This window comes from Amphiura filiformis, chromosome 9 (genome assembly GCF_039555335.1).
Source record: "Amphiura filiformis chromosome 9, Afil_fr2py, whole genome shotgun sequence".
NCBI classification, from domain to species: domain Eukaryota; kingdom Metazoa; phylum Echinodermata; class Ophiuroidea; order Amphilepidida; family Amphiuridae; genus Amphiura; species Amphiura filiformis.
This window is the reverse complement of record NC_092636.1, coordinates 12,306,793-12,409,468: the sequence shown is the minus strand read 5'-3', so window position 1 is coordinate 12,409,468 and position 102,676 is coordinate 12,306,793. Positions and strand designations below refer to the sequence as shown.

At 37.0% G+C, this 102,676-nt stretch overlaps 2 protein-coding genes and 1 non-coding gene across 7 annotated transcripts; 2 read left to right on the top strand and 1 right to left on the bottom strand.

Annotated features, from left to right (window-relative positions):
• Positions 1–9,467: 9,467 nt before the first annotated feature.
• On the top strand, positions 9,468–9,541 carry Trnat-ugu (transfer RNA threonine (anticodon UGU)). The gene has a single exon. It is a non-coding gene; the product is annotated as a tRNA-Thr (tRNA).
• A 10,513-nt stretch (positions 9,542–20,054) lies between these two features.
• LOC140160636 (alpha-N-acetylgalactosaminide alpha-2,6-sialyltransferase 3-like) lies at positions 20,055–49,615 on the bottom strand. 5 transcript variants are annotated; one of them, XM_072183889.1, is made up of 6 exons: positions 41,723–41,888; positions 31,961–32,089; positions 30,385–30,666; positions 29,199–29,611; positions 26,150–26,257; positions 20,055–23,024 (listed from the first exon to the last, which is right to left on the bottom strand). In XM_072183889.1, exons 4-6 carry the CDS (start codon positions 29,435–29,437, stop codon positions 22,718–22,720), a joined length of 654 nt encoding a protein of 217 aa, XP_072039990.1. In that variant the 5' UTR covers positions 29,438–29,611; positions 30,385–30,666; positions 31,961–32,089; positions 41,723–41,888; the 3' UTR covers positions 20,055–22,717. The 5 variants fall into 3 exon arrangements, with proteins under 5 accessions (XP_072039992.1, XP_072039990.1, XP_072039994.1 ...); XM_072183890.1 differs by having other exon boundaries at positions 31,970–32,089; XM_072183891.1 differs by lacking the exon at positions 41,723–41,888 and adding an exon at positions 49,395–49,615.
• Positions 49,616–55,269: 5,654 nt separating this feature from the next.
• Positions 55,270–79,790, top strand: LOC140160635 (nucleolar RNA helicase 2-like). Its single transcript, XM_072183888.1, is given in 14 exon segments — positions 55,270–55,569; positions 61,847–62,011; positions 62,971–63,049; positions 64,539–64,622; positions 65,963–66,090; positions 66,792–67,056; positions 67,772–67,920; positions 68,339–68,545; positions 69,859–69,963; positions 71,236–71,355; positions 71,899–71,972; positions 73,808–73,967; positions 75,206–75,385; positions 77,983–79,790. Coding segments are annotated over 14 exon segments (2,226 nt in total). The 5' UTR covers positions 55,270–55,428; the 3' UTR covers positions 78,352–79,790.
• The last annotated feature ends 22,886 nt before the right edge of the window (positions 79,791–102,676 follow it).

The window sequence follows — 102,676 nt, the reverse complement described above, 5'->3', positions numbered from 1 at the left end:
ACCTTGTAATTAACAAGCATAGGCCTACTTTGCGAAAGGGCAGTTTTTGTCTTTAATTTGAGCCATGAAGTCATGGACATCTTAAATGTTCATACAACACTTAGTCAACAGTCATATAATTATTTCCAAGTTAGTATTATTGATAGAAAATTTAACCTTACAATGTTATGACCAATGTTGAGAGGGGGACTTATTTCTTGTGATGTGTTTAGAATCCAGGCCCGTATGCAGGATTTTTTTTGGGGGTGGTACTGATTTTGAAAAAGTGGACTTTTTTCCAGAACACTGAGGAGGGGGGGGGGCAATTTTGTGAAAAGAAGACCTTCCCAAAATTTGGACCTTTTTTGACCAAAAAGCATAAAAAACCTTGATTTTTTTGCTGCAAATTAGGATTTTTGGGCCTTTTTTATACTATTGCAAACTTGGGAGGTTGTGGCGCACCCCCAGCGCACAGGCCTGCTAGAATCACAATATGCTCCTTTGATTACAAAAAATGGGATGTGTTTGACTTTTGCCAGAACCCAACTACTATTGATGCACACCATCATTGTTATGACAAGAGCAAGTATGTTGCAGTTTTAAAAGAGTATTGTGTGATTCTGACATCCTCTTTTTATGGTAGGTTTGAGTGGATATCCACAAAACAAGTTTATTATTCCCCATATTGATTTTGTGTTTGTAAGTTAATGTATGATATTGAATATGTGTACATCCATATCATAAGGAATGTTCTCTGTATTCATAAACCATGTGACTTAGGATGATTTGAAGTGACCTCTACTTGAAATGAGTCTGATATTTATTCCTAGCTATTATTTGAAATGAGACACATGTAGCAGCCGACAAGTGCATCATTTTGATATGGATGTACACATATTACATATTTGCTCCATAGTTTATGTTTATGCTCCTGTAAGTTTATTTTAACAGAACATAAATACAAATTTGACTCTTTTTTTTGCTATTAAAGCCAATAATTTTTTACCACACAAACTTTACGTAGCCAGAATCTGACCATCTTTTTTTAAAAGAAAAGTAGGGGATGAAACTATAGATCACAAAATGCCTCTTTAAAATTTGTTAATGTTGTAGCTTCTGTATGGTGCCTACTCGAAAACTGTTATTAAATGACCCTGTATCTGGTGTAGGCTCAGCGAAGCTGAAGAGGTTCATTTGATTAAAGGATTGCTTAATCCAACAAAGCGGTTTTACTGATAATGTCAATAATGAAGTGAAGTGCTGCACAAGTCTACAGTCAGAGTACTTTGTCACTATGTCAATACACAATTAAATAACTAATAAACATAGATTAACCAATTAAAGGTATTTTCTTGTGAGTGAATTATTAGAAATATTGTTAATATTATACTGTTGACAAATATGTCTAAAATATTCTTGAACAAGTTTGTGTGATATAAACGAATTTAAACCCATTGTAAATAGATTATTTTTATTATTATTATAGTAAATATATAATTACTCTGTGGAAGATGCATTTTCTCTGTCACTACAGTATTAATTCCATTTGAATTAACATAGCGTGACAAACATGTGCATGACAAAAGTGCGCGTACTTGCCCACAGAAGTGAACCCAATTTGCTATGATCTGGCTGGTATTTTTAATATCTTTTGATTGATTTGATCAATATTTCCGCCCACCCACATTTTGTATTATGAAATATGATCGCAGTTGAATCATGTAGGCCTACATCTGTTGGCAGCTGTGTTCATTCAAGTGAAAATTTTATTATTGTTTTCACCTTGGTGATAATATTTCAACAATCACTCTTATAGATGGTCTGTATTTGTAATACTGCATAACTCCAGATAACAGCTTGTGCTTTGCCATTGATATTCAATTTAATTCATTTCTGGATAGGAGTTCTATTATGATTCATTTGAAATTTCTGGCACTGAGCAGTCAAAATGCTTAAAATGCTTAATTTGAAACCGACATATCCATTTTTCTTGATTTCAGATATAGGCAAATATAACACATCAAATTTAAAAAACATAATAAGAAAATATGTGCTGTTTTTAATCATAATTTCTAAAATATACATTTGATTTTTTAAAGTAGGGTGGCAATTAACCATAACTACACCGCATACTACAAAATACTACAGCTGAAAGCCACTGCGCATGCATGCATCCAGCGTGATGCAAATAGCACTTCAAGAATTTATAGGGGTAAAAGATAGGGCCACAGATGTTGGTGGCCTTAACACAAAAAGTTTGAAAATTGGCGTTTATCCGCTTTTGCATCAGAACTGTTTATTTCTTCTGATCTTGTAAGCTAATCTAAGTATCTTGGAAAAATATGTGTTTCTAATTGTATGCAGTGCTGTAACAATATCTGTTAGCACATTGACAAGACAGAAATTCTCATTCCCAAAAAAAGTTTTTGATTGTGCAAGGCTACAGTAACTTGCTTCTGACTTGGATTTCTTCCTCATTTTCCATTTTTTCTTTCTAACTTTCCCAAATTTCTTTTTCTTTCTGTGACTAAAACATTTTCTGGGAATGCATTTTAATTTCCTGGTCATGATATTTCATTGATTTTGGTTGTAGCAGCAGATACAGAATAAAACATACTTTTTGATAAAATTGTTAGTGTTGATTTTGTCCATCCTGTAGTAGTGTAAGAAGTCATTTAATTGGAATTCCAGAGAAGATTGTATGTACCAAACACACAAAATATTGTAACATTTCCATACAAATTTTTTATTATTTTTTTCAAGAAAATGTTAGTTTTCAAAACTTTTCATATCCTCATATGTATCCTCATCAAATATTACAGTATTGCTTTGACTGCTCCATCAACTGATCAACAAGCATGTAAAATAAGTCAATGTGATACCTGCATATTTCATGAAACATTGCAAATAGTCGTAAAATTGTTTATGGCTATCCTCACACATGGTTGAGTAAGCTTCACTTGCATGATGGCTAAAAAAATTGTTTCCCGTTGGCCGACAGCATTTTGTTTGGGGAGCAGTTTTACTGCATTGTATCTTTCAGTGGAGGAATCCAGAAAAAAATGATTTTCAAGCAAAAATCAATGACAAAATTTTTCAAAAGTTTTTTCTTGTACACATTATTTTATACGCAATATGAATGATTCTAACAGAATGGAAGCCTTGGTTGGGCTCAATTAAGACACCAGAGCAGACAGAAAGTCAGATGGTGGGATGAGATGTCAAGTTTCATAGGGATCAGGTGGATGGCAAAAGCAAATGACAGGAATCTTTGGTGTCATCTTGGGGAGGCTTTCACCCTGCAATGGGCTAAATATGGCTGATAATGATGATGATGGTAACAAAATCATTCTGTAGTACTCTGTACTGATTTGACATTAAATATTTGTGATTTCAGAAACCATTTTAATTCCTTTCAAGGATATCAATATTACAAACCCGAAGTCATATAAAACCTTAAGGCAGGTCAGAGGGGAGCATGACCTAGCGCCTAGCGGTGTTAGTACTCAAATATTGAGACAAATAAAAAACTATAATATGACATAAAAGACAAATGGTATGGGTTCAATAAACATGATAAAGGAGATCCCACCAAGGATCTCAAGGTATGATATACAGGGTGTCATTTTACCCCATGTGCATGATTTTCTCAGCAGGGGAAAAACGCCAGAAACTTGCATGTGGCAGAGCAGCATGACCTTTGGAAATGTAAAGGCTAGTTACTGGTTTCAGGGGTGCGATTCTTCAGGATTTATCCCGATTTCAGGATTATTTTTGTTCAACATTTCTGCAATTTTATTTATTTTTAGCCTAATTTGGGGGTATTTTAGCCCAATTTTACGCTATTTTTTAGGATTTTTCATAGCCAGGATTTTTCTCCAAAACCCTGAGGTTTACGAACTTGACTTGTTCGAAAGTTCTATGCAAAATTTAAAATATTAAAAAGTACACTGCAGTTTGTTTAGTTAAATGGCTGAAAACTGGTAAAATATATGATTCCTGCTTGTTATCCCACTTGCCTTAATGAAAATGTATGACTGAATATGAGAGTTGATATAATGAGACTATGAGAGTAATATTATCTCTTTTGTGACACTGCAATGAATGTGTGCAGCTGCACAATTATACAACAAAATAATGCAATAGCAACTCCTATAATAATTACAATTATGCTAATTGATAATGATGTGCATGCAGGTGTCTGCAACATCCATATCTATGGAACCATTTATTGGGCTATTCCAATTGAAATGCATACACCCCTAATGGAAGGCACAACCTTAATCTCCCATACAGGGGGTGTGTATTTCAAATGGAACCACCCATTCAGGTAACCCCGTTTGAAATTCACACTCACTGTGTACGAGATTAAGGCCATGTCTTCCATAGGGGGTGTATGGATTTCAAATGGAATAGCCCAATATATGCATATGGCAGATAGCGCATTTTTAGACTCTTACGTTTAGACTCGGGTGGCAAATTACAGAAAACTGGTTTAACCCCATGAGAACTACATGCCTATTGGTCAAAAAGAAGTTTACATTATCATTTTCATTATGAAGATATCATGTAATTGACCATTCAGAGGCAATGTTAGATTGGCAGGTAGTACTTGGGGGATTAAAGATTTGCTCACAAAATCTGGAAAAGTGATGATTTCTCATTGTTCGGCATATAAATTTTCAAAATATCCTAGAATTTGGCACATTTCACAAAAAATGACAACAGAATTTTGTAAATTACACAAATTTGACATCAAACGTTGCCAACTTTTGTAGGGGTGTGTGCATGCACTTTTTCGCAAAGTTTATGCAACTGCACAATTTTTACACAATTTATGCCAATTTTGAGCAACTTGATTCATTTTTGCTGTGTTTGGCTAAGTTTATACAATTTCCTCAGTAACATGCATGCATGCATGGGGCCTATATATCAAAATAAGAAATCTGAAAACAATTCCACTTTCTAGACCAAATATGGCAAATTTTAGATAAATCCAAGTTTGTGAATATATTGGATCCATCCAATACATGATATAAAGTTGGATGGTTTACGCCTAATATTTATTGGTCTTGCTACAGGTTTTAAAATATTGGACTTGACTACATCTCGTCCAATATTTTAAAACTCATAGCTCGACCAATGAATATGTGACTCCTCGCCACAACTGAGCCCGGATGTCGCCAGTGCCACTATTGAGATATGCTCCATCGAACTTAACAATAAACAATAGGAAAGAAAGGATTTATTGACTGTTTTATTGATTTTCACTACTTAAATGTCAAGTACTATAGACATGATATACATCATTTTAAAGCTAATTTCAAGCAGAATATTTTGGTTGAATATCTCAAAAATGATGATTGGCGACATCCGGGCTCAGTTGTGGCGAGGAGTCACATATAGGCTCAAACGATCTAATTTTATATCAAACTGTCAGATTTCCCCACCCCTAATTGTCCCTCCCCCCCTCCCAAAAAAAAAAAAAAAAATCCTGGTGCCACCACAAAATATGTATATATGTTCATCATTGCTCTTACTCCATGATTTCAAATTATGATAATTTATCAAATTAATATTTACTAAGGGTGGTGCAATAATTATGTGTACCCGGGGTGAATTATAGGGGGGCAAAGATTTTTGGCAGGCCAAAAGGGGGGGCAAGCATTTTTGGCAGGTCAAAGGGGGGTCAAGCGATTTTTGGCAGGTCAAAAGGGGGGCAAGCAATTTTGGCACAGATATTTTGGGCACTGCTTCTAATTACACCCTAAAAAGGCGTAGGAAAAGCGTTAGGAACACGTTCAAATACAAAATTTCCTGCTCACTAGGCCGCACTATATGATAAGACAATTTAAGGTTTTAAATTCGGGTTCCCCAAAATCTTGCATGTGTAAGGGGGGGGGCAAAGATTTTTTTGGCACATCAAAAGGGGGGGGGGGGGGGGGGGGCAAAAATTTTTTGGCACGGCCAGAGGGGGGGGCAAGCGATTTTGGCAGACCATTTTGAGAATTCACCCGGAGTACACATAATTATTGCACCACCCCTAAAATACTTTTGCAGGTGGTGTTGATAAATGAATATTATCACAATGTGAAGGTTACCAAACAATATTGATTTCATTGTATAGTAATAACATTAACCTTTACTTTTGTATGCTTTATAGGTTAAATTCAACAATTTGTTATTGTCAATTGAAATAATCTCATGCAAAGGGTCAAGGCTATGATTTATAAACAGTATGGAATTGAATAGAAGATGAGATCAAATGAATCGCACAAGGTCCCTTGGACACTGATATTATAAAAATATATGTTAAGGGATCGAATAGCAACATTTGCACACGTACAGTATCTTTTTTGGGGCATGAGAGCACATCAGACACATCAAATTGGATTCTGAATATGAGGAATGTAATAGCTTTAAATGTCTTTATGAAGCAAGTCTTGCGCCCCCAAGGGTGGCTCCGGGTCACATTGCCCCCCCTAGTTACGTCACTGTTTGCATGTTATTACTCCCAATTCAGGACAAATACAGTACTATTTTTTATCATTTAATATTATAAAATGTTATCCTATTTTGCTAAATGAAACCGCTAAATCCTAATCCATTAATTAGCAAACTGACAATAAAACTCCAATTGTGACATGATCAAGGGGAATGAGTCACATGTCCACCCTTGTCTAAAATGAGTTTTACATATGCTTCTAAAGAGGGCATTTAGAGCTTTCAGAAATTGAAAATCCCAAGTTGATACGACTTTTCTTTGCAAAGTTACGTCTCTTTATCAATTGCTGAAAACAATAGAAAACCAAAAGAATTTTAACACTTTCTTTGCCAATATCTCAAAATTTAGCGACATCCGACTCATTCCCCTTGATCGTGTCACAATTTTGTAAATTTTACCATTTTAGGAAATAAGGGCCAAAATCACAAGTTTTTAGGGTGTGATCGTATGCTGTGACAATCATGCTCAAAATTTGATTTCTTTCAACCAGGTTGTATTTCAGGTAATGCACTTAGTTTTCTTGGAAAACATGTTGTCTAATCTCTTTTATAACCAGTTATGAAAATTAGCAAAATCTTAGCTGATACCCAACATTTTGAATGCTTAGACTTGTTTCAAGTCTGTGATGGCAATTGTAAGAAAACTTGCAAAAATGCATGTTTTTGGCACTTACGGTTCACCATTTTTTGGAACATTAAATTGATCAAAATATACAGACATAAAAACTAAGTACAACAAAACCATGCTCATTGTGTTCGGGGTGATTTTATTTGTTACATATACATATGTACATATTATACATGTGTACACATTTGCACATATATTTGGCAAAGTACAAAATATTGATGCAGTGCTAATAATAATATTACATAAAAAGATTTGCTTGAATTGGTAATTTCTTTCCTCTTTTAGGATGTCCTGAGATTGCGACCAATTATTCGTTTCAAGGCTTAAAATTAACCTACATACACGAAGCAAAGTCAAAAGGGATCAAAATGCATGCTTAAAAGGGACACTCTATGATCGTGAGCCTAATATGTTTTGCACAAAGTTTGATTTACTGTGATCTTACCATGGATGAAAGAGATAACAGACAAACTCCAAACAGTCAACGTTTCAGCATCACCCAATAATGAGGGCCGATTGTTTCAAGAAATGCGACGGGCAAATATGTGCTATGCACATAACGCATATTTTTACAGTCTAAGACATGCAAAGCTCCAATACGCGAAGGCATGCAACGCTGGCGTGATAGTTAGATACGGCACGATGGAACAATCAGCCCTCATGAATATGTGTGAATTCACAGCATACAATGCACAGGGTCTTCTCTGGTTGCAAATGATCTGTAGTAGTCTGTGGATCTTACATACCATCTCAATTTTGAGTACAAATCATTATTTTTGACCTGTTGTACTAGACTACCCATTGGGATCAACATTTGTCAGTTGAATGTAAAGAAGTACTCCCCATTCCAGAAAAAATACATGTTTTTGGCTCTTTTTTGAAGAAATTAGTAAAACTTTTTCTTTATCTCAAGTTAGTACTAAATGAATGATTAGGATTGAGCTATGTTTCACTTTGCAGAACTTGCTAATATTTTTTAAATCCCAAAAAAATAGTGCTGTATTTTTCTGGCATGGGGGTAGTAGGTGTATGATAATAAAGCATGTGGTATATTTTAGGTGTTACACTGAACCACAGCATCAAGATAAAATGGACATCCCAATTTCACCATGATCCAAAACAAACCTGCAAATGTCATATTTTATGAAAATACTTTTATCTTCATGCCTGACAATCCAGGCATGGGGTTATTATTATACATATGATAATCACATAATGATGGATGATCTTTAATCTAGTTCTATTTTTTTTCAGAAATAACAGTTGGGTAATAACAAGTACCATGTCAGACCAAATTAGCCCTCCCTCCAAGCTTGACTGACTTATGAAAGGTAATAACTTTTTTAAAGCGCAATGATTTTATAGTGTAGAGCACTATGCACAGGCATAAATCCGCAAGTCTTTACAGGAATTCACTGACCACTGTAACCCAAGGCACGCCATATAAATCATAATTAGTACACCCCACTAGAATTTGTTTTTCTCTAATAAAATTGGTATCTGAAGACTGTGATGGTCACAAGGAAAAATAGTGACATGATCGATGGGAATAATAAACATAATTTTCTACCAGGTTCACCATCGCAACTACGGTAATAATGCCACTGTTTTTCCAAGTTATATTTCCCCTACAGGGAGGATGTCAATTTATTTCTTACATAAAATATGTTCCTAGCTACTATGGGATATTTCCAGGGAGGAGATTTAACCCTAACACTGGACCCTGCTTTTTGGGATTGGAAGTCAAAGAAGATCCGAAAAAGTCAAGGAGAAGAAGAATTTTTGACTTGGCACCCCCAGGATTCGAACCTTTGACCCCTCGCATGCCAAGCACACGATCACGGACCGGTAGCTACACGGGTTACTGCTGCCCGGCCAGCAATTCCGTGCGCATATAACACTTTGGGTGATTGCGTCATGGCAGACCCTGGGATTCATGCATGTGCAGATTTTTTCATCGTAAGATTTTGTAAGATTTTTGGGTGTTAGGGTTAGGGTAGGCTCTAATCTGGAAAAATACATCTTAGTTAACCCTAACACTGGACCCTGCTTTTGGGATCGGAAGTCAAAGAAGATCCGAAAAAGTCAAGGAGAAGAAGAATTTTGACTTGGCACCCCGGATTCGAACCTTTGACCCTCGCATGCCAAGCACACGATCACGGACCGGTAGCTACACGGGTTACTGCTGCCCGGCCAGCAATTCCGTGCGCATATAACACTTCGGGTGATTGCGTCTTCGCAGACCCTGGGATTCATGCATGCGCAGATTTTTTCATCGTAAGATTTTGTAAGATTTTTGGGTGTTAGGGTTAAGTGACCACTTATAGGTTTGAATTTCAACCAGCCTAATCATGAAGCTCCTGTGGCCAAGTGGTTAAGGCACAGGTCTTGTAAACCTGCGGTCCTGGGTTCGATTTCCGGGCAGGATCACTTCTTCTCCTTGTCTCCTTTAATATTATCTCCTTTATTATTTGCGATGGCGAACCTGGTGAAAAATTTATGTTTATTGAATAGATTATGTTTCGGCTTTGACTAAAGGGCATCCTCACAAGCGCCCCCTCTGTTACAACTGACCTAGGCGTTAATTAGGTCAAATTTGGTACCATAAAATTCAAGGTATAGAAACTGCAATATGAATTAAAAACCTTTGCAAAGAGCAATTAATTGTTAGTTTTTATACAAATTATTAGCAACTGGCGACTTTGGGTGACAAATGATTGCAGGCAGATAAACAGCTATTAGCATTGAGCATTTTAGAATATGGGAACACAATACGCATTTCAATAAGTTTCTGTTGTGTTTTAATGCGAAATAAAGTATGATAACACTAAAATATTTAATGTATACCCAGCCAGCTGGTGGTCCTATTTACAAACAAATTTAACAGGGCAGTGTGTGAATATTGACAGCATAAGAACTGGGTTAAATATGTAAATAAAACATGCTTTAATATCATCAATATTGGTGAACAAGTATCTTCTAAACAATTTTCATGTATTTTTTAATGGTAAATTGTACCTATGAGAAACATGGATCAGAACGACAAAATGACTAATTCGGACTAAGATTTAACTTTCCAACATATGCAGCAATAATATTTAATAACACTTAAACACATAAAATAAAAATGCCTTGTGAGTTCCTTACACTTCTGCAATATCATAAAAAATAATATGTGCAAAAGAATAATTAATAAAATGTTATATAACTTACTATAATACTTCTGCACTATCATAAAAATAATATGAGCAAAAAAGAATTAATAATAAATGTTACATAACTCACATTATATGAAGTAACATGGCAAGCACCTATAACTGTAAAAGTGGAAATTTTCGCCCTACATTTTTATATTCACGCTTTGTATGTTCCAAGCAGTTACAAGCAGAAATAACCACTCTCCTTTTGTGCATTGGTTTTGGACAATGTAAAAAGCTTAGAATCACAAATTTCAAAACAAGTGAAAAAGTTTAAAATTGGTAAAGCGTGGAAAAAAAATAATCATCGCCGAAAATACCCACTTTTAAAGTACTATATAATATACACATGCAATAATTTGCATTCAATTATCTATGCTTTGCTACTAACAACTTGAAATATATATCGGTCATCAGAAAGCAAACAGTTAAAAATAGGCCCATACTAACATGATATCAGTACAATATAATACAATTTTTTGAAAGATGAAATCATCATCTTATAGAACACAAAAATACATCTTCACAGAAGAAAAATGCAGGCTGCATATTTTCAATTCTGTGAAAGCCCAGTCAGCACTTTATGCTTGTATTAAACCAAAGCGAGTTGCGTCATTCAGGCTTAACAGTAAAATCCACCTTACACTTACACAACAAGATTCCTTTCTACCTAAAACTGAAGGTTCCTTTCTACCTGCCTAAACTGGAAAATTCAATTTGCCATACGATTGATCTCAAGAATTTTGATACATAAATTTGCAAAGCTGTATAACAATTTCCGAAACGTCCACAGTAAGTGCCGTTTTATTGGACTAGAACTATGAAATTCGTCTTTATTGTATAACAACTTCTGACCACATTTGGAGAGCACTTTTTCCCAAACTTGTTCAACCCAAAGATGTTGCAAATTTACTTGCTTTACAAAGCAAAGCTTAGTTGGGTTTTCACTAAAATGTTGAATCATGGAATACAATTCTCTACATCTCTGTCTGCTGTCTGATATTGGCTGTTTTATGATGTATCTCAACTTAAGAATATGAGCCACTTTTGGAAAGTACTCTTCGTTTTATGCCATGACTCGATCACTGCTATCTTTGTGTTGGTATCAGAATGATGACACTCTACAAATGGTATTTAATTTTGAACATAAATAATTCAAATGGAACATTGCAAATTATAAAGACCTTGTGATTTGAAGGATCCGTGTCCCGTACCATATGGCACATGATAATCAAACTCAACCAGTTTTTAACAACAAAACCACTAAACAGCTATGGTACATTCAACAACAGCTGGATGATGATGCATGTTGTTTTTTCGCAGCCAAGCAAATGCACACTTACTACTATAGGTCATTATACTATAAACAATAATATTTTGGACTTGCAATTTTATTCTTTCACATTGAAAAAAAAAAAAAGTGTGAATGTATTTCCTGACAAATGACATTGCACCGAGATTCAAACCTGAGACCTATGGCTCCTGAAGTTAGCTGTTCCAGCTGAAATGCATACACCCTATATGGAAGACATGACCTTCATCCCCCCACATAACAAGAAAGTTTCAAATGGAGTCACCCATTCAAGTTACCCCATTGAAATGTAAACTCACTTCCTGTGTGGAAGATTAAGGTCATAACTTCCAAGGAGTATGGATTTCACCTGGAAACCCCATTTAGTCTCCAAGTCACTACACCAAAAATTAAAGAGCGAGCAGATTTGCAATTATAATCCTTGAGAAGCTTGGGAGAATAAATATATCTGAATATCATAATATTGGAAGTATGACATGCTACATTAGCAGGGGTGTTCCGTTACACATAATCTCCTAAAATGCCTTGCTTGAAAAAACAACCTAAAAGACAGAATTGATTTCCTGAATGTATGCACGCATTTTTTTTGCATACAAGTAGTCATTTATTTCCTTACTAGATAACAAGTCTTGTGATCAACTTTGAACATGTATCTAAAGAAAACACAACTCATTAAAGGGGTATGGTTCAAATTTCAATGTTGTTTTCAATCTTACATTGGGGCATACAATTAAAGCAAAGTTTCCAAATTTTGAGTTGCAAAGCTCCAGTTGATATGAGAAGCAAAAAAGTGTGTAACAATGCCCCATAGGATAGTTTAACCACAATTCACCATGTTTTTGTTCACTAAAACAAAACGTACCTTTGGCGTTAAATTTTACTACTTTTATACATTTGTGTATCATTTGTACAGTGTCCAAATACCATTTCAAAATCAAATATTGCTCACAGAATTGCAAGATCTTTACAAAAATAGATGCCTGAAAGAGTTGAGAAATAAGCTGAATAAAATCTTCAACTGTTGATTTAAGCTTCCAAATAAAAGCTAGCTGCCCACATTATTGAAATGGGAGCTGCAAATTTAACAACATCTTTTTTCAAATTTACTCTTCTCTTTGATACTTTTGTGGTATAAATTCAAAACAGTTGGACTTTAGTGTCCCCTATCACTCAGGTCGCAGATAACTCAAAATGTACTCAAACAAGACCCAATACGAGACTCACTTTGAGTTACATCCTGGCTTACCATAATCCTCAGTAGTAGGTGATAGTACCCATTTGAAGAATCTGGCAAATGTCATGTTTCCATTCCTATAGCATTATATTGTAATTTACCAAATATGACGCAAATTACTAGATTGAGGTGACAAAATGCCTCAATACGGCAACACCCCAGTAGGCATACTAAAATTACATTAAAATATAAATTGATTGCAGGTTAATCCTAATCATAGGCTTATGGCTAGTATTGATTGCTTCAAAAATAACAATGATGAACAGGTGAAAACTGGCATTGGCATCAAGTTCACTTGGAGCGCTTCAACACTCGCTGTGTGTGTGTTGAATGTTGTGTGCATGCATTTAGAGGGAGTGTATGTTGGCGAGCAAGTGCAGGGGGTGTGTAGGTGTAGGGGTATGTACACTTGTGCTTATGCTCAGGTCAATTAAGCACAATTGACTATACATACATACACAAACAGTCCCCAAACACAGGGAGTGTAGATTTCAAATGGAGTCATCCATTCAGGTAACCCCCATTGGAAATTCACATTCTCTGCCTGGGAGATTAATGCCGTGTCTTCCATAAGGGGTATGTATTTCAACTGGAATAAGCCATACAACTCTCTTATAATGTTATACACTACATAAAATATTCCATGGCAGTATACATTTTGTACTAGACCGCATCTAGGTGTAAATATCGGCAACTGAGGACGTCATACCCGACCTAATGAGTGTTTACTATCCAACTGTGGACACGCATGTTTGAGGGCTTTTTTGCATTCCGTACATGTGGTTAAATTGCAGACATCCTCGGTTCTTGTGTATGTCACATAGAAGTTTCTCATGTATGTGTTATCCTTTGTCCGTGTTTACCCATGCTACCAATCGCGCCAATTTTTACACTTCACTAAAGTTTGTTCGGCTTATAATAGGCAAAAAACACACCTCATAACATCGTGTATTGATATAGAATGGCGTGCACACGCAGTTGGGCACAACGCTTACACTAGTTGCATGTTTGTGTGATGCAAAACCGATGCACGTTATGTGAATTTACACAAGCATAAGTTAGACTTTATTAATGCGCACAGTAACAGAAGCCAAATAATATTCACCCATTATAAGCCGAACAAACTTTACAAACATATCTAAATATTGCAAACTATCACTGTGCATCATTTACATGCTTTCTTAAAAAATCAACAACAATCTGCAAAAGACCTCATCCCATTCCATTGCTAAGTGGAAGACTATTATATATACTAGTCCCAAATAACTGCATATCCAAATCTACATCAGCCTCAACACATAACCATCACTTAAGCGGATGGGGTTAAATAAAATCAACATATTATACAGAATAAACATACTATACAAAAGTTATTTACAAATTCCACAAAAAATTACAATGAACAACGAAGAACAAATGTGTTAACGAGTTGCTATATAATTATATATATCAGTGTGGTTCTTCGCTCAGATCAAGATTCAATCTTATCGTCATTTTAACCAACAAAGGATAGAGTAGGAATGCAATAATCCTTCTTCAATTTTTTTAAGTGCCAACTTTGTTTGCACAGAATCAAAGTTGCATGTTTCAAATTAACAAGAGTATTTGCCAGAAATATGTTGACATTACTGAAGATTACATACATATGATGTAAAATGGACAGACAGACCCGGTACAACATTCATGGTATAAATCCATGGACATCTGAGTTGATTGCACTTTTTGTTCCCTCTTCAGAATGTTTTGCATGATTTCCACGACCACTTTCTTAAACTTAAAGCCAAACTTATACATTTTAAAATACTGTAATTCATTTAGGAAGTATATTGTCCACATGGTTGGGAATTTATCGGGAAATACCGGTATTCATGTCATGTGAGAAATACCTGGGAAATAGGAGGGCGACAATATTGACGGACAAGCCCAGGGGGCCCTGATTAATATCAAAATCATGTAGTTTACACTTACTAACATAGTAAGTTTTAAGGCCTTACATTGCATGTATTTGTGCAATACCGTAAAAAATCCCACCAGCAAATAAGGGCACGGACCCAGATTTTGGAGGGAGCTCTCTATTTGAACTTGAAATTTATCATTAGCTAAAGGAGCCCATGTGCACCATTAGGTGAATCTACAGTATGCATGTATTACCATCTTCATTCAATATTAAAACATTATTGTCCCATTTGTGTATATTTATCATTTTTAATTTACTTTCCAAACATTGCAATGTAAAATAAGCTGTAAAAAGGCACCTGTATGAATAGTTCCTATCAGGGTTGTCACTAGACTGAATTTAGTGGGGGCTAAATTTCCATGATATTTGTCCAAAATACTCTCATGGGTCACTTTCCAGCTGTTTTTTAGGGTAAAAAGTACAATTTCTCTACTTTAGTGCCGGTTGGCAAGTCCTCATATTCCCTTGAGTGCCGGTTGGTCTGCCTGAGTGCTGGTTACTACCGACCGGCACCGACCAGTGTAGTGACAACCCTAGTTCCTATATATATTTCCCACTTGAGCCAACTTAGTGGTATTGACATTTCTCAGCATTTCCGACCCGAGTCAAACTTAGTGGTATTCACATTTCTCAGTATTTCTCACTTGAGCCAACTTTGTGGCATTTACATTTCTCAGTATTTACCACTTGAGCCACCTTACCGTTATTTTGTCAAATAAACGCCCCCGGGGGCGTTACATTTTCCCAAGGGGGGCGTTTATTCAAGGTCAATTTTAGAACGATAATTCCCGTTAAAATCATTAGGTAAACTAAAAACACACGCTAAAATGACGAACTAGAAACACTGACTTCGGAACCAGTTTCTGATCCAGATTTTCGCCAATTATTGACGCTATTATGGACCATGTGCGCAACTTGGTAAGCTTACTACACAAGATAGCATGGAAATATTGGCATTTTTGAAACATCTTGGTTGCAAAAAGTGGTGGGGGCGTTTATTTGAGGGGGGGCGACTATTTGACGAAATACGGTAGTGGTATCTAATGAATACCAGTATCTCCTGTCCAACATTTACCAGCTAACACCATGTGTAATGCAAGAAATATTTGCATAGGGCAAAAACAGCTTCACTCACTACATCAATATTCTTACAATTTGCTCACATGTTATCTGTACAAATGAATGAACCTATCTCTCTTCATCCACAAAACTATACATAAAAACATTTCCGTTGTCTAAAAATATACAATTATCATCCTCTCTCTCTCTAGCTGGCAAGAGGTACTGTACAAACAGATGTTTTAATCAATCCATAACATATTCAAATTATTGGCAGATTTTTGTCACAGAAAATAAAATGAATACACATTATTAAATATCTCTACTGTTGCATCATCTACCTATAGTATACAACATCTATACTTTTCAATTTTATATACTATTTTATACATTGTAGATAAAAGTACTAAACCTGAATTTGGATTTGTAATAAATTTTATACATTTTAGCATTTTCAGTACCAACCCCATTTTTATTTATTTATTTATATTTTTAAACAAGCAACCAGACTGTTAAATTGCATTTCACTTGCCATATGTTTAGTTTTAATACAGGGCGTCTCTAAAAGAACCATACTGTCGGAAAACTTTATAATTTTTTAGTGTTTTCATGCCGCAATGAAACAGATCAAAATAGTGTATGTTATGAAGTAATGATCACTGGTAAATACCAGCTACGTGTATCACAATAACAAGAGAGAATAAATTCTTGTCTACCAGATTCTAAACATACCACAATGTTGGTTGCTCCAAGGTATGTTGAAAATCTGGTCAACAAGAACTAATTCACTCTCTCGTTTACGACTCCCAGATGATTGAGAGTATTCACATCACATCAGCTATCACATACTTTTGGTATTTCAAATGTCCATTCTTGAATTACAACAATTTGAAAATCAGTTCACAAGTAGTTAGAAGCTGGTTCCAGAATAATTGTTCATAATTTTTTACAACAATCAAATAACTTAACCTTCACAATGCTAAACAATTCAACAATACATAAAAAAAAAAAATGAAGTCATTGCAAAAATGGCAATTCAAATTTTGAGTTAAAAGTACCTATGAATATACAAAATATATACAAGTGACCATTTTAAATTTCAAACGAAAGCCCTGAACAAAGCCAATGAGATTCATACAATATAATAATGGCCACCAGTGAACAATACAAAATATTAACATAAAAGGGGATTAACTAACATCATTTACAAGGCATTCAAAGTATTATTTCAAATCTTAATTGAAAACTGAGTCTAAAAGATCTAATACCTATAGAACAGATATAGGCAGCACATTTCAGATATTCAAGTCACGATTCACAAATTAGAATCACCGGTTTGAAGTTAAGTGGTGTTCTTTGTGGACATTTGTTTACAGCACAAATCTGTTATAAGGCAAAAGAAAAGAACATGTTTGTTTTCTCATCAGTTTTCCGAAAACCAAGATGTGGTGATTTATCTTTTGGGGGGGGTTGTGATGTGATATAGCAGGGGAAAAAATAGCCTTGATCAAGGCTTCCTCCTTACTTTTTCTCTATTCATGCTCCTCATAGGACCCATGTATAATCAGTGGTAGAAGTAGGCCTATCATACATGTATACTGGACTCTCTAAAATTTTTAGTCAGGTCAGATTTTTTGTGTAGTTGGCGCTGGCAACATGAGCTAGGGAGGAAGTGTGCCTTGTGGGGTGGGCGTGGTGGCATTTTGCTCAAACACTACCCCTGCAGTGCACAGTATGCCTGGAGTAAAGTAAGATAAGAAAGTCCACTATCTGGCCTCAACAATTCAAATGTCAAATCAATTTTTACAAAGTGATGATGCTAAATAATTATTTCAAAAGAATAACTTTTGAAACAGAATTTTTGGAAAATGTGGCAAAGCTTCCATGAATTTAACATTCATTAACTATGGACGCCAAAGGACTTGAAACAAGTCTAGGGAAAAAATAACCGTGGTGCCTTGGGTGACCCATGCATTTGCCTTGGTGCACCTCAAAATGTGGAACTTTTGATGTATTCTTTAGCATTGCCTTGGTGCCCTAGCAGGCCTTAGCAGAATTGCCTGGCTGCCCTCGCCAGTACCAAAATAAATATTTTTTCCCTGGATATATGATCAAGTCTGAAATATTTATTATGTTCAGTGTCAAATTAGATCCAAAGTAGGTTAGATGTAAAAGCTAGATTGATTTTCAATCACATTGATTTGATTTGATCTCCCCTGTATTTAAACAAACTTAACAAGAAAAAAAATACTTTGAAAATATTTTCCTTTAAAGACATTTTATGCATGAAAATGTGCCCCACAGGAAACACGACTTGTTTCTTTGTTTAGCCTAATCTGTCTAATGACCCATAAATCTGTCTGGAGTCCTGCCTCAAAAAAGATCTTCCGTTGAAATCCATACACCCCCTATGGAAGACATGACCTTAATCTCCTCTTGTAGATTTCAAATGGAGTCACCCATTCAGGTAACTCCATTTGAAATTCACACTCTGTGTAGCAGTTTAAGGTGATATCTTCCACAGGGGGTGTATGGATTTCAACGGGAATAGCGTAATGCCTCAACAACACACAACCAGCATGACTACTTGAAATGTCAACTGCACAGTCACCATCTGTGTTCCGTAACAAGCTGACCCGTTCTATTCACTAACAGCCTGACGGCTCCTCATTCCTTTATTGTAGCATTTCAAACTGGGCTGTGTGCCTTTTTAAAACATTGCCAAAGTTTTATAAAAGATGCCTATATACAAGTATGATATATACTATGTACATGTCCTACAACCAAAGACATTAAAACCAAATAGGACTGACTCGATCATATTTGTATGTCACTTATGGAGAGGAAATAGTGTACCCCGAGTGTCCATGAGCCTGGTAAACTTTCAACATGAAGTTTGTGCTTGCTTGTGTTGTGCGAGTAATGCATTGTGCTCATAACACGCGCTAAGTGCTACGTGCACAACACAAACCTTTGAAGCACTTGCGTTTAAAGATACCAACTATAATAAAATACCGGGTTGTTGCCGACAAATGCAGGAAGCACACTATTTTGGACACCATGTATGACACACCAAGATGGAGGACTTACCATAGAGTTGTTGGGCAGGAAAAACCTAGATGTACTTGTGGCCCTTGAACATGTTTAAAACAAATCTACCAAGAGGTAGAAGTTTTGCTCTAAACATGTTCAGGGGCCAATGGCACATAGTATTACTGTCTGTTCTATGAAAACAAAATTGGAAGAGACTTTGTAAACTAATACAGTGTACATAACATTTGTGCATGTAAACACTATGAGCAAGGTTGATCACGAGTTGCCCTACAAGTATAAACTTGCTCTCCACTCAGTGTTTGTTTTATCACTTCAATGCATCATTTATAGCAATGTGTCACAGATTTCATTTTGTTTCATATCAAATTTGATATCTGGGGTCACCCATATCAATCATATCAAATGCAAATATTGCTTGACATTCTGTCTCACAAAGTAAAGACAATATCTGCAGTGTTATTTCCTTGTAGATGCAGTCATTTTACTTGCAGGATGCAGGCCCTTTTAAAGCATCCAAGTTTATTCACGAGTGTGTTCATTGCGCAGATGGGCTATTCGATTTGAACTCCGCACTCCCCCGTGGAAGATATAGCTAGTCTTCCAGAGGGAATATGGGTTTCAAATAGAACACACAATTGGGTAACTTCCATTTGAAATAATCCCTCTAGTTGTGGAAGATATAGGCAAAGCCATATACAGGGGGAGTATAGGTTTCAAAATAATTAACACTAGCCAATTCCATTTGAAAAACATACTCCCTCTACGGAAGACTTTTCTTAAATCTTCCACGGGGGTGGAGGCAAAAAACCCCAAAATCACGTAAATTTCCGCTTCTTGCAGCAATTTTGCCCCCTGAAGTTCACTTTGCCCCCCCATGCCCCCTGAAAAAAAAAACCTGGCGCCGCCACTGTCTATAATGAAGTAACATGGCATGAAGTTTCAAGCTCGTGCTCAGTTGGTAATTGATTTCATAAAAGAATACTGACTGCTAAAATATATGTTTCCCACTATGACAATGCATCATATAATATGGATGCGAGCCAACCAACCAGGGGACATTGCTGTATCTGCATTTGATATGATATCAGTATAAATCAACAATAACGTCATACTATGCTTTTTAATCAACCGAACTAAGAATTAAACACATACACAGCAATATTCCTTTGTGTGAGCCAGAGGAAGGACCTTAATGTATCTACATGTATGTTTGATATCATTTTAAAAGTATAAATCAACAGTGACTTCATACAATTCTTGGCGAGAGCTGATCAATGCAACTTCATCCACCACTGTGCTTAACGATCCAAACCTCATACACAGCCATGCGCCTACATGACAACCATTCTGTGGGAATCACAAAATCTGTATTGGTGAGATGTCATATTCTTCCATGGTGCACCGACATGGGTACCTAAGAATTCACTACATAGTTACCCATTCCTAAATACATGCAAAATTAGTTATTACAATCATGTATTCTTGTAAAATTGGTGGTTACAATCGTGTTTCCTTCATCTACGCAACCATGAATGGTAATGCCCACATCCCTTATAGAGGATGATGAAAGTCTACACAAAGTATAGGATTATGTGTAAATGTACAACAAACACCATACACACCACAGCAGCTTTCAAAAGATATCTATAGCCACTCGCCAGCGAAGTTCTGCACCACGATCGAAATGATCGCAACACAAAGTCTATGGCATGTACTATCACTGTCAAAAGGTGCGTGATCCAGTTACCAGGGAGTTATGTAACCACTTCGCTGGTGAATTGCACTTGTTCACCAGTTGATCTCTACCCGGAAATTGCTTATCAGTTTGTGTTAAATCAAGTTCATAAGGACATTTTTAAATATTTGCGAGTTTCATTTCATCTTTTATCAATGTCACGCTTATCATTTTATGTTAATCAAGTTCACAATAATATTTAAAATATTTTAGAGTTTCGTTCTCTTACGTTTAAACAAATAAAACAACACAATTGTAATGTAGATAAAGGATAAATTAACACCTGTAATTTGTTTCAAAATAAATTAACACCCTGAGAATGAACTGCCTATTTTACCGCATAATTATATTCATCTGAGTGGTCAACTAAAATACAGCTTCAAGATATTTAATCTCAGTTCTCTTCAGCCCCTTCTTACCATGCTGCTGATTGGCTCATTAAATCTTTCCACAAAATCTTGTATTAACCAATCAGCATGTAGTACATGTACTCATGGTGTTAGGTTTGAGGTACATGAAGGTGGCATGAATGAGTCATTTGATAAAGTCTGATTGAAACCAAATCACATCTTTCAAAAGTCAATGACTATCATAAGTCCATTTTCAGCTGACCTTTGACACCCCATTTGCACTTGCATACATGATGTATTTTTTTTGTTCATTATCTCACTTAAGGGAGTATTCTGTGATTCTAGCATCCTCTTTTAATGTTATAATGTTTGAGTAGATTTCCACAAAAATAGTTCATTTCCAAAATTTTAGTTGGTTCTGATTTTAAATTTGCAAGTTTATACATGCTCCATAGGTCACTGTGCTGCAATTTTGTTCTTAATATTAACAGTACATAAATTACACATTTGACAGTATTTTTGCAAAGTAAACACATTTTCCAGGATTCTCTTTTTGCACACAAGCATATAACCAAAAATCTCATGTTTTTTGAGAAATGTGGGGATGAAGCTACAGATCATGAATTGCCCCTTTGAAATTAGATACGAAAAAAAAATACTTTGATTGCCAATCTAGACAATAAACCATAGCTCATACTTAGATAAATGAGTGTATTATATGTATGTTTCCTGAAAAATCACTCGGATTGCCAATCTCGATATTAAACCATGGGTTGTACTTAGAGTAACAAGTGTCTTATACATGCATGTCTCGATTTCCTGAAATTCATATCTAAAACCTACCAGCCCTGAAGAATACTCTGTGACACATTACAAGTGCACATTGTATATGGCAATGTTTAAATATAGCTTTCCAGACTCGTCTGTCTGAGACGGAATTCAATTTCTGGAACGTTTCTTGATCTTTCATCATTAATGTATGAATGTGATACATACACCAGGGTTTTCTTTAAGCATTTTGTTGAAGGGGTATTTTCACATTTTTTGGACCCTTTCAATTGTGAATTTTTCCACTGAAGGGGTCCAAAACATTACCCAAGGGGTATTTTGTTATTTTGGAAAACGTTTTTAACAATATTGGGGGTTTCTATTTTAAAATCTTGTAACATTGGAACGCGTATGTTTTCAAGATTTTTACGCGTTGGACTTTGAAATTTGGATATGAAGGGGTCTGTAAAGTGTGTCAATGCGTATATACGCATATTTTGTACGTTAAAGTAAACCCTGACATACACATGTCTAAATGTAGTATTATATGGTCATTCATTAACACACTAATTGTACGCAAGTGTATTTCATGATCACAAATAAAAACCCTGTCATTTTCTTTTTCTGTTAGGCTAGCTAACGTCATTTTCGAAAGTACCGAGTCGACAACTATTCCCTAAAATTTCATACTACATGTGTCCTCTCTCTCTCTCTTTCACACTATCAAAAACATAAAACTAGTACAAACAATTCTTTTAAGAAAATGAGGTGGAACGAAAGTAAATATGACATTCTTTGGAATACTAGAATTGCATTTTAACAATAAACAAGCGATACTTTACAAAATGCAATATAACAATCTATAAACACGGAAATACACAAAAATCGTGTGACGACAGACAGGTAGGGAATAACATCCGGTGGTGACTGAACAGCGCCCTCACATCATAGTGCCGAATCCCCATCGTACAAATCGTTCAAACAACCTTGTCAGTGCACCTTTGTTTTCTTTCCTGGTCACAAAAGGAGTGTCAATAGGTCGACTGAGGTCAGACCCCGGAGTCCATTCCGGATAGTGGAAAGTCACATTATACATAGAGGCCCATCGGGCAAAAATGGCCTTCTCGGTTATAAATCGATGACCACCTATAAATGTTGTGTCTTCGTGACTTTTGTAATATTCACATTCAGTGGGTATGTCCCATGACTGGAAGTAGTGGTACCTTATTTTGGAATCAGGATTCTCCCTGGAAAAACAAAACAAAACAAAACAAGAAACAAAGATTACCATTAAGTTGAATTGTGATATCAAATTATTATGAACAAATTTTGATCTTTCCCCAGAGTGATCAGCACACATAAAAGTTAAAATAAAAAAAGTTGCACTCACACGGATTTGAACCGGCCACCTTCACCAGGTCTTTAGAAATGATGAATTTATACTCAAATAGGTTTTTTTAAATTATATATAAGTTTGGCCCTTAATTTTACAAGTCTATCATATTTTGATTAGCAATTAACAATGTCATAAATCTCAAATTTTAATCACAATTTCATCTGTTTTGCAAATAAAAGCTGGCATTTATAGTAGTGCCTATTACAAACAGGTTTTCAAACTATTTCCAAGTTAGACTGCTCATGAATAGCGTTTGAAATTTCAACAACTTTGACCCAGTTTGATTGTAAATTTCAACAACTTCCTAGTTACAGTCCATACGCCTTCCTCGAGGCAGTAATTTAGATATTGTTTTTTATTGTATCCCTAAACATAATGATAAGTATATAAAAGTATATAATTTACAGAAATGAAACGATGCAAGGAATCCAACTAGCGTAACAGATTCCTGCGAAATGAGCAATTTTTTACTATTCCCTGGGGGATAAAAGTTCGTCAATTCACTAGGATCCCAAAAATGCTCATCTATATGCCACAGTTCTTTAACCCCAATACATTCGTATATTCCCTGAATGACCCATTGGGTACAAAAACTCATACTCTGCAGCTTGAGGTCAAATTATGCACTATGATTGTTTAATTGAGGTTATTGAACTATGCCATTGGGATGAGGCTATTGTTGCTCATAGTTATTGCTTTTACGACATTAAGATTTGGTTCATTTCAATTCATATCATCAGAGTGTAAAGTGTGACTACATGGTTGATAAGCAACACTTAAAATTCCCACAGCATCAACACGGCAACAGTAATTACTATCATAACAACCAAAAGAAGCATCAATCACTAGTATATTGCGTTTAATCACATTTTCATATCATAATTATTGCTCACTAAGTAACTTGTAAGAAACTAAGTAATCTTTATGTGTGTGTGTAACATATACAACACTCATAAATTGAATAATGTAGCTCTGACATATACTGTAGTGCTTTCTAAAGATTCAATCAAAATGTTGGATGTTATTGATATTGGTAATTAATCAATATAACACCCTGCATGTACTGCCATTATCTTTGCTCTTAATCAGGTTAACCTATTCCCCATTTCCTCTCAGTGCGTGACCAGTTATCAGTTCCAAAGTTTTAGTTTATGTATACAGTGAGACTAAACCCAGATAAAACATGATGAAGAGTTTGTAATTGTGCCAATAGATATGGCTAAGGCCAGGATATGTCATTGAGTCAGTCCAATACAAACATTTTTAAGCACTGAGAATGATTTTCAATGGAAAAAAACAGGAAAACTATGAAAAAATAGGGCTAAAATGGGACTAAAAATAAGTAAAAAACAGGAACTTTGGGCAAAAACAAAAACAATTCTTGTTTCAACAGGAAGATTCTCATGGCTGAAAGTGAAATATAGTTACTGGTAGCAGAGTTTTGCACATCATCCTTTACTTATACTAACCTAATTTATGTGTACACAGGGTTGCCAAAAGATTTCAGCCCGAATCACGGGTCAAATAAACGAAAAGTCATCCAATTTTATCCAAAACCATTGGTTTATATGGGACAGGGAGCCAATGTTGAAAAGTGACCCAATTTTTTTTCTTAGCCATTGGTTTCTACAGGACAGGAAATTATTATAAGCTGCCGGGAAATCTTTAAAAGTTCCCTAATTGGGCTACCACATCTCAGGTTTGGCAACCCCAATTTACATGTAGTTAAGGTGTAAAGTGGATGCCTTTAAATTGCACAATATGGTTGACATGCTTACAGCAGCATATAGAGCATAGTTGTTGTTTTAACTACATGTAATAACATAACAAAGCATTCATTACTGTAAGTGCTTTTACAGACATTAACCACGAAATGAACGAAGTGCTTGGTAAACAAGAGACAAGAGAATTCAGAAAAAGCAAGATCACAAGCGCCAATGGACTAAATATGAATACGCAGTATATCACAATTTTTTTGAAAGAGACATTGTTTAATTTAACTTAAAAATTATGTTTGATAAGCACTGAAAATGAGCCGAGTTGTCATATTCAGTCCATTAACCCTTTGCACGGTCATCTCACAATGAAGACTTGACATTTCTAGTTAACGCAATTTTGTCAATACCGTATTTCAGTCAAATAGTCGCCCCCCCCTCAAATAAACGCCCCCACCACTTTTTTCAACCAAGATGTTTCAAAAATTCCGATATTTCCATGCTATCTTGTGTAGTAAGCTTACCAAGTTGCTCACATGGTCGCTAATAGCAGCAATAAATGGCGAAAATCTGCATCAGAAACCCGGAAGTGAACCAAAAGTCAGTGTCAAAAGTTCATAGTTCGTCATTTTAGTGTGACTTTTAAGCTTACCTAATGATTTTAACGGGAATTGTCGTGCTAAAAATGACCTCTAATAAACGCCCCCCTTGGGAAAATGTAACGCCCCTGGGGGCGTTTATTTGACGAAATACGGTAAGTGGCTCTCTAAGATGTTCCAGACAGGTGTTTTTTGGGCAATGGCAAGAAAATTTGATTGTTTGAATAATCGGATGAATAGCGATACTTTTGGTACAATGTTTACAAACCATTGGGTTACTCGCTTAAAAAACAATCAATTATTTCGGAAAGATCATCACCCGAGAGTGACACATGTCCATCTCAGATCATCCCCTGTCTCATCTAAGTACTTTAATACTTTGCATACGGCTGATTTTCCATAGGTTCAAACATAAAGTGTCTGCTTTTGAAATGGCTTCCCAAACAATATCAAAAGAACTGCTGGGGTTCACTTGAATGCAACCTTATGCTGCATCGAGATATAGTCATGAAAACGCATAATTTGTATATACTCTTTGACTTTGGCAGGTACCCACGCCTGCCACATTGCAAAGCATTAATACATTTCAGAAATGACAGCTCTCGGTAACATCCCAACTGAAACATTTTGTTTGTTTGTTTGTTTGTTTGTTTGCAACTCACCTGCAATAGTTTTCACTGACAAAACCATAGAGACTAATTTCTTCGCACATGTCCAGTGCTAAGAGGAAAGTATACCAGCCTGTTGATAACCATGTACTAGTATCCACCCTGAAAGACACAAGCAAATCAATGTTAGCAACTTGAATTTACAATGTTCCACTGAAGTCAATCTTTTAATCCTCACATGGTCTAGGTGCGCGCATGTAATTATCGATTGCATAGAAGAGGCGAGATTGATGATGCCTATGACCAATGGCTCAAATGTCTTGTTGTCAGCCAATCAGCGTTGACAGCGTGATTGCTTATCACTTCTGTGTTCACACTCATTTATGTCCACCGCACGTATCGAGGAATTAGAAAAATTATTTTAGGCCATGTTCTAAGGTATTTGGTGGAAAGATGGGGATTGCAGCAGATTCACATAGCATTTTCAGGCATCAAGGTTTAAATATGGGGTAATTTTCACCAACTCTTCTCCAAAAATGTTTTTAAGCCAAAGTTGTGAAAATCTTCAAGAATTTTGGCAAATGTACCTTAATTTAGAACAGATAGCCAGGGGGGCTAGGCATCACTTTGTCCCCTCCAATAATTGATCTTTGTGCTATTTTACCCTAAATTTAATTTAACCCTGAGGTCATGAATGCAATTAGTTTCCTAAGCTTTTTATATATCTATGTTTAGTTTAAAAAATCATTATCAGAGATACCAAATAGCCTATGGAAATGAAAAAATTGAAAGAGTTGAAAGGTATAAATATTTAGGTGTTACCTTTGATTCACACCTATCATGGAATGAACATGTTAATTATTTATCTTCTATCATATCTAAGCGCATTGGAGTCATTCGTAGAGTAAAGCATTACCTTCCATGGAAAACTGTCAAAATGCTTTCATGAAGCCCTCGTCTTTCCTCATTTTGACTACTGCAGTTCTGTTTGGTCCAATTTCAGTGCCTGTCACAATAATGAGCTCCAGATTTTGCACAATAGACTGGCCCGTGTTTTGCTCTCTGCAGACATCAGAACTTCAGTGGACAGTATGATGAAAGACCTGGACTGGGTTAAACTTGGCTGTAGATGGGAGCATCAATTACTTATTTTAACTTTTAAATGTCTCACACACATTGCTCCTGAGTATCTTTCTTCAAATTTTATTTTCACTCATTCTACTCATTCCAAATGCACAAGGGGTCAAGCGCCAAAACAGTTTGGTTGTTCCAATATGGAAAACCTCTTCTGGAAAAAGAAAACCTTCCTTTATAGATCTTCAGTTGCTTGGAACAAGCTTCCTCCCAATCTTCGTGTCAATTTTAATTCAATGAGTTTGGGTGAATTTAAAAATGCAATTGGTCTGTAAGTTTTGTATAATAATCTGAGCTATATATTGTTTTGTATCATGTTTAATTCCTTCATTTTGTAATATATATATTTCTTATATTCTTATTATCATGTTTATGTATATATATATAAAATCAGGTCTTCCAGGGAGACCAGTACATTTGTATTGATGGAATTTCCTGAATAAATAACGAATAAATAAAAATAAATAATATTAAAAAGCCTGAAATAATCTTCAGCACAGGCCTGCATAGTATGGTCGTACAGAATCCAGGTCATACATGATTCATTTGACCAAGTTCCTAGATACTTGCAGTTAAGTACAAAGTTTTTTACAAAGTTATTCATGTCAAAACATTGCTGTCATAATAACAACTCATCAGACATCAAGGAAGCACTTGATTTCGCAGGATGTAAAATTGCCCCTACACATATAACTTTCACTATGAAACTTGGACTCTTTCCAAAACTACATGTGTATCTGAGGTAAACAAACTTGTTCTTGGAAAGGACCTATAATTTGTGACTTCCCTCAAAACTTTGAACATTCTAAATGCACACATACATGTACACATACTCCTGCTTGTTTACCAGATCTCAGGATTTTTTGTTTATTTTTGTTTCAATGTTGAGCCTCATTTACATAAAAATACCTGTGGCATTCTTGTTGCCATGTACACAAGCCACTACCAATGAATAATATCCCCCTACTGTGTCCCTTGTAACAATTTACAACTACATGTTATTAATGGAAACAAAGTCCTTTTTTGTAGGTCATCAAAATAAAGCAATTGGCAGCTGTATATATTGTGAGTCTACATTTTGGAGATGTCAATACGAATACATAGGTTTTACCGTCTTAGGCCCAGCAGATTACTAGGGAAGCGGTGGATGGGGCCACCGGTATCAAGATCCAAATATGTTTGGGATTTTAATTTAAACCACATTTTTTCGACTTTTAGTGTTACTATACATGTTGAGGCTTTTTTGGCTAAATATAATACAACTTTCTGAAATTTTCTTTTCTCAAAACGGTATAAAAAATAATTTTAAAATAATTTCAAATCTAGGTCTGAATGTTTGTCCACTTGCAAAAATTTGAATTTCCATTGGGAAAATTGGCATAGATCTCTGGTATACTAAAATTACTATTTTCTTGGAAGTCAGACAAGGAGTCAAGTTTACCCATACAGTCTAGCCTCTCTTATCCGGCCATAATGGGACCAAGCATTGGTCGGATAAGTGAAAAGAAAATCTGAAGCTTGTCGTCTCAGTGGACACCCTGGTGGAGAAGGTTAAATATACACAAAGATGGAAATTGTCTTGTGCTTTCACCAGCGGGATCATCAGTTGATTGCCACCTGTCTTGGGGAGTTTTGGCTCTCTTAGGCCCGTATCCATAGGCTGTTCCCTTGTGGCGTGTGCCCTTGTTCCGTGTTCACTTGTTCCCATGTGACCTGCCACACAGACAACAAACCTTTGTTTTGCTTAGTGGCCGTATCCATAGGTTGTCTGTGTGGCAGGTCACATGGGAACAAGTGAACACGGAACAAGGGCACACGCCACAAGGGAACAGCCTATGGATACGGGACCTTATAATCAAAACTCCCTCGAGGTGGGGGCCGGCAGTGAAAACACCAACTCCCGCTGGTGAGCTACTAAAAAAACTAAAACTACACCCGCATGGAGAGGGTGAAGTTTTAATATTACTACTTGTTTTTGCCTGTTTCTTTCTCAAATATAAGATCAGATTGCATCTCGCCTATTTCATCCAACATATAAGAAGCCACTTCTGGATATTCTTCCTTGAGCATATTGGCTTTTGTTTTGGCCCATGCATGATTAGGAGCCACAAGTCCAAAGTATAACACATTCTCCGGCTGTGCGCCGATTTCCTTGGCGTTCTCGCCAAGTAAGTCCTCACCCTCGGCGCGTATCGTCTCTGTCGACATGTGACATATGACGCGCACCGTTGTTTTTGTTCCTCGTCTTCTGTGTAACCCACAGCGGGTGAATTGTTCATGCGAATAACATACGGAAATCGTCTATTTGTTGCCCGCTTTGCTATCCCTAAGATGTCCTGAGCTGGATATAAGTGCACACTTTTTGCATTTTTTGTTGAATGGCTGCAAATAAAAAGGAGAGGTCAAGTTTTAATCAGTTTGAACTTGAAACAATACACACCAGTTTCCACAAGAATATGTGACTTAACCCCATGAAAACTACCTGCCGATTGGACAAAAAGAAGTTTTTATTATCAATTGGACCAATCAGTAACATTGGGGTGAATTATTTGCAAAGCTCCATTCTGATTGGTGATTTAAGTGAAGATATCATATAATTGACCAATCAGTGGCAATGTTAGATCGGCAGGTAGAGCTCAGGGGGTTAATTCTGTAAAGATTCTAAACAGTTACTATCAAACTGATTCTTGTTAACCTTTGAGGTCTCATACACAGTAATCACATAGAAATCAAATCATTCTTGCCAAACCAGAATCAACAATGCCTCAATGTGTTGATGTTACTCCCCCGTCAGGGTGAAAATGGTATATAACTAATAGCTTACTAAAAAGCAAGGCATTTTCATATTTGGTTGGAAGACACTGTGCTACAACTTGAAATATTAGCCAATTATTTTCTGTGCAATTGCCAATGAAATAAAACAATTATGAACCACTATTCAAGTTCATAAATTTTTTTTAAAAAGATTCCATGATATTACCATAAATTCTTGTGTATTTAGGTGCTCGGCAGATAATAACCATCCTTTGAACTCATGCGACATCAGATAATCAGAACTGGTAGATTAGCCATAGTGACATGCTACTGGGCCTATAAAAACTCAGATAAGCCACATCTTATACGCACAAATGTATGGTATGTGTCTTTGCACTCACCTTCCCTGTTTCCATAGATTTATAATGATTCATCACGGAAGCCGGTTTATTCTTCTCCGGGAAGCTTATGTGTACGAGCAGTTTCCCTTCTGTATTCCTACTTAACACTTCACCGTCTTCAGCTTGGAAACCATCAAGAGAGTCTTTTCTCAAAATGATGATATCTTTTGAAGGTGATTTGCTATTCGAACCAGAAATGTCCAATGTGTACAGATATGAGAGAAAGATAAATCCCATGACTAAGGTGTATCCTGCTAAGAGTACCACAGCATAACGTTTGCCCTGAAGAAACAAAACAAGATTCAATCTTACGGCAAATGTTGAAATTCACTGGTTAACACAATTTATTTGAAGTTTTAAATCTTAACACTCATGTTGCAGTTGACTGGTTACTTAAGGTGGTTTTGGATGATATTTCTGGAAATCAAGACTAATTGAGTAGGGCAAAGTACACTGATCAGTATGCCTTTTGTTTGAAGCAAATCGGACATACGGTTTTCATAAAACATCAATTTATATTTTCTTTGTATCTTATTGTTTTTATCAATAATCAATGTAGTTAATGAGCTAAAATGACTGTAAAGGCTCATTAATATGTAATTTTGTTAATATTTTGCTAAAATCCATGCATAAATGTTCATAGTACTTACTTTTATTTTGCATACTTTTGCCCTGAAACTTGGTCAAAGTGTTTCTAATATGTTCTAATGTATTATACAGTGAACCTGCCCCCTAATTTGCATATTTGCATAATTAATGAGCTAATTTGCATAAATGCTAATTAATTATGCAAATAAGGGGACAGGTTCACTATATAATACATTAGAACATATAAGAAACACTTTGACCAAGTTTCAAGGCAAAAGTATGCAAAATAAAAGTACCCTGAACATTTATGCATGGATTTTTAGCAAAATATTGGACAAAATTATATGTTAATGAGCTTCTCCAGCCATTTTAGCTCATTAACTTTATTGATTATTGATAAAAAACAATAAGATACAAAGAAAATATAAATTGACATATTTTGAAAACCGTATGTCCGATTTGCTTCAAACAAAAGGCATATTGATGGTTGTGCTTTGCTCTACTCAATTAATCTGTTTAAAACATGCTTAGAGCACTTTCATAATGCCTCCAATACCACCTTAAACATGATCATTGAAAGTTTTTGCAAATGTTACAAAATCATACGAGTCTCACAACCGAACCAAACATCATACACCTCAATGCTGTAAGCAACTGCAAGCTGGAGTATCACATGTTGTGGGATTGCGTCTTCATGCAAACACACAAATATCAGCACAGAAAGCTTGGCCCCATGGTGTGCTATTCCCGTTCGCGTTTCTGGCATTCGAGGGGTCAGTGGTTCAAAACCGCACAAGGCCATCCATGTTCTCATCCACCGTGCAAGTCTACATGTATGTACCATTCTTCAGATGACACGCATTGGAATTGAGTGAATTTCAGGGGGTGTGGCAAAATCACAGCAAAAAGTGGAAATTTTCGTAACTTTGGGTCCCCTCATGCCCCCCGGTGGCACCGCCACTGCTATTCTAAAACTGGGTGTACTTACTCTACTTACCAAGCACCTGCATCCGCCATGCTGAAAGTCCATCTTCTGATTGTCTTCTTGTTGTTGTTGTTGGTGGTGGTGGTGCAATGGCACCTCAATTAGATGGTCATGATTATAGGCACTACATGTCTGCAAACAAACAAACAGTATTCAAATGTGTGTTCATTAGATGTAAAGTCACAACTCGCTCGGATGTTCAGAAACCTTTTTTTTTTCATCACTCGAGCATAAATTTATCTTGAACATCATATAAAAGAGTCATCCAATTCAAATCTGAATGTGTGGTAGATATATGTAGCCAAAATGAAGACTTCATCATCCAGGTTCTTTGGCTTTTCAAAGTACAAAAACCAAAAACACCTTAACATTTTTGTATGAACATGAATACAGATTGAGAATGGGTTGGGCTGAGTTTTGCAAGAGCATGAACTGTATGAATGTTATGATCCGTTTCGTTTAACCTTAACATTTCCAGCAAATTAAAGTAATTTCCTCCCATCCTTCTCTTCATGAAAGGCCCCGGATGAAAGGTCTCAAATTAGGTCAAGATTCACGAAAAAAAGTTATGTTACCAAATGTAAGTACACAATCCAAGCTTGATCATTACAAATTTTATAATTTAAATAAAGTCCAGGGGCGGACTGGTGGTTTTAGGCGGCCGTGGCAAATTTATTAAGACCGGCCCCATTACTCAAATAGAGCGCAGCGAGCGAAGCGAGCGTAGCGACTAGCGCATGGGGTCCAGGGGCCCGCGTAAAGCCTCCAGCATACTTTCCTGCCGCTTGCCGCTGCGCAAGCGGCAGGGCGTTTCAACCAATGACACGCCTTTATTGTGTCCGTTTGTCTGCAACGCGCGTGCGCCACGCCGCTCAGCGGCAAGCGGCAGGGTAGTATGAAACCAGCATAAGGGCCCCTGGTGGGGGTCCAGGGGGCGAAGCCCCCGGACAACTAAGGGTTTTAGCTATTCTAGGGGGTCAGGAAGCCCGGATTTGACAACGATTTCTGAAGCCAAATTCCATTTGTACAGACTTGAAATATTCTTTATCCATTGTCACTCACTTGCAATAATCATTGACATTGGGGTTGGAAAAATATTCTTGAAATAGCACCTTTTGGCGACATAAGTTTATTGTACAAATGCGCGAAGCGCACAGACATTTTTGGCATATTGAAGCTAAACTGGTGATGATGCAGTGGAATAAATTCGCGCGAAGCGCGAAAAAATTGACACTTTTTAGGCTAAAATGGCCAACTATGAGATTGATTTGGTCAGAAACTCACATAGGCCTACAGGTGTCATAATGGGGGGCTTGTATGGACCATCCCTTTTAAAATATGGGGGGGTTATTCCCCATCCCCGGGATCTCGCCTATGAGTTGAAACATCAAAAGGGAAAGAAATTGGTTTGAGTATTGAACTGAGTAATGTGGCTGTAAGTATTATGTAATGTAATCCCTGCATTACAAGGAGCACCCCAGCCCAGAGGTTTTCGAATGATGGTCTAGCCGTGCTAGTTTTGACAGCTGATGGTGGTCCAAAGTGCCAAAGGCCGGGAGGAGGGAACTCACTAAAAATGAGCGAAGCGATGTGCGTGCAGTGCGGCCACAACCCACATTAACCCCCATTTTTCAACTCCCTCTCACTCAATGACCACTTTTTTATTTTTTATTTTACTGAATTACAGAACTCCTCACTCAATCAATGACCCCTATTTTTTCTTTTCCTGTCACAATAAAACCTCCCTTTGTAAAGAATTTTTGACAAATTTCTGGTAGTCTTTCACCGTTCTTTCTAAAAAAAATCCCATTTTGATGACTTTTGAAAAACAATTATCAAAAATTTGTCAACTTTTATATTTTGACCCAAGTTTTGTCCCAGTCTCACAGTGAAAGAACCCCCCTTTGAGGCCTCCTTACTGAATGACCCCCCTTGGTTATATGGCGTCGAAGCTCTCACCAAAAGACCCAGTATAGCATGTATAGTTTCAAAATAGTGTCCCATGTCCGCACATCCCCGTCACTTCGAAAGTCGAGTGCCTGTAGGCCTATCAGCCCCTATTTCTAGAGGCCTTAGGCCCTATCACTATGCAGACAAACAGCGGACACACTGTGTAGGCCCTTATATTACTCATCACCCTCAATGATCCCCCTCCTTTCTTCTCTTTTCCTTTCTTTCTCCTATGTCTGCCTAATGCCCATACCGGCCCTAGCCTCATTCCGCAGCCGCAATGAAATACCAATATTCCATTGACAGCCAGCCCAATATTTTGCTGTTGGCTTAAAATTTAAAAATGTTACTGTATCGCATCTAGAGTATTGGCCTTTTGCTGTGTTTACGGTCTAGAGAATTGATTCAAAAGGCCATTTGTAGGTGATGCCGCGACGGTACTAGCTATAATAGCTTAGTGTTAGGGCCTATACCTTAAGCCCTAGGGCCTATGTCTTGGCCCTTACGCCTTCGGCTCTCGGACCTATGCCTCAGGCCCTAGGGCCTATCGTCTTAAGATACTCCTTCCCCATTCTCTCCCCTTTTCTTCTATTTTCCCTTTCTTTCTCCTCTTTTTCCTTTTCTCTCTTTCTCTTTGTTCTCCCCTTCTCCTTTCTTTCCTTTTTCTTTCTTTTTCTCTTCTTTTTGAGCAACCGGCCCTGAGCGGCCCAGAACCAAGCGGCCCATGTGGCGATCGCCACAACGCCACAGTGGCCAGTCCGCCCCTGATAAAGTCTGTTACACAACTTGATATTTGGGATAAAAAGAAGTCTTATCAGTACTATCAAGAGAATATATTTATTATCAATGTTATTCTGCATTAATTTTTCCAAATATTTCATTCAAAAAGTCATGTTGGTATGGTATAAATGCTTTTATACTAAAACTTTTCTGTTTCAAGTGTCAAAATTTTAGGTAAGTTGCAGAGGGCAACACTCCCGGGGGGGTCACTCACATATCATGGAGCCTACGCATCCGCGTTAATAAAAACGTCGAAAAAGGGTCGGATTTTGGCAGCAGGCGTCGACGACGTTTTTGCAAATTAGGGGGTGATTTCCCAGTATTTCGACATAAAGGGTATCCATTTTGAGCATCGATCATCGCCATTTAGGGTGTTATTTCTGGCCCTTCAGTTGAAAAATTCCCATCACCATTGTGCGATAACCCGGCTCCAAGCATATTTTTTAAATAACTTTTCATTCATAAATTACATACAATTACTAAAATCGCTGCAACATGATGCATAGTGCGGGTACACCCCATTGCTATTTCATGCACATTATATTTGATCAGCGATACAAGAGGAACTGTAGAAGAGGTTGACTTGCAAAAAAATTTGGATCGTGCAAATATTATGTTACAATAAATGTCAACAAAACATATGGTCATTTCCTTCATCGCGAAAACATCTTTTCGCGGTAGTTGAATTTTCAACTGAGCAAAAATAACAAAATAACCAAATAATTAGATGATTAGTAGTGCATGTTATTAGGTAGTAATTGTAGTTCTTTATGAAGCAGGTCGATCGCGGTAAGTTGTCTTTTACCCAGTAATTTGGCTCACCTTAAGTAAGTTTTGGGTGTCGAATTCGGCATACTTCAATATCTATCGTGCACACCAGTACTAAAAATACATTTCCGGGTGTTTCTAAAGTCAGATGAACATAAGTGCAATTTGGACCCACAAAAATCAAATTGGAACAAACAAATTTGAACTAAATGGGATCTGAATGGGTCCAGTATAAAAAAGTGGACCCGCTTATTTGAGAGGAAATCATGAACCCTGGGCACCAAGCCCGGGATGCAAAGTAGGCCTATGTTTTGATATTCCTTTGTCCGACTTAGATATACTAGTATACAGTCTTGTGAAAGAATACGGTATTAATCTTGTTGACTTTCAGTGTATAGCGTAAACTTTTGAAGAGAAAAATATTGAAATAAAGCCATTCCAGACATAAAAGATTAAAATGAGTAACATGATCGTTCATTTACACAAAATACTGGATAATACGCCATTTAGGGTACAGTTTTGGTTAAAACGCCATTTAGGGGGTGATTTTGGTTAATCACGCCATTAAGGGTTTGAAATATGTAGAGTTACGCCGTTTAGGGTGCAAATTAACCGGCACTGATTACGCCACTTAGGGTCCTGTTTTGGGATTGATTAACAAGCATGAGTAGCTCCATTATATGTGAGTGACCCCCCCGGGGCAACACTTCGAACTACTTTTTTTCTTCACCTTTTTGTTTTTCCTTAACCAAGTACTAGATCCAATTATATTGTTTGATTCTCAATTCCCTTCAAAATTTTTTTAGTTAAATAAAAGTGTATTGATGCGAGCTGCGTGGGCCCCCGTGCATGGGAAGTGTACAGTGTGTGCTTTATGTGGACTTGGCCTGTAGCTGATCCAACAAGGCCAACAAACTTTGTGAAGAATGAAAAGGTCAAGAACTTTTAATAATATAAATTTGCATTCAATTAAATACCATTTTTCATTAAAAAAAATGTTATCAAAAGTATTTTTGTTGCTTTATATGTACCAGTTATTAACCATCAGAGCCAAAAAGTTGTATCTTTGATGTTCTTCCATGTTTGGTAAACGTGCAGCACATGTATACATAGCTCATCATTCAAACTTTGAAATAACACCCCTGCTTGAAAGTGGACATGTCCATGATATACTATCAATCAATTTGGCCTTAGTCACCAGCCATGAAATGAGGTTAACAAACTTTAGCCTTGTTGCTGGTTTACAACTCTAACAAACATGCCTGTTATGTCAATAGTTACATTACATATAATGGAGCCACAAATGACTACATGGAACTGATATTTCTGCAGGTAGTGAGGCATGTGATTTACAATTCACCCTCAAGCATTTATTTTCTAATGCATGAACATAATGAATAGGCCTGGTGAATTCCACAATCTATGGTGAAATAATAGTGTGTGGGAGTCGAAAAAGGATTTCCCTAGCCAACCATGGATAACAAGTAATTGTGTAGGATGAATAAAGGTTAACACACTATAGGATTTTAAAATTAATCAGAAGCTAAAGTACCATACCTTGAATTATGACATGCTTGAAGTGAATATTTTATGTGAGTCATTATTTTAGACCCACTAAATTCCCACCCACCCACCCACAGCTGAAATATGGAATTTTTATCACTAAGCAATGAAATACAAACAAACAAACAAACAAGGGACAATATTGTGATTTTTTAAAATTCAAGATGTAAAGTAAAGGTCAATCAGGGACCTATTATTACATGGACATGGTCCCTGGGTCAATTCATATTTTGACTTCATCCTGGTTACAATGTTAGTATGTACATCAAGCAGATCTAGATCAATTGAATTGATTTCCATTGCTTTAGTTTAATTAAATATAAATGAAACAAGAGAACAATGTCACTTGTCAAGTGAACTACATAAAAGCTGATCAATATTTAGTTCTAGGGGCTGTGCAATAATTTTGAGCCTAGGCCTGATGGGACTAGTGCTGGTATCGACAGGCGTTGTTTGACAAATTGTTGACAAGAACACTTTTGCCGATTGGCGACAAGAGCTTTGCATGTATCGACCAAAAATATCACAAATTTTGCGATCGAAATAGAAAAATTGATTGGCAGAAACTTCGCTAATTTCCTTCTTTTTTACCAGCAACCCAAAAGATCTCATGCGACAAGAAAGTTATGAATCTTTTTTATCTAAATATCAAAGGATAGTTCATAATATGGCATCCAAAATGGTCAAATCCAGCAAAATTGTGACCCCTTTCCATGCTTTCCTATTTTTTCGATGTCGATTTGGCTTCAGCCATCTTGGTTTATTTTTAGAACGGCCGCCATGTGACGTCAGGGGGGCTTGGCTGAATAACGATCGTTGATTGGCCAAATGTCAAGGTTGTTCTTAGCGTGCCGTGTGCACACTTGGGATGACAAAATTTATTTGTATTTGTTTATTTATATGTTTTTTTACCTACAAAATATGCTTTATTTTCTTAGTTCCTCTCACCCGACATGCAAATAATATAAGCAACTTTATACATTGGTATGCGGTGCACACGACACGACAGGGAACACACAGAACTGTCAGACCACCTGTGAATATAACATCAATTACAGTGATAATGAGGGGGTACAAGTTGATATATGTTTGTAACCAATGTATTAAAGTGTGTTATCAGACCACCTGTCAAGTTGATATACATGTATGTTAAACCAATGTATAAGTGTGTTATCAGACCACCTGTGAATAATGTTATGATTTTCGAGACATAACATCAATTACAGTGATAATGAGGGGGTACAAGTTGATATATGTTTGTAACCAATGTATAAGTGTGTTATCACACTCCTTGGGCGCATCGTGTGATAACATATATGTTTGTAACCAATGTATAAGTGTGTTATCAGACCACCTGTGAATAATGTTATGATTTTCGAGACATAACATCAATTACAGTGATAATGAGAGGGTACAAGTTGATGTTTGTAACCAATGTATTTAAGTGTGTTATCACACTCGTTGATAACATACACATATATACCATGACTATAGCGTTGCCAGTATGTATCGTTTTCATAGTCCCTGCAGCGTGTTGACTGTAAATGTGCACTCTGTAGGTTGCCGAAAATTTGAACCTTGATCGTCGCAATTTGCCATGGGGCAATTTTTTGGGACATTAATTAGGCCTGATCAGGCCCGTACGCAGGGGGGGGGCGGGGGGTGCGACCGCACCTCCCCAAATTGTCAAAAGTATACAAAAGTCCCAAAAATTAAGAATTTGCGAAAGCGTAGCATAGCAAAAAATCAGGGTTTTAGGTTTTTTGATCAAAAAGGTCCAAATTTTGGGAAAAAGTCCACTTTTCACAAAATCGCACCCCTTGGGAAAAAAGTCCACTTTTTCAAAATCAGCACCCCAAAAAAAATCCTGCGTGACGGGCCTGGGCCTGATTTTTGACAATTGTCGACGTCAGCGTTTTAATTTTTGTCGATTGTCAACAATGAAAATGCTTGCCGATACCAGCACTAGATGGGAGGGTGAAAATTGGAGGGGGGGGACAAGAAATGGTTGGCAAACCAAAAGGGTGGGGGACAAGCCAAGAAGGAAAGGCAAGCAATTTTAGCACTTTCCCAAGGCAGCTTTTAAATAAAAGGCTCTAAAAAGGCTCAGGAAAACAGTATGGAAATGCTTGACTCTGCAAATTTTCCTGCTAGCTGCGCTCGCAACATACATCTACATGTAGACCATTGCAAATTGGGATCCCAATAATTTGGCATGTGCAAAGGGCATATTATGGCAGGCTGGGGGAAAGCGATTTTTGGCAGGCCGAGAGTTTTACCACCCACCTACATGTAGGACTCATAATTATTGCACAGCCCCTTACACTACATGGCAAAGTGTCACCCTTTGCATGAACTCAAATCTTTGTGCCCTCTTTCAAAAATTTGTATCCATTAAAATGTTGCATTTTTTAAATTAATACAATCATTTCCATTAAGGGGGTACTACACCCCTCGATAAATTTGTGTCTATTTTTTCATTTTTCTCAAAAACTAATAACACAGTGGTAACAAAAGTTGCATATATTATAGGGGCAAGGAATCCAATTACTACACTGGAATTTCAGTGACCCAAGACAAGCGGTTCGTTATTTATGATAAGAAATAAGGTACCGCTTGGATGTATCTCATTTCCTGTCATATATACTGAACCGCTTGCCTTGAGTCACAGAAATTTCAGTGTAGTAATTGGATTCCTTGCCCCAATAATATCCATAACTTTTGTTACCAGTGTGTTATTATTTTTTGAGAAAAATTCAAAAATAGTCACAAATTTACTAAAGGGGTGTAGTACCCCCTTAAATGATACAATTTAAATAACTATTCATTTCCTCTCATCCCACCCTGGGGTTCATATTGATTATTGAAGTCCATTGAATCCATTCCCTGTCACTGCTTACATGTACATTCCATCTGAATATTAATTGGTAAAATTGATGTTTTTCCTCCTCCTGATAATTATTTTTCTCTTCATAAATCAGCTTGTACTAAGGTGACAAAGTTGTATGATGTTTAGCTGAGACGAAAATATAGGTCTATAAATATTGATACATTCGTATGTAGTATACCAATTTATACAAAGTCAGTGTAAGTAGATTCTCGAACCACAATATGGTGGATACTGGGGCTTGAATCGGCTTTCAAGATTGAAAAAAAAACCACAATTTGACTTTTTAAATTTGTTGTTGATTGAATTGATTTATTTATTTGTTTTTTGAAGTGAATAAAAAATCAATATTAAACATTGAAACATAAAAAACCTAGCACTGGCTACATTTACATGTTTAAGATTGTTTAAGCACATTGCTGAAAATTTTGATTTTTTGCAATTTTCCGAATGCGCAAATCCCAGAATAGGAAAAGAGTAGAGCAACTTACTTGCATAGATCTACTATTTAGGCCAAGTAAAAAACCAAAAAAAACAAAAAATTCTCGTCACGATTTTTGAATAAAGGAGCATGGCATATCTTTACTATTTGCTATTTTTCCCCCAAAATGGCCGCCAAGTCAAAAGTGACCATCTGACTGATTTTAAGACACTCCTAAAACAGGTTTTCAACTCATTTACTTGTCCGAGGAACAAAAATATGAATAGCCATGCACACAGTGTTTCTATGTTTTCATTTTTCAGGCTGGAAGAGGAACAAAACATTATTGGTCAAAAGGCTGAATTTTCAATCCTCATAAAAGCTCTGATATCATGAATGGCATTCACATACTGTACATTGTACTATCAAATTACAATGTGTCTATTGTATTACCTACATGTAGCTGCCATTCCTTTGACAATATACGAAAAGAAAAAATGGAAAAGAAGGTGTTTTTTCTGCATTTTTAATTTCACTTAAATTTAAAAAAAGTGTTTTTCTGCAATTTTACTAAAATAGTGACAAAAAAGGGAGGTGGCGGCCAAAAAGTAAGCAGGCGGGACACGAAACTTGTAATTTTTATTACCATACTTGGCCTTAAGGCCCCCTTATTCTGTAAATGTCTGAATTACAGGGCATATAGGTATATTTTGAATAGCATGTTTTCTGTTGAATTCAATTCATGAAGACTTGTAGCTCGTTCACGTAGCGGTTTCGTTGACCCACTGGCCTACTTCATTGCCTGGCGATCGGAGTGTTATCGTCAGAGCACCTCGGACCTGAAGACTTGATGCAACAATTTTTAAGTCTCATGCTAGCAATTTATTAATTGTTTATATTTGAAACATAGTAAAGGGTACGGTAACTAAAACAAACAAATGTAGGAAACATATTGTTCTAAGCCTAAATTTGACATCTGTTGCAGTGTGTATTTTACCGTTAGTCATCACCAACAACATCAATACCAAAATCAATATTCACTACAAAATAATTGTTTGCATGCACACACATCGATCAATGCATGTGTCATCAATATTTCTCCAGCATGCCCACCAGGCCACCACATTATCATATTTAAAACCATTGTGTGACATAAAATTTTCAAACCTTGATAAAATAATTTCTTGTAATTTTGTGCTCCAGATTTGGCACGTCATAAGACTATGCAAGTCCTGCTCTGTCACATGGAAGCGGTTAACATACCAGTGGTCAGGGCCAGTACACACCCATCCCATATCTCCACATCATCAGCATACTTAAAATCATTGTCATGATTTATTACAAACTAAAATTCCCACAACTAAGTCCAAATTTAAAAACATCACACTATTCTTACCTCGCTGTCTTCCATATTTGTTTCTCCACTACGTTCCCAGTTCATTACTAATTATTCCCTGTCAAAATTATAATTATAATGTGATTTTCCTAGAGACGCTATACCATTCAAGTCCATGTATTATAATCTCCGTTCACACCCACAATAAATGTACATCACAGAAAAATTCAACAGTAGCCAGAAATGTTGGTGTTTCTAGATTGTCCATAATAGATTAAGAATTTCCCAATACTACTGTAGTAGGGTGTTCTTTCACCCAATTCTAATAACAAACCATAATTGAAATACTGGTAGAAATGTGGCTGATAAATTGTGGATCACATTCATTGCATGGAAAATTAAATAACGATAATAATAACCAAGTAATCATCATGATCATTTTACCACAATATAATATGTTAAAATATTTTTATTAATAAAAACACTTTTATAGAATGACCTTCATTGATATGGATCAGTCAATAGAAATGCACAGGACCTTACCATTTGCACAAAGGGGTGAGCTACCATCACCAGGAGCAATTTGTGCACACAAGACATATATAAATGCATGGTGTGTCTGGAGGTGTGTTCAATCAATAAACAGTTACATTGATTATTGATTTTATATTATTATTTCAGGGCAGGGGACAACAATACACATTACCAGTAGCTACCAGTCACTCTGATTCATTTCTAAGGAAATGTATTTTGAAAAAACATTCCATTCAAAACTACATTGAATTATAATGGAACTGATTTTTTAAATTTTTTGCCTTTCATGAATAAAGGTCTCAAATTACATATGCTAAGGACTTGGCCCAAATTCCACTCCCCCAAAAACATCAAAAATATTTGTCAATGGCAAAATATACACAAAACTGCTGAGACGAATATACCTAAGGTATATTCGTCTCAGGAGTGACCACCCCGGATTAAGAGACATCCTAGTCACCCAAAAGATCCTCTGCCCTAGGATCGTGCACCATGTGTATAATCTATACCTTGCAGTTGTGGGGAGCAATACATAGGCCAAACCAAACGACCACTAAAGGTCAGAATATCTGAACACCGAAGAGCTACAAAACAAAAGAAAGAGAAGAGGGCTCAAGTCTACATTAACTGAACATGCTTGCAAAGATGGTGATGAACCTCTGTGGTTCATCAAAACAACAAAACTAGCAAACAACAAAACAACAAAACTAGCACAAGTTTCCCACCTGTACCTGGAGATGAGGTTGACCTGTGAAGCGTTGAAAATCAATAAGAATATGAGAGCAAAGACAGACGATGGTGGACTACATTATTCAATGTGGCAACAGCCAAAAGCGTAAACAAAACAGACACTATGACGGCAACACTGCCTGCACGATGGACGCAATTATTTTTTCCCGGAGCCAAGATCCGTTTCTAGCTCTATTGGCGGGTGGCCCCATTACAGAAAAAAATGTGCAATATATACATTTTCACATGAAAATAAATAATTTTAAATTCAAAGAAAAAAGAAGAAGAAAAATTTTTATCTATCGCCGGGGATGGGAATCGATCTCGGGACCCTTCGCGTGGGAGTCGAGATCCGTTACCACTACACCACGTAAACTCATTGACACACGTAGGGGAAATTTTCAGTATATATCGTAACATATCGTGCGTTATTCATACATAAAAATTTTTAAAAAAACAGTACTTACAATGAGGTTCACTGACGAAACTCAACAAATTTAGACTGATAAAATAGTGCTTAATAACATAAGTACAGTTTTGGAATAATTTGAGACATTTTTGTGTTTACGTGTAAAACCAATGACAACGTCAAAATTGAGCCAATCTTGGCGGCCCCCTGAGCAAAGACATCAGTCGATGTGGCGCTCTCTATTTTCAAACAACCAATCACAAAGCCCCTAATCTCTACCACGTCTGCAATGAAGTGATATATACGCTCATCGCACACACACTCAATCAATCGGTCCATCAGGGACCAAACCGTTCCTGGTAAGCCGTATATATACTTATACCTAACTGATGTTTTTAGCAAAGTCATCGAGTCCCAAAGCCAATATCTCTCAGAAATGTTGTCCATGAACATATTTTCAACATACCTTAAGTTGATGGTGATTGGTGAGGCAAAATGTCTAACATTGGTTTTCAGGGGGTAAAAAAAAAAAAAAAATGTACAATTGGGGTTTTGAATGGGTAATATCTCAGCTAAAAGTATTCTAATAGTACCGTATTGGTCCGAGTATAGTCCCATGTTCGAGTATAATCCCACCCCCCATTTTTCGAAAAATTTCAGAAATTGTAAAAAAAATGATGCTAGGATCATTCATGGTTGACCTAAAAAAAAAAAATAAATAAAAATTCAAGATATTTTGTATTTTTAATATGAAAATTGATAATTTGTAATGTCATACTCTATTAATGATTTCAAAATGCATTGAATTTGAATGCATTTTGAAATCATTAATAGAGTATGACATGAAAACAAAGTATCAATTTTCATATTAAAAATACAAAATATCTTGAAAATTTTTAAAAATTTTTTTTTTAGGTCAACCATGAATGATCCTAGCATCTAGGTCTAGGTCCAGGGACACTCCAAAACCGGAAAAAAATAAACTTTTTTTTTTTTTTGAAATTCGAGTATAATCCCACCCCCCCAATTGTGAAAAATTTTCACATAAAAAACGGGTGGGACTATACTCGGACCAATACGGTAATAGGCTCAATATGGGATAAGAGTAATGTCCTACCAAAGGGCTCTGACTGGCAAAAAATGGACAAAAAATTATTTTTACTTTTGGAGTTCTGACTAAGGGTGTGAGTGAGTCCCGGGAATTTGAGTCCCGCCCGATAATCCTATTACCCGGACAGGAAATTCCCTTGTGAAATATCCTACTTGAAACTTTGATGATCATACCTACCTACCAGAGTCTTAGCCAGAAATCAGAAACCACCCGTCCAATCAGATACCAAAATTTGACCCTCAAATATAAAACAACTTGTATGTTCATGGAAGGGTCACTGGGGTCAAATATGTCCTGATTTGGCCTTAACATGTCACTCTGAATTAGTCTCAATTTCATATAACCTTAAAATCATCTGTTTTAGAGCTATCACATCTGTAAAATCCATTAAATCTACCCGTCTAAAATTAGATTAGCCCGTCTTAAAGACGGGTAGTTCCTGATGTTCCAGTAACTGTAACTCGGCATACCGAGGTACAGTTCCCTCTATTAACATCTATTCCACAAATAAGAAACATCACAATATGTGGGCTCATTTTGGGCTCTAAGGATGTAGCTGAGGAACTCTCTCAAGGACAGTTTGGCATGCACTGATGATTTTAATCCCATTGTACCAGAGTTTGGGCGTGCACTGATGATTTTAATCCCACTGTACTAGTCTATACTCACAAAGTTGAGATAATTGATCTACATTGATCTCATCTTTTGGGTGGGTTCAAAATTCCTTGAGTTGGCAAAACCTGCAATCTGCATGGGAGTAATTTACTTAGTGCAAAAGTGGTCAAAATATTGCTCTGCAAATTGTCTTAATTTTCATGATTTGGATTTATCCTATTGAGCAGCATTCTACTTGTGATGTTTCTACACTGTGTAGAGAGGGTCTACAGCATCTCTGAGGTAAAACTGACAATGCAAGGTATATTTCTTGATGTTTGAAGTTTGGATTTCTTAAACGTACAGTGCATCCCTATACATGTATACCGCTGCATGACTTCAGGTCCATAGATGTCATTATGATAAAGACTGAAGTCTTGCTGGCAGGACTAAAAGACGGGTGGACGCATGGCTGGCATTAAAGACCTTGCTACCTACGTCTCATATCCTACTATCGGATCGTAGATAAAAAAAAACCCTAATCACAAATTTACTCACCTTGCGCTTCTACACCACCAGTTGAATTAAACTCAGCCAAAACTTCATTATGACCCATTATCGAAAATTTTGTTTGATTTACAATAAACATCAACAAAAAGTAATTTTTCTCACCTGCTATAGTTAGCGAGCAGAACGCACATGGCAAAATGGCCGGTCTAATGCATTGCTGGTTTCATAACTTTCATGCCACTTGCTGCTGATCGGCATGAGCAGTGCAGCCAAACGGACATAAACCAAGGCTTACATGTACGATTGGCTGGTACGTCATACCGCTTGCCGCATCGGCAAGCGGCATGCAAGTATGACAGGGGCATAAGAATTACATCGCGCATGCGTATAAAATTAGTCTCGGACCAGACTGTACATGTAGTGTACATGTAGATCACATGTTTGTTAGGATCGACGAGCGTCAGACGGTCACAATCTGGCTGTGTACTAGCCCTGCCAGCAAGACTTTATCATAACATAATGACATCTACGGTATGCCGAGTTACAGTTACTGGAACTTGCTGTGTACATATGGAGGAGACTATCATAAAATACATTGTGATGTCCATGTTGGAACCATTTGGAGTACGGAAGAAATATTCATTAACGGGACTGAAGCAATGTGGCCTGGCCATTTCTATGTTTATACCGGGCAAGTAAGTACCAGGCATTTTTCGACACGGAGACTTCTACAAATTCGGTCCAAAGGTAAGCAAAGGGTTGGTTGGGGTTCACATTTTAAACTATGACTAAACTGTTTCGGCGCGGAGTTGAGGTCCGCTAAAAGTAGACCATTTCGGGGGCTGTATTTAATAGTAATTATAGAAAAATTATCAAATTTGTGGACATCATGGAACATTCAACTACGCTTGTTACTCCGCGACTAATCATGCTAGCTACACACGCGTACAACGCTACTCTACGCGTCCATATTAGCGAGGCTATCTGCATACAACTGCTTACTACGCACAGCCACGCAAAGAGTATGTTCCACGATGTCCACGAATTTGATAATTTTTCTATAGTATACACTGTACATGTCACGTTTTGAACAGAGTAAAAAACAAACATTATTTCACAGTTACGAGATAGACTCGCTTTACCACGCAGAGACACACAACAATATTGTAGGTATGCCTGGTCGAACACCCTCACAGACCCGAACGTAGTGAGGGTGCTTGGTATATCCGCCATGTTTCAAATACATGGATGGCCAGCATAATGTCCCGCAAATTTAAGCTTTATGAGAAGCCTATTTTGGTTGCAAAATGAGAACACAGAGTGGCTTATCTTTAACCCACATTCTCAATCTCTCATGCCAGAGGTTAAAATAAAAGGGTTCGAGCCTTGGGCGTGCCTTAGGTGAAAATTATCTTCCCTCCCAAAAAGTTCCTATATGGTCGGGAATCCTTCAATTAGGTTCAGTAATTTAATTTCAGAATTTCTTCTCGGCCCCCATACACTGCTTATCACGTGCAGATATAGGTAGTGTATGTGCTTCATCCGTGATTCGGAAGTCACGTAAAGCCGTTGGTCTCGTGTACAGGAAGAGTCAAACCCTGTGCACGTTAAGTGTCAGAGCTATTCGAAAAGAGAAGGGGGACCATCCCCGGTTCTGATATCTGCAATCAATCCTAGGTTCCAGGATCGTGCATAGGTAAACTGTGCACGTAAAGCCTGTGCGTTGATACTCAACCATTTGAGGTAAGCATGTATAAGGAAGGAAGGAAGGAAGATCCCTAACTAATTATCAAAAGATCGTAAATTTAATTTCTTGAAACGTGCCGGTGAAACGATTTGTTTTACAGTAACAATCCTTGTTCCGACACCGATACCGTTCATTCGGTTTCATTCGGCAAACCACGTGATCGCTCAGGTGAACTAGGATTGCACGATCGATTGCGTTAAATTTTATCCAGGTTACCGGGCCATGCCTATAATGGCGATACTCGCGTCTTGGAAATATTTTTCATTCACGTTGCAAAATGATCGGAATTACACCATCAAGGTGACTCGATTGGTAAGCATCATTGAAACTAAGCAATATTTAGTATTTCTTCTTTTGATTTTTTTGATAAAATTGTAGTTTTCAGTTTTGATTAGTTTGATGAGAGTGGATTTCAAAACCAGTCCACTAGTAGACGTTGTAATTGACAGTTTGACATTTCCGCCGGAGGATAATGTGAATCCATAAGATGTGGTGATAAATTTCAAGATTAAAATCTTTCCTTGGGGCGATTTCCATTTCTTGCTATCATTTAAAGCCTGCCCTGATCAAAGCATCAATACTAAAGATATCATAGGCTATCAGTCGCTTGTGCAGATATATGTTAACATTGGATTCCATTTCTTGTTTATTGTTCACTGTATGGAAAAGCCTGTTCTGTTGTATCTTGTATTGGTTGTATTTCCGACGCATATGATATATTGTACTTGTAGGAACGTTCTCAAGTATTAAAGAATACCGTACATTAAAGGAGGATTTCGTGATCCTAGCATCCTCTTTTTATGACATTTTTCAGTAGATATCCACGAAAAAAGCTTATTTCCACAATTTCAGTTGGTTCCGATTTTGCGTTTGCGAGTTATGCATGATTATGTGTATTACACTGCTCCATAGACAATCAATGTGTTGTAATTTCGTTCTGGTGCACCAGAACAAAATTCAAATTGGCGATATTTTTGCTAAACGAATTAATCTGCAAGAAATATTTGGTACATAAACATTATGTAGCCAGAGGTATCCAGTGGTGTAAAAATCTCAACTTTTTTGGGAAAAGTGGGGGATGAGGATGTGGATCACGAAATGCCCCTAGTGTAGGTATCACAGGGAAACCTCAGTTAACACATTTGTTAGTCAGTCAAAATGGCCTAAACCGGCAATACAAATTTACATTGAAATTAAAAAGAAGCTTTTTAAGAAGGAAACCTTCATAAATATGTTGTCTATACTTCACTTGACCCAAATATATGATTTTTTTTTTTTATGAGAGACTCGCACATGGAATTTCAGAGAGATTTTGATAGCAGTTCCATTAAAAAAAGGTGCTATCGTCATGAGACTAAGATCTAGAAAACCCCCGTAATGCTGTTTTGGGGAATTTTGCTAGCAGAATCTTTTTGATGAAAGTCAATCTTTGACAAGCAGTAACTTTGCTACGGAAAGTGCTATGACAAAAAGGTTTTCAGTGTTGGCTTTCTTTACTCAAGGGCTTTAATTTGATATATAAAATGATGCAGTTTGATGGCAAATTTGAATTCACCTGGCATACTAGTGCCGTACTATTACACTGACTTTCAGATTCGGCGAGGAGGCGATTTCGACCTCCTGGTTTGTTTACAAACAGAGAGGTAGACAAAAACCGTTCCGCTTGTCCAAACACTCAAGTATCAGAACTTGCAGAAGGATGGTCCACAATAGCGTGATTCACGTAACCTGAATAGGGATTAAAAAGCTGTCACGTAGAACCATGTGCTTCTATTGTCCAATTTGCCATCAAGATTTCATATGGAAACAGTTCAGACCCAGTACACGATCATGTCAGAAATTAATATTTTGTTCTGGGTCTGATTATTCGGACTACTGGCATACCTACCTAGTGCATGCATCAATTGTTTCTTTTTCATTGCCTATATTATATGAACACGTGAACTGAGGTAAAGTATGGATATAGGAAGAAGAAGAAGATGAAGAATCGCGGGTAATTACGACTACGAGCAATAATTGCGGTAATCATTTTAAATATTATTAATAATATAATAAGCTTTCTCGCAAAGAAAAAAGCTTAGCCTTTTAGTTTGTTTACCTCGCTGTTCTTGTTGGTTCGTCTTTCTTCACACCATGTCTTCATGCTCAAACATGCAAATTCCTATTGCAATAAACAAATAAGACTGTTCCCTGGCAATCACAAACAACGTTGCAGCCGAGCAAATTTGTTTTTATGCCCTTTGCAGAAAAACGGAAAGAGAAAATTACAAATTAGTAGACCGTGAAATCCGTTCCTGTGTGCATGGGAGTGACAGTTCTTCTGCAGTCAATCAACATGTCGATGAGATTTTCCAGGGTAGCCTAAATCTATACCGATATCCGATGGCGCTCTTCTGGTTCAGGATATGGGGCAGGCATGGGGTCCAGCCACATATGGGGCACCAAGTTGGTGCCATGGCGCTATCTAATGAAGATAGCAAAAACAGACCTCACAATAGAGCAAACCGTGAATTTATATTTCACTTTTCCTCCGACCCTAAAATCTGAAGGAAAAAATAGGGTCGCATTTCTTTTTTTTTCCTTTTTTGTTTTTGGGTGTTTTTTTAATTTTCATTATGATTTGGTATAAAATTCGCAAACTGTTTTGACTGTCTGTGTTTGTTATTCGTACTACACAACTCTGATAACTACAGCCTGGCAAACCTTATAAATCATTCATCGTATTTCGTGGTGAACTTTTGCTTTTTAATATTGTATGTCGCGGCACTAATCATTTAAAAAATATACTAATACCGACCGACCCTGACTTTGGTGGTTTGAGCCTAGGACAATACAAACTTCAGGCACTTTGGTTTATTTTGATGAGAACAAATGATTGAGTTAATCGCTGATTGCCAGTCCAATCCTCCGTTTGACGTCTTCCGTACTGGTTGAATTCTCTGTGATAACTCCTCCCAGGTAGGTGAAGGTTTGGACTTGCTTCAGCCTTCAGTTGGTCACTTTTATATGAAGATGGTTATTGGGTGGCTGACTTTGTTGATGATCTGAACTTCAGTTTTCCCCTTGTTTATAGTGAGGCCAAATTTCTTGATTTGCGTGTGGACTAGAAAATGATTGAAGATCATCCTCTGAATCTGCCATTAACACAATGTCATCGGCAAACCGCAGGTCAGTTGTTGAGGGTTTTGCCTTGTATTTTGATGTCAGTGTCCAGGTCCTGGATTGCTAAGCTGATGGCTAATTCAGTAGTATGTTAAATAACTGTGGCGATCATAGGATTCAACCTTGTCTTACTCCTGTGGCAGTCCTGAACCACTCTGTGATATCTTTGTCCATGCACTTTTCGATGTGCCATACAAGGCCTGTAAGAGTCAAACTATCTTGTTCGGGTATAGACTATGCCATAGTCGATTTTTGATAAATAAAAATATGTTATTTTTATGAACGCATTCAGTTGAACTCGATATTATACTGATATTATTTTATTACATCAAATACTAGTAAATGGTTATGAAAAAGTTTATGTAATTATATTAATGACAGTAACAGTAAAGTATATAGGCCTATACGTAGGCCTATATTGAATGCTACATTATTATGGCACTTCAATACTGAACAGTTCTAACTTTAAAATCTACCAGTTTAATAATCGCGAAAGCCCGAGTTAAAAATCGGCTATGTACATTGCATTTTTAACAGGACTTCGACCGGGGACTTCGTCCCTAACACACACTGTCAATCATACTTGTTTATCAATCCAATTCAACCGCAAAAAGTTTGAGCATGTTATAATGCTATCTTCATAAGATAACGTGAGCAGTTAAAAATGCTATCTTCATAAGATAACGTGAGCAGTTAAAAATGCTATCTTCATAAGATAACGTAAGCAGTTTATAACGCTATATTTTCATAAGATAGCACGAGCAGTGGATAATGCTATCTTCATAAGATAGCTTGAGCAGTTGATAGTGCCATCTTCATAAGATAGCTTGAGCAGTTGATAATGCCATCTTCATAAGATAGCTTGAGCAGTTGATAATGCCATCTTCATAAGATAGCTTGAGCAGTTGATAATGCTATCTTCATAAGATAGCTTGAGCAGTTGATAATGCCATCTTCATAAGATAGCTTGAGCAGTTGATAGTAATGCCATCTTCATAAGATAGCTTGAGCAGTTGATAATGCCATCTTCATAAGATAGTTTGAGCAGTTGATAATGCTATCTTCATAAAATAACGTGAGCAGTTAATAATGCTATCTTCATAAGATAGCAAGAGCAGTTGATAATGCTATCTTCATAAGATAGCACGAGCAGATGATAATGATATCTTTTAAGCTATCTTGAGCAGTTGATAATGCTATCTTCATGATAACGTGAGCCGTTGATAATGCTATCTTCACAATATAGCACGAGCAGCTGATAATGATATCTTTTAAGCTATTTTGAGCAGTTGATAATGCTATCTTCATAAGATAACGTGAGCAGTTGATATAATGCTATCTTCATAAGATAACGTGAGCAGTTGATAATACTATCTTCATAAGATAGCACGAGCAGTTGATAATGATATCTTTTAAGCTATTTTGAGCAGTTGATAATGCTATCTTCATAAGATAACGTAAGCAGTTAAAAATGCTATCTTCATAAGATAACGTAAGCAGTTTATAACGCTATATTTTCATAAGATAGCACGAGCAGTGGATAATGCTATCTTCATAAGATAGCTTGAGCAGTTGATAGTGCCATCTTCATAAGATAGCTTGAGCAGTTGATAATGCCATCTTCATAAGATAGCTTGAGCAGTTGATAATGCCATCTTCATAAGATAGTTTGAGCAGTTGATAATGCCATCTTCATAAGATAGTTTGAGCAGTTGATAATGCCATCTTCATAAGATAGCGTGAGCAGTTGATAATGCCATCTTCATAAGATAGCTTGAGCAGTTGATAATGCCATCTTCATAAGATAGCTTGAGCAGTTGATAGTGCCATCTTCATAAGATAGCTTGAGCAGTTGATAATGCCATCTTCATAAGATAGCTTGAGCAGTTGATAATGCCATCTTCATAAGATAGTTTGAGCAGTTGATAGTGCCATCTTAATAAGATAGCTTGAGCAGTTGATAATGCCATCTTCATAAGATAGCTTGAGCAGTTGATAATGCCATCTTCATAAGATAGTTTGAGCAGTTGATAATGCTATCTTCATAAAATAACGTGAGCAGTTAATAATGCTATCTTCATAAGATAGCAAGAGCAGTTGATAATGCTATCTTCATAAGATAGCACGAGCAGATGATAATGATATCTTTTAAGCTATCTTGAGCAGTTGATAATGCTATCTTCATGATAACGTGAGCCGTTGATAATGCTATCTTCACAATATAGCACGAGCAGCTGATAATGATATCTTTTAAGCTATTTTGAGCAGTTGATAATGCTATCTTCATAAGATAACGCGAGCAGTTGATATAATGCTATCTTCATAAGATACCGTGAGCAGTTGATAATACTATCTTCACAATAGCACGAGCAGTTGATAATGATATCTTTTAAGCTATTTTGAGCAGTTGATAATGCTATCTTCATAAGATAACGTGAGCAGTTGATAATACTATCTTCATAAGATAGCACGAGCAGTTGGTATATGATATATTTTAAGCTATCTTGAGCAGTTGATATGCTATCTTCATAAGCCTAGTTTGAGCAGTTGATAATGCTATCTTTATAGGTTAACGTGAGCAGTTGATAATGCTATCTTCATAAGATAGCACGAGCAGTTGATAATGATATCTTTTAAGCTATCTTGAGCAGTTGATAATGCTATCTTCATAAGATAGTTTGAGCAGTTGATAATGCTATATCTTCATAAGATAACGTGATCAGTTGATAATGCTATCTTAAATAAGATAGCTAGAGCAGTTGATAATAATGATATCTTTTAAGCTATCTTGAGCAGTTGATAATGATATCTTCATAAGATAACGTGAGCAGTTGATAATGATATTTGATAATGATATCTTTTAAGCTTTTTTGAGCAACAGATAATGTTATCTTCTTAAGATAGCATGAGCAGTAGGTAATGTTATTAAGGACAAATACATGTAGCTATTAGATGCTGGCCATCGGACTTTGCTATACGAGGAAAAGAAAAGTTAGGGATCCCGAAGTCTAACCTCCATTATAGCTAGCTATAGACCAGGTTTAAAGTTAGAGACCTGATCAACTTGTTTTGTGCATATGGACCTTGTTTAATTTACACAATATTAATGAAAACTTGTCGACGAATGGCCTCAATTGGGCTGTTATTTTGCACATTTTCGGCTTTTTTTTTTCAAAATAATTACAATTTGACACAATAATAGTGCCAAAATGGTCCCCAACCCAAATGGCTTCAGTAGGTTTTCATTTTGCAAGTTTCTAAATTGCCCCTTTCGCTTCTGCTTTGGACCCAACCCTTATGTTTAAAGCAATGAATTAAAACAATAATAGTGAAAACTTGTCGACGAATGGCTTCAATTGGGCCGCCATTTCACAAATTTTCGGCTTTATGATTTTTCACAATAGAGGCCTAATAGTGCCAGAATGGTCCACCCAACGGCTTCAATTACGTCTTCCGTTTTCCCGATGCGAAATTACCGTGCCCCAGCCCCCCTTTAAAAAAATCCATGATCCGCGCCTGGGTTAAGCTGAATTTATACTCATCGCCATCGCGCCAGGGGCGTAGCAAGAGCATCAGGGGCCCATGGACAAGGAGCACTGGAGCAGTACGTGCCCTTTTAACCAGGGCAGGATTTAGCCTACCTTATTGGGGCCCTGGGCCAGGCCAAAATTTGGAGGCCCCGAACTCACGTGCCGAGAAAGGTATGTGCACTCAAGTCAGTGGCCAAGTTTTGGTTTAACTAATGGGGACCAAGGGGACTAACATATTTTGTTCAATTCAATTTCTGACTATTTTGGCCCCAGATCAACATAAACTTTGGTATTTGACTGCGCGCGACGCGCCGAAAACTTTACAATTTTGCCCTATTTTGACCAAAAAACACGCTGCTATTGGAGTTAAAAAAGAAAGATGCATAGGGCAATTTTGGGGCCCCAAAAATTTGGGGCCCAAAATTGCCCTGGACCCGGCCCATCTGGCCCAATGGTATAAAAATCCGGCCCTGCCCTCCATTATCAGCCCTTAGTTAATTTTCGCTTTTGTGCTCGGGCCCCCCTGAACCCTCGGGGCCCATGGACTTCGTCCACCCTGTCCCCCCCCTGCTTGCTACGCGCCTGCTCATCGCTGAGCGACGATCCGGATTGGAATGACTTGACCAATAAGGTGGTGCGCTTTTTCCAACCCAACAAAATGCGCTCTTCCTCATTGCCTAAAAACCAGGCGCTCGCTCTAGACCTGTAAATAATTGAGGTAGCCAGTGACACAAAGGTCATTGGGTATAGGCCGTAGTAGGCCTATAGTACAAGTCAAATGAAAAGGGGCTATGCCCAAGGCACATGCTGCGTAAGTGCCCTCCCCGAAAGTTTACCGCTCCAAATAAAGACGTCTTTTGGAAAAATCCCCAATCACTAAAACATTTTGAGTGAAATCACTTTTTTGTTTTTTTGTTTGTTGTGTTTTTAGCTCAAAAATGACAAAAATGGATATGAGCAGGGGATATGAGGTGGTGGTAAAAATGGGGTAATGAGTTTGTGTAGGCCTACTATTTTTTCGGGGTGGGGGATATGATCTGTAAAGGTGAAAACTCCAGTAGGCCTACTTTTTTAATATTAACAACAAACTTGCACTATGTCCATTCTCTATCTTGCGAGTCCAGAGTCCAAGCTGCAGGGGGTTGAATCAGTATGCGTAAGTAATCTTATAAAACGAGACTTACTTATTACAATTTTTTTATATCATAGCGCCCTCTAGTGTTAATTGAATTTTTGTCAAGGATGACCTCTGACCTTGTCTTCTTCCGTGATTGAGCAATGTAAAATTTTCGTCAACACGTGTATGCGGCATTTAAATACACAAGACGTGCGGTGTTACGAGCTGGCAAATTGATGAAAATAGTTGATTAATTAAGAGTTTTAAAACTGCAGAAGTAAATCTTTTGATTGATCATTTATCCCGATTAACGATAAGACAACATGGAAAACGGGTTTGACTCCGATTCTGAAACTATTCTTCAAACGGCTGGCAAACATGCGGAAGCTGATTTGACAATGAAGAAAAAGAAGAAGAAAACTAAGAAAGAGAAGAAAGTCAAAGATGTTGAAATGAATGGCAAGGTAAGGAACAACTACTTGTACATGTCAGTAATATGATCTCTTAAGGTAGAGTGTAAATATTATAACAGACGATGGCCTAAAAAAGTGGGACTGCATGACTTTTGTGTAGTACAAATGAGTAAGCTTATTATAACTTGTATAAGCTTACAAAAATAAAATAAAAGGTCTGTGCATGTACCCTGAGTAAACTCAGTATATCAGTTTTGCATATACATCAGGCACAAAAAGAAACTCATCGGTATAGTCACCCTTGCTTGTTCAACAACTTGATAATTTTGCATTATTCTGAAATATACATTTTGTTAGTTGGATTTTCTTTTTGTGCCTGGTGTATGAATGTTTCCATACAGTTTTACAATGGCAATGCATTTTATGTAATAAATGTATATGAAAATTGTATTCTTATTCAAATTGCCAGTTTTTTTTAAATTTCCACCATTAGCCCCCATTATTACCACCACCCCATCCCACCACACCACCATCCCACCACCCCATCCCACCACACCACCACCCCACCCCAGAGGAGAGGGTCCTTTTTAATGCTGAATTACAGTATTTTTATAGTAAAACTGACCACAATGGAAATGAAATTGAGCGTGTTTAAAGCTTTCAAAATGGGACCGTCCATGTAATCAAAATAGTGAGCGAACGCGAGTCACGTAACGCGATGCACCAATTTAGCTAAAGTTGGCCATTTAAAAAATACCAATCTCAAATATACTTGGTGTTTGTTTCTGTAATGTATACAGCTGAGATACAAGGTAATTACTTAGTGGTATAAACTTATGCCTGCCACTTCCACATACTTGTGCATAATACGGAAGGTCGATTTGTGCCCATAAATGTTTAGGCCTATGTTAAACTGCATGTTATACAAATTGTACAGCTATCATTTCTACCCTATGACGAACCGACATACCTGTAAATCAAATAGCCCACAAAAACTGGTCATCGCTGGTATTTTTCATGAAGAAAAACGACACTTTTTTACGCCGGAACATGTCCAAAACACGTCAGCTGACGTACAAGCCTCCCCACGCATGTACATAAACAAGCCGTGTTCATTGTTTAATTGTCACCTGCAGCTGTTCGCAAGAAAACTTTCTGCATAAAATTACCTGGGGTCGTAGTTATCAGGCCTGAGACACACTGGCGCTAGTTTGAGGACAGTCACTATGAGTTACTAATGTCGGCACATGCAGAAAATGCGTGATGGGTCACCATTTTGTGACTCGTGCAAGCTAACACAAACAAATTATTGGACTTAATAATCTTTTCAAGTTTTAATAAAACGTGCATCTATCATGATAATATTACATTTTATTATTTGAATTACATAAGCTATGTCAATTTTGTGTCCATGTTAATTTTTGTGCTGGAGGCTAGTTAATGCGCACAACCAATGCGCAGAAGAAGACCTTGATACTAGGCGGAGCTTACGTTTCACAAGAATGATTGACAGCTGTGAGTAAGTGAAATTCTGTTCTGTGATTGGTACAAAAATATGGTTCTCGTATAAATGAATATATTATCCATGGCTTCAAAATTAGAAACCGTTTCTTCCACAGAGCCCTATATAGGGCTCTATGGTCTCTACTCATCATACACGACCGTAGAAGATCTGGCCAGCGACGACGCTTGCCAATCAGGCTAGCTATTTGTACGCAGTGATGCCAACGCCGCGCCTTAGGCGCACAATTGGGCTACTTGACGATCACTTGCCGCTACTCAAAAAAGCATGCCGCTACTTGCCTAAAATTGGGCTACTTTTGCCAGTCTCAGGCCGCGGCAGTAATTTGATGTATTTTTCTTTCAATTTAGCCGATTTTCGGCGATTGATAAAGGTTTTGAGTCTCTGAAGCTCCAAATTGCAGTCACAATGGGTTTTGTGACAATTTATTGATCGGTCGGTGACTTCCCAATAAGTACCGGAAGTTTTAAAGTCAAGTGCTTTTCCGCCCAATTGGGTGTTTTGTGTTCTAAATTGGGTAAATCCGCCCAAATATCCGGTATTGGGCGCTATTTTTTGGAAGGTTAAAATTGGGCTACTTGAGAATCCTTTACCGCGGCCTGGCGACTCAATGCGCCGCGCCTTGGCGCTGAAAAGTTTTGGCAACACTGTTTGTACGGCGTGGCCTCTCATGCTTTTTATTATCTCTGGTCTTGTCACGCTGGTAGATTCGCCCACCTGTGATTACTGACCTGGATCTGACAGAAGATTGTGGAATTTACGATTTTCAGCAGCAGGATTTTATGAAACTGCCAATATTTGCAAGTATTCTGAAGGATCGGTAATAATTAAAATATTTTTCATGGTGTCGGTAGTGCAAGTTGAAGTTAGTGAATTTGTGGTTTTGTATGTTATGTGCAAGAGTGTTTTCAGGAAGCGTAAATAGGCAGGCCGTTATGCTAAGCTCTCCATATTATATGTAAGTTCGGCGACGAACTGGACACATCACACGGTAGTGTGATGTGTCCAGCCTGGATATAGTATAAACTTTTGTCTGCAGCTGTTTGTTTGAGGAGAAATATTGAACAAGTAAAAGCCTAATTTTGAAGGTGTAATTTTTCGTAACGCGAGTCACAATCACATTTTTGGCTAATAAATGTTCATCTAGTTATTTACAAAATTAAAGTTTATGTGGTTTGATACGTTGGGTCAGTAAGTACATGTGGAGAGAAGATGAATAAACCAACTCCTTGTTCAATTGTATTTATATGACATTGAATGTGCTGATTTTATCAAAAATGTAACGCGAGTAACATGGAATTGCCCTTGTGCTGAATGTCAAATTGGTCACTTATCGCTCACTGTTGAAAATGTGACATCTGCACCAATTACAGTCCCCGAAACTGTCTACTTTTTAGCCGACCTCAATTCCGAAACATTTAGTGATAGATAAAAATGCGATCCTCAACCCTTTGGACGAATTTGTAGAAATCTCCGCGGAGTCTCCGTGTCTGAAATTCCCCGGTACAAACATCGAAAATGTTGCATTTCTCAGTCCCGGTGATGATACTATATCCGCATCGCTGTTTTCATACATGAATATGCACATCTCTGACCCCTCTGTAAGGTCAAAAACGTGGCGTTGATTTCAACCAATCCGATCCACCGATTGTGACCTTTTCATGAATATTTAATAAGCAGCTTGACGTCATATCTGAGGTGACAGGAGACAGCAGATACCATTTTGGTTAACTGAACTCGACTCGTGCGTTCTTTTGGTTGACATAAATCGAACAAAATTTTCAATAACGGGTAATACTAGGATTTTAATTTTTTATTAATGAAGTTACCGGTACTTGTAGTTTTGAGGATTGACAAAGACAAAGTTGTTTTTGGAAACTTAGATGTTTGTTTCAACTGATGATGTAGGATCACAAGGTGAGTGAATTCGTGAAGAGATTTGCTTGTTTGGGTGATAGTAGGATACGGGATGTAGGCTAGTCCTCTGTGTTTGACCGGCTCCGACGTCTCAATTCACGCGGTAAAATATTCAGTAAAACCTGTGCGTCAAAGAATGACGCAGACTTTCCGGGCCGACTGTATTAAATGTAAACAATGAAACAATGTCAAAACTACATGTATCATCATTCTTAGCTTGGTTTTCATCAATATTGACAAACACACTTGATTTTACAGTAGATTAAGAATCAACAATGATGACTTTATGGTTGAATTTGCAAAGATCACCAAGTTTCGTAAGTAGCAATTACATAGCAATTTACGACGACAAAAGCAAAAATGTCACCGGAAAGCCTGACAATCTTCACAAAAAAAAATTATGGTCGCCGGGAATTGATCAATTACCCGGTACCCAAAGACCGAGAAATTGAAAAACACTCGGAGGCAAAATTTGCATGCATGTTGGCAATCAGACACGACAACCATTTATTGACTTTTGTTTAAGACCCGCACCAAGTACCTACAACAAACAAACAAACTCTCAGCCGTACTATAGCCAAATATATAATAGAGAATACTCTAATCGAGCGAAATATACCCAACCCAAGACTCTAGCGAAACAACGACTAAAGGCGCAGAAAATCTTGTGATCCAAATGTGATCCAAACTTGCACTCGGGTGGCCGCCACCCGAGGCTTAAATTCTGAGCGTTTGACCGCGAACCCGTAGATCATTAAATCAAATATCATGGCTGGAAACTCAACAATAAATTACGGTACTGGTGCATGCAGATCCCACGCTCCCAAGTGGAATTCTTGAGACTCTTCAACAGGTGAGTGACCTGAAGTTCAAAGGATCAAGTCTTAATGTTAGCATTCTATGACATGTACATAATAAATAAATACAGAAAAGATAATTCAAAACCCAGCATTATTTTCTTTTGCTTACTGTGTGAAGTCTTTGACCTTATAAAAAACTACTTTATTAACACTGTTTTTGATGACACCTGTGCCTGCATGTAACAATATGATTGTCAATTCCTGTACATATTAAGAAATATATAGTTTTGACGACTTACTTTCCCTCTTGAACTATCATTCTAAAAAGGTTGATACAGAACAATTATATAAAAATTTATGTAACAACATATTGAACACATGATCTAATTAAACAGTGTACATTGTATCTTTGAAGATCTGAGAAAGGGAAATTAATTGCAAGTCGCATGCAATTTTAATGATCGGCGTCAACTCTTTATTCCTCCCTCCTTATCTACAGAGACCATAATTCTTGATTTTTCTTTTTAAACTTGCAGACAGTTAAATCCTTTAATTAGCTATTTAACACACTACCATGTAGTAGATAAAATATATCTGTATTTATACAGGTCATTATCTCATTACTGTCACACATAATTATATTTTACTTCCTTCTCACATGTCCACACAGGGAGTGGTGGGTGGGAAGATTTTTGTTGTTGTCGTGTCCAATACAAAACCAACAGTGAATAAATCACCACCTAATCACGCCCGAAACCCGCGAAGGCGACAAATCCCATTGGTTCCCGGGTCGAGCCAAACAATACAAATTTATCTGCATGACAATGATTGACCTCTGACCCGGTAAACAATAACATGGATTCGCCCATTTCTCAGCAAGGGTAAATTGAGTTTAACTTGTTGCACTGTGTTAAACTTTAAAGAAACCTTTTTCATGTTTCATAAGAGCACAGGATAGAGTATATTTGACATAAAACTGTTAAAATAAGACTGTTTTGTTGCCCCAAACGGCAAAATCTGAGCTAAATAGGTTGCTAAAAATAGAAAAAATTTGACTATTTTCGGACTTCGCTATATCAAGCCTGTATGCCATTATTGTCATACGCCCACATTGCTCAATAACGGGCAGTGATTGGTAACTGGTTCATTACATGCTAACAGCGAATGAATATTCATAATTCTATCAGGAGTGCTGAAAACTAGTAAATAAATAAAATAAACAAATAAAGAGATAAATAATGAAAAATCTGTGACCCCTAGTTTTAACCTGCCAGCGCTACTCCTGCTACAGCACTTGGTATTACAGGTACCACAGAATTCCATCTACAAGCACCATGAGATGTGATCAAGCAAGATCTGTCGGAAGTCAGAAATATTGATTTTGAGATAGACATAGCCAAACAAAGGAAGTATTTCCTTTAGATTCCTATTGTTTTAGAAACTCTTTAAGGGGTACTACACCCCTGTGGTAAATTGTGACTATTTTTGCATTTTTCTCAAAAATAATAACACACTGGTAACAAAAGTTATGTATATTATTGGGGCAAGGAATCCAATTACTACACTGGAATTTCAGTGACTCAAGACAAGCGGTTCAGTATATATGATAGGAAATGAGGTACATCCTAGCGGTACCTTATTTCTAATCATAAATAACAAACCGCTTGTCTTGGGTCACTGAAATTCCAGTGTAGTAATTGGATTCCTTGCCCCTATAATATACATAACTTTTGTTACCGCTGTGTTATTAGTTTTTGAGAAAAATGCAAAAATAGACACAAATTTATCAAGGGGTGTAGTACCCTCTTAACTGCTCACATCTTTTGACCTGAAAATTGAATATATGTCTGACTTTTAACTCTTGCATCAAAAACACTCATTTAGAGATAAATGTACATGCATGTAGATGGATTGCTACAGTACCGTACTCTGAAGGAATTCCAAAAAAAATCAACTGATGGAAGTTAGAAAAAAGAAACAGACTTTGATGTACATTACTGCTATGAGTGACAATAATTTCACCATGGCATTGAGGTATGGTATGTAAATTGAGATAAATAATGATAACATTGTTATTGCTTCCTATCAGATTCACCAAGGAGACAGCGATGAAGACAACAACAATAAGAAGAAGAACAGGAAGAGGAAGAACTTGGAGGAACCAAGTCCAAGCATCAAGAAGCAAAAGCAGGAAGCAGTATTGGAGAATGGCAAAGATGATAGCGATGACAGTCTCGATGAAAACAATGAGACGGTAGGTGTAGTGGAAAGATGACACACATTATGTATTTAGTAGCTCTAATTTACCTATAGCAGATTCAACCCATCGTGGGACGTTTTTCAAACAAATTCAGGCTACCGGGCGATTTGGCAGCCTGGATTTGTTGGAAAAACGTCCCACGATGGGTTGAATCTGCTATAGTATAACAGTAAAAAGCCATCCTAAACCCAAATGTACTACATACAAGTATTTATAAGTAACCATAAGATGAGAGTTTTTCAGTTCATTGTTTTCATGTTTTTAGTCATGTATGAAGTTTGTTGGAGCACTTAATTTAATTTGAGTTGTTAAGTTGAATGTATCATGTTCATGTAGATTTCCCACAGATCACTCAGTTGGTATTTTTCCTGATATTAGTATTTAATTTCAAACTTTCTTGATGTCATCAAATTTTTACCCCCCCACCCCACCCCCTACCAAAAAAAAAATCAAATTTTTACCCTTTTTGAAGCAACTTTTGAGCACAGAGTTCTGAAGAAAAAGATTGCGCACACACACTGCAGGGCAAGGAATAAGGACCTTTATTATTATTATTGTGTCCACACACACACACTAAAGAATTGTGTTAAACATAACTCTAAGCAATATCACTGTTCTCTGTAAGGTCTTTAGCTCTGCATTCTTGCTCCAATAGAGAACATCCCAGTAGCTGCTCTATATATAAATCCCACTTCATGAGTCACTTTACATCGGCATTACCAGCTCTCAGTCAGTCTTTTGAGGCATTTCTATTCAGCCCAGTTTGAATCAGCACCAGGGAGGAAGTTCTGCTTTGGCACTTATGGACATGGATGTTGTTGGTGGAAGATTGGCTTGCCTCTCTTCCCTATAACGACTCTGGTACATTTAGCTTCATTTGTCAGCAAATACAAATTGCGTCAAACTGAAACTTGCATAATTTTTCATTCAACAATATTCTTTAATATTTGCAGAAGGTTCTGTCACCAGAAGAAATCGAAGGAGCTTTGAGTAACTTTCCGTTTTCACCACAGACTGTGAGAAGATTAAAAGGTAGGCTATGGTATTCTCTAGTTTCTAACACACAAGAAACTCACCCTGGACATGTTCGGTCATAACAGTACCAAATATGGCATTAGCTGTACAGCAGTATGTTTTGATCTACCCCACAGCAGCTGATAGGTGTATCCCATCATGCTCTGTGGTACCATAGTAGAACTGCACATGCCATAGAAAGTGTACACAAAATCCCTCACTCAATGTTCAAATACTTGCTTATATCCGAGGAGCTTAGACTTTTGTTTGAAAGAGTATTGTGACACAAACCATAGCTCTCAATACATTGTATTTAAGCAGCTCTTACTTGTATTTTGTATGTATTTGCTCTGGAGCAAGCAGATAGACTGCAATGCATGATGGGATACTTCCTCCAACTGCTGTTGATCTACCCCTATTCCAGAAAAATAATACACTAATATTTTTGGATTCAAAAAATATTATTCTTGCAAAATAGCTATCCTTTAGTTCTGGCAATGAAATTCAAACTTTAATATTTGGTTCAATTTTGGGAAATAAGGGCCTAAATAAGGCTCTGAGTGAGTTTCGGGAATTCGAGTTCCGCCCGATAATCCTATTACCTGGGCAGGAAATTCCCTGCCCGGAACACAAAATTAAAAAAAAAAAAAAATGCTAGGATCATGGTTGACCTAAAAAAATAAATTGAATTTTGCACATTGTTTTGTGTTTTTAATCTGAAAATTGATACATAGTTTTCATGTCATACTCTATTAATGATATCAAAATGCATTGAATTTGAATGCATTTTGATATCATTAATAGAGTATGACATGAAAACTATATATCAATTTTCAGATTAAAAACACAAAACAATGTGCAAAATTCATTTTTTAATTTTTTTTTAAGGTCAATCATGATCCTAACATTTAATCTAGGTCCAGAGACACTACAAAACCGATTTTTTAACTTTTTTTTTTTTTTTTCCCCAATTTTTTTTTTTTTTTTTTTTTTTTCCAATTTCGGGTACCCGGCAGTGTTTACTCTCTCTGGAAATTGGGTGCGCCAAATGAGACATTATCTTCCCAAATTGGCCAAATTTTGGCTCAGTAATTCCCCAAATTGACTAATTGTAATACAGCATTGCAAATTTGTGTGCGCCAAAAATAATTTTCACTGGGCCAAAATTGAGACATACAGCCTCTGAGTAAACACTGGTACCCGGGTACCCGCTCGAAAAAAAGTTCGGGTACCCGGGAGCCGAATTTCCCGAAAATGAGAGCCTTAGGCCTAAAACATACATTTTTTTGTTATGGTGTTTTTCATTTGTGACAATCAACCCAAAGATTTGTACTAAGACTGATTTCAGGTTATATTTTCCAATAACTTTTATAACCAATTATCAATAACATATACTACTTATACTTAAAATTTTAAATGCTTGAGACTTGTATAAATTTTTTCCCCTAAATGTATTTATTTTAAAATCCCTTTATAATGTATTTGAATATGTTCCATTGATTTTCAGATAAAGGCATCAACTACCTGTTTCCAGTTCAAGTGAAGACATTCCAAGTGATTTCTGATGGTTTTGATGTCATAACTCAAGCTAGTAAGTCATAGTTGTACCATCTATATTGCTCAAATCTTCTCAGTCCTCAGTAATAAGTACGGCACAAAAAGGGAGTCCAAATTAGTTCAAGGGGTCATGAATCAGACACTGAGCTGCAAAATTTAATATAATTTAGTTGGTCACGTCACCCTGCCGTCAGTACTCCACTCACTTTACCATCCCCACCCCCAGATTGTGAGTCTTTGAAAATGATTTCACAATGGTGTTAGCATGATAACTAGGCCCGCAAAAACGCAATTTTTGAAGTAAAAAGCGAGATCCAAAGTATTGAAAAGCGAGATTTCCCCGGAAAATGGCACAAGAAGCTTTAAAAACGCCCCGAAAATACGAAAAATCCGGAAAAAAAATAAAAATAAAAAAAATAATTCCATAAAAAAAGCCCTCCGTTGTTCAGATTCGGTCAATGACAACATTGAGGATGTGCTTCCTTTACTACATTGTCGTCAGACGGCAAAAAAGTGACAAAAAATTGACCTTGAATTATGTTTTATAGTCAAAATATTTCAGTAATTCAATAAATATAATGATATTTGGCCTAAACTTGAACTCATTTGAAATGAAATGTCAGTTTTTATTGAGTAACGCATGGGTTTTTCACTCGACCTTGTGCTTGCAATGCTGCTGAATTCTGCACTTTGGCGAAGTTGGAACTGCATTTTAATGGAATTTGGCAAACTTTTATGGCATAAAGCAACATTTTTATAGTAAGTGAAACTTTTTTAAAAAGCGAGATAATTGGTTAATAGTGAGAATCACAGTGTGAAAAGCGAGATCGCGTTTTTTGCCGGGCCTTAATGATAACATTATAAGTATGAGTTATCTCAGTGTATATGTTACTTATACTAGATAGAGGGATATTAAATATGAAATGCTAATACACAGGAAAGTGCATGGAATCCCTGCCCCTTGGGTTGAGAATTCCTCTATTCAAGGCATGGGCGATTCTAACCATTGGACAACCACTATTTATTTATGTATTTAACCGTTCTCTTAGCAGGATAGGCCCTTCAGTATCTGGTACTGATCTCCAAGGGGATCCTGAGTAACAATTAATCAGAGATGCGTACTTTATTACATTGCATGATATTGCAGAGCCAACCTGAGACCACTATTTTTCTAGTAACATAGTTTATAATTAAGGATGTGCTATATTTGTGTGGTAGATTATTGACACTCCACATCAACATGGATGTGTCACAAACGCTCTTACTTGGGCACATGCTAAGTGAGTTGATTCCTGGCTTTGTACTGCCTCAAAGCGGTGTTGGGAACTTTGTTCACCTGAAATAATTCTTGGTGTTTGTTTGTGTGTTTTCTAGGGACCGGCACAGGGAAGACTTTGTCCTTTGTGTTACCACTGCTAGAGAAACTCAAGGATGTTGGCAAGAAGAGTGGTCGTCCACCAACTGTTCTGGTTATGGCACCCACCAGAGAACTGGCTAAGCAGGTAAACAATAAACTATTCGTTTGTACACTTAACATGTATTTGCACTTGAAGAGGTTATAAAAAGTGACTTATTTTGTTAATATCAAGATTAATATCGGTGTTTAGGTGACATGCAGTCATGCACAGTGCTTGAAACTGGGGAACCAGTACTTTTTTATGAACCAGGGCCTAAGTTTTGACTAGTCAGTGTTTATATCTTTTGGTCGATGGTCCGAAGAGTCATAAGTCCTAAAACCCAATATCTAATAGTTGTAGACCCTATAACCCTTACCCTAATCCTAATCCTAACTCAAAACTTCACCCTAACCCTAACCTATAACCTAAGGCCCAATCCTAACCCTAAACATAACCTTAACCCTAACCCAAATCCAACCATAAGTGTAATCCCAACATTACCCTAATCTCTAACACTAATGCTAATCGTAACCCTTGCCTTATCCCTAATCCCAGCCTCAAGTTAAATGCCCTAAACCTTTTGGAGTAAAGGGCTTTTACAGCAAAATGTGTACCTAGATATCATTACCAAATTCAAGTTGAAACAAAGCCTTGTCTTGATCCCAGTTCCTGACCTCTTGACAGAGCGCAACAAAGCGTAGTCTTGAACCCAGTCATTGACATCTGGCAGAGTGCAACAAAATGTAGTCTTGGTCCCAGTATCTGTACTCTTCCTAACATTTTTTTTTGTTTTCAACATTTTTCAGATTGGTGAGAATTTGAGACCATCTGTCCTTCTTTAATCCACCTGTTGCATCTATGGCGGCACGTCCTACTGGCCTCAAGAGACGGCCATACGACGTGGTTTGGATGTCTTGGTAGGCACGCCGGGACGTATTTTAGACTATGTTAACAAGAAGAAGTTGGATTTTTCCAAGCTGAAGCACGTTGTGCTGGATGAGGTGGATCGCATGTTGGATATGGGATTTGCCGAATCGGTGGAGGAAATTCTGAAGGCAGCTTATAAAGAGGGTAAGGTTATGCACATTGTATGGGATCTGAAGAACTTATATTATACTTATAATAAGAAAAAAATTTATAGATTCATATGTAGTGGTAATAACACTACTTGCTTACATCACTGCCCTGGAGTGCATGGAACTTCCTCATCATCAGCCAATGTTGTTAGCACTGATGCTTCTTGGAAACAGCTACAGACCAACCAGATCAGATGATGCTACACAAAGGGGCATTGCCAAAGTTGGAAAATTCCTGTCCCCTGGTCTTACTGGGTTTGATAAGGTTGTCCTACACAGGATCTAGTTCCAATCATACACTACAAGATTCCTATTGTGGCCCCCTGCACAGGTACACCATCGCCAAGGACCTGACTGGTACACACAGAGTATCTACACTGTACCAATGCTGCTACTGCACAGGACCCTCTAGCAGATGTACTGTACTACTACAATGGTATTCCCCTGGTACTGCACAGTACCAGACAAGTACCTTAGTGACGGTGTACCTGTGCAGGCGGCCCCAATAGGAATCTTGTAGTGATATGTCTCAGTTCAATGAAGATGCTTGTTTATTGGTCTGGATGGCCTCCAGGACTCTCCTGGGGAAGTCTTTTGTTTCCTTCTCTAGTATGTGCTGGCAAAATGTTGGCCAGCCAATCCATTATGACACAATATTGGATTGGCAAAAGAAAAAAATCCTATCTGTTATTCTCTACTTCCATCAACAGATGAACCAGAGTCCACTCCGCAGACACTGCTATTCTCAGCCACAGTGCCACCATGGGTCCATGCTACGGGCAAGAAATACATGAAGAGTGACGTGAAGAGGATTAACCTGGTTGGTAATGAGAGAAATAAGACATCCAAAAATGTACAAGTAAGTATGATATTATTGTACAGGATTTCTCTTAAGGTGGGTGGGTTGAAGGGGAACATGACCTACACTGGCTTCCAGAGAAGACAAGCAACACACTATTCCTTGTGGTGAACGTACACAGCGTAAGCATGGAAGTGGGAGTCTGATGCTCTGTTCTCATGAAAATAATTGCGCTAGCATGAAATTCCCCTGGACGAATGCAGCATGATGTTATCAAAAAGTCAAAATGTTTATTCATCATTAAGTCCACAATAATATGTTTGAATCGGAAAATAAGTAATTTTGTTGGAATGTTCAATTTTTTTTACTGGCATGATAATATATCTGTATACATGCGTGTACGTTCAATCAGCAACATTTTTATTTCTGTGTTGAAATTTTCTCATAAAACGATTGAATTCCCTTTGTTCTTTTGCAGCATCTAGCAATCCGCTCGGGTTATCACCAGCGTGCGTCCATCATCAACGACGTAATCCGCATCCACACAGGTATTAATGGTAGGACGATGATATTCTGCGAGACCAAGAGAGATGTCAATGAGTTATCTATGAATAAAGTGTTGACAGTGGAAGCCCAGGTGTTACACGGGGATATACCACAACAACAGCGGGAAACAACACTCAAGGTGAGTGAGGGGTTATCAAAGAGATTAGACCCAAGGAGTACTAACTCAAAATCACCCTGTGTGTAATGCTATGGTAAATCTACCATAGAGATTACACCCAAAGAGTACCAACTCAAAATTGCCATGTGTGTAATGCTATGGTAAATCCACCGTAGAGATTATACCCAGTACCAACTCAAAATCACTGTAATGCTATGGTAAATCCGCCATAGAGATTATACCCAAAGAGTACTAACTCAAAATTGCCCTGTGTGTAATGCTATTATGGTAAATTTGCCATCTTGGTTTGTCTATCATAGAGGGCAAATAGTGGCCATCCGGCTTTCATCAGCAAAATCCCGAAGTGGAATGATAATGTGTATCTTTAACTTAGAGTATTACAAACATCAGTACTAAGTGCATGTTTTTGCGCAACAAGTTACATGCAGAACACAAACAAAATCCCGAAGTGGAATGATAATGTGTATCTTTAACTTAGAGTATTACAAACATCAGTACTAAGTGCATGTTTTTGCGCAACAAGTTACATGCAGAACACAAACAAAATCCCGAAGTGGAATGATAATGTGTATCTTTAACTTAGAGTATTACAAACATCAGTACTAAGTGCATGTTTTTGCGCAACAAGTTACATGCAGAACACAAACAAAATCCCGAAGTGGAATGATAATGTGTATCTTTAACTTAGAGTATTACAAACATCAGTACTAAGTGCATGTTTTTGCGCAACAAGTTACATGCAGAACACAAACAAAATCCCGAAGTGGAATGATAATGTGTATCTTTAACTTAGAGTATTACAAACATCAGTACTAAGTGCATGTTTTTGCGCAACAAGTTACATGCAGAACACAAACAACAATGCACTTTGGGCAAAGTTTGTTGGGTGCATAGTGAAATAATCTGGAGGTACAATATTTACCCTCCATGAGTGACACACAAAATTGGGAGAATCAAGGCTACTAAATTAAAGGCATGCCAACCGAATGTGATGTTACAGGGGTATGGGATGAGATCCAATTTTGGAAGCAGGAGGAAGACTGGAGCACCAGGAGAGAAACCGGCAAGGACGAGCATGGATCAGCAACCAAACTCGCATGTGGCAACGCAGGGAATTGAACCAGGGCTGCAGTGATGAGAAGCGAGTGAGAAGACCACTACACTAATCCGTCCGTTGTGCACTCCTAGTATACTTTGGTGTTAAGTTGTATACATTTTATATATGTCCATTTGTACTGTATGTCTTTTATTGTATTTGCTTATTTTTGCCTAGATCTCTCAATTTCATTATTGCTGTGTGTTTTACTCAACAGGGTTTTCGAGATGGTAGATTTCCATGTCTTATAGCAACAGATGTAGCTGCCAGAGGGTTGGATATACCAGAAATTGATTTAGTTATCCAATGTAATCCTCCTAAGGTAAGCTGTGTGAGGTGGGAAGGGGTATGTGGGGGTGTACTTAAGTGTTTGCCAGCAAATGTGGAAGTTTTTATGAAATGTTACATTCCAACTGTGGACGTTACTGCAAGTTGAGACGGTCTTTGTTTAGCTGAGATGTGCAATTGACTGCAAACAGCTTAATAATGTGTGTGAGAGTGAGTACAGTAATTGTTGACATAAAATCAGTCCTTGGTTACTGCAAGAGTAGACACATTGAAAAAGGTGAGGATTTTAAACAAAAAGCCATCTTTGGAGAGCGGACAAGGAAAAACACACCAAATAAATTTTGGATTTATAAAGCGCCTTTCTCCAGATCTTAGAGGACTCAAAGCGCTGTAATTTCGCTGCAATGGTGAATCATCATCATCGCACATCTATCCACATTTAGATTGTAACATCCACCAATTATCTGTGCAGCTCCCCAAATTCCATTGGGTGAAGGAAGTTTTTGATAACCAAGCGTCTTTGTTCGAGATACATAATGCAGGAATAGGGAAAAAAGAACCTGTCATCAACTCACACACACAGAAAAAACTATTATTTTGTGTCAGAGTCATGATTCCTGTGTAATGCCCACTTCTAACAAACTACAAGTATACTGCGCCAATAAAGTATCCTTACACTTGGAAAAATAATCACAATTGCCAAACTGAACAATATTGGGGTAAATTTGGTCCAGTTTTAAAAGTGACAAACTGGCTTATTCACAACTCCACAGACTAGACATCTGGTTTGAGAGTGGTGAATGGCTACTGTATGCGTTTGGCTTTAATTTAAAACAAAAGGAACAAAAGAAAACTGAAACAAAAGAACTGGCAAATAAAATGAAAGTTATGAAAAGTACAGAAAAGTAAAAACTGAAATAAAAACTGCTTTAAATAACGCTTCATTGGAGAAATTGTGTTGTCTCTTTGTTGCGCTTGTTGGAATCTTTTTGCGTCTTGCGGCCAGGTTGTCACTTTTAAAACCAGACCTTCGTCTATTCAATTGCTTGTAACTTTACTTCTTGAGGTCACATTGGATTCAATGTGGTGTCATAATGTGCAGGATTAGATAGTGCATCTATTAAAAAACAAATTTACCCCAATATTGTTCAGTTTGTGAATTGTGGTTCTTTTTCCAAGTGTAAGGATACTTTATTGGCGCAGTATACATTGTACATGTAGTTTGTTAGAAGTGGGGTTATCATGTATATTTCTACCTTAAGCTTGTTGCTGACATTTTTGTTCCATTTATGCTTTGCTTCCACAGTATGTAGATGATTACATTCACAGATCAGGCAGGACAGGCAGGGCTCAGAGGACTGGTGTATGTGTGTGTTTCTATAAACCCGATGAAGAATGGAATCTCACCAAAGTAGAAAGACAAGCGGTAAGTCTTCATAGTGCACGGAATAATCAAATGCATTTTCTAAAAGTTTAACCAAGGATTACTAGTATGAGTTTTTAAAATATTAACATTATAAAAAACATAATCTTTGCATAACAAATAACACAGTAGACAAGGTCACCAAAGGTCAACAGTACTTTTTGAGTGAGCACGACAAAACTCAAGTTAGTGGAAACTTTGTGTGTCAGGGAAACCATTATTACATGTTATGGGCAACTTGCAAATCACGCTCTCAGCACAAGTCTCAATATTTGCTAGTTGCGAGTAAAACAATGATGGCCATCTTCGATATGCGGGCAAGGGAAACATACTGGTACAAATGATGATGCTTCATAAACAGTTTTAAAACTCACACAAAACTTGCATTGTGAATAATTTAATACCAGCCTTATGTCATGTTGGCATGTTCGTTGCGCAGGGATGGGAAATGCTCAGGTGTGGGCTGTGCATAGAAGAAATGGATAAGTGAACTGCCAAGTAGTTTATCATGGAGAAGTAATTGCATTGATGTTTGTCATGTTTCAGGGTATACAATTCAAGAAAGTAGGTCCACCATCACCCAAGGAGATAGTCAAAGCTAGTGCCTCAGAAGCTGTCAGGTATGTAGAGTAATCAGTGTTTCATACAGGCTGTATCAAAATGATTGGTACCCATCAGTTCTTAGTGTTTATTTTAACAATCACTGTCACTGACAAGCCCATGGGTACCTAGACTATGCCATAGTCAAATTTTATTAAAAATATGTTATTATTAGTCATGATGAACCCATTTCGTTGAACTCAAAATTATACTGATGTTTATTAAAATTAAAGTATTCAATAGTAAAATGGTCATAGAGAGTTAAAAATATCAGATGATTAGTGACAATAAAAGTAATTGAATGCAACATTATCTTGCATAATTATAATGGCTCACTTTAATACTGAACAATTCTGATTTTGGAATCTACCAGTTTATTGATAGCGAACCCGAAAATCCGACCATGGACTTTGAATTTTAAGGAGAACTTTACCCGGGACTTTGCTCTCTAAAAACACACTGTCAAGCATACTTGTTTATCAGTCCATTAACCACAATCCACAAGTACTAAGCATGGTATAGTACAAGGACGCGCTAGATGTTTGATGAGTGATTAACTTTGGCGTCAACACAAAAGCGCCGCAAATACCACAGATAGTTGTGTACGGTGTAGTTAATGGTAATGGCGCTGGCCCGGAAGATTTAAACCATAGTGAGATGTGGGCGACCAATCACAAGGCAGATCCATTTAAAGATGCATTACATCATGGCCAATTTTAGTTAGGCCAGAAATTGGCCTAACTCTCCATAGAGTCCCGTGTTAAAAATCTTAACCGCAAGGCAAAGTCAGTAGTCCACTTGGGAAGCTAACAAACAGAGGGAGTGCGGTGACTGAAAAGATTAGATACAGATGTGAAAATCTATCAGTTGCACACAAATCAATATAAATCAGAGTTTTATGCTTAAATGTAATAGCCAGAGTATGCAAAATTGGCAAGTGGACTACGGAGAAGTCTAATGGGTACCAATCGTTTTTGATACAGCCTGTATGGGACAAGATCAGATCCAATCAAACGAAAGTTGGCAAGAATAAAATTTTGACATAGTGTAGAGGCAAAAAATTTATTAAAAAATGCATTAGAAAATGGATTTTTCAAGTTCATAATGTTGTAACCAAGTATGCCAGGGAATTGGTTGGGATTTGAAAATCAATAAGCTTCTATACTGAGCAAGTAAATGCTAACTTTATTCTGAGTGTGTCACATTTAGTGGTTTTTGAAACACCAATGCCCCCTATAAACTTCCATGCACTCAACAATTTGTCATCAACAGAATGTGGTAGACATCCATCATTTTGCAAAGTAAACATTTCACATGAGTATGCATGTATTCAAGAGGGACATTTATTGTAGCCGTTTCACCCAATGGAGTATTATATAGGTCAACTAAAAAAGGCAAAGTTAAACTTTCTATTAAAGTAATTCATTGATAACTACTATGATGTCATGCATATTTGTGATTGTTTTAATGTAATAAATCTGTGAGGCAGACACAAATTTGGAAAGAATTTCAGTAATATGAACCCCATAGGAGCTACCGGCCACATTATTGGCTTCTAAGGACTATTTTCATTGGTTACAGTGAGACCCTGTATCATATATTATGCCAATCAGAGATTAGTAAGAATGGCTAGTAGGGCTGATTGGAATTAAGCTAAAGAGTGAAGACATCTAAAAACTCTATTTTGATTAGTTACTCAGATGATTATATCATGTAATTAACCATTCAGAGTCACTGTATGAAATGCAGAAAAGAGCCCACTGGGTAAGAGTTTCTGTAGCTTGTGATTAGGGAAAAAAGAGACAGTTGGTAAATAATTGCTTGACTTTTTCCCTCTGTTTTTCCCTCCCATCAGGGTTTTAACAGAAGTACCAGAGAAAGCTGTCAAGCCTTTCCTTGATGCTGCACAAGAATTAATAGAAGATAAAGGAGCAGAGGCTGTGGTAGCTGCTGCATTGGCGTACATAGCGGGGGCTGCTGAACTCACACCTAGGTCACTTATTACTACACAAGAAGTGAGTCAATCAGTTACTATTATTGTTTGTACTATTATAGCCTTGTATGTTTTTGTGTGGCTTTGGATGTAGTTCTATAAAAATAGATTAGTATTTCCTTTCCATAAAATGTTAGCTTTTACTGTCAGATATGGCCCCTTTCAATTTTGAGCCGAACAACTGAGGTAAAGCAAAGAAAATTGGAATTTACTACCAGCACCAGTGCGTGTTATTCCGTCGGTCGTGCTACGATACGATCCTTTGGTGTGTGTGTATGACCGTCCTGCACACCATGTACGTACGGTGTTATGAACATCATATCCGGGCATAATTCCATCATAATAATAAACTGTCTTGTTCAGACGGTTTATTTTTGAAATCTCAGATTTTGACAAAACTACATCACCTAAAAGTCTTGATTTTTGCAATGTATCTTAGTTTACTACAGTACATTACAATCTGGTGAAATATAGAATTAAAAAAGATATTGAGGGCGTCCTCCAGCAAATGTTACAATATGGCTTTAAAGGAATCACTTTAAAAACAGGTGTAGTCTAGAAGTGAGAGTCACAACTTACTAGTTGTAGCCCTACTATGTAGGGTGTATTGGCGGCTTAGTTGAACCATTTCCACCCAGATGTGGCAGTGACGTCAACGCACCAAGGCAGCTGTTTCGCGAACGCATCTATGCAGTGTCATTAAGCGTGTGCCTGTGTACACCAGCGATTTGAAGCTGCGTCCAATGATATGCCCACTGATGTCACTGCGACATGAGGGTGAAAATGGGATAATGGTAAGACTATCCATGCGCTCAAGGTGAAATTTACACCTACTCATGTTACTGTCTGACCATTATACAATAGGAGAGCTGTCATGAAAACTAAGCAGAGGTGTAAGTCTTCCGGAAATTCCCGAATTCGAAATGTAATAAAATAAAAAAAAAATTTTTTAATTTTTAATTTTTAATTATTTTTTTTTTTACATTTCGGGATTGGATGATGATTATTCGTCATATAAAGAGCAAAGACAAAGTTGAGGGGGTGATACCCTGCAGCCTATTCCCGGACAAGCCCGTGCACTTCCGGAAATTTGGCGAGGTGCTCGCCTTTGGCTCGCATGTTTTTCAGGGAGTGGATCGTTACCTCGCTTACACCTCTGACTAAGATTTGCTTTGAGAGCCTCATTTTCCACGAGTGATAATTAACTATTTTTCAAATGAAGTTTTAACGTAACTTTCTTTTCCTCTGTTTTCTATTCAGGGCTTCACAACATACCTCATCAAGACATCATTTCCTCTAGAAAGGAAAGGCGATGTATTCAAGGCTATTGGTAATGGTCTTCCTGCAGATCTCAAAGAAGCCGCCGGCAGGGTCAAGTTGGGCAGCGATAATCACTGTGCCGTGTTTGATGTACCGGCTGACCAAGATGTAGTTGTTAAGGTAAGAGAACAAAATGTTATGTGGCATTCGTGGTGGCTTTTTATCCCAGGATGTTCAAGCAGAGGTAATTGGTAGCTTGCAGAAGCAGAAGCTTGTTGAGGTCAACAGAATGAATCATACATTTGTATGCAGTATATAGTGATTGGAGAGGAGCAATGTTAATGTTCCATGACCAAATCATTATTTGGAAGTGTTTTTGACTTGCTTGGAAGGTCGTGTCTGGAACCACCAGACTTCATCAGGCAACTGACCCGCTGGACTGGTCACATGATGGATGGTTACTAGTATCATCTTGATGGCCTAGTCACATGCATGAGATAAAGCAAAGTCCCCTTACTTTGTTTAGAACATTCACTCGTTTGTTAGCACTGTTCCTCTACTACTTAAGTTAGGCGTGCAGCCTAACTTATTTCTTTCTTGCCATTTCTTTAAGTTTTAAGTTAGGCGGGCAGCCTAACTTATTTCTTTCTTTGCGTTTCTTTCTTTCTTCTTCTTTCTTCTCACAATTTGCTACTACTTCCACATCCTTGATCGGATTTCGACCAAACTCAGTCACAAGCAGTATTGGGTAGCTGGCTACAAAAGTTATGGGTTGTTTAACGTCAGAGGTCATCCAAGGGGTCACAGGGGTCAAAAAGGTCATTTAAACTGAAAATGCTCGATTGAGCTGAAATTTAAATGCAATGATCCTTATGACATTCTAAACATGTTTAAAATATTGTAAAATTTATTTAAGGTCATTAAGGGGGGTCATAAAGGGGTCAAAGGTCAAATTTGTCAAAATGCTCCATTTGAGCTGGAATTTAAATGCAATAATACTTATGACATTTGAAATATTTAAAAATATTTTAAAATTCATTTAAGGTCATTAAGGGGTCACAAAGGGGTCAAAGGTCAAGTTATTAAAAATGCTCCAATTGAGCTGAAATTTCAATGCAATGATCCTTATGACATTCTTAACATGTTTTAAATATTTTAAAATTCATGTAAGGGGGTCATACAGAGGTCAAAGATCAAGTTTCCAAAATGCCAGCTTTCCACGATTAAGGTTTATTAAACCGGCAATTAATGAAACAATCTTGTTAAAATTAATACTATCCAGCACAGTGTTGCTGCTTGATCAGATCATCACAGTCATCCGCCTAACTTACCTCGTGCCCTTGCAAAGGGCACAGTTGCTCTAGTTGTTTCTTCTTCTTCTTCGTCTTTCTCACAATTTGCTACTACTCCCACATCCTTGATCGGATTTCGACCAAACAAGCAGTATTGGGTAGCTGGCTACAAAAGTTATGGATTTGTTTAACGTCCGAGGTCATCCAGGGTCACAGGGGTCAAAAAGGTCATTTAACCGAAAATGCTCGATTGAGCTGAAATTTAAATGCAATGATCCTTATGACATTCTAACCATGTTTAAAACATTTATAATTTATTTAAGGTCATTAAGGGGCCATAAAGGGGTCAAAGGTCAAGTTTGTCAAAATGCTCCAATTGAGCTGAAATTTAAATGCAATGATCCTTATGACATTCTCAAGATATAAAAAATATTTTAAAATTCATTTAAGGTCATAAGGGGTCATAAAGGGGTCAAAGGTCAAGTTTTTCAAAATGCTTCAATTGAGCTGATATTTATATGCAATGATCCTTATGACATTCTATACATTTTAAAAATATTTTGAAATTCATTTCAGGTCATTAAGGGGCAATAAAGGGGTCAAAGGCCAAGTTTTCAAAATGCTTCTATTGAGCTGAAATTTAAATGCAATGATCCTTATGACATTCTTAACATGTTTTGAATATTTTGAAATTCATGTAAGGTCATTAAGGGGGTCAAAGGTCAAGTTTTCAAAATGCCAGCTTTCCACGATCAAGGTATATTAAAACGGCAATTAATGAAACAGTCTTATTAAAATTAATACTATCCAGCACAGTATTGCTGCTTGATCAGATGTCACAATAATCCGCCTAACTTACCTCGTGCCCTTGCAAAGGGCACAGTTGCTCTAGTTTTGTACTTGCTCCATGTCAATTGAAGAGTTGTACGCATTAGAGCAAGTTGCAACATGATTTCTACTTGCCCACTACTAAATCATTGATTTAAATCAATTTTGTTAATTTTGACCATTTTGATCAATATTAGTTAATGTCTTTCTTAAATTGACTGTTTTACTTCATTCCCAATGTTTCTACAACTTTTGGGTACAATTAAAATACCTCTATGATGCCACTTTATCCATTGTTGAAAATTCATCATCAAGGTGCAGAATTCAATAGGTGTTTTCCATGATTTTACCCAATTTTTTCTTTGAAATTTTCATGTGCAAAAACATGTTTTGATTTTTTGTAAATGCTTGGTAGGATTGGGCATATGACTTGCATTCCACTGGTACTCTTTTGACTTAATCATGGGGTATAGCAGTTCTTGGAATAAAAAATTTAAAAAAAATCAATTTAAATAAAAAAAATATTATTTCAAACCCTGTCCCAAAATCTAAACAAAAAGTCAAAAGCGACATCTGATTGAGAAAAGAGAAATGGCATCTGATGAAAACAGATCAGTAGATAATAATAATTATTACAATTTCTGTTCTGTTGTACAGGAGAATTGGCAAGACACAGATAAAGTCCAGCTCTCAGTAGCTGATGAGCTACCACCACTGCAAGAAGAAGTCTTCTCATCACCAGGAGGTCGTGGCGGTGGATACGGACGAGGCGGTGGATTCGGACGGGGTGGTGGACGAGGAAGGGGAGGCGGACGCGGGGGAGGAAGGGGAGGATTCCGAGGTGGTAGAGGAGGTGGTGGTTTTGGAGGAAGGGGTGGTGGTAGAGGTGGATTTGGGGGTAGAGGTGGTGGTAGGGGTGGTGGTAGAGGTGGATTTGGTGGAAGAGGTGGTAGTAGAGGAGGGGGATTCAAGCGAGGAGGGGGTATGGGCGGTGGTAGTGGCACACACAAAAAGTTTGATAGTTAAGTGTCAAGCAGTATTGGTTGAAACTTTCCTCAGCCCCATGTGTGTGTGAAAGCTTACATTTAAAATTGGTAATGTATTGCTATGTACATCATGGTCTGGAGTTTGGAATGAAATGTGCTATTCCTGTTGAAATCCATACACCCTATGGAAGACATTCCTTAATCTCACACAGGGGTGTAGGCTTCAAATGGAGTCACCCATTCAGGTAACCTCATTCAAAATTCATATGGAATAGCCCGAATCTGGTGTGGACCAAAATCAACAACAATATAGAGGGTTAGTGTAAGAAGGCCCAATCTGAATAGCTGCCCTATATAGACTTTTGACAATTTCTGCATTTTAAATTATACACTAAAAATAGTGTAAAATGGGTCATTCTTACATTATAAAATCCTTGAGTCAAGACTTGACTTTGCATAGCGTAAAGATTCGCCTAATGGCGCTATGGGCTCCCTTGATATAAGTAAAATTTTAGGCACAACATAAAAGTGCCCTCCGTAAAATTCCCAAGTGCGCCATTAGGCAAATCTTAGCGGTATATTAAGTGACACAATCCCATGTTTGTTGTGTTCACTTATAAGTCACAAGGTACATAAGCTACAAGGTATTATACCTTGTGTCGGTTTAAGTTTGGATGTGACGTCGGTGCATGTTTTAGGTTGCATAAGAAGCTCAGTGTACAGGCACACAATCAAAACGCACTCTCGTATGCAGAAGCACATTTGTGACGTCACTACCAAACTCAAAGTATTGTTGCAGTAGTGGAAGATTTAATGTATGACGTGAGTCAGTACTTAAAACATCAGAGGTCCAAATTATGACTTGTAGAGAATACAAGGAGATATTATGTGCCAGTAAGCGGTACACTCTAAAGCATAATATTTACGCGGCATAAAAACCATTATTTTTGTGGTGTGGAATTTTTGTGAAATCGATACATTTTCTTATAGGCCTGTACTAATAAAGAAGTATTTTGAGCTTGAAAATTTCACGAATCCATGTCACTCAGAAATTCACGAAATTTTCATGTGCACAAACATTTCTTGTTTTCAGTATGCTATACTTTGTTCAACATCACTTGTGCGATTTAAATGCATGACTGGTGCATGTTTTTATTGTGAATGTACTTATGTCTAAGTTCAGATAGTACTAACTGTAGTATAAAAAATACAGTTACTGTGTACTTGAATATGTCTTACTTTTTAAGTAAACAATTACATTTATTTTTATTTTATTTTGTAGAGTAGCACATATAAATTAATTTTAATAAATATAATGTGACATGATCAAGGGGAATGAGTCACATGTCAACCCTGGTCGAAAATGAGTTTTTCACATGTTTCTAAAGAGGACATTTAGAGCTTTCAGAGGCTGAAAACCCCATGTTGATACAACTTTTCTTTGCAAAGTTACATCAATTTATCAATTGCTGAAAACAGTATAAACACTTTCTTTGTTAATATCTCAAAATCAATATTAGCAACATCCGACTCATTTCCCTTGATCGTGTCACAGATTAGAATGTTTACCAGTTTAATTTTTAAAGCAATTTTTTTCTTGATTATCTATCAGTTCTCCTAGTTTTCACAATGGAGAAAATTTTAACGATTTATGCTGCATTTAAATTCATTGCATCCCCCAACTTTTTTTTTCAAGTTAATATTGTAAGGCCCGCTGCATACTTTATGATATTTGTTATTCAGTCTATTTACAATGATATTTACAGTCATGTTCAACTTCTAACGAATGTTTGTTGATGTTCGTAAAGTATATATTTCACCAGACATTTGATATCAAATATAATTGATTTTCCATCAAACATTTGTCAGAAGAAATATATTGAATAGCAAATACTTCTTATTGAATGAACATACTACATGGACTATTTTGTAGTATATATGGTCTTTAAATATTCAAATCATAGATTTTATGATGACAATGATTATTTTAATCTTCATGCATGATACCGGTTAATTTTATTTTAATGAGGGACGATTATGGTAGCTGAATAATTAACAATTTGTAACTATTATGACTAAATAATGACTTATTAAATCAATAAAATAATATGCTCAAAAGAGGTAGTTTATAGTTTCTTTTTCTCTTTCTATCACATAAGGCTCATTCAGAAATTTGATATCTATATTAATAGCCTCACCTGCGGCCTGCATCATCACCTATTTAAGGTGGTACGAAAGGCAAAATCAAGTTGCTCTGATTGAGATTAAAATAGACTTGTTGCAGAGAGATATGCAAAATAATCTTAATTCTAAAATGTGAGCCAAATCGGACAAACAGATAGGGCACCTTAACCCCAGATAAGAGACACAAACCCCAGATAAGGCAGTTTAAACCCCAGATAAGGCGCCTTAACACCAGATAAGGAACGTAAACAACAGATAAGGCATCTTAATCCCAGATAAGGCGCCTTAACTTCAGATAAGGATCGTTAACCCCAGATAAGGGTCGTAAACCCCAGATAAGGCATCTAAACCCCAGATAGGGCGCCTTAACCCCAGATAAGAGACATAAACCTCCGATAAGGCAGTTTAAAAACCCCACTATGGCACCTTAAACCCTAGATAAGGAACACAAACCCTATATATAGGGTGATTCGGACAAGTATGGACTAGGCAGATGATCAGTTATGCTGCCCTCAGGTAGTTATCGTTAGCACTAAACATCTGGGTGTCAATGAATTTTCAAGACAACATATCAGCCTCCATTTAGAAACTTTCTCCATTAAATTGGGGCAATATTTTTTCATTTTCAGACCATTTTATGTAGGGTGAACAAATAACTTCTGGTTGCATCTTTGATTTAAAGGCAAAATAGTCATATATTTCCCTCATACTGGGACGAGATTTTTGGCCAAGAAACAGCCCTGATCTCAATCCAGTTGAAAATGTGTGGTCTATAATGGAAGAGAAAGTCTACTCTCCCCCATTTGCCACAAACAAGAACATGCTGGTCAAAATAATCAAGGATGCATGGGATTATGTGAAATTGGGAGGCCATACGATTCTTCCTAATCTTCTCGAGGGAGATCACGGGTGGAAGAATCGCTGCCGCAAAGTGATAGAGAACCAGGGAGGGAAAGTTTGTAAACATTCAGTTCTTCAGTTCATTAACTTCATATAAAAGTACAGTTTTACCATAATTCATGTAAATATATTGTGTTTTATTCTTTTAAACATACTTTATGATATAGGTGGTCCATTCTTATCCGAATCACCCTATATAAAGGTAGTCTAAATCCTGGATAAGGCATCTAAACCAAGATGAGGCGCTCTAACCCCAGATAAGGGACCTGAATCTAGGATAATGCAGTCTAACCCCCAGATAAGGCGCCCAACCCCAGATAAGTGACGTGAATCTAGGATAATGCAGTCTAAACCCCAGATAAGGCGCCCTAACCCCAGATAAGGGGCGTGAATCTAGGATAACGCTGTCTAAACCCTTAAACCCATTACATTGTTGTCAATGGGAAAATGGCTGATTTCGGGTGGAATGTTCTCAAATTCAGAACTCTCACAGTTAAATAAAGTTAAACGCCACCAATTTCAGGTGAAACTAGATGATTTAGATCCCAAATGATCAAAAACTCAACATAGCTAGGTTGAAATGAGACTTTTCGCAAACAAAATGGCATTGTGCCCTTGAAGCTGAAAGTTACAATTAATTAGATAGAGCGAATATAATGCTAAAAAGTGTCATATAATGAGAAAAATACACCATTTCAAGCATCAAAACCCAAAATGTACTTTTTGGCTATATCACTTGGTCAATTACAGTGATTTTAAACAGTCTTTTCAGATGCCACATAAACAAATAGTTCATCATTTCCATGCATCGCCCAGGCCTATTAGTGGTGTATAACCATGTACTAGTGCCATGAGTAGGTACTGTATCTGATATGCCGTCCATCTTGGACCTGGCAAGGGGTCTGGTTATGTAAAACATTGTGCTTTTGGTTCAAAGACATAATTATACACTTGGAAACGTGATCATAAAAACAAACTCATATACATTTAAGCAGTATATAAGCAGCCTCACATTGATCCTTTACTGAGAAGCAACCAGTCTGGCTTTAGATCAGGTCGAAGCTGTGCTCAGCAAATACACATTTTGAGGAGGATCGTGGAAGGCTTCAAGGAGTACCAACTTCCCTTGACAGTCACTTTTGTGGACTTCAAAAAGCCTTTGACTCCATCAACAGGTCCGTCATGTTCTCAGTGCTGCGGCATTATGGAATACCAAAGGTTGTGGTCAATGCCATCCAGGTGCTCTACAAGGACTCCAATAGTGCCGTTATGATAGATGGAAGTATCTCAGAGCCTTTCCAAGTAACAACTGGAGTGCTTCAGGGTGATGTGTTGGCACCATTCCTGTTCATTATCATGGTAGACTACCTCCTGAAGAAATCAACTTCTGGAATTGGCGCTGGAATTGTTACCTGCCCTCGTCGGTCAAGCAGGTATCCTGCTAAGATGCTGAATGACCTGGATTTTGCTGATGATATTGCCCTGTTGGAATCTTCTAGAGCCCGGGCCCAGTAGGACTGCAACAGCAGCAGCAGATCTAGGCCTTGTCATCAGCGCACCTAAGACAGAATATATGACTGCAAACTGTAACGCCCAGCCAGCACTTGAAGTCTATGGTAGTACCATCAACCATGTCACAGACTTCAAGTACATGGGTTCCAAGATGGGCTCTAGTGTTGGAGACCTAAAAAGAAGAAAAGCACTAGCCTGGGCCGCTTTCTGGAAACTGGAACGCCTTTGGAGAAGCCTATCCCTGCCAATCGGAACAAAAATCAAGCTGTTTAAGACAACTTGTGTCACTATCCTTCTATGCGGGTGCGAGTCATGGGTAATCACCAAGGACATGGAAAACAAGATCAATGCATTTGCAACATCTTGCTACAGAGTCATGTTAAACATCAAGCGTGTGGATCGGATCCCAAATGAAACCATCTACAATCTGACCAACACCACTCCACTGGTTGCCAGAGTCAAGATTCATCAACTCAAATATCTCGGCCATATACTGCGTCTTGAAGATGAAGAGCCTGTGAAAGAATATGCCCTTTATATTCCACCACATGGGAAGAGGAAACCGGGACGGCTAGAATATTAAATATATCTTCAAGTGCCTGACACAATGCTAGTTCCAGTGTTTGAAATTTAGATTTTGAGCATACTTTGAGAGAGATATGTGGCTTTTTTTGCATGTGTCAGCCAGTTTTACAAGATTTTGGCGGCCATCTTGGATTTTATACCACTTACCCCGAAATATTACATGTTTCTTTGAGTGTCTGACACAAGGCTACATATAGTTCCAGTGTTTGAAATTTACATTTTAGCATATTTTGAGAGCGATATGTAGCTTTTTAGCATGTGTCAGTCAGTTTTATAGGATTTTGGCGGCCATCTTGGATTTTACCAGTTACTCCGAAATATTAAATCTTTCTTTGAGTATCTGACACAAGGCTACATAGTTCCAGTATTTGAAATTTATATTTTGGCATATTTTAAGAGTGATATATAGCTTTTTTTTGCATGTGTCAGTCAGTTTTATAGGATTTTGGCGGCCATCTTGGATTTTACCACTTCCCACGAAATTAAAAAATTGAAACATCTTTTTCCCCATTATTTACCCCCACAAGAGACAAAATCAAGTGAAAGTTTGCTTTTAACACCGAAATCGCACGACTCGACATAGTGCTGAGCACTAAAATGTGCTCATTAATATTAATTTTGCCAATATTTTCCCAATATTTTATGAATAAACCTTCATACTACTTTTACCTTTAAGAATTTTGACCTGAAACTTTGCCAATGTGTCTCTATGACCTAAACCTTTAATATGTGATTTTCCATAAATCTAATTTGCATATTTGCATAATTAATTAGCCTTAAGTATAATGCTAATTAATTATGCAAATATGCAAATTAGATGGGCGGGAAAATCACATGGTAATGTTTTAGGCCATAGAACACATTGGCAAAGTTTCATGTCAAAACCATATAAAATAAAAGTAGTATGAAGGTTTATTCATAAGATATTGGTATAATATTGGCAAATGTGAATATTCATGAGCACATTTTGCCAATTTTCCTCATTAACTTCATCAATATATTGGCAAAAACAATAGAATACAAAGAAACTAAAACATGCATATCTTGACAACCGTATGTTCGATTTCCTTCAAACAAAAACTATTTTGCTCAGTGTATTTAGCTTAACTTATTCAATCTATTCAAATGGTTCTAAATTCAGTTTCTGTTTTCCAGAAACATCGTTTCGAACCCCCTTAAAGACCCATTCAGTGATCCCACCAAAAGTGTAAAAACATTAAAATTGTTCATGAATTGCTTAAAAGTGAAGGATAAGTCATTCAAATTGTCACTTGGTATTTTTGAAATGAACAATTTGGCAAAAACGAAGAAAAGAACAGTATTGACAAAGTTGAAGCCCCATTCAAATACATGTAGCTAATTTAGATACTGTCAGTATCTAAATTACAGATCTATATAAATTCCTTATTTTTGTCTCAAATACACCGCTTTCGGCTGAACCACTAACAGGCCATGTTAACCCATTTATGACAATGACAAAAGTACCAAAATCTGAATTTTGATGATTTTTACGATCGTCCGGATCAGCAAATCACTGAATGGGCCTTGAACCATTTTTGAACTTACACTAAGTTAAAACATGTGTTAGGAAAGTTTGTTATGTTGATATCAGGTTGACGTTTTGTGTTTTTTTTTTTTTCGCTACCTACTGAAGATAGAATTTAGAGCTCAATAGATACAGAAAATAATTAACCCATTTAGCAGAAAGTGTACTAAAGTTTGTCCGGCTTTTATAAGGTAAAATATAGTCTCAGACAGCCCTGTGTATTGCTATGTGAACTCAAATGAACGCTTAGCACTACACATTGGCCGTAAAATTAAGTGGGTTTTTTTTTGGTATTTTCAGTCAGCCAGCTGTAATTGCTATCTTCAGTAGATAGTCGTAAAAAGTGAAACAAAAAAATATATGAAAAGGTTTTAACAGAATCCACTGGAGCTATTACTGGTAATTACTTTCTTCTTAGGCCCTAAATGCTATCTTCAGAAGGCCCATTCAAGCAAAGCAAAAAACATGAAAAAGATTCCAAAAAAACATTGCCTAACACATCTAGGCAATAGTTCTAGCTGGGTGCGCTCAGAAAAAAAAAAGCTTAAATGTTAAAATGACAAAGCTGATCAAAATTTAAAGTGGCACTTTTAGACGAATCCAATTTCACGCACTCCTACACCTCAATGGCAGCCATAGCCGTGACGGGGACCCAGCTATCCTAAAATGTGAAGTGATGCGGCCTTGAAGGGTATTTTAAACTGCATTCTATCACCCGTGTTACACGTAGACAAAAGAATGATGACAGTTTACAACACAAAAGAATCTAACATCGAATTTTAAGTGGGTTTAATCCACCCAATTGGGCACTCACAACACCTGTTTGGTGCATGCAGGGAACCAATAATGGCCGACCAAATCCTGACCATGACTTGGCTCGTTGGATTCTGACCATGACTTGGCTTGTTGGATTCGTCTATATAGCAAAGATTATCAGGAATGTGAAGGAAAAAAATATGAAACAAAAAAGCACAACATGACTGATATTTTTAAAAGAGATGATTCAGTATGGCTCGCATCTTTACTAATTGATCGATCAAAATGATGAAGAAATTATCTTTTGTCTTATATAAACCAGCCATAATTGCTATCTTCAGTAGGTTGTAAAAACCAATCATCAAACATAACAAAAAACATACGAAAAGAGGTTTTGAACAGATTAATTATTTTTTCCTAGGCAAAGAACATGAAAAATAATGATATTTCAAAAATATTGCCTAACACACTTTCTAGCTGGGCGCGCCCTTGGAAACAAATAGCCAATAGGTTGAATGGGAAGCTAAAATGACGGAAGCTTTTCAAAATTTTAAATGGCACTTGTATAGCAAAGATTATCACGAATGTGAAGGAAAAAATAAACAAAAATGTGCAACATGACTGATATTTAAAAAAAAAAGTTATGATGATTCAGGAATCAATGTAGAAATTATCTTTTCTCTTCTAGTATAAACCTGCCGTATAAATTGCCATCTTCAGTAGATTCAAAAACATGAAAAATAGTAATATTCCAAAAAAACAATGCCGAACACCAGGGGCGTAGCCAGCTTTTTTGGTCAGGGGGGGCAAAATAAATATTTTGGGGCACAGACGAAAAAAATTACTGTTGCATCATACAATACATAGAGACAAAAGGCTTTATTGGGACGATGTGCGCGCGTAGCGCGCAAAAAATGGTATTTTACACTATTTGCGCCCTTTATCAGGATGGAAAGGGCTTAATCTTTGTAATATCTGCGCGTAAGCCTTGAAAAATTGTGTATTTTCGGGCTGAATTTGGCAGAAAAGGGCTCCTTGCCCTTTTCTTTTCCTTTGCCCTCCTGATTTTCCCTTTTTTTTTTTTTGTCAGAGGGCACTTTTTTTTTTCTTTCATTTTTTGTCAGGGGGGGCACTCTGCCCCCCCTGCCCCCCCCGAACACGGTTACTAACTGGGCACGCTCTTAGAAACAAAATAGCCAATAGCCTGAATGCTAAGCTATAAAGCAATGGTAAAATAACAAAGTTTATCAAAATTTTACAATTGACAATTCAGGACGGCTCGCAGCTATACTAATTGACCGATCAAAATGCTAAATGTAGAAATAATCTTGTGTCTTGTATAAACCCGCCGTAATTGCTATCGTCAGTAGATAGTAAAAAAATCATCAAACATAAAAAATATGCGAAAAGAGGTTTTGAACAGATTAATTATTTTTTCGTAGGCTCTAAATGCTATCTTAGGAAGATAACATAATGTTCCAAAAAACATTGCCTAACACTTTTTAGGTCAAATGCAACGCTACAAAGAAATACTGAAATGATGAAGTTCATTATCAAAATTTTAAATGGCACTTATATAGCAAAGATTATCAGGATCGTGAAGGGTGTTTATAAATCAAGGATCGAAAACCGAGGATCGAAAAACGAGAATCAGGGATATGGCAAAACACACAGCCATGAATCTTTGTTTTCTTATCATTGGTTTATAAACACCTTTATATGGTTATAAACCGAGGATCGGAAAACGAGGCTGCGGTAAAATAAATAGCCAAGAATCCTCGCTTTTGTTATCCACCAATATCAAAAACTTATAGCCCAATGAGAGTCAGATGCACACGAAATTAAACAAGATGAATTAGGGGCATGGGGAAGTTGTAAGAGCGAGAAGGGCAATATTCCATGATTTATTAAGGGATGGGGTATGAGCGTTTGGAGAGTATTTATTGTGGGGCATTAGAGCACATCGGACATATCGAATGGCATTCTGAATACGAAGAATGTCCTTCTGATATCAAATAATTTTGATTTTTTGAAATTCGCAATGTAGGCCTAATACACATTTTATGGCAAATCATTAAAAATTGATATTTTTGATATTTAACAGTAGGACTCGAAGTAAACTTTATAAATCTGATGATTTATACTTAAAGTGTATGTAGATGGGATGAAAAGCCGACGATCAATTGAAAATTTTGACCTTTCGTATTGAAGATATGGATTTTTTTCCCAAAACACCAACAAAAATTACGGTAGGTCTTTTTGGGAAAAAATCCATATCTTCAATATGAAAGGTCAACATTTTCAATTGATCGTCTGCTTTTCCTCCCAGCTACATACACTTTAAGAATATATCATTAAATTTATAAAATTTACTTTGAGGACTGTTATATCTCAAAAATGTGAAAAATATCAAATTTTAATAATTTGTCATAAAAATTGTATTATATCGTGAACTTCAAAAAATGAACAAATTTTGATATCAGAAAGACATTCTTCGTATTCAGAATGCAATTCGATATGTCTGATGTGCTCTCATGTCCCACAAAAAATACTGTCGAAACGCTCATTCCTGATCCCTTAACCTCCAAAGGATGTACCTATTTGTTGTATATAAGCACAGCAACGTTTTTCTTCCGTATACCAAAGTTGTCTCATTTCCAAAAACATTTTCCAAAAATGCTTACAGAAAAAGTTTTTCCACTTTTCAACATCCCATATATGAAATGTACAAAACGTTCTCGATATCAATTTTATGATTGATTTAATTGTTTGTTTTTCGGGTTTTTTTCTGTTTACCTTTCTCCAATATCTGTGCTCTGATCCCTCAATCCACAAACAATGATTTGTTGAAATGAATTTTGACATGAATGAGGCACACCGACATCGCCCGCTTAATAATTACATTATACAGCCAGAGACACTGAAATGAATACCCGGGATCGATACACGTAAATGTGCTATGCACGATTGATATTCAGACGATAAATCTTTGGATACCGGGGTACAAAATGATGAATATCTCCCATAAATGATTTTGCATAAAAAAGATTTGGTTCCTTGCACTTGAACATGTGTTCGCGTCTTGAGAAAGAACCATTGCGTCTTTAACTGGAAAAACTGACAGAAATATTCTGATTTTCTGATGTGAGCGATCACTCACATGGCGTATACACACAGAGATCACACACAGCGTAGTGTGAGCACTCACTCACATGACGTATACAAGCTCACTTACACAAAGAGAAGCCAATTACCGAGCTATTGTCAGTAAACCTTAGTCGGGATGTCCCTCGGCTCATTAATGCGTCTCAAAGGTCGGAACAAAATGGCCATGCGTGGCTGTTGATTCAACCTACCATGGCGATTTCTGCCATGAAGATATCGGGGCGATGACACTGTGTGAGGTTTTCTAATAGTTGTTCCAAAATGACAAAATCACTAATGAGGAGAAATTAGTTCTTGGCGCATATATTTGACCAAAAGGGTGAAACTTAGTGGCTGAAGCATCGGGCTATTCCAGGTGTATTCCGCACCCCCCCTATGGAAGACATTAAAAAAATATACAATTCCAGCTGGAATTGAGATGTGTCTAGAATTCCAGCAGTCATTTATAACACAGATTCCGGCTGGAGGGTATGGAAGACATTGAGATTAGGTGAAATTCCGGCTGCTAAAATTAACAAAAAAACAAGAGTGGGGATTGTGAAAGGCCATGATGTGCCTATGGAAGACATTCATATTTCTTAATATTCCGGCTGGAAAATGGTCAAAAATGCTCCAATTCCGGCAGGATCTTCACTTATGGTCGCCATCTCGATTAACCTATGACTGACATTTACAATTTACTTGAATTCTGGCTGGAAACTGAAAAAATGTTCTAATTCCAGCTGGAACCCTATGGAAGACATTTACATTTACTTGAATTCCGGCTGGCCATATTACCACAATTCCGGCAGGGTCTTCCATGGGGTTTTCCTGACATGTGAATTCCGGCTGTCAATTTAGCCCTGAATTCCGGAAGTGTCTTCCATAGGGGGGGGTGCGGAATACATCTGGAATAGCCCATCTTGAGCTCAAGTGATGGCATTCTTGGAAAATATTGCAACAATCATGACGAGGCCACAAGAGATTGGCTGCAGTTAAGATGTTCAACCAATCTATATGATGGCCATTTCTTCTTTGACTTGTATGCTTTTATCCAAGAGAGCTGTCGCTCTAGACCTTTGCAACTGTTTCAGTCTACCAATGTACAAGTAAATTTCATCTCTTCTTGCCAACGAAAGAACTAAGCATCACACTACAAACCTCATTTATACAGTGATTTTACCATTTTTAAACACTTGCTGAATACTCACTTTAAAGAAAACCCCATTCATGTTGATGAATAATTGTTTGATACTGAAAGCTAATTGCACGAGTTATCAAACACATACAAAAACATAAACAAATTATTCAACATTGATCATTTTTGTACATTAATGTATAGGATGTTGAAAAGGGCAACTTTTTCAGAAAGCATCATGTTTGGAAAATGTAATTAATTTTGATCAAACAATGATGGAAAATGGAGAAATTTGGGAGTTAATTCTTTTACTCACAGGTTTTTAAATTGTTCATCAACAAAATGTATGTTAAGTTATGCACAGAAATGTTTTGTAAATTTAAAAGGGGGTAGTTTTTTGTAACCCTTTACATAGCCACACATCCACACACAAACGAGAAAAACCAGGAGGATAAACAATCCAATAATAAAAACAAACTAGACATTATTTGGTTTCATTTCACATTTATTGAGTTGCTTGCTCTGTTAATCTAGTAAAACTTGACAGTTAGTTAAGATTTAAGTTAGAACTACACAGGAATTAATTTCAACCGATTTACAATTAGTGCCATACAAATGAATATATGAATACAAAAGCCACCTAAGTCCATACTTTGGCCAAATTGAGTTAAGCATGGGAAATTGTTGCTATACATAGGCCTGTCATATGCATGAAAGAACAACTCAAATTCATTCTCTGTGTCTATTGGGCATGTGAAAAATAGCATGTATGAAAGAATCACCCAATTCCATGATTTGAGTCTTGTAACACTTTGATTGAAATCCAGTATGTATAAAAGTTCACTTGTAACACATTCATTGCTAGAGAATGACTTTTGAACAAAAAATGGGTTTAATAAAGGAAAGTGTGTGGTTTATATTACATGGCAGAATGCTTATCAACATTATACATACCTGTGTGCTTTATTTTATATTATCTTACTAGTGGTAATCTCATTCTAACATTGTTGTCTTTGTATATGATTAAAAAAACCACCTAAGTCCAAGATTTAAAATGAACCCCACGAAGTCCCTGAAATGCTAATCGTCATACCTAATACAGGTTAATCCACTCATTTGCACGTAAAACTTACCATATTGACCAGGTAAATCTAACTGAAGGAATTAAAATGATACACGGGTTTTTCTCTCAAAATAACTTTGCATGGACTTAGGTGGCTTTTGTATTCATGTATTCAAATATAAAGGTGGTACCCAACTAGATGGTAAAGTACAGTGATATTTGGACATAACTACACTCTATTTGACTTGCTCCAAGCAGTGATGTCATTCATTTTAAATTGATTCATGGTGAAGACAATACATGCATAGATAATAGTCCAGCTTATCTGTTCAGCTCCAGTGACACCCCTTGCATATTGTCCTGGGTATGATATGTTCACAACAGTCTTCAAATTTATTATTTTTTACCTTTTGCACCCCATTTTGAAAGTTGTGGTGCAATTTCATCTGATGCAGAGCAAATTAAAGTGCAGTCTCAGGCAATCAACACATAAGTCAGCACAATGTGGTATCGCAGTTTTACACCACACTTTAAAGTTGTATCGCAACAGGCAAATTTTAAGGGGCAAATTGGCTGCGATAGTGCATATTTCAAACACTGGTTCACAGAGGTCGATTTTAGCAGCATTATATTGCCCCATGGGTAAAATGCCAATAGTACCTATCCAATGGTCCAAGAAAATTAATGAGGTGTCACCAGAGCTGCAATAGACAATAACACTGTGACATCTTAAACAAGTTGTGGCACATAAAGATACTTAACATTTCGAGACACAAATTATTTATTTTTTATAGGAAATATGTTTGATAAAAAAGTAACAAATTTCCAGTAGATGATAATACTTTTATACTATTAATTATCTCGGTGGGTGGAGAGAATTTGTCCTTTATAATTGGTTAAGCTTAAAGATTAACTCCAGAAGGAGATTCCAATATATTTTGGTTGATATTTGATATGAAGCTATTCTACATCATATGTGACATGTCACATCAAAATGTACTTCTTGTCGATACACATTATTGCATTAGGGCCCGCCAAAAGTAATTTAATCACAATTAATAGGCATAAACCCCATAGGATTGTTAGCATTATTCTATAGACTTGCCAAGTCCAACATCTTGATCACTACCTACTGTTGGCACCTGGTATTTGTGGACAACCTATTGGAAGAAGATGTGTATGTTGTGGCCGACAAGAGGAACCTTTTGATGGCATGCACCACATATGGTCTTGCAGATTGAGCTCCCACAGGATCTCTAGTTACCCAGCAAAACATGTTTTTTTAAATGGTTGTTTTGGTTTGGGTAAAAACCTTTTAATAACATTTAGTATCAGGATTCATAAAGGGCATAAAAGCGTTTTATAACATTTTTAAAATGTTGTAAAATATTGTTGTAAAATATTGCCTGCAAACATTTTTGTCAAATATTTCATCAAAACTTAAACACTTTATATTAGAATATTTTGCAGTAAGTTTAAAAACAAAATGTTATGAAAATGTTTTATACCCTTTATATAACCTGACATTTAAACGGTTCTGGCAACCTTTTCTAACTTTATGCGAATAATATCAAAAACGTTTTGTGTTTGCTGGGTAGCTTGAACAAGCTGATAAGATATACATGGCAATTCGGTATGATCTTCTAATATAAGAAGTAGATAAAATTTTGTATTAAGTCAACAAATTCTTTGGTATTAAATAGTCATATATTGTTATAATCAAATAGAAATTTTTTGGAAGTTTCTTAGCACATTTTGAGGGATCTTGAATTCTATATTCAATGCAAAATTTAAAATCTAATCTATATAGATTTTGATATTTCTTCAACTGTAAGGTTATCTAGAAGTCTATTCAGTAGAATTTACAAAATGTCCATTAATTGGCTAATTTACTTACTATAGGGGGTCATTATATTAAAATTATATATATATATTTCATACAATAGCATCTACAATATTATTTAACATGATTCATTCATTAAAATTGAATAATTCTTTTGTGGGTGAAATACTGAACTTTCACCCCCTTACTGCAATGTGCTATTTCAGTTGAAATCCACGATATGACTTTAATCCAACTCCTGAATGGGTGCCTCAATTCAAAATCTACACCCCCTGTGTGGGAGATCAAGGTCATATCTTCCATGGGGGTGTATGGATTTCACCTGGAATAACCCATTTGGAGCAGATGTCACTGAAATGGGCGATTCCATTTGAAATCTACACCCCCTGCGTCGGCGATTACCACCACTGTCTTCCATAGGGGGTGTATTGATTTCATCTGGAGTAGCCCATTTGACATGCTCCTTGATTAACACTTCCTGCACACAACACATATATGGGAATGGGCGCATCCTAGATGGCCGCCATGTCATGGGCGGCCATCAATCAATCCTGGAAATCCCGTCTCTTATTTCAGGTGCACTACTGCTCAGCAGTGTAAATTTATCTATATCACCATTTCACAACATTAACACAACTAATCTACTAGTACTATACACACAACTACTATACTGCCCTGGGACCTAGGGAGGGTACAGGTAACAAGCCTGGGGATGGTCCCCTTGCTCTTTTTCGATAAGGCCTGCAACCTTTTATGTGCTCGGGTTTGAATCGTCTGATCACATAACCGCCATTTTACGTAACCCTTCGAACCACAAGGCACTGGGCACCCACTGTATATACCTGCACATTCTACAGTGGATGGGAGCAAGGAGAAATTATCACAATTATATTCTACAAGCCATGGATATGTAATGAAGGTGAATTTAAAAACTGCTCATGATGATAAATGAATCTTCTGAAATGTTCATGACGTAACTGTAGTATATGTTTTCCCTCACTCGCATATCCAAGATGGCCACCATGGCAAATATATGTGTTGTAAGCAAGTAGTGTTACTTTTCTGTTCACGCATTTCTGCGCTGTGAGCAAGGATGTATTTAATAGAAACTCTTTGGTAATACATAAAAGCAACCATACTTGCCCATGGCCTATTTCTCACCAATGCATGTCATAAAAATTATGCCATGCACAATTTCATATAAGCTCCAGATTAATATCCAAACTTGAGAGCTTAGAACTAGAACTAGCTATGTTATTTTTTATGATTGAACAAAACCAGTTCTGGTATAAATCAATCATTACATAAAGTCTGTCTTGTCTCAACTTAAGAGCAATGCCATGTTGGATGTCACAATGCATTTACACGCTTATATCGCCAGGTATATGGCACAAACCGCACTTCTACGCATGTGTATACGTTCTGTTGGATAAGGTATAAGGTATAACACATGTAATTTGAAACAGCCACTGTGACTGACAACCAACATGGCGTTACTCTCAACTTGAGATGAGACACACTACATTTGAGCAGGCTAGAATCAATAATACTGTTATCTTTTTATAAATATTCTCTACACAAATTAAATAGGTGGTGTTAATCATCTCCTGGAGACTAGAAACTGACATCAGTTTTTGCAATCCCTTTGTTTTACAAGGAATCAGCAAGCCATTCATTGTGGATTTGAATGCTAACTTCATTTTCAGAACACTACACCTGCTTGGACTGAGAGTTGCTATTATAATGTTGTTGGTTTTGTGTGTACACATCACTTTCACATCTTGTGTCTCCGGGAGATGATCTACCCTCCTTACATCAGTCTTATGTTACGGATCACATGCATTATATGGTTGATAAATGAAGTAACAAAAGTCCTTTATCTTCTTGACTTCTGCACTAATTTGAGGGTAAACCTTTTGCAGGGGAATGAGAAATTGAAACATTTTTTACATCATAATTATTTTGAGATTTAGTAAATCTCTCCTTTGGCATTTCAGTGTTTCAATTCCTGGAGCCCCTACTCCCATTATACAGTGGCGTACCGTGGCCGCCCCAACCCCGGGGGGGCTGAAGAAAATTCAATTTTGCTGCCCCTTCCTCAACAGCCCGAAAAGGTTGACCCAATTTTTTTCTCGGTCGTTTGAAAAAGTGAAGAGCAAAAAAAAAAAAGGGGTTCAGGCGCTAGCGCCCTAAAAGCAGCACATTTTGATGTATAGTACCATTTTTTCAAAATTTTTTATGCTTTATCAAATTTTTCCGCCCTTTTTTATTTACTAATTCTTTTTGCCGCCCCCTTCGTTTTTGCCGCCCCTGTTTTTGCCGCCCCTTCTTCTTCCGCCGCCCCTTCATTCCAAAGCCCCCCAAAATATGCGCATGTTATACCTAACAAGAGGCAAAGTGTTGAAGTTAATACTATTCTGGTTTGAAATACTATGCTTCTACTGCCCAAATCCTTACGACTACATCATACAAGCAGTTGCAGATATCGAGAGACAATTAAATTAACAGTACTTTAATTAACATTATTAATTTAACATTAATTGACATTTAATTAACAGTAATTAAATGGGCTATTCCAGTTGAAATCCACATACCCCCTATGGAAGACATCATAGACATGACCTTAATCTCCTTCATAGGGAGTGTGAATTTCAAATGAAGTTAACCTCACTTGGTGACTCAATTTTATATATACACCCTCTGTGTGGGAGATTAGGGTCATGTCTTCCATAGGGGGTGTATGGATTTCAACTGGAATAGCCCAATGCTGGCAGCTATTGTGTAAACACAGCCAACAATTCAGTTGTTGCTGTAATTTGCAAAGTTGACTGGTAGTGATTTGACATTAGACATTCTAACACCTTCTGATCGATATTATAGGTAAATCACTTTTCCAATACAGCATGCAAAAAAAAAACTCATCAAAAACATTACAATGGCAGCAACTGTTTGGTATAATATGGCCATTACACTGCTCTTTCTCTTATCTATGCTACAAATGATTAAAAAATTACATATATTAATAAATATTATTAAAATTTAAATTTACATGATTACAAATTGGTCTTTTTCACGAAAAATGCATAATTTCTTGCAGCCATTATTTGTCCGATTTCTCCCTTTTCCCATTAGTATCTACTTTGGCAAACTTAACTGCTGTTTGTACAACTTTTAAAACACAGCATTTATATTACATATTATGAAGGTTACAAAAATACTACCAAATTGGGCTAATCCATTTAAAGTCCAGAATTTCAAATGGACTTTGAACATTAAACAACTCTATTTGATAACCCTCCCTCTGTAGCCTGTAGACGATTCAGGTTAAATCTTTTTAAATGGTGTATGTCATTCAAATGGAGCTGCCTCATGTGTTCATTCCATTTGAAATTCATACTCCCTGTGTAAAAGATATTTCCAAAATCTTCCATATGGGCAGTGTGGATTTTAAATGGAATAATCCAATACATGGCATACTGTTGTCAGAGCTGCCAACATTTGAATCTTGAAAAAAGGGAGATTTCCTGTTGCAATCAGGGAGATTTGTCAAAATGTGTACATCTTAATTGGACGAAAGCATTTCCTTTTCAGGGAGATGACCAAAAATTAAGGGTTCTGAAGGTTTAAAAGTAGGGAGTCTCCTGTGAAAAGAGGGAGAATTGGCAGCTCTGTGTTGTATATGTGGTGGAAAACAATGTCTACTTGGTATATGAAACCAAATAATGTAAAAATTGGAATGAAAGACATCATTTATGATATTCATTAATAGCAATTTCCAGTTCTGCTTAACACCAAGCCCACATCCTTCAGTATTAACAGATACATACCATCATGTCATGAATTTATCATATCATCAAGTAGTTTCCCGGTGTTTTTCCGGTATGCTCAGATGGAGCACATGGGTTCACGCTTAAGCTTAAATTATAGGGTCCACTTAAAAATTGACTAGCTCTTGCATTTTAATAAGAGAAATCTATCAATTTCCATAAAAGTCCAAGCTATATATGGCGTACCACAGAGTAAAAATTCTCACATGGCAGAGATGGTCGGAGCACAATGAATTTTCCCAGTCTGGACCCGGAAGTAAACATAGTAAAGATCGCAATAATAATAGATTGTCAAGCTCTTTCATTCGCCTGGCCTATCCTTGCAGAGTTTTATAACAAATCAGAATTCAGAATGCTCTCTGTGTTATAGATCTATTTTCTGAAGTGATTGTAAAAGATTTTGGAATTTGCTTGAAAAACATGTAGGTTTCCATTTTTCTTACCCAAAACTATTGCATTAGATGATCATGCAATAATGTTAAATGTTGTAAATTTAACACATCCCAGTCAGCAAAATGGCGTTTATGACCCAGAGATGCATTATAAGCGTGAACCCAAGGGTAATGGATGGGGTCATGCTCCATCTCATACTGAACAAAGTCATTTGCATGTGTACGTACAAAATCATCTTATGTCTAATTTCAGCGCTATACTACTTAAAGCTTAGTGTCTCCTCCACAAGACAATGTATTTTCATGGTTCACATTACCTAATCTAAATACTCACAAAAATCATGGGTGTGATTTGAAATCTAGGATGATTAAAAAATATTTTAAGCTGCTTTATACTACCAATTAATCCACACATAATTATCTAGTCCAATAAAATGAGCTGTAATTTAAAGTAATTAAGTAAATGAAACGAAAATATCACTCAATTTGCAATAATTGCCTAATAATGACAATTTAAATGACACATCAAAGAGGTTGATATTTCAATCAATAAGTAAATCTGAAAAACAATTAAAAGCTACTTGAAATTCACTAATAAAGACATTTAAATGCATGAAATCACTTATTCTTATCAAGAATTAAGGGTTACAATACACCAATTAGAATGCATAACTGAATAACATTAATTGTCAGTTGCGTAATTGCAAGTGCGTAATAATAAAGTAGTTGTGACCGTCTTGCTTCAGTTTTGGGCAATATAATATAACAGCTTACAAAAAAATTAATTTTCCGTAACAAAATTCACATTTCTTCATTTCTTAAAAAAAACATTTTTTTTTGCAATTGTAATAACACATTGTAATTCAATCTAACAAAATTAGTAAACAATGTAACAGGTGCATTTGGTGAAATGACAGGTGCATATTGTCAGCGTGCTACGCTAATTGCCCGAGTCAATTTTTGTAATTTTGAGAACAAAGAACAAAATGTGGATCGAGCATGTATCATTTAGGTAATCACTCTAATTATTCGATTTACTCACTTTTATTTGTATCATTATCATTTGTTCTTGTGCATAGATTAGTGAAAAATATCTTTAAATGCATGCTTGAATCATATTTTGTACTTTGTTCTCAAAGTTACAAATAATGATTTAGGCAAAAAGCGTAGCAGGCTGACGATGGCAATTAGCTATTCCAGTTGAAATCCATACACCCCCTATGGAAAACATGATTTTTATCTTCTACACAAGGAGTGTGAATTTCAAATGGGGTTACCTGCCTGAATGGGTGACTCCATTTGAAATCTACACTCCCTATGTGGGACATGAAGATCATATCTTCCATAGAGGGTGTAAGGGTTTCAACTGGAATAGCCCAACATGGGTACATCCAACACCATGTTGACTATTTGGAGCACACAAATGCTAACTACATTAGCTGCCAGGTGGACAAAAGTGTTAACTGTTAAGGTTAAACAAAGGTAATTAACCCTTTTGTGCACCAGGCAGCTAATGCAGTTGCCATTTGTGTGCTCCAAGCAGTGCAATGTAAAACAGGGAAGACATTTCAAGTTTGACACATTCAGTACACTTGTCTATGTCCACTTTGTGGTGCAACACATACAAAGGCAATTATCACATGTATTCATTACACATATTTAGCAGCTGTATATGGTTACTTCATAAGACACTGTTAGAAAACATTTTCATTTTGTACAACACATTTTAAGTTACTTTTTCCATCATGTCATGATTACAGAACAGTCGTGAGGTGGCCCGGTTGCAATTTTCATCTTGAATTTATAAGCCCAAAACTTTCAATACTGAACAACTGTTTTTCAAATGAAAATAAAGGAGCAAATGGGAATTTGTTCTTCACTGCTCATATTGAGGTTTGCAAGACCTGTTCCTCACCACTCTGCAAAAACGGTTTTATGAATAAGCAAACTGATATTTACTCAATCCTTTGCTCCTGTTTACACAAAGAAATACTTCTCAGATTTCTCAAGTGCAAAATGGTCTATTCCAGTTGAATTCAATTCATCCCCTTAGGACGACATGACCTCAATCCCCCACACAGGGGGTGTAGATGTCAAATAAAGTAACCCATTCAGGTAACCTCATTTGAAATTCATACTCTCTGTGTGGAAGATTAAGGGCATATCTTCCATAGAGTGGGAGTGTGTGTGTGAATTTCAACTGGAGTAGCATACAGAGTTTTGTCCCAGTGATTACTTTTGACCCACTACAAGTACACATAATTGGCAATGTCTTCAAAGTCTTGGGAAGTGCTGAGCATCCATCTTCCAAATCACTTGGGACAAGAATCTACATTGTCATTACAAATTACCCCAACTGTGCAAGACACATTATCATCAAGCAACATTATTACTGGTCAAAATAGTACAACAATGGTGCCTAACATACTACTAGCATACAACATTACATTATACTTTTAATACTACTAGTTCACTGAACTTTTGTTTTCATCAAAGACTTTCAAAGTACAGACCTAAAATAAAAACCTTTTGCAATTCGCTTATGACTATTACAGCAAAAATCAGCATACATATTTCAGTTCCTAAAATAGTTTCTTTTCATTGGCTATCACTATCAGTTATGATATATCAATGGCAGTAAACCTTTAAAACATAGCTTGGTCAGAAATTCTGAAGTCATGATGATAAATACATGTTTTGGCAGTCTAAATACTGTACTGTGTCAGCGAATACAAGGTGCTCCATTGAAGGAGGGATTTAAGCTTCAACAACAATAGCAGCAATATCATTAAAGATTCAAATATGGCTTATCAGCTTTACAAGCTGTATTAAAATGATTGGTACTCATCAGTTTCCAGTGATTATGGACATGACTACAACATCAAAATGCACTTTAGGATCCACATAATTTGTTCATTAATATCATAAACAGTCAAATAACTATAAATCAAGATCATCTCAAGAAGATGTTGCATAAATAGAAGCAGGCTTTTCAAAAACCATAAAACCAAACATTTGATACAGCCTGTACAAAGGGCAGCTTTCAGTCTCTCATTTGACAAATTTTGATTGATGCTAGATTGCCATCCATCCCTGAAATATTCATCTCATAGTCCAAAATTTAGTGAGGAAAAAAACCCCAAGACTGGTTCTCCAGATATGATGATTACATTCACTGCTTGTGTAACATTAAATAATACCATTATTAAATAATAGCATTTTCAGAAACATAGCCAGCATCGTAGGTCAGAGGGAGTAATTAATTTCCAGAGAGAAAAGGGGAAATATTGTTTCTCAAAAACAACTCCTCATCATTTTTCTTTATAGTCTCTGCTCTCTAGCAGTAAGCTTTTCCAGCTGAAATCCATACACCCTCTATTACCACACAGTCTGACTATGCCCTTATAGGGCTAGGTATTTTCAATGTAGCAGAAGCAAGCATAGCATTGAGGATTTTTAACGTTTGCGCATTGATTGGGATCCTAACACATCAAGTATGCACAGTATACACTCATCATTCATCAAAACATAGGCCTTTGAAGGCCTATGTTCAAAAGCAACACAGGGGCTGTTCCATCTCATGACCCATACATGTACACACATATGGGCTTTTGTGATGCACCACTTCAGCAAGATCATAATGATGCTATGCAAGCAGCTGAAGCAGGCGTGCCTTTCATTCTAAAACATTTATGATGCACCACAAGTCCTTTAGCTCATGGGAGTTCAAATGCATTGTAATTCCAACATACATATCCAATAATATTTTGCAGATTTCCTTTCAAATTTTACAAACCATCCAGTGCGTATTATTTTCCACACGCTTGATGTCATGCGCATACTCGTGATGGTTGTCGCTTAAAAGGAACCTTACAAAAGATTATAGTTTAAGGTTTTGTTGCATGCCTGCATTTACAGGCCAGAGCACCCATCTCTCTCTTAACCTCTAAGCTACCATGTTCCCATACAAAACTTATGGGAAATGTATGATGGTTTAGGACTTACAATGCATAGTAAATATTCAGTGAAATGCATGCCTGGTCTAGAACTAATTTCTGTAAAGTCCACAGATTTGTTGTGCAGCAGATCAAGCAAGTCGGTGTCCACATCAATCAAGATCCAACTGACCTAAACCTAGATCAGCTTATGCCATCAGAACAGCCCCATTGGTTTACAAGCAAAATAAATCCCATGGATTTAAAGACTCTGGGTTTTATAGTCTGCATTATCACACACTTATCTTCAATATATCATATATGGCACTCGCAACTATTATGGTACAGCAATGCATAGTTTCCTAGTATTTACTACTATATTTGCAACATTAGCAAAGGCAATTTTTGACAAATACAAAATATTTAAGTCTGGCTAGGCTTAATTTGCAATAATTATTCAGGTTAAGAAGCAGTCTGTATGAATAGCAATGATTACAGGCCCAAAGGGAATAGAGTACCGAAGTGTGACGTCATAAAATTTTCTTTTTTGCGTTTCAGCATTTTCATGACCATATTTCAGTAGAACATGATGAAAAACATCCCCAGTCCAAATTTGGTGGGAATCGGGTCATGAGGGCCCGAGATATGGCCGTATGAATACCTAATTAGCCCCATTGGAAATCAGTGCCAATTTACACTGATTTCAACTGTTTGGGGAATTAGGGTATTCATGCGCCATATCTCGGCCCTCATGATCCGATTCCCACCAAATTTGGACTGTGGATGTTTTTCATCATGCTCCACCGATACATGGTATTCAAAACGCTGGAATGCAAAAAAAGTTTTATATGACGTCATCACTTCGGTACTCTATGGACTCAGAATAGTCCCATGCATAACGCTATGGTAAATGACTCATATTGGTTTGTCAACGTTGGAGGCCAAACTAGTACACCGTAAAAGCTAGGGTTGTTTTCGATTAACACTTTCATTGTCGACAATTGTCAAATCTCAAGAGCCAACGTCAACAAGTAGTCGACAAAGCAATACAATAGGGTTACCCCCTTATTAAGTCAAAATTTACCATGGGGAATAGAGAAAAAATCTGGAGGTATACGATTTTGCCTACCATAGGTGACACATGAGCATGGCTGAGTTCATTTGTTCTCTTTGGTATAAATGGAAATACCAGTTAGAAATTACATGCCATAGAATGAAATTTATTTTTTCCTGTTCATCCCCTCTTATTTTATAATGGGCTATTCCATTTAAAATCCACACTACCCCTGTGGAAGATTTTGGAAATATCTTCCACAGGGGGAGTATGAATTTCAAATGGAATTAACACATTAGCAACTCCATTTGAAACTCGCCCTCCCTGAGGGGAAGATTTGGGTTGAATCTTTCTCAGAGGATGTATGAAATTCAAATGGAGCTGCCTAATGTGCATATTCCATCTGAAATTCATGCTCCCCCTGTGGCAGATATTTCCAAAATCTTCCATGTGGGGATTGTGGATTTTAAATGGAATAGCCCAATA

Excerpts from the sequence above, each read along its gene's own strand:
- LOC140160636 (XM_072183891.1), bottom strand. The coding sequence starts at position 29,437 with ATGTCGACAGAGACGATACGCGCCGAGGGTGAGGACTTACTTGGCGAG. Across the intron at positions 26,258-29,198 it reads AAAGAAACAGGCAAAAACAA|GGTGGATACTAGTACATGGT; the intron begins GTAGTAATATTA and ends TGTGTCTTTCAG. Across the intron at positions 23,025-26,149 it reads GTCAGTGAAAACTATTGCAG|GGAGAATCCTGATTCCAAAA; the intron begins GTGAGTTGCAAA and ends TTGTTTTTCCAG.